Here is a 137392-nt window from a genome sequence, read left to right as displayed (position 1 = left end):
ACACTCAAATAACACTATAAAATGGATTACGGTGAATACTCAAGTCCGAATAGTCCGATGTTTGGGGGTGGTGCACGTTGGCCGGGTACAGACCCTGACGAATATCGGTCGTTCGACTCCAACATGCAGTACGATCCCGAATCCAGTACGAATTCGTACGGTCTGTCTGACATGGAGCACCCCCCAACTCGCCCCGCCACCCCTTCCCGCCGCGCCGCCGCCCCCGCCAGAAAGAAGCGGAACCGGCACTGGGCGTACAAGGTGCCACCTCCGGAAACGAATGAAGAGTACGCCCTCGGGAGGACGAACTACCAACCGGATGAAACTCTCGTCTTGACGAGTTGTTGGGTGGATATTTCGGAGGACCCGATATTCGCGAACAATCAAAAACAGGTTGCGTACTGGGAGCGCATCGCCGAGCGCTACAATGAGGTTAAGCCGCCGAGCGCGTACAAGAGCCATAGGGAGCAGCTCCGCAAGCACTGGGATTAGGTGAAGAAGCAAGTCAACCTGTTCTCGACGGAGTACGAGAAGTGCTCGAGGGAGCAGGGAAGCGGCGAGAGCTTGAGCGATGTGCGCGATAGAGCGCTGTTGTCGTACCAGTCAATGTACGGTGACTTCAAGCATTTCAACATCTGGCCGCTCTTGAAGGACAAGCAAAAGTTCCAGGGCGGGATTCTGCCATCGGCTGCGCCAAAGTGGACGAGGACCACCGAAGCTGGTGCTTACACAAGCAGCGAAAGCGGCGCATATCCGGTGGACCTCAACCGGACGATGTACGGGGAGGAGGAGAGTTTCGGCACATCGGTGTCTTCCCGACGTCCCATTGGCGTCAAGGCTGCGAAGAACAAGGGGAAGGCGAAGACGACATCCTCCTCGCAAGCCGCGGCCGCCCCCCATCGCCGATCCCGACCCCAACCCCGACCTCGGCGGCACTTGCCTATGCGGAGTTGGCAGCGGCCGCCAACTGGAGGACTTTGTTGGACACGCACAACGCCCTCATGCAATGTCAGGACTCGGCCAAAACCGAATACCTCTAGGGGATGATCGATGAGCTGCACCGCAAGTTGGGACTTTTGTAGAGTAGTCAACTTTTTTTCATTTCTAACTCATGTAAAACTTTTTTTAATCAATATAGGATTTGCCATTTTTAATTAATCGTGGTATTTTTTAATTATTTTGCATTGACATATTTGAAAACATTTAAATTAATTAACAAAACAATAGTGAAACCTATAGGGCGGCCTTTAGGGCGACTTATAGAGCGCCCCACTGCAGGTGGAAGGGTAGTTAGATAAAATGCTGACGTAGCGGTACATAGGGCGAGCTTTAGAGCATTCCTGAGGACGCCCCACTGCTAATGCTCTAAGGAATGACAATAGTGATTGCATGTGGTGATGGAAATGATTCCTTTCGGTACTGGAAACAAATTGTTTAAGACAACTAATTAAACTCCTAACTAATTGATTATGAACTTTCAATATTAATTATTTGGAATTCCACTCTGTCTATAGATCTCGCTCTGTCAAATCTAAATTTTCAAACTAAAAAAAGTTAGAAATTGCTACTCAAGAAGTTAGTTGTAACGTTAAAATCCTGTTTTTACTTAGAGCATCTCCAATGGCGGACGTCCGGTCGGACGTCCGCGACGGGCGACCCGGACGTCCGCTATTGTGGCGTCGAAGGTCGGATATGGACGTCCCGTGAGGACGTCGGGTGTCTTCGGACGTGCGGGCGACGGGCAGGCGGACGTCCGCCATTGTGGGGTGGGTCGGACGTCCGGTAATTAAATTTTTTTTTAAACTCTATATATACGGCTCGTTGAACTTCATTTCATTCGCACCACTTGTGTTAACAAGTTTATCTCTTCTTTTACTACAAATTTCATTTCTACTTAATGGAGAACGATAGGAACTCCCCTGCCACGAGCGAGTTGCAGACTCCGGCGCGCAGTTAACGACTAGCTTGGTCCGGACCATGCATAGGTGGCATAGCACGACCGATCCGGTGTACAAGAGAATGTTGGAGGATGTCATCGATGGATGTCGGTGCGATTTGGGGATGCCACCCATTGGAGATGATGGCGCCGAGATTAGCGGCAGGGACGACGTGGCCGGCACGAGCGACGGGGGCGGCACGGGCGACGAGGACAGCGCGGAGTGAGCCGGGGATATTGGACTATGTATTTTTCTTTTTTTGAATGACTATGTATTTTTTTTTTCTAACTATGTTTTTTTTATGTTTTATGACTATGTATTTTTGCCCGTATTTTATTTTCCCGTATTCCGTGTCAAAATTATAATTCCGTTTTTACGTAATTACATTATTGTGATTTTTTTATTGCGGGAAGTCCTAGTGGGAAGGGCGATGGGAAGGGCGGATTGTGTAGGGGATGTCCTAGTGACGTGGCAGGAGGTGTTTTTGGGATGTCCTAGTGGATATCCGAGTGGGATATCCGCCCACTGGAGATGCTCTTAGATGTCATATTACGGAGATTAATTAAAATAGTACTCCCCCATCAAGTATTAATGTTACGTCGACCAAGGTTAACACCAAAATTTAGGATTTGCCTTCGAATTTAAGTTTGAAATTTAAATTTGTTTCCATCATTGTCTCTGCTATCTGCACTAGCACCCATTTAATTTGGAAAATCTAGACAGTGGATTCAGCAACATTCGTTTGATGTTTTATTAGCTAATTGAATAATCTGAGCTATATATAAAAATAAAAAATACAAAGGTAGTACTATTCGATTTCTAAAATAAAATAATATTAAAATATAATTTAGAATTGAATTAGGAGATTAATTTAGTTAGTGAGTTAGAATCTATGATCATCCATTGAATTTTATGAACAACACAATACATATTTTATTTTGAGATATAATTTTAGAAACCTCGTACACCAGAAGAGAATTGATTTATTCTAGGTCGTTACTAATATTTTTATACTCCAATTGATTAGTTTTATGGAGACGAAAAAGCAAAGGAAGCAACCATATTTGATGAGAGAGAAAAAAAGGCTCAAGTTTTGAAGGTTTATATTTTTGAAATGCAATTCTATCAGATAAACATATGATGTGATACTGTTTAAGGTTGGTTGGTTGGTGTTAATGGAAATTGTGGTTCTTAGCTGTATCGTCGGTACTTTTTCCGAATACCAAACACTATTTCGTAGCAGCTTTTGCACCATCGTCTCCGCTCTTAGGTGAATTTTTCAATCTCCCAAACTCTGTTTCTTTGACCGTGAAACGATTGGGTCTCTCAACCTCTCTTTCGCCTTTTCTCTATCATACTTAATACACCAACTAGCGTTTTCATAATCAACACGGAACAAAGATAAAGCCATTTTCTTCCCTTCTCCTTATTCACAAGGTTCCTTTTTTCAAAATTTCAGTTCGCAAGCTGCAGAATTTTGTGTGGGTTTGGGTTCCTGCTCTCTAGATCGACCCCTTGGGTTTCCCCTTTCTCTCTGTTTGGATATTCTTCGCAGCTCTCTCACGGGGAATTTAGCTTCCAAGATCTGTTTTTTCCATTCTCGCGTGTGATTCAGATAGAACAGGAGCTCAGCAGTGTAAGAAGTTGGAGTTTTAGGCGTTGGAATAGTAATCGTCCGTTGATTTAAGTTTGGTTTTGCTGCAAGATTTTGATATTGCGGTCTAAAACTTGCTTATGTGGGTGGGTTTGCTGCTATTAAACTTAGAGTGTTGCCGGATTTGGGTTTTTTGATACAAAGATACTTGAGGGGATCAGCTCCCCCTCTTGAGAATTTTCTTCAACTACGCAGATTTCACGTGTAAAGTGAGAAGTAGGGCAGCCGCTTATGCCATGGGTGGAATATGAATATCTTCAATTGGGATTGACTGCTTGAGTTGTTCTGCTCGAGATGATCGACCAATTTATTAATTTTGTCATTAGGCCACCTAGGTATGTGTCCTTCTTGAAGCTCATTCACTTTTTTCCTCCATTTTCTTTTCTTTTCCTGGACTTCTACTTCCATTTTATTAGCATAATGAAGATCTATTTTGACCATTGGGTTTCTGTAGTGTATAAAAAGAACAATGGGCATGGCAACTGATTCTGTAGACAAGATTACTGATTGCTTGTTCACTTGTATTAAACCTTAAGTACATCCTAGGATCAGTTTATTTTGGGCCTCAGTTTGACTTCTGAACTGGGATGCTTTGGATGCACCACCAACTCATACTTTGTTGTCACTTCATATGTCCATTTACCTATTGTGATTGTTTTACAGTTTTACTTGTCCTTGAACATACTAATTCTGGTATTGGTTGATAATGGAAATTTCGATTTCAAATTCGGAATAACCTTAATCAGGAAATTCTTTGCTGCACATGCATACTTTCCTTTATGTTTAAACGTTTAGGGTTCCACCGTTTGGGCTTTTCCTGGATGAGCCTTTACAAATGGTCATCTGGAATGCAGCTGCAAAATAGCTTAGATTTTAGAGTATATTATGTCACTCGCATGTCTCCAGTTTTTATTTTTCCTATTACCTGTGAACTTGTGCAAACTAAGCTATTATGCCCTCAGACTTGATAGAAGATAAGCTGAATTCTACGGTGCATCTATGCTTGCTAGCATGTTCTGTCCCTAAGTTTCAGGCAGCTACACATTTATCGTGGTGTTCTCCAAAGTACTTTTGGCAGTAATTGCAATTACAATCTTCCTAACCTAAAGCATGATTAGTAGTTTAGCAGCTTACTTTTTGAGAATTTTCAAATTTCCTTAACTTGTATCAGTGTATGAAATATCTATATCCACATATGAGCAAGTTGCTACAGTTATTATGTTAATTTACTACCTCCACTTGCTATGTAAACAGGGCTGATTACAACCCAGATCAATATCTATGGGAAAAGGAATTTACTCTTGCAGGAAGAAAGTACAAGAGAGAAGATGTGGAGGCAAGTATGGGCATCAGTTACCAAAATCTTCTCTCATGCACTGAATTGATGATTTTTTGTTTTGCATTTCTCAATCTGATCGTACATAGTATCTGAAAGTTAGTTAACTTTGCAGCTTAGTAATGAAAGGGGTCATACCTTAAGATGTAGCCATTACTCTCCTTCACAAGTCCCAGATGATTCACCTCTCCCTTGTGTTATATATTGCCACGGAAACAGGTAACTATCTTCTTTTGGGGAATTGATTGTGTCAGGTGGTGTTTCTGCATATTTAGGAATTGGTTTCTTTCCTCACTATCTGCTGAGGACCAATATATATTTAGTTGTGTTTGAGGATAAGATAGTAGTATGAGAAATCTATACAATAGTAGGGTATATCAAATCTTCACTTATCAATGTCTTGCTTCTTTTAAGCCATCATAACGGTCTATAACATAACCACTTTACTTATTAGGAATGAGTTACAATTAAAATATCAATATAACAACTTCCAAACTGCTTTCATCCCTGAAACAGCCAAAAATTCCCCAAGGCTTTGCCACAATTTGCTATTTGACCATGTGGTTGAAGTTATCAATGTAGCCATGAATCCGATAATTAAATGCCATCTTGGCCAATTTCTTACATTGGAAAATCAGCTGCTAATGTCAAATGCCGTGGAAGATGTGTGTGCATGCATGGACACAAACATGTCTCACTTTAAGGGCATAGGGGGTTTTATTAGTTCTATACTTGGTGAAGTGCACCATCTTCCACATCATTGCATGTGTCAGAAAATTTTGGCTAGCCTAGCTAACTGGCAAAATTTCACATTCCAAATTATGTCTAAACATGACAATTTGAAAGACTTCTCTAAAAATTTTAGGCTTCTTCTATGTCACTGCAAGCGCAAATGTCAATTAATTATTCCCTAGTATTTAGTTAACCGACCAAACAAAAATTGGAGATTTTCCAAAATTTATGGGGACTGGAGAATGCAGAACGAGAGATTTCATACATGAAGTGGTGAGAACTTATTAGTTTTTTTCTTGTAATGCAGTGGATGTCGGGCAGATGCAAATGAAGCAGCTGTAGTTCTTCTGCCTTCAAATATCACAGTGTTCACCCTTGATTTCTCAGGTTCTGGCTTGTCTGATGGTGATTATGTTAGTCTTGGTTGGCACGAGGTACCATTCCTTTGTCATCTTTATCCTCTTTACTACGTGTTCCATGATTAAAGTAAAAGTTCCTACCTTAATTTCAGAAAAATGACCTCAAGATTGTGATATCATATTTGAGGAGCAATGAGAAAGTATCTCGCATTGGCCTTTGGGGAAGATCGATGGGTGCAGTAACAAGGTTGGTTAATGATTTTCTCAATGCCTGAGGTCTATTGATCATCCATCACACCCCTATCTTTCTCATGTTTGTACTTGTTTCCAACGGGCATCAAGTTCCCATTTCAAAAGTGGCACGTCTGGTGCACAAAATATGTTATTCTGATGATCTCAAGTTTTTTCTTGATTCATTAGTTTCTTTGTTCTCCAGAATAATGTACTCCCTCCATCCCAGTTAAGATGACCCCTTTCGTTTTTCGCACGTATTTTGTAAAAATCATAATAAATAGTTAAAGTGGAGGGAAAGTAAATTAAGAGAGAATAATATGGAAGAGAAAAACGAAAGGGGTCATCTTAAATGGGATAGACTGATTTGGGTCTTTACTAGAAAATAAAGGAGCATATCTCTGTTTAGCTTGTTTTATTTGCTTTTTAAATCTTGCACTCGACTTCTGATCATTGGCTCAGCTTGATGTTTTTTTGAACTAGATTTTTTTAGGAATTGCTTTTGTCAGATAACTGTCATATTTTTGTTTTCTATCAGATATTCAATTCGTACCCGATTGCTTTTGAGATGCACTTAATAGATACTACTTCTTACCTGTATAACCTTTCATCAAATGTTCTGTAGCCTTCTTTATGGAGCAGAAGACCCTTCCATAGCTGGAATGGTGCTGGACAGTGCCTTCTCTAATTTGTTCAATCTGATGCTGGAACTTGCAGATGTGTACAAAATCCGACTCCCCAAATTCACAGTATGGACTTTTCTGACAACATTAGTTGCCTAACTGCATGTCTCTGTATGTAGTGTGTCAGGAAGTTTGGTCTTTTGCTTTTATCCCTTTTTATTACCTTGACAATTCAGATTCTTCCAGTTCAAAAAACTTCTCTATTGTATGGTATAGTATATTAGTTTGTGTAGTAACAGTCTAACAGACAACTCCTGTAAGTCATTGGCATAGTAAAACCTTACATCATTATCCTATGTTATTTTTACACAACCAGGACAGTCTAACTGACCACCTTTGTTAGAGTCAGGCAGTTTAGCTATGTAAAATTCTGGAATTTTGAAAATGATGTGTAAGATTGATAACATTGATACTACTTGACAAATAATACCAACTTGTCCCCCATGCCAAATACAGGTTAAGATGGGTCTTCAGTACATGCGAAGAGTAATACAGAAGAAGGCCAAATTTGATATCACACGGCTTGATTGCATACAGGTCTTTGTTTATCTTTAGAAGTAGTGAGATTGTCAATTTTGGTCCTACCCTTATTCCACGCTCACCAAGAAATTATCAAGCAGTATTTATTGTGATACACGGGGAGCTCTGATATTTGTATTGTCCAAACTGGCAGGTTGCTCCCAAGACATTTATTCCTGCTTTGTTTGGGCATGCAAAAGATGACAAATTTATTCAACCTCAGCATTCTGATGCTATCTTTAATTTGTATGCGGTGCGGGGACGTTCTCTAGATCTTTATGTTTTTTGGATATTCTTTAACATTCTATATAGTAAGTTTTTGGTTCTTTACAGGGGGATAAAAATATAATCAAATTCGACGGCGACCACAACTCATCGAGGCCTCAATTTTATTATGATTCTGTGTCTATTTTTTTCTACAGCGTCCTCCATCCTCCTCACCCTCCATCTTCATATTCAACTAAGATTGAGAAATACTATGATCTGGAAGATGTTAAAGTTGGTGCTGGTGTGGAAGAGGTAGCTCCTGCTGTATATGTATTCTTGGATTTATTTCTTTCATATGGTACATGCCAATAATGTGCTAAACCATGAAAAATTAATGTTCTCGACCAACTCTTTGAGGCTCGTGAATCTATTATTGAGTTCATTCTAGTATGTACTATGTATAATTGAGATTGAGATTATGAACAAGCTTACTCTGCTGATTGAGACCTGATATTTTATGAACTAGTTTCACTCTGTAACAAGCTTACTTTACTTCAATGGCCACTACACATGTGCTATCCTTGGACGCCGGTCTTTTGTAAGCGCTGATTTAACTGTTTTCTTATTACAGAATATCTTGTATGAGATAATAGCCGGGCTTCAAAATGTTAGTGCTGATGCACCTAGCTCTTCTGCTGTACCTCATAGCCTTTCATCTACAAAATCTGTGGGGGAACTACTCTCTGACATAGCACCTGTCTGTAATGTATACCTCTCTCTCTCTCTCCATTCATATTTTCTCTTTGAAGTTTTAGAATTGTAAACACACAAGACAATGAAAACTGTTCAGATTTCGCAAAGTATTCATTTTTCTTATCCATTCATCAGCCCTGGACCTTTTTATAGATGTTACGCAAATTTCTTGTACGATATAAAAAGTTGTGTTTTCAATATCATGATAATCATTGCAGGATGCTTTGACTTCGGAAGAAGCCGATCTCAAGATTCTCAGCGGCAGTTGCACATCACCTCAAGAGGTACTTGCATCTGAACCTGCTTCAAGTGAAGCATCATTACACTTTTAGCTATTTCTCAGAATCTAATTCTCTTGAATTTCAATTTGTTAGGACAAGCAAACTGGCCAAAACGAAGAGTGTTGCTCCTACACGAGCTCAAATAGAGAAAGTTGGGGAAGATGCTCGTTCCTGGGCAGTGATGATCTACCTTCTATGGAGACAAGCATCAGCAACTCCGATCAGGTGTCTTTGCATACCTTTTTACAACACTGAAAATGCTGGCACTTTTGAGCTGCGTTTTTGCAGTATCTCCTGTTAGTCTCTCATTTGAGTTTTTAGTTCTTGTGAGATCGTTGAAACTAGTCTGAGTTCAGTTCAATTTTACTGGGTAGCTCCGTTTCTCCATTTTTGCGGACAATGATAAACTTTACTTCAATTTACAGACAACTATAAAGGTCCTTGCCACGCCTCTTCGAAATTCAGAACAAAATACATTGGAGTCTCCAAAGGATGACACAAAGAAGAAGAAAAAGAACAAAGCTAGCTCAAGCACAAAGAAGTCGAAACGGGAGAAATTTGAAAAGCTGGAGGCATTGAGCCAGCGCATTCGTCTTTGCATCTTGAAGAGAGTTAATCATCGGAGAAACTGCTCGATGTGACTACCCCTCATTGTAGTAGAGTAGGATGTTGCTCTCTTAGTCTTCCTATCTTCTGCTTTTTAAACTCGAGGAAAAGCCCCAAGTTTGATATGTTGTTAGGAGGCTACCCACTTTGACTATAATTCATACTGCTTTTACTATAATTTTAACCACTCAGTTTCTGTTATATCATATTTGTTCTGCATATTGAGTTCCGCTTCATTATTTCCAAACTGAAAATGGATAATAAAATAATTACAATTATTTAACAGAAAAATGAAGATTAAATGAACACTCTCAACCACTTATAATCAAAGTTTCAAGTGTGTAGTCAAATTGACACTTCTAAACCTAATTTCCTGCTTACAATCTAAATACTAGCGTGGTTCATAATGCAGTTTGTGAATATTACACTATTAGCCACTAGAGATACATGGTGACAAACTGACAACTAAGAAGCCGAGTAATATGCAATTCGTTCAAACGAATCACATATTACCGGAGAGCTTTTCCAATTGGTTTTCATTGCCAATGGGCAGTTCTGATGAATGATTGAACTGCCCACTTGATAAGAAAAGGGGATGCGGCTGTTGGTAAGGAGAGTTCAAGCTCGACTCCAGTATTGAATGGGAGATAGCCATTTCTTGCTTGGTAAACTCCACATCACTGCTCCCGCGTTTCCTCTTCACAGGTCTCCCGTTAGGGCCATCCTCGACTGGTGAAGTTCCATGACAGCCAGAATCAGGGGTCTGAGGCTCGTGATGAGAGGACAAGGATTCATCCAGAGAAAAACTCTTTGCAGAAGCATGTTCGTTGGCAGGCTCCACAAAAGGCGATTCACATGTTGGAGGCGGGGTTGTGGGATCAGTTTTGTTATCGGATTCTGGGAAAACATCATCTGTCTGAGGAGCAGGAGCCCCTGAGCCAGGCGCTTCTGAAAGAACTCCACTGATGCGCTGCTGTTCTTCAATAATTTTTTTTAAGTACTTTCCTTGGGCTTCGATCCGTAACTGTAGCTGTCTTTGCACCTGTACGAACCATTAGAAGTCGCATCAAAGAACAAATTTTCACAGACAACATAGCTAGCATTCCAAAAGACTTCGTAAATGTTCCCTGCCTTCCCATGATCTCATATGCTAAAATAAAATAGCTTGAATTCAAGAAGAACTGCTGTGTCTACATTTCTAACAGATCGGTGTTGTTACTAGTAATCTGAATCCAGATTTATCCAAAGAGAAACTTCTGTTCATGAATTAGGACAAGTTTCAAGGGGTTTAGAAATGTGAGTTATCAAGATATCTCCATATAAACAAATTTGCAAAAAAGTTACAAAAATATCATAGAATATACCTCTAATTGCTCATGCAGTCGCTTTTGGACCTCCATTTGCAGTTTGAGCGCTTCAGTTATTTGCATTCCACTGCAAGCAAAAAATTTTTTTGTAAGTAATTACTTTCTAATCATAATAGTAGTACTAAAGTAGCATGGGGATGATGGCAATACAGTGTCCAGTTAATCAACATATGAGAAAAAAATAATCAATGAATTACAAGTCCTCTAATAGTACTCCATAATATAGTCTTGAAAATAAGACATTGTCAATGACAAAGATAAGAAAGTGGATTATACTCACGAAGAACCATCCAAACCGGGAAGCATGTCGCCAGATTCTTTCTTATCAGCTTTTTTCCCTAATTACAAATCACGTAAAAACTTATCAATACTACACACCAAAAATTCTCAAAATATGAAGTTTTTAAGAACAAAAATGACAGGACTAAGAGCTAGAGTATAGCATACGGAACCACATTAACCTACCATCAGAAGAAGAATCTGGAAGATACTTAGCCAGCCGGTACTTCTGTATCAGACAATAAATGTTAGTCAGACTGTGAATGAGTCATATTTATCAGACACTAGAACAATGAAGTTTAAAGAATTCCATGGCATGGATACCTGCAAGTGGCTTTTTACATGATAAATTGTTAGCCCTTGAACTCCCATAACTCTGAGAACACCTTTAGGAGTAGCTCCTGAAGACAATGATATTTAATAAAACATGAGAAGATTTCCTACATGAATGGAGACTGATATAGGCTTTTTACATTAAATTCCTAGAATTCATTATTGATACAACACTGCAGAAAAATTTTCAGTTTTTTCTAGAGAATTACGCAAGGTAAACAAATTGAATGTTTCTTGTATCAGGGCAAAAGTAAACAAGAAAGAGATGCTTCATGCATAACACTCAATGCTACACTTTTCCCCAATTTTTAACATCTTCATGGACAACAAACCTTGTGTGTACTCAATTGGACTGGCAAACTAAACATTGTGTTTTATCCACCATACGCTCAAATCGGAACTTTACGTAAGTAAACCATGGAAAATAACTGTGAATAAGCAATGCTACCTTTTAAATGAATGAGCAAAAACTAAAAGAACAATTTTCTGTGTTCTAATATCTCCAACCTTCACTACATCTTTTAAGTTGTCGAGAGTACTTATTACTTTTCTTTCCTTCCTGTTTGCTGTTGGAATTAATGTGAAACTAATGTTACCAAGTAACAAGAACTCACGATCTGGCCCGTCAAGCTGCGCTACAGCATCAACAAACCGTTCATGAAGCTCATGTGTCCAACGGAGCCGCTGCTTAGAGGCCAAATTTTGATTACTGCTCCCACTGTTAGATCCACTGATAGGATCCATTGTGCAATCAACACAGTCTATGGCTGACTTCAAACAATTGGATTGCTGAGAACTCAACTAGGAACACCCTTGCGCTGATACATATCTCATTAACCTATGGGAGGAAACAGACGATGAAGTCAATATGATATAACTGAACAAGTGCATCTATATTAAGATAGAAATTGGCGATATGATGAAGACAAACACTAAAGAATAGCATCAATACTTATAATACAAATTTCTTGTTTATCATCAGTTGAAAAGTAGTGCAAAACCACCCACTACTCCTTTTTCCGAGTAACAAACAAGCAGTAAATGAATAAAAAATAAGCGAAGCCAATCTACATCAGCCACAGAGAAAAAAGAGATGATTTATATTTCAAGTACCTAGTTTCTATGACCTTTAATGAAGCAGTTGATATAGGTTGGTGACCTGAAACATACCATCCACACAAAGTGATGGACCAGAAACCAGGAGAAAGAGACAAAATTACACAAAAAGAGAAAGCACTGCGTTAAATTGCACAATCTAATTCCATTAAATCCGAAGATTCTCTCCGAAAGCATGAAATATAGCACATTTAAATAGCAGATGCAATGGAAGGAAGGGCTCCCAAATTTATTGGAAAGCCGTCGTTGAAGAAAAAAAGCAACAGATTTCAACTGCTTTGTTAAGTAAACTTGCTAGTTCGTTCCTCACAGCAAAACGAAATAACGAACCACAAATGATCGAATTATGGCAAAAATATACACAATAAGAAATCAACACATTTAAAAAATCAAATGCTGGAGACAAATTGAAAAGGAGTTGACCACGATAACGTGTAATCAATCCGAGGAAAGCAGGTGCGGAATTCAAACAGAAAAAAACACAAAAGAGCAGAGGTGAAATTAGTACCCAGATCTGCGAAATTCAAAGCAGCGATCCACCAATTATTTTAGGAACACCGATTCGATGCAACCATGCTATAATCCGGGGTCCTAATTGGAAGCTCAGGAACCCAAACTCCTCGGGAAAAAGTGAAATTGAGCGGACAATGATAGGTTATTCAATAAGGTGAAATGGGGGGTCGTAATTGGAAGCTCAGGAACCCAAACTCCTCGGGAAAAAGTGAAATTGAGCGGACAATGATAGGTTATTCAATAAGGTGAAATGGGAAGCTGTGAAATTAATGGAGACTGGAATTGCAGAGCAGTGAGCTGAAATATGAGCGTTGAAGAAAGGGCTCAGAATTCCCGAAATGGAATTACAATTTTTTTTATTAATATATGTTCTATATCTATTTTATGTAAGATATTTTTAAGGCAAAAAATTTAGTTAATACAGACTCACTTATAATGGAAGGAAGAATGTCTACAAAAGATTATAGAAAAACACGGTTTATGAGAATATTGCTGTACAATCGAAAATACAAATCAATGTATACCAATAATATTATACTTTCACGAATATTAATAATAAGATTTTCAGCAAAACTATATAAAGAGAATCAAACAATTAAAATTGACTAATTTTTCTCAATTCTTTTATCAATATTGATGAGATTTGGGCATTTTGTAAAGAAGGAAAAACAGAGACCTAGAAGAGATCCAAGAAAACACAATTAATTTTGGTATCTTCGACTGTCGTTAATACTAGCTTCTAAAGCAATGTCACTAAAAAAACACTGAAAAGTAAAATTAATAATCATGCGTCTAAAAACAAATAGTAAAACACAAAAAAATAAACACGTAATTGGGGAAATTAAATTAAAATACAATTGAAAACACCAATATATGACACCCTTTTTAGTTTTTACTGTGCTAAAAAAATTGACAGTGAGTAAATATGGTCAAATAAAACTAGAAGTAGAAGACATTTGTGGGGGCCCGGCCCGAGGACCACAAACCATCCAATCAAAATCATAAAAAGGCTCTTCCAACGTGGGTCGTCTATTTTTAGACACATATTCAATCAACCAATCAATGATCACCTGCCAAATTATATACTCCTAATATTTTCTTTTCATTTTTAAAATTAAAATCCCGCCACTTGTAGATTTTCACTTAGGCTATCCACTACGCTATCTCTATACCGTCCCTTAACTACTATTTAACCACTATTTGAGGGCCACACTGTCCTTTTTTCCTATCCCTTAACTAAGGGACGGAACCTGCAACGCTCCGTCCATTAACCGTCCCTTATTCCGTCCCTTAATTACTATTCATTCAATTTCATTTTTTATTTTTTTTCCCAACCCAATTCAATTAAAACAAACACACTTTATTAAAAAACACATTTTATTAAAAAAAACACAACATAAAAAACACACAACATAATTTAAAATAAATTTAAAATAAACAAATTTAAAGAAAAATAAAAAAACTACTCCGCCGGCTAATCATCCTCCGGAGGCGGTCGAGGTTGAGGGGGAGTCGGTCATGTACGCCACCATAAGTGTGTCTGAGCCTCCCCGCGAGCCCGATCGCCGAACGTGTTGAGATCCCACCCGTCGGAGCCGGAACCGTCGTAGTTGTCGTCGCCGTCGCCGGGCATCTTGAGTTGTTATATGAAAATTTGAGAGAAAATTTGAGAGAAAATTTAGATGATAGTAAGAATAGATGTGTAGTTGTGTGTGAAATGAGGATGAGTTTAGGAGTATTTATAGAGTAAAAAAATTAATTAAAAATCAAAAAAATTAAAAAAAAAACAAAAAACGGTATTATTACCGTTAGGAAAAAAATTTCTTTTATTTTTATTTTATTTTTTTTAAAATTCGAACTTTTTTAAAAAAATATTTATTGCGTCAGCACGTGACGACGCCCACTCGCGGGCCGGCGAGTGGGCGTCACGCACGACGCCGGGTCGCCGCCACGTTGCCTAGGCGCGTGGCGAGACAACCCCTCTCTTGGCTCGATGGGACGCGACGCGGGACGAGACTCGGGACGGGACGGCGAGCTGCAACGCGTCGCGCCGGGGTCCCGTCTCTCCGGGATGGGACGCGAGACGCCGGCGAGACCCGTAGTGGATGGTCTCATACTCGTATATGAAATGTTTTCATAATTTTTTCACTATATCCCTTTAAATATAAAATATTTATTTTCGCATAAAATTTTATATAGTTTTATTTTGTAAGTTAATGCATAGAGAATAAAGTAAGAGAGACTACGAGAGGAAAAAATAATTATGGAATTTCAATTTTAGAAACGCTTCCATAAACGAAAACATTTTATTTTTATTTGGATGGAGGGAGTATATAAATAGTTGTCCAAAAAAACTTTTAGGGGTAAGAAAAAAAAATTTAGAATAGTACTCTACTTTAACTATTTATTAATATTATTTTCCAACACAGGTCCAAAAATGAAACGTCTCACTTAGGTAGGGACGGAGAGAGTACTATATAGTCTCTTTCGGGCTTTTCCCTCTTCTATTGCCAAGAAAAAGATATTCCTAATTTAGGATAAATTGTCATAAAATAAAATTTGATCATCGATTAACTTTACTAATTATCATAGTTTAAATTTTTTAAAAAAAATTCCTATCATTTAGATTTGGGGCAAAATTATGTATGATTTGAAAGTTAAAAACTTAGGTCTAATCTCACATTCTAGTACTAAAGCAATTGCTTTTATGGTTGATATCTAAATTTACTATGAATTCCGGCTGCTACGTCATATATAACTTAATTACTTTCAATACAAAAAAAAATACTAGATTGAGAGGAAATATCAAAGTATGATATAGTACTTACTTATTTTAATGTTTTAAAATTAATCATAACTTAACTAAATTTTATGCTTTTTTTCAATATGCCCAATATGAGTACATGCAACAATGCATTTTAGATTTTATGTACTTTCTACAAAATATATTTGATCATATTATTTACATATCTATTTATAGAGGATTGAGATACAAGCTTACTTCATTGCAAACAAACCACCTCATTTCTACAAACTAAAATTTGAAACATTAGATTTCAATATTTGATATCAACAGATGACAAATAACGTCAACATAAGAAGTCATCAAAACGTCAACCGGTTGATATTGCGTTAACATTTTTTGTTGACTTTATTTGTCATTTGGTGACATCAAATATTGAATTCTAATGTTTCAAATTTTAGTTCGTACTTAATTTGTGCTCCATAAAGACGTAGTTTGCAACTGATTAGACAAACTACTGATTAAATCATAGGATTTTGATCAAAACAAGAATCCCTTTAAATCAAGAAATACAGGCCGAATATCAACCATAGGATTAGGCGAGATCATCTTAAGATTAGAATATCTAATGGCTGGATTAATTTCTTAAATATTATTACTTTAATCACTAATAATCCTATAAGGTTACTTATGTAATATCATCTAATCGGCTGTTATGGAAAATCCTATAATGTTGTCTCTCACTTACAAATCATTTGCGTAAGTGATGAATTAATATTCCATAACTTCAACTCCTTCATATCTTCCATATTCTTCAAACGATCTTCCATTCATCTCCAGACGATCTTCATATCGTCCATATTCTTCAGACGATAATTCCAAGCAGATTTATTATTCCTGAGCGATTAGTTTCTAGATTTCGTCGTTGTTGTGTTCCAGATCAATCTGTTCCATTTTCAATTCTATACCATCGTCGTTGGCAGATCCCAACTCCAAAAATGGAATCCGACACACATTCTACTTCCCATACTCCGATGACGTTCTTGAGAATACAAGTTATGGTTATGTTTTTTATTTTCATTTGTTTGTTATGCTCCGATTCATATTTTGTATCTGTGACTGTCACTGTCTTATGTTTTATGAATCTTTTCACCTATATTTTTTAATCGATTTTTCTGCTATGCTTCGATTTGTGTTTAGTATGACCCATTTTCATGGGAGATAGTTGTACGCTTGTATGCCGCGATTTGAAGTTATTATGACCAATTATCATTCTAAATCCAGTAGATGGAAACTTGTCTTACTTCGTCGTTAGCTTTTAGTAGTATTCTAATTATGAATTATTACAGATTTAAATACACCAGAATGCCCTGTAGAGCTTAAACCATTTGTTGGTAGTAGCTTTCCAACATTGGACAACGCCATTGAGTTTTATGAGAACTATGGTCATCGTGTTGGTTTTGACACAAGGAAGAACGGTTCCAAGAAGGTTGATGATCTCACCATATGGTTTTACATGGTGTGTAACAGAGAAGGTGAACATAAATTTAGCGATCAACAACCCAAACGACGACGTAAATCAAAAAAATGTGGATGTAATGCTCGGGTTGCATTCAAATTCGATTCTGGCCGTGGTTATGTCATTCAACATTTGAATGAAGAATACAACCACCCCATGGTTTTGTTACAACACCAGAAGTTCATGAGATTAAATTGTCAACTTGATCCAGTTGACCAAAAATTTATTACTGATTGTGCTGGTGCTAATATCAGACCATCTCTCACTTTCAAGTTGCTGACTGAATTGATGGGCGGATATGAGTCTGTTGGTTGTACTGTGTTGGACATTCGTAACTACACACGGGACATCAGAAGATACGCTGAAGGATATGACGCCCAAATGATAATAGATGAGATGAAGATGAAGAAGAAGAAGGAAAGTTGTGACGCCGACGTACGAGTATGAAGTTGATTCTCGTAGTAGACTGATTCATTTATTCTGGTGCGATCCTATTGCTAAGAAGAATTTCATGCAATTTGGTGACATTGCCTCGTTTGACATTGCATACTCAACTAATAGGTAAATGTTGTCCACTTAAAATTGCTGTCTTTTTCTGTTATGCTTCAATTTGAGTTTAGTATGACCTATTAGCATACTAGATCTATGTCCACTTGTTCATGATTTAAACCTTTGTTATGTTTCTGTGAAGATACTCTATGATTTTTGCTCCGTTAACTAGGAAGGACAACCATGGGTGCACAGTGTCCTTGGAGCTGGTTTGCTTTGTAGTGAGAGCGCAGACTCATTCTCCAGACTATTCAAGCAGTTTGTCAAGTGCATGGGCATAACTCCCAAGTTGATAATTACTGATCAAGACTTGAGCATGGACAACCATGGGAGAGCAGTGTCCCCCCGAAAGGAAGCCCCAAAGTCAAATAAACATCTTCGGGGTAAATAGGGAGCCGTTGTGTTTCCAGCTGAATAGTGCAGTCTACTTCCCGGAAACCTTTGATCAGGTCATAGGCCATTTTCCCTGGGACCTCAGCGATTCCAAAATTCTTCAACTCTCCAAATCCCATGTTTATCACTTCATTCATCTGCTCTTCGTTGAGAGATGGTAAAACCTCTATTATTTTCCGAGGGCTGGTTTTAAGCTTCAACGTTTCGTGCCTTATATTTTCATCATCTGTCTCTCCTCTTCGAGCACCCCCATGTACCTTCTCTTTCCCTTTATTCTCTTTCTTCTTCCAAGGTGCCTTTTTGGTACTTCTTCTGGTTGTATTACGTCATTCTTGTCAACAGCTGGATCGCTTGTATTCATCACAGATTCTCGCATGCGCTTTGAACCTGTAAACATAAAAACAAATCAAATAATATTATTTATAGTTCATATTATTAGTTGTTATACAATAGAGGAATACCTTTTGACATATCAGGTGAATCGGTTACAGCACCAGTTGCTTGGACATGGGAGGTATCAACCTTATCACTTCCAGATGTTTCCAAATTCAGATGTTTGAGGCTCTCCTTAGCCCTGGCTTTTTTTCTGATAATGAGTTCATTTTCCTTGTTTAAGGACAGTGTAGTCTTACCTACAGCCACACATTTTTAGGCAAAATTAAGTAGTTTTCCAATGATATAATACTTGCACATAGTATTCATTATAACTGTCACTTCCGTCATGATGACATAAAACTAAAAAATATAGTAAACCACACACATAAGAAAGAGGTTAATATTGAGACATAAGTGTCATAGAACAACAATTGTGTAATAGAGAAATAATCACAATCATAGCAAGCTATTACTAGTGGATTAATGTAAGTACCTTTTTTCCAGAATTAGGAACATGTTCAGCTGTTTCTTTCTCTTTTTCCACTTCTGGACTGATTTTCTTATGTGGTGTTGTATCAGAAACATCAAAAAATTAGTATAACATATATCCTACACAAGTATGACATTATTCTTAGATGATAAACTTACTGGAGCCTCATCAATTTCTTGAATCATAGTGGAATAAGCACTATAGTTTCTCAAAAGTTCGCAACTAAGTAATACATTTTACAGATATTACATGATTCAAATGTTGTATACACATTGTAAACAAACATGACATTTATATAACCACATCACAGCCACCAAAGATAACTCTTTTTTGTTTTCACAACTAATGGGTAGTACATATACATAGTCATTAAAATAAACCAATGAACCACAACTCAACTCAAGAGTGAGTATACACAGTAGAGGGAGGAATATATGACATGTTCCAACTTAATCCAAGTGTCATAACAAAGCAATTGTGTACTAGAGATATTATCACAATCTTAGCAAGTTATTACTAGTTGAATAATGTAAGCAACTTTTCCAGAAATTGGAAAATCTCCAGCCGTTTCTTTTCTTTTTTCCCCTTCTGGAATGATTTTGTTATGTGGTGTTGTATCTGAAACATCAATAAATTAGGGTACAACATTACAACAAACAAAGCATAAAAATATGCATTTTTTCCATAGCTTGTTTCCCATATGTCTCATATAATAACAATATTTGTCATACCAATTCATTAGTTCTTAAAAAGTAGAGCTACATAAGGTAAAAAAAATACTCCCTCCGTCCCGGACTACTTGCACATTTCCTTTTCGGCACGGAGATTAAGGAATGAGTGTATAGCAAAGTCAACAATTGCGGCTGTAGGTGATAATTTTTACTAAAAATGGAAAGAGTGCAAATAACTTGGGACGCCCAGAAAGGAAATAAGTGCAAGTAGTACGGGACGGAGGGAGTATAACTTTAACCTTGTTTTCGGTCATGGCTACCAGACCTCACTTTAGTCGAGGGTTTTGTGGAAGTTTGACCTTTTACTTATGGAACAAAAAACCACAATTAAATACTAAAGTTCCAAAATCGAAACAAAACTACATGCATCCAAAATCCAGAAAATGAAATCGACATACCTTTCGGTGCTTTTGGGATCTGCGGTATCTTCTTCACGTTCGTTCTCTGATACACTACGTGCCGAACAACCAATTGAAGTGAAAATTTGGCCTGATTTTGTCAAATTTAAGTCAATCGGTGAACAAAATATTACTAACCTTTTGCGTCATGCGTAGCCGATCCAGATGCTCGAGTGTCGACCATTGTTGAAGTAGGCTTTTGGTTCAATGTCTTCGTCGATTTCAGAATCGTAAAGTAGGATTAGGGTTTTTGTGGAGGAGACGATTTTGTGACGGAGACGATTTTTGTGCAGCATGGTTTTTGTTGGTTTGGTGGTAGAAGAAGAAGATTTGAGGGAAAAGTATTTTCGTTGAATGAGAGTGAAATTGAATGGCGCGGGAACCCAAGCACCAACTTAGCGTGTGGAGTAATTACTCCCAAATCCCAATTAATCCGCGCTTCAAAAACGGAACGACAGTTACTAATATTTTTTATTCCTAATTTACCCCTAACATGACACAAATCGGTCTTATTATGACCCATAAAAAACGAGGAGTCATTCCAGATCATAGCCATTAATCTCCAGATCTGACGGTTCATATATGGTCTGTATTTCTATACTTAGGGACTTATTTTGGTAGATGAAGACCCTTAGATCATATATGTATATATATAACATTAAAATTATTTTAAAATTAATATCTCAGAATTGTTATTAAAATAATTAAATATTTTTTACTACGACCATTCTATTTAAGATGACCACATTTTTCCTATTTTTTTGTTATAACCAAGATGTCCGCTCTTCTTTCTTCTCATTAAAAGGTTATTTATTCGAAAATGAAATAAAAAAGATAAATTTAATTCTGACAATAATGAGAAAAAGGAAATGTATGTGGGGCGAATAACACTAAACGTGGCCGTGGCAAGGAAAATGCTGACCGGAAAAGGCCAAAGCGCAATCGAGAAGATGACAAAAACAAGGACGCTGACCGGCCCGCGGAATCTTCAAGACTATATTCCGGGCTGGGGGGCCTGTCTGTCTTTCATTATAACCTATCACTTTTCTCTTTATTTATTCATTTCGTTTCTACAAAATTATTTTTATCGTCAATTCCACTAAATTTGTGACATTGTTGATATCAAACTCACGATAGACTGCCGTCCAATTATCTTTTTCCATCTGTGTTATTTTATCTTCTCAGATTTTAGGTCATGCATCAAAATTACACGCTACATTAAACTTAATTCCGCAATGCGGAGTAGTATTATTTAATTTGACGACATGTATCACCATTATAGGGGAAAAAAATCAGAAATGGGTGATCGTAAAATGAGACATGCCAGAAGATTAATTTTAGTATTTTCATACTTCATTATGATTTATGAATATGTATAGTTTATATATTAACAAATAATCAAATCTTGGATTGGGTATAGCAAGAATTTATTAAAATACTTAGTGTTTTTGCAATTTGCGTCTCATTTAAATTAGTAGTACTCTACTACTTTTCTTTGCTATTTATCCCAACTATTATGATCACTTTGAATTTTTAAAATACTCCTTCTCTCTTCTTATTAAAATATCCTATTACATCATTTTCTCTAATTATTATACTCCCTCCGTCCCGGACTACTTGCACTTATTTCCTTTCTAGGCGTCCCAAGTTATTTGCACTCTTTCCATTTTTAGTAAAAATTATCACCTACAGCCGCAATTGTTGACTTTGCTATACACTCATTCCTTAATCTCCGTGCCGAAAAGGAAATATGTGAGTAGTCCGGAACGGAGGGAGGGAGTACTACTCAATAACTCCATCTAAAATAATTAATCATCTATCAAAGTGATCATTTGTAGCTTAGTACTACCAATTTATTAAGTGCCGACCTACTTTGTTATTACCATTTCTGTGGTGCAGGCCTACGTTTCCTATGTCCTCCTTGTCTTTCATAATCCACTGGCTCAGTTGCATCTCCCAAAAAGAAGGATAAAAGGCATGCTTTGTGTTCTCATTTTCAAAAGATTTTCTTTACTTCGTTAAAATATCATTCAATTAATTTATAATGCAGTTATTCTATTTACCTCAATTAATTGCTCTTTGAATTGTTATAAATTTAATGAATTTTCATAAACATTGTGTAAAATTATTTTAGTAAAGAAAGTTTATGTGCGATCCATTTTTCAAAAGAACGTGGATTTTGTGGGATTGGCATATTAGAAAATAAGATATACTTCTTCCAGTATTTTTAAAAATTTTGATCCATTCATAAAAAGTGATTGCTTTTTATATTTGAAATGTAAACAATTATTTCTATCTCCTGTTTATTCATCTTCAACTAATAATATTTCAATATTCATCGGATAAATACTTGAGAAAAATCAACTGAAAAGGGCAACTAAGATAAGTAAAAAAAAAACAGATCAGTAATAAAAAAGGAGGCTTAAATTAAGAGGAAAGTGGTCTGTTGTTGATGAGAAATACATCTTCAGTTTTGATTTACATCTTGAGATGAGTTAGAGCAGACCTACTAAGCTTCAGCCATTTCCCAATAAACAAGTAATTCAAAGTCAAATGGCAACAACACCTAATTAGAACAGTTTTATACACCACATCCTGCAATTCCATGTGAACCAACTCTTACCATCTGTAAATCAGGTGCATACCCATCCGATTCGCCGCCCCATATGAACGAGTTATTTGTCGAATCCACGTTCAGCAGTGCCCTCTTTCCCTGGGGAGGCGACCCTTCCGGAGGCAGCCCAACAGGACTCTCGTGGGAAGTCAGGCAGCTTTCGGTGGAGCAATCACCGCGTTGCTGCTGATGGAGATTGGGGGTGGTCAATTCCACAGTGCCAGGGACTCCCAGCTCGTCTGCGCACTGCGAAGGATATGATGATACGTGTGGATTTTGGGAGACATTAGGCGACGCCTTTGCTCCTTTCCCTTGATACCCATCTCCATCGTCGTTTGTCACTGTTGTTCCAAGAATCTGATCAGCCAGCATCTTGCAGGCTCTTTCGAGCATGGCCAAGTATCTTCTCTCGGCTTCTTGACGGATCTGCAAATGCTTTTCAGCCTGCAATGCGTTTTTACACGATAGAGTTAAAGCCAGACATGACCAGAGTATCATATACCGCTGAAATTTTCACTATTTAATAACGAGCTTACTTCAACTTGCAAATGCAGTTTGCTCTGAACTTCCATTTGCGCTCTTAACGCTTCCTTCACTGCGTAACCCCTGTCATATTATCCAATCATTGATATAGCTTCTAGACTTTGGGCAGCATTGAATAGAAATTCTACAATTCAAATCCTTACTCATTAATGTCGGATGCCTGTAAGTCTTGAGGAGAGATGCTGGCACGAGGGCTGTCCAAAAGGTACGCACCTGCATGTCTCACCATTTGGAAAACGAACAGTTAGATTATTTTAGCGAATACGGGAAGTTCTTGCTTAAAACCTAGCCAAATTAAGAAAATAGTCAACAGGGCAAGTCATTTTGATACAACAAATGTTTCTATTACTATCCCTCATGTCCCTCGTTGAGTAAAGTTCAGAACTTGGATGGGTGTGTTGAGTCAATATAGGATTGCTTTCATTCTCTTCAACGTAATAGGCTCTAATCTTTTACCGAAGGCATCAAATTCAAGGCTAGCAGGATGTTAACTAGATACAGCGAGGAGATAAAATCAAATTCAGTTTATAGCTCAATGATAGTGAAGATAGCTTAAGGTAAACGAACCTACCATCTTTCGAAGCCTCACCAAGTTCCTTCCCAGACTGCTTTCCTAATCTGTATTTCTGCAAGGAAGTATGAACTATGATGTCAAATAAGTTGGAATAGTATGAAAGGAAACAAGCTTGATGGACATACAAACAAATGAATTGGCTAATCGGGGGAAAAGGTACGAAAGAGAACCTGGAGATGACTCTTCAAGTGAAACAAAGTCAAGCCCTTAACACCCATTGTACGCATTATAGCCTTAGGAGTGGCCTCTGCAACAAAAAAAGAGAGCCAAGCTGAGTCATTTAAAAGGCAAAGCTCCAACAGGAAAAAACTTAGTTAAAATCTGCAAAGCCTATATACAAAACACAGCATCACAAAAATATTTCTTTAAGTTGCCTTAAAACTGGTCCCACCGCCATTCATGAAACGGATGTAAGAAATACAAATCAAACACTTGCAAGATTTGGCAAAATGCCTTTGAAAGAACGGCTTACACGAAAGGGATGGAAGTCTGGATAATCTCTCATGATCTTGGTCTAAATCGGTATCATTAGACTACACTTTTTCTCTCCCCCTAGTAAGGGAGCTCTCATTTCAAACACAGATTCTAATGTATTGTTTTTCTGTATCCTATTTTTGAGTTCTATATGCAAAATTTTATTGTGAACCTGATTGCTCCTTGTGGAAGAACATAGTAAGGCGCTCTATCAGTTCTATGCTGTGTCAATCCTCCCCTACACACACAACACACCTAACTATATATCACGGATTTAAAGGTAGAAAAAGTGATACACGAGCAACAATCAGTTTTCCCGATGAAGATTGTTCTTTTCATTGTGTGGGGGATATGCTAGATTTCGTACTCGGGAACAAGCTGAACTACAGCTAGATTACTACTCCTTATCAGTATCTCTGCCCATACATCGTAGCAATTATCTAGGAGTCGTTGATAGAGAGCAGTATAACAGACTTAACAGACATAAATGAGCTACTCCAACCAACCAAACGAGATCTTGTAAACAAATTTATACCATTCCAGAGCAAATACCTTCCAATTCAAACATGTTAAACGGTTATGCATAAAATCAATTAACCAAATTTTGCAATGCCACATTCTCCCTAATCCGAAACTCAAACTCATATTAGCCCTAATTATACAACTACCAACAAACTCAATCCATACAGTCAAGCATTCACCAGTAAAAAAGGCACACATCACAAATCATCCCTAAATTTCCGGTATCCGTACAAACGGCCAACCAATCAACAATAACCGATAATAAAATCAAATTAAATAAAGTCAATAATTGAAAAAGTAGCTAAAAGGCGGAAAAAGGGGGACAAGGAATGCTGACTGCCGGCGCCTCCAAGCTGAGTGACGGCGTCGACGAAGCGCTCGTGGAGGTCGGCGGTCCAGCGGAGGCGGGGCTTGGGGTCGGAGGTGAGGACGAGGCAGGGGTCGCCGGCGGCGCGTTGACCGTAGGCGGCGTTGATGTTTTCCTGGGCGAGCAAGGAGGAGGAGTCGCAGGGCTGAATCAACCTGGGAAACATCGGGGCGAAGGGGAAGGGGAAGAAGAGATCTTGCAAATTGCAGATTGATTAATGTAGGAGTAATAAACAATGTGGGCGATGAGTAGACAGGGGTTTTGGAGTATTGGAATAGTTTATGCAACTTTATTTTGTTGTACAGCAGAAAGTGATGGAAGTGGGAAAAGATTTGACTGCTCTGCTGCGGCCACCCACGAGTTAACCCTCAAGGTGAAATTGGACTCCTCTCTCTCCTCTTCTTCAAGAGAGAGAAACAATAATTGTAAACAATGGACAGATTGGCATCACCACTGTATCCATTTATCTCTGTTGGATTTTACTTTTTGTGTTGCTTGTAATAAGACATGAATGAGGTCTGTGATTATCCAAACAATCATTTCTCATGAATTAATTTGCTAAATTATGTTATTTAGATTTCCATCTCATCTATAATGATTAGTGACTATAATTATCCAACCTTCTATTTTCTTCAGTTTATAATCCACTTCATGTTTGTTGTTAGTGCAAACCATGTACCCATTTAAAGTAAGATTTTTATTAATCACGCATAATTTAATACTCCAATAATTAGAAATTTACATGGGAAGTCAATAGTAGTCAATTCAGTTGGTTTTGGTTTTTATCAATATTTTAAAAACCGGACTGGCAAGCGAACCGGCGACGTTACTGGTTCACGGTTCAACCGGTCGAACCACCGGTCTAACCGTTTTACTGTTGCAAATATATATAAAAATATATTAAATTTAGTAAATTATTTACAATTAATAATATATCACAAAACATTAAACCTTATAGATATAGATAATTAGTGATGTATAAATATAAATAATATTAAAATTTACTAAATATATTCAGATATATATATATATATATATATATATATATATATATATACAGGGTTGTGATCAATGTCGAACCAATTTTAAAGACCGAACTAGAGACCAAATCTGGGCCATTAGATCTAGTTTTTTTGATGAGATGTGCTGCTGTGTAAATTTTTCGGTCTTCATTACAAGCCCATTTTACTTCATTGTATAGATTTATTACTTCATTCCGTACGTAATACCTTGAAACTACAACATGTTTTTACTTTCTTCCAGTAGGTTTTGAAATGATTCAACATATATTTCAATTGAATTCATTGACCTGAGTTTTTACTTTATTTACATTAAAAAATGCAATTTATTCAAGTGCGTTTATTACTTCATTCAGAAACGTTATTACTTCATTGGATAAGGTTTTTACTTCATTCCAGTAGGACTTCACATACTTCATTCCAATAATTTATTGCATCATTCCATGTGTTTATTACATCATATCAGCGTTGTGGCGGTGGTGATAGATATTGTAGAGAGAAAGAACGACACGCGACGGTGAAACCGCATTTACGTATTGGAATGAAGTAATAATCCTACTGGAATGAAGTAAAAACCTACTGGAATGAAGTAAAAACCTACTGGAATGAATTTAAATCTTTGTAACATGTTTGTATGACTTATTTACCTTCGGATGAATTAAAATAGACTCGTGATGAAGGTGAAAATAAATTATAAATTTGTGCCTCTCATCCATAAAAAACTAGATAAAAAAACCCTAATTTGGTATGGTTCGGTAGTTCGGTCTTTAAGAGTGGATTTGTGGATAATGGGACTCTATATATATATATATTTAATATCAATTAGTCTAGATGAAAAATTTAATATTTCATGTATTAAAATAGATAATGTTTATATTAATTTAAGAAAATTTATTTCGTAAAATAATATATAATTAAATACGAATTAAATACTTATTAATTAGTTTAGATAAGATTATTCATTAATGTCAATAGCTATGGTATATAGATTAAGTATGTAATATAAAAAATTTATTTATAGTAAATAATGAATCTTATATGGTACTAATAATAATATAGGTGGTAGGTAGAGCATCATTAAAATATAAAGGATGATAATTAGATATATTATAATTAATAATTATATTAAAGAATAATAAAATTAAAATAAATTATTAGTTTTTGTAGATAAAATTAATGGTTAATGTATAAAAATATTTAATGTTCAAATTGTTCAATGAGCTCATGTGGTGGAGTGGTAAAAGTCTTCTTAACTAGAAGAGAGGTCATGAGTTCAACCTATACCAACAACAAATTTTAAAAAATTTTGAAAAAAAATAGAAAACCGGTTTCCAGTTCACGGTCCAGCCGGTTCCACCGGTTCACGGCGGTTCAATGCAGTGGTGGTTTAAAGGGGTGAACCGGACCGGACTACCTACCGGTTCGCGGTCCGAGAGGTCATGAGTTCAACATCTACCAACAACAAATTTTAAAAAATTTTGAAAAAAGATAGAAAACCGGTTTCCGTTTCAAGGTCTAACCGGTCCGACCGGCCGGTTCCACCGGTTCACGGCGGTTCAATGCAGTGGTGGTTTAAAGGGGTGAACCGGACCGGACTACCTACCGGTTCGCGGTCCGACCAGTCGAACCGGTCGGTCCGGTTTTTAAAACATTGGTTTTTATTAATCACGCATCAATCGTAGTCAATTCAGTTGGTTTTGGTTTTTATTAATCACGCATCATTTAAGGCCTCCCCCTTAACGGGTCACTGCGTACCCTAATTTAACCCCCTCACATAATGTCGGGCCGGAGTGTGGGGAGCCGCCAAGGCAATGGAATCGCTTTTTTTTTGCTGCAAGATGGAAAGTGATGGAGTACTATTAATGAGTAATTAACACGTTAAATTACTAGTAGTATAATTTTATTTCTCCGGAGGAAAGAGTAGTGGATGATTTTAAGAATAAAATACTCCTACGAGAGAAATCATGATTGCATTTCTTATAAGTAATATTTTGCTTTTTACATTAACTATGAAAAGGAGAAATGTTAACCTCAACTCAATTACAAGACTAAAATATTTAATCATTGAGGTGTTGAGGATAGGTGTGTTGCGGCAGGGGCTTGTGTTGTGGCTGCTCGACGATGAAAGGTTGCAATCGGAGGAGAGCCAAGTCCACAACATGTCTAAGACGAATCTAGTAAAACAGCGATTGGAAAGCCAAGTAGCATTAGTTGGGTACAAGTCAAATGAATTGGGTAGGATCGTACCACAAACTATTCCATACTAGTGCCTGAAAAGCTTTTACATTCTATACTAATCTTGGATCCCATAATCTGTCGTGAGTCGTGAGGAATCTCCCAAGTGCTCATGCCACATGTTGAGTTGAAACATGATATTGGATCACAATAGTCAATGCTAGGGGTGGGTCGATACTAGATATCCTATCGAAAACGTTGTATTGTATATCGTATCGAAAATATGAATTTCATATCGTTATCATATCGAAAGTTTCGGTATATCGAACTTTCGAAGTTCGATATGGATAATATCAATATCGTTATAATATCAATATTTCGATATATCGTACTGAAATTTGATATATCGATATATCGAATTTCGGTACGATATATCGAAATATCGATATCGTATCGAATGCATGTATATCGAAAATTATAATTTCAAATATGTTTCGATATATACGATGTATTCGAATATTCAATATAAAACGATATATCGAAAATATCGATATATATCGTATATTCGATATAAAACGATATATCAAAAATATCGATATATATTGTATATTCGATATAAAAAGATATATCGCGATATAAGGAAATTCATATCGTTATCGTATCGAAAACTTACGTTACGGTATCGTTTCGTATCGAAAATTACGATATATCGAAAATCCGATAATTTTTCGATATTTTTCAATACGATACGAGCGATATATCATTTTTTCGATATTTTTCCCCAGCCCTAGTCAATGCCCCTTTTAGACATGTATTCTGTCACTATGAACATGTTAAGAGGTCTAGCGCATGCTCCTATGAACTGATATTGTAGTGTAATATTCAATTGTTTGGTCCTAAATCCGGAATAGTATGTATTATCTAACTCCCATCAAACGCAACCTCTTCCAACGATGCAAATCGCATCTAGACTTGAAGAGTTCAACGCGATTGCTTTGTGTGCATCAACAACATCATCGCCACCATTATGGACGGCAGGGTTGCTAGTAACATAATCGCATGTCGGAAGCATGTGGTCATAGTCTACCACCACCGCGCATGCGACAGAACAGAGCAATTCCTTGTGGTTATCGTTGATGAAACAACCATGATGGGTAGCTGAAGGAGATGAAACCATGATTTGATATTTGATTATAGTAATAACTCAGAATTTAGTTAAATAATCATATCTAATCTGATTTAATTGATGACCAAAGTAATAGTAGTAGTACTAATTTATGAGTACCACACAATAGTACATTCCAACTGAACCACATTATCATGTTCTGGAAAATTAATTTATTCAAAGACAAGACCTAAAAATAAAAAATAAAACTAAATCAAATGTGTGTGTAGAATTACAATGAATACAACAAGAAACCAACTAAAGCCTATAACCATGCAAATGTTTAGCCCATCTTCTAGCCATGAAAGGATCATGGAAATCCCAGCTCTCACCACTGCTCATCCTCCCACCTATCTCCACACCATCCCCACTCTCATCTCCTCTATCCGCTACAACGGCCTCGCCTCGTCTCACGCACTCCCCATCACCCCCGCCTTCCGTGTAGCTGTACTCCACGCGCACGGGCCCACAATCCGCCAAATACACCGGTATGTTCCTCTCCTCGCCCCCTCTCAGCTCCTCGATCCTAATCATCCTCGCCCCCTGATCGATCCTCATCTGCACGTCCTTCACTGCCCCTCCCAGCATCCTCACCAAAAACTCCTCGAACTGGTGCATGATGAACCCGCTCGATTCCCCAAACCCGAACCCCACATGGAACCGGTGGACCGCGACTCCAACTTCCGTGTCAAACCGATGGCAGGCGCTCGAAGGGGTGTCGGTCAGATGCAGGATGCTAGATAGCACGTTCTTGTGGACACGGTCCTCGAGTATCTTCGCCCCTTTCTTGAGCCCCTCCATCGGGTCCGCCTGCCCCATGTAGAACATCCGGTCGATGACTTGCAACGCGGTCCTCTTCCCGTACGAGGTCATGCGCCTCAGGGGGAAGACGCGCGCAGCAGCAGAGGAGTACGTCACGATAGCTAAACGGTCCATGGGCCGGAGCGAGAAAACGACCAAGGCCATCGCCTGCTTCATCAGCCTCAGGTGCGGGCCGTTGGGGCTCGCGACCAGGACTAAATCCGTCGCGGGCTGGTGAGAAAGCCTCACACGGAGACAAGAATCCATGCTGCTAGTGGTAGGTGAGGCAGAGCAAAACAGGGGAATCGGAATCCCTCCATTTGAGGGCGAAGAAACATTAGACGGAGCGAGGGAGAGATGGAGGCGTGGATAGTTGGCGGGCGTGTGGTCGGGGTCGATGGGGTCGTCGTCGTCGTAGCGAGCAGAGCGGAGGAAGGATCGCCTGTGGACGCGGGAGTTGGCGATGGAGTCGTCGAGGATCTGGAGGATGGGGTCGGGCTTGGGGGAGTGGAGGGAGCATCGGGCGTTCAGGTTGCGGGGGAGCTGAGTCCAGTTGGCGCGGCAGATGGGGCAGGTGACGCTGCCGTGGCGCACGTTCGAGGAAATGCACGCGAAATGGAAGGCGTGTGAGCACTGGGCCGTGAAGATCGCCTGGCCCGGGCCAGTCCCGGAGCTGTAGTTTAGAGGGTCAAGACATATGGCGCACAATGTCTGCAATCGATACAAAAGGAGTAAGGACTCATGAACAATTGCAACGCTAATCAATACTGCTAAATTTTGTATGTTGCATCATAGATTAGATTCCTTTTTTTTTAATTTTGTTTTGCAACTGTGATGGACACATCAAATTAATGCTCACAAATCTTCAAGAGTTATTGCAACCCGACAGTATGTTGGTTGATGCAATTGTTGTCAAAATAAAAGAGAGAATCATATGTGTAATTGACTGCCACTGTTTTCCTACTCCTACCACTCGATTTATGTCAAAGAGCTTTTAATGAGACCGGCCAGGTTCTGCTTTTTTTCTTCTTTCTTTAATAAAATGCATATAGCTCAAGGTTACTCCTATATAAAAAATTGTTTATGGGTATCTAACATTACAAATTTTGGCTGAAAATTTAATATTTCAACAAACTTAAATTTAAAACTTGGTTACAAAATCATGAATTTATGCAGTGTTGTGAATTTATTACGACGTGGAATTTGAGTGAAAATAGGGAGAAACTTTTATACTCCACTTAAGTACGCACAAAAAGATGTGGTTTACACCTAAGGAAAGTAAGACCGTCTTTCATATCAACCAGTTCGTTCGTCTACATAATTTGATGTTCAACGTTGAATTCAATTTAGAGAGAAAAGAAAATCAAACTCATGAAAAATTTGCTACAATATATAAATTCATGATATCAGCATCCAATTATAAAATTCCTGAAAAATACCAAATTTCAGCCAAATTTTTTCTTTTATGATCATTACCTCATTAGAAAAACACTTAAATAGGTCCAAATTAATGTCCAGTAGATTCGAAAATAATGCGAAAGAGATCTCATTATATGAAGTTAAATGCACCAAACAAAGCTTGGGATTTTAGTGATGAAATTAATAATGTAATGGAGAGTTTGGAGAAAAGAAAAAAGAAAGAGAGAAAAAAAGCACCTTATTAGAAGAGGGACCAGTATCGGTATGGGCAGCAGCAGCGGCCGTCGTCGTCATCTTCTTACAAGAAATGCTCGTCGTCGGATTTTCCGGCGAGCAAGCATAATTCGGAGAAATCTGCGGCAAAAATACAAACAAATCCACTGATAAAGCAGATTCATAAGAGAAGAAGGCGATGGAGATGAGAGAGAGATGACTCACAGTTGTGGCAGAGGCAGAGGTAGCGGGATGCTGTCTGTGGCAGAAAGATCCACATGTCTGAACAAATATTTTCTTGGCGGCTCTCCTGAATTTCCGGGAAGCGCCACCACCTTCTCCGCCCATTTCCACCACCTCCAGAAAATATTGTAGCCACCACTCTTGGTAAGAACAGTCAATTCCCACAACCCAAACCAGCAGCAGCTTTTCAGTCAGAGAAATTCCATTTTCTCAGAGAGAGAGAGAGAGAGAAATGATTGAGGTTGTTAATTTGAGGGTGCTATGCTATATTCTACTCACTTTTTTGGACTGCTACTGCTAATAAATACACTCACACTAACAAAATCCCAATGCTTTTACCATTTTTCACTTTATTTTAAATTTCACAGTGGAGGAGTAGGACTTCTGCAAAGAATTGTTTTTTACCTATTTAATCTATTGCCAAGAAAGGGATCTTTCGTAATTATTTTGTTTTTGTTGGATTTCAGGAATAAATTGTCGGATTTACGGTTATTAGTATTGACTATTTCACGCATCATTTTTTGTGGGGTCTCCACCTATTTTCATATTCTTATTATTATAAGCATAATTTAATTATCAGTCGAAGAATATTACCACTTGGGGTAAAGGGTATATGATTCGTCTCTTTTTCGATGGAATTTAATTGGTGTTGTGATTCCAGTCTATAATTCAAATTATGTCCCAAGTTCGATGAGAAATAAATATTTACTTCAATTTATTGGTTCGGGTAGTATCTGAAAAAATGGAGTTCTTGATGAAATTTTGATTTGCAAATAATGAATTAATGAAGTGTGTGTTGATCTAGTTGGTAAATTGGTTATGTCAAAATTCAATGAGTTTAAATTCATCGTGACATAATATTTATATTTTTATATGTTTGATGCCTATAAAATTATAAAGATAATGAGGTTCCTACAATATATTTTGCTGACTCTATCATTGACCGTACAATTTCATCTATATACCTATATTTACTATGAATGTGAGTTTGATGAGATCATGAAAGTTGGCATTTACATCACCCTACTTTTTTAATGTAACCGTCTACGTAATTTTATATACTACTATACTATTTATTTTGGGTAGTAGGATAAATACTCTACCACCTCTTTTGAATTAAGTCGATGATTAAATTTAAACCCCGACTCTTTTTTTGTTATATATTTCGTCGCTCCGCCTTTGGATTTTGTATTGATTCATTTTAGCAAATCATTTATTATTAATATGTAGTAGTGTTGTTTAGTTCTAAACATTTATTGTTTATTATTGCAATTCATGAGCATACGTACCTTGATTCATGATTGCTTTTTATGTGAATTTATAGTGAAGTTATTTATAATTATTATTATTGGATGGCCTGGAATAATTTTGGCAAGATGAAATTGACCAAAAAATCAAATGAAAAGAGGGAGCCAAATCAAGACAAATGAAAGTATTAACCTTAAAATCCCATAAACCTAGTTAAAAATATAAAAGCCTACATATAAAAAATGCAAACCGACCTCATTAGCATACTAAAAGATCAACGTAACTTAGTCAATAAGATGTTTCACATTAAATTAATTAATTTAGAGGTCCAATCACTATAATTACAAAGATAAAATAAGGGCAATTTTTAACCCCAATTTGGAATTCATGGTCTCCTCCACATTACCTTGTACGACCATTTTAAATTACATAAAATATTTTCATATCATTTCACATTATTGAGCTAAAGAATAGCGATGGGGAATGAATCTTGACCTTGTTTTTATTGATGGGCGCCCAAGAGTTGAAGGCCACCACAATATATCGGCAAATCATCTTAAATTTTGGCATATTCTATGTATCCAATATGACAAAAATTAATTATCTGCAATAGAAAACGACTCACAACATTAAAGTAGTTTATGTATTTTCATTTTCTGTGATAATAAAACTAGGCTGTGTTGAAATTGTGTTATCCCTATAATTATTGTACTACTATCTATAGTAGTATAATTTATTGTACTATTGCGACGAACCAAATTTCGGAAATTGATTCGGACTGACTCATGATCCTAGATTTTAATTCTTCTCTAGAGATAACTAGTAAATTTTACTTAATTTCAGTCCAATTTAAATTTTTCCTAAGTTCCAAAAATAAATTTTCGAAATTCAAACACATAATGACATAAAAAGAGAAAAAGAAGATACATGGTCCGTTAAGATTTAAATTTGAATTTCTAATGTATTGGCATCATGATGGTTTGTTGGTCATGCCCAGCCAATTTCACACTTTTAAAGTCAAAATCAGGTTAATGGACACGAAAGCACAAAAAGAGTGTGTGTGTGTGTGTGTGTGAGAGAGAGAGAGAGAGAGAGAGAGAGAGAGAGAGAGATGAGGACACCACAATAATTATAGAAAGTGGTAAGGGTGTCCACTATAAGGCGAACACCCCAATAGCTACGCTCCAGTTTTTGTCCATAGCTTCAATTTTTTTATCCATAGCTCCAAAATTTTGTTTTCGCCACTATAGTGGACACTTTCAATAGCCCTCAAATTTTATAATCAATTTTCATTTTAAAATGTTTTTAGTTTTAATCAGGTATAATTAAAATAATCGCAGTGTAAATAATAAGAAAACGAGGTAATTGGGGCCGAATATTCGTTGTATTGCAAACGGGTAAAATTATACAACGAATAATTAAAATAAAATACAACTAAAAGCTCCGCCACCGTCTACTCGGTGTCGGAGTCGGCTTCCTAAAAAATAAGTGGTGGAGAGTGATATTTATAGAGGAAATTAAAAAAAAATAATTAAAAATTCCGGCTGATAGCCGCCGCGCCGGATGACCGGCCAATATGGTCGGCGCGCCTATAGGCGCGGCTAACGGACGCCCGCCGCGTCCTCGCCCCCTCGTCACCTATCCGTAGTCCGCCGTCCTACAGTCCCATTTCCGCGTCCGCCCCGGGGGCGGACAACTCCTACACTATAATCCGCCCTGGGACCGCCCCCGCCGGGGCTATAGGCGAGGCGGTCCCATAGTGGATGCTCTAATAGTGGTGTTTATTATTATGATTGAAAATTGTTACTATTAATTATATTTTGGGTCTGATTTTAACTACTAAAAGGCAGCTACAATAGTATTTCATTTTTGTGAAGTCCAAATAATTTACAAGTTAGTCTGCAAATTAATGGGCCAGCATGTTTGAAATCGAGATATTACTATGTCAAAGATTTTTAGAAATTGCTACTGTACTTAGTCACTTGTTCTGGGTTAACATTAACGTTTGCACATTTTTATCTTAAAGAAATTTTGGTCTTAGTTGTTTAAATATTAGTCCCTTCAACCCTATTTACAGACTTAATTTGACATGGGGGGTGTTTTAAAAAAATATTTAAAAAATAGACATAAAAAGTTACTAGTAAAATGTGAGTGTAATAATATAATGTAGTGTGTTATATAGTATCTAAATACCAAAAAAAAGTAAGTTAAACTTTAAAATATGGACATTCAAAATGATAAATTATGAAATTATTTTATGGATGGAGGGATTATATTTTATACATGCTAGGATATCAATCAATCCATCAATAAATATGGAACAACACTCTAAATTCAATTAAAGATTAAAAGCACCTAACATTGATTCAACAAACAAACAAGTTCAGTTATAACTATATTTGAAACATACAAAGCTCTAATTGAACTTGATTAGTTCAACAATTTATAGTTAAGTTCGAATTGCCAAATAAAGCAATCAAACTCAATTCATATGCAATCGTTGATGATGAAACAAGCCAATAACTTACAAAGTCATGTCACACTTCAACAAAACATAACTAAATTATATGTCAGATTCAAAGCTGAACAAGCTGACAATATAAACGGAATCAGATGCCATCCATGAATTAATTTAGAGATATACTAATTCAGAAAACAAATTGAAATATTTTTTTAATGAAGTATTATAAATAGTAGTACCTGAAAAGTCTTAGTTACATTTGTACAATTTGTGTACATTACTTTCATAGGAATAGGAGAGAAAAAATTCCTATTTGGCATGTCACACTTATAAACTTTTGACAAATGAAAATGTATATAACCCCAAATTCCAACTAGATATATAAAATTTGGAAACAATTTAAATATAAATGTACACCATTTGTAATTATATGAAAAGTTTATGCATATTCTATATAATATATATAATAGACACTATATATAAACACTAAATAATACTAGTAACATAATAATTGGGATGACGATCACTTTTTTTAACAGTAGTTTTAGTTTATAAAATTTTAAATTTAATTACTTTATCATGCAACAATCATTTGTCTTATTTTGTTTATGAAGTTTTTCATGCTATATTAAAAATAATATAATAAAATTAATTTCTAGATCATCTTAATAAAATTAGTTTTTTAGATTATCTTATTATTATTAAATATTTTTTAATTTAACAAAATGTATAATGTTCATACAGTTAATGTCTAGCTATATAATTACGTATTTAATTTAATTTATATACTACATAATCATTTGTATTACTATTAATTTAATTTATAAAGAGTAGTATTTAATGCCAACAAATTTGAAGTTATAGTTGCACTTTTTATTTGTCTACATTTTTTGTATTTATAAAGAAGAAAATAAGTAATCTCCTCAAACTCTTAAAATGAGTGATGTGATTAATTTTGTATATTAATTTACGAGTAAGATGACTTAGTGAAAACATAATTTGAAAATATTAAATACATGAAATAATGGGCCTATATGTAGAGTGTATTTATTATACATAGAATAGAATGTACACAAACTTTCCATATAATAAATGGTGTATATTTATATTTAGAGTGTTTCCATAATCTATATATCTAGTTGGAATTGGGGCTATACATATTTCCATTTGTCAAAAGTTTATTAGTGTGACATACCAAATAGGATTGCCACTTTGGTGTTCCTTGACTAGTGAATTTTTTCTATATAAGCGTTAGTTACATTGTTTGAATTAAGAATATCAATATATATATATAGCCATATTGAGATTTTAGTTAATCAACGGTGATGTCTCTATTTCAACTAATATTCTTACTCGAAAGTAGAAGTGCTTGCTCCAAAACAAAACTCAATCATGTAATAACGAATCTCATCTATAACTAACTAATAAAAATAATTTAATTATAATTAGCATATTAAAGGTCATATTCACGAACTATTTGGCAGAGGTAGGTTAACCTAAATATTCAACTAATTGAACAGTATCAAATTATCTCGCCAATAAGCATGACCCATGACTCCATGATTATAGTACTACATTAAAGAAGTTGCATATATCCACCCAAAAACAATACTAAAAATTTATAATTAAATGATTGTTGATGTTTGACACTCATCAATTATTTATACACATGCTAGAGTAATCTATCATATAGCCTTCAAGTAAGTACTAGAATTTATGAAGCTCCTTTGCCTAGATCTTAATTCTTTAATTAGTGACTTCAAAATTCGTGAGGATTTGATTTATTCATTTGTTAACTGAATATGATCTTTTTTGTTCACATATGCAAGTAATTTTAAATGGTAGTTTAATTATTAGTATCACGTATAATTTGATTTTTTTATTTCAAATGAAAACAATGCATAAAGCATAAATATATATATACTAGGAGTACTACTATAACTTAATGTTTAATAAGTAGAGTTAATTTTGTTATTACTTTCTCTATATTTTCCCTTTTTCTTTTGTAAGTGAGTGTGGGGTCCTCCCATTTTGTCATGTCCATCAAAAGAGCAAAATTGACCAAAGATTTTCCCTTGTTTTCCGATACACTGCCAAATTTATTTTTCTTTGAAAAAGCAAGAAAAATAGTGTAATAATCGAGGCATATAAAAGCTTGGGAAGTTTGACCCAGTCAAACCAATCTAATTAATTTGATGTCTCGGTAATTACTAGTGTTTGTATGAATTGTCACAATAATTTGTTTATACTTATATTATAATAATAACCGAAGCAAATATATCCATAAACAAAATTTGAAAAATGTTAAACTATGAAGCATGTAATGCCTTGAAATTGAATATTGTTCAATGAGGCTGCTAAAAGCGTATCAATAGATAACAACATCAAAGAACTAAATTACTAAGTAAAAAAAAAAACTAAATATAAGTAAAAATCTGTAAATTTTATATTATGTGAGTTTAAATTTAATTTCAACTTTTGTCGTTTTTATAGTTAGTAAAATAAGTACTATTTCTTTTTTCTTTTTTGTGGTTTTAAAGTTTAAACTCATCTTTTATTGGTTATCTTTTTCCGAGATCTCGATTTCATCGCTTATGTCATCTAATGATTGATAGCCAGGCTTCTTTTATTCTTTACATGAACATAGTTTTCGAACTGAACTTTGAAATCTTGAAAATTAACATTTTAAAATTATTATCGTATTGCTTTAATAACACAACATATTTATGTTTTTATAAAAGTTTACATCTTCTTCTCCTCCTTTCTATTTGATCTCTACAGACTATACTATATTTATTCTGAATATGTATCGCATATCAAAATTTCTCAAACTTCTCATTTTCATTTTGTCATTTTCATCTAATCATTAATTGTCTTATTTCCTTTTGAATATATTTGGTATATGGACTCATATTCCCTTAACTCATTCATCTCACAATTATTATAAAACTAATATATAAAAATATGACACTTCACTAACTTTTTTTTTCTCCCAATTTTTTTACCAGCCAAACAATTTCATAAAATCTACACTGATAAAAAAATAATACAACTAATGTGGACAGGAAGTATCATTTATGATTTTTCAGAAAAATGAGTAAGGAAAAAAAAGTCCATTGTCTTAATTAATATGCCACCGACATTCGAAATTACTAGAGAGCTTGTACCATTAAAACAATATTATCTGTATTTTTGGGCCATGGTATAATTAGTGAAGTGGAAAAATGAGTGGCAGAAATAAGTTAAGGAGATTTGTTGAAGCCCAGGCCCAATGGCCTATTAAGACTGGAGTGGCCCACAACTCTATCAATGCCCACCACCAGTTTTAGGTGTTAAATTGGTCGACAACAATTGTCAATTGTCATTTCACATATATTTTTAAATAAATTCTAGTAAAACACCACTTTTTAGTTCAGATTCAAATTGTCAATAAAAATTTGATCAATTTTGTAATTTTGAAAATAATCGGTTATATATACTTTTAATATTTTTCTAAATTTATTTATGTTCTTGAATTTTGAGGAAATTATATAGATGTGGCAACCCAAAAAATATTTGGTAAACAAATAGTCATGTCACTTAAATAATGTCCCAACCTCAAGTCCTCCCTCCGGTCACTGAGTGTTTCCCCACTCTTGAATTCATTTTCACCAAATAGTTAAACAAATTCTTTACATTTTATTATTTTTATTTAAAAATTTATAAATGGAAATAACATCATTCAGCATAAGTGTGAGACCTTGGGAGGTGAGCTTCTGGCAGGCAGTGGATTAGGATCTCCACCTTAGCGGGTCAATATGTACCCTAATTTAACACTCCTCACAATACTACCGGACTGGGATGTGGGGCCTTAGGATTGGGGTTTCAACATTTTTTTTATATGAATAGCCAACCACATCTTTAATTATTATACTATGTAAGTAAGTCAATAAATTAAGACATGTAGGACGTCAGAATCTTTTGTCATAGAACAATTTAGAGAAATATCAAAGTATTGACATGAATTACTAGAATTTAGGTGGATCCTACGACTGTTTTCGAAAAACTGAATTCATTTCCTGATTGAATTACTAAGATTAAAACTTTTTATGAATTATGAAGATGCATGTTAGAATTATGTAGCAAGAGCAAGGCCCTTAATCAAAATTCGAACCTTTATTTCCTCTAACTACTTTAACAAAAATATACATTAGTAATTTATTTCATTCTCAAAAACTCAAAACTCTTGTTTAGACTTTTTTATAAAAAAGAAAAATTCAAGATACTCAATTAGATGACTTCAATATGAACAAAATGTGAAGATTGCTTATTTATTTAGGGAAAGCGATAAGTCGTAGACTTTATGGCAAATTTGGATACGAACATGCAATTTGCACTAGTGATGTTTCGGTTCGATTTTTAAGATAATTCGTTAGATTCGATTTTCATTTTCACAAAATTTTGATTTTTTACTTTTGCCAAAAATTAAACTGAAAACTGAATACTCATCTCCAGTCTTAATAAATACTCCATATAATATTGTGTGGTTTTAATTCTTATTTGATTATGTGACGTTAATTAATTAGATAGCCATGTATACATGGAGTACTATTCATCGAATTTCTAAAAAATATATCCTTTTTTTTAAAGATTGATGTTTAAAATCAAAGTAGATACATCCAAACAATAAACAATTGTAAGAAAAAAAGATTTTGGATTTGATCTTCACCATCTCTATTGCTTGGACTGAAAGAAAAGGTACGAATCAAGAATCCGAATATCTTCTAAATTCGCATATATTCCTAGTCTTGTTGCAGATATAGTTAATTATTTTCATGTTTTGAAATATCTAAATAAAGAAAAATATAATTTCATAGAAATATTTTGATGCCAATCATAACACTTCAAATCCAATATAAGAGGAAATATCGAAAAACAGGGTGAGTAAATTAAACAAGAAATTATAAAAAGATACTCCCTCCGTACCATCTCATGTGATGGATTTCTTTTCGGCACGGAAATTAAGAAAATGATATGTATTGAGTTAAAGTGGAGAGAATAAGCATGAGAGAGGAAAAAGTAAGAGAGAATAAAGTAAGAAAAATATAATAAAATAAGAGAGAGAATAAAGTAAGAGAGAGTTGAAGTTTTGTTTTTAGCTAAAAAAACGAGACAACCCAAAATGGAAAGTTGATCGGACAGAGGAGTACGAAAATATAGTTTGTGGTGTGCAATGAATGCATCGCATCACATCTCAAAGTCGTTATACATTCACCTCATTCCTCAACGCACACTCTTCAGCTTCAGCACTAACGAATAAAACAGTTGCAGCAAAGGATTGAAAATGGCGACGGTGGCTTCGTCACCGATGAGGTTCACTAAATCGGAGCTCTTCGGCGGCGCATTGCGCGTCAGTGGAGGCGGTGGCGGTGGCGGCAGAGGCAGATTGCGCGCTGCTCGTGTCGTTTCTCCCAAAGCTGTTTCTGATACCAGCTCCTCTCAAATTTGCCTTGAACCTGATGCCAGCTCTGTACTCTCTCTCTCTCTCTCTCTCTCTCTTAACCCTCACTCCATTTACAATCACAATCAACATGTTTCTCTGCTATATCATATTACATTTTATATAGATTTCGAGATACACTGATTTAATTTAGTGGTTTAGGTTTAGGGCATGAGAACTAACTCAAATTCAAATGGATTATGGTTTAAATAACTTTTGAGAGATCAATGCAGCTCACTGATGATTACAGATGTTGAAATGAGATTGTAGTTTGTGTGTTTAGTTATCATAAATAATAGACAGAATAGGATATGAAGAATGTGCTAGGTTCACTTGAGTTTCTGATGTTGGATCATCGTGTTGTTTATGGTTGCGCAGAGTGTGCTAGGCATCATTCTTGGAGGGGGAGCAGGGACGCGGCTTTATCCTCTTACCAAAAAGAGAGCGAAACCGGCTGTCCCACTGGGTGCGAATTATCGGTTGATTGACATCCCTGTTAGTAATTGTTTGAACAGCAACGTATCAAAGATATATGTGCTTACTCAGTTTAACTCTGCATCTCTTAATCGCCACTTATCACGGGCCTATGCAAGTACTATGGGAGGCTATAAGAACGAAGGATTTGTCGAAGTTCTTGCTGCCCAGCAAAGCCCTGAAAATCCTAACTGGTTTCAGGTATGCAAATAAAGATCATAACCCTGTCTCTGTATTTTTCTTGCACATCTGCGTTGATCAAAGAGGTGGCTATTGAACTGAACTGTTGTGGCTTCAATTTGGTAGGGGACAGCTGATGCTGTGAGGCAGTATCTATGGCTATTTGAAGAGCATGATGTTCTTGAATATCTGATTCTTGCTGGAGATCATTTGTATAGGATGGACTATGAGAAATTCGTCCAAGCGCACAGAGAAACCGATGCTGATATAACAGTGGCGGCTCTGCCAATGGATGAAAAGCGTGCTACTGCCTTCGGTCTAATGAAGATTGACGAGGAGGGAAGGATAATCGAATTCTCAGAGAAGCCGAAGGGAGAAGCCCTAAAAGCAATGAGGGTAAATCTGCCAACAACCATCTGTTGCTTACTTCTTCGATTATTAGTGTACTGACAGACACCCTTCATTTAAATCATGACCATTCAAGGTGGACACCACGATTTTAGGTCTAGACGACGAGAGAGCAAAGGAAATGCCTTATATTGCAAGTATGGGTATCTATGTTTTCAGTAAGAATGCGATGCTAAATCTACTGCGGGACACGTTCCCCGGAGCCAATGATTTTGGAAGTGAAGTTATTCCAGGTGCTACTTCAGTTGGTTTGAGGGTAAGGGATTTTTCACAACTGTTGGAAGACATGATGCAGTAAAGGGTTTCTCCATTCTGAAAAAGACTAGTGTTCTTGTTGCAGGTTCAGGCCTATCTATACAACGGTTACTGGGAAGACATTGGTACCATCGAGGCGTTCTACAATGCCAATTTAGGGATCACCAAGAAACCAGTCCCGGAATTCAGGTAATCTGCCTTAACAAGCCATTTGTCTGCAACTGTGTAAATAACCTCAGTCCATCCATTGCAGCTTCTATGATCGCTCCGCTCCTATCTATACACAGCCTCGTTACTTACCTCCTTCGAAAATACTCAACGCTGATGTTACCGACAGTGTCATTGGCGAGGGTTGTGTTATAAAGGTAAGGTTTCTTTTTCTCCTACAAATGAATGTTGATTCTGAAAGATGATAGGTAGTGATAGAAGGAAGTGGTTCATTGTTTGTGGTGCCAGAACTGTAAGATCCATCATTCTGTAATCGGACTGAGGTCATGCATATCAGAGGGTGCAGTCATAGAAGACACCTTGCTCATGGGAGCTGACTATTACGAGGTAATATTAATCTTTCGAGCGTATGAAACGTACATCTGGATGCACGGAGTGGCCTCACTCTTTCGTTGTTTTTGCACCAGACTGATACAGACAGGAGAAACCTATCAGCAAAAGGCGGCATTCCAATAGGCATCGGGAAGAATTCACACATCAAGCGGGCAATAATCGACAAAAATGCTCGTATCGGAGAAGATGTAAAGGTGGGGTTAATGGTTTGTTAGTTAAAGATTGTTGATGGTGTGATAATGGTCGTTTGTGTTGGTTGCAGATCATAAACAGTGAGAATGTGCAAGAGGCCGCGAGAGAGACGGACGGCTACTTCATCAAGAGCGGCATCGTTACAGTCATCAAGGATGCGTTGATTCCCAGTGGAACTGTTATTTAAACACTCAATCCATGAAGATATGAATATATGATCCAGTAAAATAGAGTTGGATTAATTGTGATATCAACACAATAATATATATACATTTCTTTTTTTTATGATTTATCCTTGTAAAGCTCATTCATTCAACAAGAGGTTTTCCTTTCATGCCATTTCACACTTCCAATAAACTGACAAACGCAACCAACAACCAAACACAACAAGATTGATATCCAAAACGACTGCGTTCATAAATATAACACCGTTGCTGTTCAACATTGTCCCACAATCTAGGGATTTATCTCAACTAAAACTTAAAAAGAGAATGAAGAAGAAGAAGAAGAACACAAAGTAATAACTAACCCTAGAGTTGGGAGAATGTCAATCAACCAAAATGGCAACATCAACAAATTCAAGCAAAAAAATGAATATAAATTGGGATTTGGAAGAGGATGAGGGAGAGGGAGGGGAAGGCTGTGTGCTCAATCATTTACAATCAAGACTTTAGCAATGAATGGTGGAGAATCATATATATATATATATATCTAACGCTACTCACAAGATATATTACTAGCTGCTCCTGCTTTCATTATCGAAAAGTTCAAAGTGACGGACGGGCCTGCAACCTGGATGGAAGAAGCACGTGCCTCATGGAGAGAGATTGCACTCCCGCAAATACGCTTGATTGTAGTCCACGAATTGCGCCCAATAGTTTCGGAACTTTGATATGCCTATCTCGAGCCACGGCTTCAGGTTGCCGTTATAATGTATAACTGCAGCTTGCTCGATATCCTTCTGCACTACATTCGGATTATAACCAAGTCCCAGAACATGCCAGGATTTCTCGATAGCAAAAGTGCGATTCCAGAAGGTTATCAAACCGGGTGGCAACGTCCCCAGCTTCCAAAGCCGCCTGTCATGATTCTGAGCAAAAAAAGATAGTGTCGCTTAGAATAAATTTTAACTAAACGATACAAAGCCCCATGAGGAAATACAGGAAAAATGCTAAGACATAGCAAAGATCGTAGCGCTAAAATGGTGTTCACTGTCATGAGAATACGCGTTCAAACTTCAATCAACCGAGACCACATTATTCAAATATAGTTCCATGCATTATCACACACTCATAAAATTCCTAATACTATAAGGTTATATACTGCAATTACGTAACTCCACTTTAAGAGTGAAGATGCTATCAAGCAAAGGTGTCACTAGCCGAACTACCATATGTCTTACCAGGTTCTGCCATCTGTGATATACTTCTGTAATGTTTTGTTTCCTCCATTCATTCAGATCGAAGATATTCATTCCAAATGCCCAACCACAAGCGCGGGGATTAAATGTTTTTGAAATGAGTGGGTTTGAGAAATTGAGGTAACGATCAAACCGGTGGAAGCTCTCTCCACATGTCTCAACCACACCAATGACTTTGCCCCTTAGATTAAGGGACCATAGGCCAGTGAGATCCTTCTGCACCACAATATCATCATCTAAGAATAAAACTTTGTCCAGCTTTGGGAAGATTTCAGGAAGATAAAACCGAAGATGATTCATCATCGAGAGGTACTTTGGATTTCTAAATTTAATGTTGGAATCAGATTCAGCATGTCGATTCTTGAAGTAATAATCAATCATAGTGGGAGAGCCCAGCTGCTTAAGGACTGGACTGTAACTCGAATTCAACCATGTGAACTCCTCGATATTCTGAACCTGAATGGTTGCCCTTCCGGGAGGATTTGCCAGAAACCACATTTTCATTGCAGCAAAATTGAGCCTGTCCGTCACAATATGGAAGACATGTTTCGAAGGATCCTGTTCAAGACAGAAAAGTTACCATCAGATTTTGAGCTTTGCACGAACAGTTAAACCGTTTTCAACTACATTAAAGACGAACAAGATTGCTATTTCCTTCTTATGACTCACATTGCAAGAAATAAAGCTTGTGTTTTAATAGTTCTTTTACCTTTGCGTGGTTTATCGTTGAGTTTACAACCACTGCTGCTGCCAATACATTATCTGAAAACAAGGCATAGTGGTATAGCTGGGGATCTTCAAGTTTTTCTTCGTTTGGAAATTGCTGTTGGGATGAGTTCAACATAAAATACTCTGTTGAAAGACGAAGAGGAAGACAATGAAGCCCTTTAGGCACCGTCTTGGCAGTTAAATGCGTCAAAAACAAGTTTTGTTTTTTGTGGACTCGAAGCTGCTCCTCAGCCAAATGTAGCATGGCGCGAAGTTTCTTTATTGAGGAAGAACAGTCATCTTCTAATTGTTTTCCTTTTAAAAGTGTTAGCTCCATTGTTTTCGACCTCTCTAAAGCACTAAACCCAACCAAAACAAAAACAGGGGAGAAATTAGAGGCCGCAAAAACTTTAAGGAAGAAATTTAACATACATATACAACAATATAACTTACTTCTTTGGCAACTCAGAATCCTTGGAGGCATCTCCAAGTACTTTCAGAACCTCTTTCATACGCAAGCGCAGGTCCCTCACAAAGCGGGGATTGGTTCGAGTCACAGAGAGGGTAAGATAAAGCCTTGCTCTAATAAGTTGGTCCTTGAGCTGACGTATACGAGCATCTGGCAATATTTTCTGTTCATTCTGTTTCTCTGTTCCAGATTCTCCTGAATTATCTTTGACAACAGCCTGTGAAGAATTTAGTTTAAGAGACAATAGAATAGATAAACTCCACAAGTCAATTGGTTGCTATCAGACGACAAAATCAGAAAATGTGCAAATTCGTATTCTTCCACATCTCTAATCTCTAATAGTATAAACTACCAGTTGTTTCTAATGGTCACGGGAGAACTAGAAAACATATGAGGTTGAATCGGCAGAAAACCACCGCAAAATGATTCGAAGAACTCCTAGACTGTGGGACTGATCACTTGACAAACGAACTACCAAATCATAATTATTTAAAATCCCTTGCGATAATGACAGAATGTTTAATAAAGACTATACTAAACGTGTATGCCATAGTTCCCTCTTCAATCAAAGAAACAGCAGCAGTAGATAACAATCTTACTATTCTTTCCGATGGTTTATTCGATTTGGCCTTGGAACGCCGGGAAACAGTTCGTTTCTTTGCTTTACTTTGTTCAACCTCATTTACTTTCCCAATCAGTTCAGCCCCACTCGAGTTTACTTCCTTCTTATCCAGTGCAACCTCGTGCACCTGATCAGTCACCTGCCTTATGCCATTCCCACCACTGCTCGTATCGGATAAACTTGAAAGTCCATCCTCTGCTGATTATATGATTAATTCCATAAGTATAATAAAAACCACAACCCATAATCAATTCCGCAGGCAAATGCAAATGAAAATACGAGCAAAATAACAACCTCCAGCGAGTTGTCTAGTGAGACGAGCATGTTCTCCAAATGAAGCACTTGTGCCTTCTGAACTAGAATCGCCTAACTTTTCCGAATAAACTACACCCAGAGGCTCTTTCAACGCAGCAGACGATTCCTAACAGTAACATTATGTACAACAATCAGGACAATAAAGATCTAAAACTTAAACCACCATACAAATAATGCACATAAACAAGGAATGGAAAGAGATTCAAGAATCCATTACCTGAGGTAGCACATTTAATGGTCTGACTTCACCAGCAAATGTCTACAAAAGCAACAAATCCAATAATCAAAACCCTAACATTACAACTAAAGCCACAACAAGTAATTGAGAACACACTTACAAAGGTTGAAGCATCTTCCACAAATTCATTCCTAGCTGCAAAAGAGCAAAATGGAAAACACAAATCAATCAATAAATGCAATAAAGAAAAATAGAGCCAGTATAAATTATCATCCAACTGAACAACAAAAAGGGATTAAACAATAATTACAAGAAATAGAGAGAGGATTACAAGATGAGGAAGCGAGATAAGTTCCAAGAGTGTTGGTGTATAAAACGATTGGAGCGAGAACGGTCACCGACAGCAAAAAAATAACAGATTTCCGCAGCTTTATCTTCATGATTAATCAAGGCTTCGACTTCCAATAACGAATCTCACGGTGCAACACATTAATACAAAAACCCAGTGAAAGAAATCAAGATTTTTTCAAAAAAACACACAAATCGGACTAGATTTGTAGTGCAATTTTAGGCTGAAAATGAAAAAAATGAGGAAAACCGACTCACAGATTACTTTTTAATGCGGGATTAAAGAGAAAGCCCATAAAATTGTGCGTGAAATTGGGCTTTAAATGCAGTATATCTGTCGGAAGAATCTTCGTCTCAGTTCACAGTAGCGGAAGTAAAGTAACAGACCACAAAAAACACTAACGATAATAAATAAAAAAAGAATGAATCAAGTGACTCAATAAGTTAAAGATCAATAGATGATTTAAGTAGTGTTATTTTACTACTAGCGTCAACACCCATGCTATATATGGGATAAATAATTTTCAAATAATGAAGAAAAATTTGAAAGTAAATAAATTGAAAAAGAAGATGATAAGAATATAATGAGATTTATAATTAAGAATATGTGTTAATTACATTAAGTATTCATAATATTATAAACAATTAATAACAATAATAACAATAACAAAAAGAAACATACGCTCCTCCCAACTCACTCTAAATGAAATCTTTTATATTTGGCAAACGATGCCTACAACTTTAATTTATGAAAGTGGAGTATATAAAAATAGAGATGGACACACAAAAAAAACCTTAAGTGGAGTAAAACAAAATAAATAAATGAACCATGTATTACCAATGCTATGCACAGGACATAAGAAATCTGACCTTCACCTGACCCGAAACCCGACCCTAACTCGACCGAAATCTTGGAGTTTTTACTGGGTCGACCTCTATAAGGTCCTAAACCCTAAACGTACGTGTTCGTATCGAGTTAACTTCGTACAGATTCGTTTCAGATAAAAAAATTGTCAGCCTTGCTTTCTTTTACCCATTTTCTTTCATTAATTAAAATATTCAAAGTTCATACTCTTTGGGGACGGAAGGAGCCCTAATTATTGATAATTTAATATGCATATCGTATATTTTTAATAAACATTACTAACATTTAAATTAAATTAAATTATACACCAATCCGTCCATAGAATGAGGGTCCCACGTTTATACATTAGTTTTATAATAATATGTGAGTGTAAAGATTTAGTGGAAATTAGTGGGGTCTATTCACCAAAAATAAAAAACAAAAAAAAACAAAAAAAACAAAGTGAACAACTTTCCGCGGACTGACCAAAATGGCGAAATTGGATAACATTTCACTGACGAAGGAAGTATGTATTTGAAAAAACATTAAAAGGCCAAATGCATATTATTGGATATAGATAGAAGGATGAAGCTTATCAGCATGAAGATGACACTAATAGTAGGGGATACTGAGTATATGTCATACAATAATTGATATAATTACTTATAGTTACGCAACTTAGGATGCATGTCCAAAGGTCAAATGCATATTATTGGAGATATGCAAAATGTTTTTTTAACCAATTAAAATACATCCCCGACATAAATTATATACAATGAAAAATTTATAATGTTCCTTATTATGTGTCAAACCTTATGTGTTGCACGACTCAAGTGATTTCTTCACACTAACTTGAGATTATCAACAAATCAAATTAATAGAATAATACTAACATTAAACAGAGATTATAAATCAATATGTATTTTAAAAAATAGATTAAAGTACTTGAAATCAATGTAGTAAAAATCAACTACACTTTAATCATAGAAAACGTTTTAGTAAACATCATAATAATAGAATCAAACATCAACATCATCATTTTATAATAAAATTTTGTGGCTCTTTAAAATATAACATACAGTTGCCCATGACTAAAAACATGTCTTTTTAGAAATAGGCAAACATGAGCAAGCAAAAATGAAATACAGTAAAATTTTCACAATTAATATATTCGCTTTAGTCAAATTTAAATTCAATAAATAATATTTATACACACATATCCCAATATTCCGATAAGCCTAAAATTAAAAATATGAGTAGGTATCTTGAATAACAATATACTAGAGTACTATGTTATAGAATAAATCAAAGTCAACTCAATTCTTACTATGTATACTATCTTTAGTAATTTAAATATAAATATAATTTATATTTATTATAAATAATTTTAATATACTAAACCGTAATAAAAAATATTTAGTAAATTAATATATCAATTTAATTACTCAATTTATGATAATTAATTTTCAAATATGTACACATGGTCCAACACCAAATTAAAACTCTATTTGATTTGAAATAATATGAACTATAAAATTCAATACTATTAATGAAACTATAAGAAAAAAAAATTTCAAAACACAGGAAAGATTCACAAAAACAAAAATGTACTTATCTTGTCATACTCTAAATCAATAATATTTATCTTCCTAATATATGAAACATTTCAAATTCTAAAAATATATTCAATATACCAAAGAGTAATACAAAGTATTCAAGAAATTAATATACAAATTTAATTTGATTTTAAAAATATATACAAAGTACAATAAATTTAAAGTCTAAATTAGAACCTAGCTTTATAGTGTAATAATAATAATGTTAGAGTTTAACATAAATTCTACTCCACGACACTACATTATTAAAATCCAAATTATATGCTACATTAAAGGCCCAAATTAGACCCCAATTAGTATACAATACCTACTATTCCATGAAACCCTAAATCATTGCTCCCTCTACCCCTTCAACGGTATTTTACTCATTCCGCCCGCCGTCTGCCTCCTTCATGCACCGCCGTGATTCGCCGCCATTAGTCGCCGCCTCCTCCTGCCTCTCTCCCCCTCTATATCTCCGCCATGCGCCGCCGCCCGCCCCGCCTGCCTCCTTCCGCTTGCCTCGAAGGCACACTTCATCGGCACGCCTTGCCTCACCGTCCACTGCGGTGATTCCCCGCCCACTTGCTTCCTCCAAACCCGCCGCACTGCTGTTGCATCCTTTTTCTAGTATCAGAGTAATAACCACGAAAAGAGCTCCAATCGATCACCACTTCTATGATTTGATGCAACTTAAACCAAAATCAAAGACACAAATCGATAGAACAAATGAATAGGAACTGCATTGATGATGAGTATTACACAAATGGAACTTCAAATGTAAATGGAAACAAAAGATACAATGATAAGATGAACACGATACATTCAACGGAGAATCGCCGGATTCTCACGATGACCACAGCTCGCAAGCTAACACAATTCTCACGAAAACGTCTGTTGAGGAAAAGGGTCTCTGTATTTATACCTCTAAGCCTTCCTTCTCTCTCATTTGCATTTAGGCCCCTCAATTTCCCTTCTCTCTCATTTCTATTTGATTTGCTGACGTGTCTTATTCCTCTCCATCTCAGCTTGTATGATGATAAATCGTGATCGTATCAATCCATCCCCCTTAAGATTCCTTGTCCTCAAGGAATCCGGACAAGATTCTCATGCTTAATTTTCCCCAACTTCAAAAAAAAAATATCTTCCTTAACTTCATTTTAACCCTTGGCTTAGAGAACCAACGAGCAACCACTCCATATGAAAGGTGATGGCTTAGTACGACTAACAAACAACCTCATCAAGCCTTTCAAATTGTAATTTGAAGATAATTTCATGGGATCAAACAAGAAATGGACTCTTACAATCTGACCCTCACTACCAAGACACTTCGAAAGATAACCGAATGCCCTCGGTCTCTCAAAACACAAGAACTTACTCAATATGATAGCCTCAATGCATGATTCACCATTATCTGGCTCTTGTTCACAGTTATAGTAATCCCTGTCAATATACCTCATAAGCTTCATTTTCACCATAGGCGTAGGAAATCGAACTGACAATCGCTTCAAATGAACGATAGTTATTTGAGCCGGCATATGATGAAGCTAAAAACCACTCCAGCCCACCAATATCTTCAATAGCTGCAAGCATATTATCAATGTTTCTGAAAATTCCTTCAACAATACCAAAAGGTTTAGATGCATGCTGCACAAAATGCATCAGCTCCTTGGTACAAGGATATAATTCATTTTCCGAACCCATCAATTTCTTCACAAGCTCTCCACTGCCAAGTAAATTTGAGCATACTCCCTCAAATTTAGCTCTTGTAAGTGTTGTCTCAATATGTTTAAATCCATCAGCACTTGCAATAATGAAAGGCATACTAACGTTGGATTGAGTCAAAGCAATATGTTTCAATTTGAGCAAACTCTCAATAATGAAAGGCATATAATGAAAGGCATACTAACGTTGGATTGAGTCAAAGCAAAATGTTTCAATTTGAGCAAACTCTCAAGAACTTTTTTGTTATTTAATTGATCTCTTCTGCCCTCATTCTTGAAACCTGCAGCAGACCAATCAGCAACTCCCTTATCCAAGTCATCACCAACAAGATAAATATCCCCAGAAGTAAAAAATACCTCAAGCACGCCATCATTAATCCCAAGAATCAAAATCTGCAATGCTGGAGAAGAAGACACATTCGACTCCTACATGCGCTCGCTAAGGCCACATAATGTTTGAATCACAACATCATCGACAAACTTAAAATTTCCATCACAATCGTCTGCATGGAGCCCCGTCGTTATCCTCTGCAGCCTCCCCTTATCACGATCAAACAACTTCCCCAATTTCCCACCAATCACTTCACCATATTGAACTTGCATATGAGTAGCTCTAGTCATAGCACCTCCTTTAAAGACTCTACAACTATCAACTGGAACCACCATGAACTTCATCTTCACTAAAGGTTTAGGATATCGAACTGGCAGCCTCGTCAAATTTGTCACCACATTCAAAGTGACAGCAAGCTTCTTCAGTGAGGCATTTCGTCGAGCAATTGACAGGCATTTAGTTTCCTTGATTTCCTTAGCTTGTGAAAAAGTCTTGTTATGTAGTAAATCAACGACATACTGCTCCAATTCAATTCCATACACTTTGCCATGATCAAGAATCTCACCAGCCCCTGTATCAACAGCAAAATGGAAGAAAAAACTATCTGCAGCTACTACTCCGGTAACCTTGCCATTCAAAAACACAAATGCATCATCCACAAGCTGTATCCCTTCTCCAAACTCCTGTGTAGAGGCAGTTATTAGATCGCCTAGTCCTACCTTCTTCGTTTTCATCTTCACCTTAGGCATAGAAAACCACTTTGACACGAACCAACCATATTTATTAGGATTCTGGACCATCATCTTATTAGTCATTTGCATGTTATTACTCATTGGCACCTTAATAGAATCCAAGAACATGAATGCATCAAATGTTCTATCCATTTGCACATACTTTCCATCAATCCCTTTACACATGCAGAGAAACTCTCCCATTGAAACCTCTTTGGAAACCTCCTTTTCCTCTTCATCAACTAATCCCTCAGCCTTAAAATCAAATGATGCCCTTGCAGCAACATCAAATTTCATAGAAGAATTCCTAGAATTGATAAACTCCTCTTCATAAATTGCAATAACATCCTTCAATCTCATAGTCGACTCTTCCTCCACAATATTACTAGGTTGCTCAATTAGACTATCGTCTCCCATTGTAGAAAGCTCTGACACTCCAATCGAATATCCCACAAAAGAATTCATTGAGTCATGCGAGAAGATTAAAAAGTAGGATTCAGAATCAATACCTTTCACTTTGTGCTCCTCTGTTTTTTGCATTGGAGACAAATTACAATCCGTTGGGTCGAGGTCAGTGCTGTAACTCCGGTACTCCGCTTCTGCCCTCACATGTGATTCACGACTGCCGCAACTCGCATTTGTTGTCTCCATAGATCGGCCTTGGATCGAGAAGCTTAGATCTAGAATTGTTTTCTTCAATTCGTCGAATTTAACATCCATGCAACGCCAATGAGCCTCCGATCGAGCCTCCAATTGTTGCCATCGGATCTCGACTTGCTGATCCTCTTCTTCAACAGGTGATGATTCCTTATCCGTGACTGCAACTTCTCCACCGGGCTTTGAGGAGATGATATTTTGAAGTAGTTGCATATTCTTCTCCCATCGAGCATCGGTTTGTTGTGATTCCAGCTTCCTTCGATTCTCTGTGATTCCAGCATCGAACTGCCGTGATTCAAGCCGTCTTTCCCCTCCGAGGATCGACGGCTCTGATACCACTTGTTGCTTCCTTTTTCTAGTATCAGAGTAATAACCACAAAAAGAGCTCCAATCGATCACCACCTCCATGATTTGATGCAACTTAAACCAAAATCAAACACACAAATCGATAGAACAAATGAATAGGAACTGCATTGATGATGAGTATTACACAAATGGAACTTCAAATGTAAATGTAAACAAAAGATACAATGATAAGATGAACACGATACATTCAACGGAGAATCGCCGGATTCTCATGATGACCACAGCTCGCAAGCTCACACAATTCTCATGAAAATGTCTGTTGAGGAAAAGGGTCTCTGTATTTATACCACTAAGCCTTCCTTCCCTCTCATTTGCGTTTAGGCCCCTCAATTTCCCTTCTCTCTCATTTCTATTTGATTTGCTGACGTGTCTTATTCCTCTCCATCTCAGCTTGTATGATGATAAATCGTGATGGTATCAACTGCATAGCTCGCCTAGCCGCCGTTCCCCGCCTTCCTTAGCCTTCGTCACCCGTCGCGCCTCACCGCTACCCAGCCGCCCTCACACGCCGAGCCATCGTCCTTCCTCAGCATTCCACCTCTAAGTCTCGTCGGCTCTCTTTCCGGCGCCGGCGAATTGTAGTGTGTTGCAGTTTTATTTTTTAGATTGATTTGGTTCTATTGGTGTATAAGGTTATTTACAGAGATTTCGATCTTGTTTGGGAAGCTATTTTCTGTCATTGTATTGGACAATCATTTGGTCCAATAGAATTTTATTTTAGAAGATGCAGAATAAAAAAAAGGAAAGTAAAGAATTATACAATCAACTTTCCATTTTCCCTCCAAAAAGAGTAAAAATGTCTTTTTAACCAACTGCCACTTTTAAGTAGTATAAATTTCTTAATATGATAAAATGATTTAATAAAAACTACAAAATGTGATTTATGGAAAAATGGAGTAATTTATATCCTTATGTGTATCTACATAGGATGATCATTATTGTAGATTAAGCTCTCTTTGAAATGCACCTATCTCGTGGATTACTCTAACACTGAAGTCCCCTTTCAATCTGCATCAAGATTAACATCTATTAGTTCCATCCTCACACAAAAATATGTCATTTTTATCAAATATGATTAATCTAGATGTTGATTATCCTTTATTCAAGCTAAACTGCTCAGCTCCCAAATATCATAGCAAAGCTAATAACAAACAGTCAAACTCGTTACAGCGACTCAAATGAATGTAAATTAGCAAGAGGATAGTCAAAACATTTCCAAGAGCTACTAGGTATAGATTATAGTATTCAGTTGAACCAACAATAATATCAATGTATCATCACCACAATCTTACAAATGAAATTAGCCACTCATATTCATAAAAAAAAATCAATTGGAATATTCAAAGACATCGTTAAGGAATAAAAAAACTAGAATATGTCAGTTGATGGGATTGGAGAGTTAGTCTTCAATCTTCTAATGAATCCTTTACTCATACTCTTCTCTTCTTCTAGGATTTGGTCGCTTTTAAAGCTTTAGGATTTATACATTTATTCTGTGGTTACGGGAGTTGGATGCATATATAATATGGCTACAGACTGACCGTATTCACCCATCCACTCCAGTTCATAGTCATGATGTGAATCAAATAAACATTATTTTATATATATTGTACTAGGATAAAAATATTCAAATATTAAGGGAGAATAATTTGACAAAAGAACGTGATGTTGAAAAGAAATTTTTTAGTTTATTTTATATATATTGTACTAGGATAAAAATATTCAAATATTTTATAATAAATTATCGAATTATACAATAAAAATATCTAGAAACTCATAGTAAAAATATATAGATATTTGTAAAGAAATATTAATAAAATATCCAATAAAGTAGTAGAGGCTTCTAGAACATCTTAGTCTATATAATATATACACACTTGTAGAGATTATGGTATGTGAATGAAAGTTATTTAATTTACGCCCAAATGATAAATCATCAAACTTTATTTCCACTCTTAATATTCTCCAAATTAAATTAGTCTTCAACTCTTATTCTACTTAAGAAAAATGTTATACGAAATCAATTTGACGTTGGAATTCCGCCTATAAAATGTTATATGAAATTTATTTGATTCTCATTACACAAACCCGAAAAAAATGATAAGATTTTACTTGTACAATTAAGTCGAAACATATTATATAAAAGTAGACACATCAAAGAGAAAAAGATGACGGTGCATCTTAAATTCTGCATTCATTTATTGTGGGATTGCCACAAATGATTGTTAGAATTATATGGCACTTGTCAGTTACTATAAAATGTTTGTTTTATTTGCCGAATTTACGTAATCCACACCTAGATGAATATCTCGGGCTGATGAAAACCTTGATGAAGGGCTAGGGCTTGATGAGCTACCGGATCCTAGGTGGTAATTCATGTTGAAGACAAGAGAAATTCAAACCGACCCATATGGAACAAATCTGATTGTTATTTTTGAATTCCAAGTATATTTCTTTATTTATAGTATTATAGTACTATGTTTCTAAGTATATTTTAATAAAATACATGGAGAATTTTAGTTGAAATAGTTGAAATACAAGTTTCTATTTTTATTTTATAATATGATCCTTTGGGGTGATTTTTTATGCAGGCACGTAACATATTCATAGCACAATTTGGAATAAGGTTTAAATTTCTTTCAATGATATATGTTTAAATTTCTTTCAATGATATATGTTCATAAACATATAGCACATATTGATATCATATTCAGGTCCATGATCAATTGAGATTTTTTTTGCTAATTGAGAAATGAGATGCAACATCAGCCACTCATTCTTATTATATAAGTGGTCCAGATTTTGCCACACAAAAAATATTTTTTAATTAATTTATTATGAAAGGGTATAATGGTCATTTCGTGGTTTAATTAGGGTTCTCAACACACCTCTGCGCCTCCTCCAAACTCGTCCAAGCAGATTGAGCAGCTGCTCTTCTCTCACTATTCACAACCACCATCTTCTCGCTCCTTTTCCTCACATACTCCTTCTTCCTCTTTGGTTTTCTCTCACCACCCGCCGCTGCCGATGTGTCGCTGATCGTCGGAGCCAAATACCACACAATCGACGTGCACAGAATCGTGAACGACCTGTCGTAGATCGCCAGAAACAGCAGAATCAGCACCACCATCACCGGGAAAATCAATTGAGGACGTTTCAGATCCTCTATCTTGAAATTCCCCTTGCTTCTCCGCGATCTCTTCTTCTTCATCATTTTCTCGCTCTCCGCCTCCGGTTCCGGTGACGGCGGCGGCGCAGCGTTGATCGGTGAAATTCTTCGCCAATTTAGGCGGAGATCTATCCTTGACCTTGATTACGATCTGTTTAGCGTTGTCGGAGTCGTTATCGTAGACGAATCGGACAAAGGAGATGTCCTCGGAGCCTTTCTGCTTGTAGATCTTCTGATTCTTATCATCGAGATCTGCTAGGAGCGCGTAGAATTTGTCGAGGCCTCGATCGGCGTAGGGATTTTAGGAGGCATTGTCTCTTGACATGAGTTTGCAGAAGCTGATATTGACATGTGAATTATAAGTGTTATTTGTTAGCTGTTGACATTTTAATACAAGCTGTTGACATTTGATATTCTCGGTATTGATATATGAATTATAAGTGTTATTTTTTAGTTGTTGACATTTTGATACGAGTTATTGACATTTGATGTTCTCGCTAGTGATATGTGAATTGTAAGTGTTATTTTTTAGTTGTTGACATTTTAATACGAGCTGTTGACATTTGATATTCTCGGTATTGATATATGAATTATAAGTGTTATTTTTTAGTTGTTGACATTTTGATACGAGTTGTTGACATTTGATGTTCTCGCTAGTGATATGTGAATTGTAAGTGTTATTTTTTAGTTGTTGACATTTTAATACGAGTTGTTGACATTTAATATTTTCGGTATTGATATGTGAATTGTAAGTGTTAATTTTTAGTTGTTGACATTTTAATACGAGTTGTTGACATTTGATATTTTCGGTACTGATATGTGAATTGTAAGTGTTAATTTTTAGTTGTTGACATTTTAATACGAGCAGTTGACATTTGATATTTTGACTATTGAAATGAAATGACACTTATACCCCCGTGTTGACATAATGTGATAGCTATTGACATTTAGTTAATCTTGTAGATTAGTGGCTGATATTGCATCTCATTTCTCAATTTAGCTAAATAATCTCAACCTAATAGGACCCTATATATACACTTGTGAATATGAAACAAAGGTGGACAGAAAGGGTGTTGTCACAACTTCATTTCATAATCATATTGATACAATCAAATTGGATACAATGTTTTAATATTATACTCCCTCCGTCCCGCTTTAACAGTTCCAGTTACTTTTGAACACTCATTTTGTAAAAATGATGAAAGCTAAAGTAAGAGTGAGAATAATATAGAGAAAGTCTTGTCTACATTATTCTCTCTTACTTTACTATTTTCCAACTTTAATTATTTATTACTCCCTCCGTCCCACGTTACTTGAGGAGTTTCTTTTCGGCACGAGATTTAAGAAAGTTGTGTTTAATGAGTTAAATAAAGTAAAATTAAGTAAAAGAGAGAGGAGAGAAGGTAAAGTAAAAGAAAGAATACAGTATGTGTGATTAGATGTTTTGTTTTTAGCCAAAAAGAGAAATGACTCAAGTAACTTGGCACAACCCAAAAAGAAATACGACTCAAGTAACTTGGGATGGAGGGGGTATCATTTTTACAACAAGAGTGTTCAAAAGTAACTGAGACTGCTAACTTGTGCTTGACGCCGCGTGTGAAGTATCCCCTCATTATTCACAGCCCAATTTAATTATGAAATAGTTTTACTAGTCACTTGTTTAGATAAAATTGGGTATGAAAATGAAATGAACAGATTAAAGAAACAAGAAAATACTCGCCAAAATAAAAACAAGTAAAGGCTCCTCGTCCATGAGGACACGTTTTGACTCAACACGACAAGAAATTATTTCACCTTTAAAAAAAACGGGTGAAAAAATTAGTGGAATTTGAATCCAGTTTTTTATATATTAATTAGAATTGAGTGTAAAAAAATGTATAACAAGCAAAAATCAAGATGACACTATTTTTTTGGTCTTCATTTGCATAAACACAGGTCGAATAAACACAGAACTAGATAAAACATGTTTGCTTTTTACTCACACTCTCCCATCTGTATTGTCAGATATACACTCACAAATATAATGGTGCCCAGAGCAACATAACTGCAAACATAATTACGTATTAATCGCAATGCCAAGTTGTGGAATATACACACACAACGCTCGGGAAGAACATAAAAGAATGTCTGCGATGTTGAGACGAATCTCAGCTGCAGCAACCTCCAACTTGAGAAGAAGAACCGTCCCTTCCGCCAGATGGCCCGGGAATTCCACCATAACCTACTTTTATTCCATATGACTGAGAAAAAGGAGGAAGATGGCATTAGTTAGGCAATCAAATTTGAGTTTTCAATATGATAAAAATCTAACTGTAATGGGACAAGTTTTTTCATTATGCTCTTGCAGGTTATATTTAAATTTTGGCAAGGTGAAAGGGAATGTCACTCGAGATAATAACTCAGACAACCACACAGCAGGAGGTCTTGCTAACTTAAAGCAAGAGTATTCTTCTGTTTTGCAAAACATGAGGCAACTAGCAAAAGGAGAATTGAAGATTCAAACCTCATTTGAAACATCAAATACTCCATCTTGGATCTTCTTATATATTGTTGAGGCTGTTCTGATAAAAGCCTGCAGATAATGCTCTAGTCAAAATATGCAAGGGATATGTAAGGATATAGTAGTTTTAATCGTGTCTCATAGAGATAAGGAAATTCTTGGTCACCTCCTCTACATTCTGAGCAGTTTTTGCAGATGCTTCCATGAAAATCAACCCATGTTCTTTCGCAAATTGTTCTCCTTCTTCTGTGCTAACTGCCCTTCGATGGGCAAGATCACATTTGTTGCCTACCAGCATAATTGTCATGTTTGGATTTGCATGCTGCCTTGCATCTTCTAGCCAGCTTACCAAGTGATTAAAGGTTTCTCTCCTGATACACAGGAAAGACGATGAACAAATAATACATCAGTTTCGGTACAAAAGAGGAGTTTCACAAACTTGTATCAAGGAAACCTATGAAAAATTACAATATATTGTTGATCATTCCCAAGAAAGTACATAAGACGCATGGCAAAAAATTGTATGGGTACTTATCTGAGTTAAATGCTAAGAGTTAAAAATCATTGTAGAGAGTGATTCAGTAGCAGGGTGGCTTTTCCAAAGAGCAAGAGAAAAAAAAATCGTGTGGACGTCTGGACGAATAAAAGCAGTACCTAGTTATATCATAGACCAAAAGTGCACCAGCAGCCCCTCTGTAATATGACCTTGTGATGGATCGGAAGGATTCTTGACCAGCCTGTAGCATCAACCAAAACACAGCTATATTACTAATAACTCCAGTATAATAGCATGAGACTCTTAAAAAATTAAAAATACACATGATATACATATTCTTACTCAGAAGTCAGAACTATCACAAGAATGTACCAATGATAAGCACAACATAACCTAAAATTTTAGATTTCACACAACAAAACAGTTATAAAGCTGAAGAACACAAAACTTTAACATTAAGTTACTAATAAGTGCAAAGTCAATCTGCAATTCTCAGCTCAGGTCTTTCACTTCTTTAAGAATATATATCAGTTATACTGTGTGCACAATATATATCAGAAAAATCCTTGCTGCTATGGTTATCGACATATAAGAAACATAATGGAAGGAAATTAGCTACCAATTCAGACAAAAAAGAGGGAAATCTAACCTAGGCTAGTCCCCAGTATCTTATTAGCCTATAGATAGTTAACACAAAGATATAGTTTGCTACAGGCTTTAATAGTATGATTGGTAGCAGGAAACTAAAGAACACAATAATAATGCCCTGAAACCCTTTTGTGCGAGCATCCTTAGAAATCGAACTAATTGCCCAATACATTTAGTAACACGGCAGCGTAGACAATATAACAAACTAATGAGTGTAAAACCCTTAATATTAACACAAACTAACCGTGTCCCATATCTGAAGCTTAATGGGTTTGGTGTCTATTGTAATCATCCGAGCCCCAAATTCGACTCCAATAGTCAAGTCATGCACTGGCTGGAAACGCTTGTCGGTGAACTGTAGAAGAAGGCATGACTTCCCCACCCCTGCAAAAGATAGTTTTACATCAATAAGAAAGCAACATCAGAATAATTCTAGTCAGATTTGATAATATACAAACACAATCAAGATCATTTTTTTTGCCCCTAACATAATTATCTAGAGCAACTGGTATTTAATTATTTATCCATCTAATTCCCCAAATTTCTCGTCTATACAGAACCGAATCGCATTGCAGACGGTAATAATTCCGAATACATGACATTCATCAGATCAAATCCACCGATGATCCACTCATTCAGTCTTTCACAACAAGCAACACAGAAATCGCAATCAGTAAACGCAACCAAGCACGAACTGACAGTTCAACACGCCCAATTCTTAATTGAAACGCTAAATCCCGCCCCAACAAAAACCCTATTAAACGAATCATACATGAAAGAGGACAAAATTAACATCATATGATGAGGAAAAGAAGTGGAATTAGCGAGAAATTACCGGTATCGCCGATGATGATATACTTGAAGAGATACGCGTAAGACATATCTAGGGCTGATCAATGAATACGGAAATCGGAATGGGGAATTCGGAATCGGAGAAAGATGGCGAAATGAAGCTCCGAAGACGCAAAGATGAACGAAGAGTGCTGCGGTCGCCAATTTGATCTGATTAATTAATTATGATATTTTTCTCAGGCATGCTTAACCGGTTCTCCGGTTCTCGGGTGCCCGGAACCAGAACCGGAACCGACCGGGTAATTGAGGAACCAGAACTGGTTTCATTCGGGTACCGGTTCTAATGCTTTCATAAATTCCGGTTCCGGTTCTACCCAGAACCGAATAATATATATTAAATTTAATTTTTTTTTACTAAAATTGAAGTATAGTAATTAACTGTAATTCATTTATTATTATCAAGGTTGTTTTGATTCTTTAGTTCTACTTAATGTATTCCTTTGCTACTTTGATATTGCTTAAAATAAATGCTACTCTTGGTTTGACAATATAATTTTCCAATTTATGTATTTGGATAATGAAGACTTCCATTATTTACCATTATACTTCGCGTACCTTAAACAAAAATAATTTTAACAGATCAAGAAAGCTCTTAGAGGAGTAAAGGTAGAGGTTACTCATTTAGGAAACATGTGAAAGAAATACCGTAATTGTGGTTTGACATCACAGACAACTCGTGAGCTAACATGAGAATCAAATTTCTTAATACTAAGTGGATATGGTGTAATTTTTGTTATATATAAGTTAAATCTAGTGTGGTGTCAGATTAAAATTATGGTAAATAATAAATGACTTGTCGTTAATTAGTATACTTACAAATCGGTTCCGATTCAGAACCGGTACTGGCCGATTCTTACCCGGTCGGTTCCAAACCGGAACCGGCCGGTTCCAGGATTCATGAGATTTTGCTACCGGGTACCCGGTCAACCAGGCCGGGTAGAACCAGAACCGGCCGAATAAGCAGGCCTAATTTTTCTTAATCAATAAGTTTCATATACTTTTAATTTTTGTAAGTAATAATTATCAAATAAATTATGAAAGTACTACTCGCATTTATTCAAATTCGAAATGTTCCATATTTATTTAAAAATCAATTATAAATTATGAAGTTTATATTTTTGCAATTATCTTTTCTATCTCATATTTAGTGAAATATGCAATATGCAATAATGCGTTAGTAGATAGAACATATCCATATGCCTCCTTAAAGACCCAATGTCGTATTTCCTCTTTTGGTTCAAAAGGGTGATAAGAAAACTTGGATCTCTATATTTTATATCAAATCTTGGTCGATCTGGGACATACTGAATAAAATGATTTTCCAAAAGTTTGAGCCAAATTGGAGAGGCCGAAAAGAGAAGACCATTTTCGCAACTTGCGTTATGGAATGCAAGTGGCTTTCCAAACCTCCCCCCAACACATATGTCGATCGATCAAGTGCACGACTTCAGGTTCTGGAGTGAAGATTGATACCAGGTTTGTGTTGTTGCTGTTGATGTTTCTTTGGTTCTTTGGGAGTTTAGCATTTAGTCTGTCTGTTGGTGTTTGATTGAGATGTCGTTGTACTTTCTGTTTTTGGTTTTTGCAACTTGACATTTGGCTCATTATCTTGAACCTTTGCCCGCTGCTTGCCAGCTCGAGCCTTTTTCGATTTGTAAAAAAAATGCATAATGTGTTAGTCAATTTTATGCAGAAATGTTATACAGCAGTTATGTAAGGAATGTTAATTCTCTTCCTTAAGATGTAGAACATGTTAATGTGGTGGGTGATGTGTTTAAAATCGACTGTTAGATAATCGTGTATTTCGCTACAAATGTAACAAATGAGATAATTATGAGAATTGCAAACTTTGTTTTTATGATTCATTTTTTGGAAAAATATGGGAAGAGTCAAAATTTTACTTATCTTTCATGATTTATCAGAGAATGTATCCTTGTAATAATCAAAATAAAACATTTTACTGCTATTTAAAATTAGGGCTGGGGAAAAATACCGAAATATCGAAATACCGGCCTTATCGTACCGAAAAAATATCGAAAATACCGAATTTTTGGTATACCGTGACTTTCGGTACGGTATGATACCTTACCGAAAAATTTCGGTAAGGTAACGGTATGGATTTTCAAATACCGCGGTATACCGCTGCATACCGAAATTCGGTATATACCGTAAATTAAGGTATATACCGTAAACTAAGGTATACCACAAAAATATAAACACAATTATATATAAAATATATTTTATATATTTTAAAATTATAAAATCTATTGTGAAATATAAATATAATTATGAATAAATTATATTTAATTTATTTTTAAAATTATAAAATATAAATAATATTCTAAAAACTCTAATTTTCTATTTTAATTGATGTTGAAAGTCAGGTATACCGAACTTCGGTATGGTATACCGAAAATGAGGTACGGTATCGGTATGGAAATTCGTCATACCGAAAATAAGGTATATCGAAGTTCGGTATACCGAAAACTTTGGTAAGGTAAAGGTATGATTTTTTCGCATACCGTATTTACGGTAAGGTATACGATATGGTGGTTTCGGTAAGGTATACCGTACCTACCCACCCCTATTTAAAATCCACAACCGTGGTATACAAAGCTCATTTTATCTTGGTGTTGTGATAAATAGGATTGTTTGTAAAATTATATAAATAGGATTACTGACATTTTAGTGATTTAAAATGCACGATTATAAATAGGATTATTGACATTTCAGTGATTTAAAAATATATAAATAGGGTTACTTTAATTAAATTGAATGATTATTTTCAAATACGATTATGGAATTGTTTTATTGACATATGTAGCTTATTTTTCTGCGACCTATGAAGAATAATTTGATTAGAATTTCAACTGATTATAATATAAAGTCTCGACACGTCCATAATGAGCTCAAACGCAACTATAAATCCAATAATTATTGCAACACCGTTTAGAATAATTATTTTATAAACTACCTAACAAATAGTAATATTATGAAGTTACATGACTAATTCCCATTTCATAACCTTCAATACACACATAATATTACGAGCAACTGATTATTTTTGCCGGCTACATTTCTCTATACATGAAATTACAAAAGATTTTGGTCCTATCAGGGCACCCATCCAAATTGCTCTGATAATAATTGTGAATATAAAAAGTTAACATCTATGAATTTGAAGAAATGTCCAAATTAAATCCCAATTAGTTGTGAAACTTGGGCAGTTGTGTGGCTCCATCTTTTGGAAGTATACATGTTAGCCATTTCACTTTTATGTATCTTGTGTTGTCTTACCCTTTCTTTGTCAATACTAAATATTTTCACAAGAGGAAATACAAAATTAATAATGGATATTATTATGGCTATAAATATTAGCCATATGGAGACTTTGAGTTGAGTTAAACCATAAGTACATTTCATTTTTGTACTGAATGTTGCTGCATTCTTGGGAAGAAGGTAATGTGACATGTGTTTATCCGGCCGACCGGAACGACGAAGATGGATCTGCCTGGCTCCCTGAATGCCAACTGAGACGAGTTGTCAACGTTTGTTGTTGACGACTTCTTACTTGGCATGAAGGGAGTCATGCAGACGTAATTAATATTAGTCGATACATATAATTTTTGCTTTCATTGATACTTTTTTATATGATTTATTACATCTAGACAATGGTAGAGGTATATACAATTCACCTTGAATAATTTTAATACATAATAATATATACTATATGCCTCTCTATCTTTGTATCACTCTCTAGCTAACTAAGGAAACAGTAAGAATGTCACGACCTCACTTTGTTAAGGATAGCAAAGGTGGGTAAACCGCGACTAATGAGGTGGATTAAAGAGACAAGGAAAGAAAGGGGTAGAAACTTGAGAACTTTGCCCAAAGGCCAAATCGGATAATATCATAAAACAGAAGCCAAGTACTTGATTACATGGTCTTGGAAACAAGAATAATATCTCATCAAAATAAATCAGAGTTCGGTGGTAAGATTTTAGGATTCTCACTTAACAAATCACAGCGGAATGAGTCCTTGCTAAACGACTTCGTGTATGAAGACAAGAAGCGTTGGAAGATCCACTTGGTTATTTAATACACATCGACTCCGATCACCACTCCTCCGTTTTGACGGTCAACCTGCACATTTAGAAATATATGCAGGGCTGAGTAGAGGAGTACTTAATGGACACGTGCCGAAAATCAAAACATACAATATAGTTGTCAAGCCATCAATAGTAACACACGTGGGTTTTTCTTAAAAGGCCCGAGCTTACTAGATTCTTTTGTCAGCTAAAAGTTCGATTGATCAATCTAAGTTCTTTCATAATTCGTCATATCTGAACATTCGTGCACCGGGGAGGTGGCCACCTCCCACGGTCACCATCTACTTCATCGTGCCGGGAAGGTGGCCACCTTCCGCGGACACAGAACCGGCCAACCCTCTTGGATGGTTCACGGCTCTCGTCGTGAACAAAAGTCTGTGTTGGGACGCCGCCCACGCTCAAACCCGAATTCGATTAACGTTTTGGGGTTACCAAAACAAATAGGCATATAGCCCGTAGATAGACATCATCAAAACAAATAGTTATGGAATGACAACAACTTGAAAAAGAATCATAGCTCCATTTGAGAAAAATATGGCATTTCATAATTTCGCAAGTAATTGATTTATATCCCCACTAATGTGATGTATATTTAAAAGAAAGCCCACCTGATGTGCTTATCTTCAATTAACAACTCTCGTGTTGGCCTCACTTTGCCTTCAAGCAAAATTGCATTTGAAATTAAATAGCGTAGCACGCTAATTAGTACTTTGAATTAAATTCTTTTGAGAAAAAGAATGCATACATCCTATTGGATAGCACCTATCCAAACCCCCTAGCTCAAGTGGTTGAGGAGGGTGGCAAGGATACCGCGCCATCCTGGAAGTCTCGAGTTCGACTCCTGGATGGCGCAACTTGGGATTAATTTCCCATGTGGGCCTAAACAAGGCTTGTTGCCTTGGGGCTTTGCAAGCTTACGGGCCTGGACCCGTCTGAGGGTTGACAACTTATGGGCCTGGACCCGTCTGAGGGTGGACAACTTACGGGCCTGGACCCGTCTGGGGGAGGCTAGTTCGTGCGGCCACTAGGGGCTGGGGGAGGCTAGTTCGCTTGCCAATGTATCTCGAACTCGGAAAAAAAATTCTATTGGATAGCACCTATATCTTAGTCTCGTCTCATAGGATCTCTAATCCTCTCTCGGGCTTTACTAAGTTGTAGGATTCAATTGTTCACTTAACTAAATCCGGAGAAATTCTATTTTCTCTAAAATAATTACTTGGCAAGTCTCTAATAAAATAAGGATTTTTGGAAGTCCATTCCATTTCTCTCTCTTCGAATTTTTCGTAAGGTCGCCCGAGGCATCGCGGGGCGACGCCGGTCGGCCCTTCACGTTTCCAACTTAATATTTTCCATCTTCGGTATTTAGTAAACTATTCGGGAATTCACATACCCAAGCTGTCAACTCACTTCCATATTTAATCCGAGTCCAAGTATAATTTAGTTAATAGGGCCAAACTTATTCCACCAATTAAATCCAATCAAAGCATAAAAAATCTCGGCCCAATCCTTGAATCCAATTCCTCAAATAAATGGAACAGCCCATTTCTTCATCTATCGGCCTCCCTTCTATTTTAATTGCTTATATGGCCCATACCAACCAATTAATTATTTAGGCCCAACAATTTAATAAGTTCAGCCCACCAAATTAATTCCCTTGGCCCAAAACTCAATTATACTCCTCTCCTATACGTGACTCCCTCTTCCCCAACACTTCACCATTGAGAATGGAAATTCCCTAATATAGAAAATAGAGTAGCATAGGAAAGTGTTGTCTATTTTGTACATGTAAGCATATATGTATCGAATATCCTTGTATTTTCTATTTCCCATCGTAATAAAGAAATCCCCCGCACTTTATTTTCCAACACCAAGTACTTATATATATTCGGTAGTCGGGATTACAACGAGAATTCGATGAACACAAGCTTACACGGCCTCTAATAGAAATTAATTATGCTAATAAATCCGATTTATCTTGAAAGAAAGGGACGAAAATCTCAGGGCGTCACACAAAACGTGATTGCTTCCAACCTTCTTTCTGAGTTTTTTTATTATGTACACAGGGACGGAGATACCGGCGGCCAAGCCACCGCTCCAGCGGGGGCTTGGCCGGACCGGACCCATATCCCCCACTATGCAGTCGTGCCCCGCCGGATTTCCGCCCCGGCTTCGGTTGGCCTGAATTCTTATGTATAACGTGCCTGCGAGTCTGCGATGGCGAAACTGGAAGAGGAAGAGGCCAAGAGCAGATGAAACTGCAGATCCCCAATTTGAAGAAGACGAAACTACAGACCCTGCAGATCCTCAATTTGAAGAAGATGGCACATTGATGAAATTGGGCTTCTAAGTGGGTCATTAATTATTTGTATTGGACTAAAAAAACTTGGGCCTTTAATATATAATAATAATAATACAAAAACAATAGTTTACCGAGGCCGCCTGGCTTGATTCGCCTCGGCCCTTCCTCTCTCTAGCCGCTTTCGCCGCCTTCATCCCTTGCGGCCGACGGCGCCCACGGCTGGATCCCCCGTCATCGCCGGCCGTACCCTCAAACTCATGCGAGGAAGCCTCTTGTGCGTCGCTGCCCTCACCGGTGTCACCAGACGAGTATTGGCCACTCGATGTGTGCTTCGTGCGCTTCGAGGTTGAGCCCGAGCTGGAGCGGACACCGTCGGCCCACCGTTCCTCGTCCTTGACGACCTGCCAAACATCAACAAATTTGAATTATTTGCCGGTGTCCTGGTTGTAGACGCGCAAAGCCGCCCTTAGAATGTCGGCTCTCGTGGCGCCGCTTTGGTAGTGAACCGCTTCGGTCAAGTAGATGCCGCAGAATTTTTTGACCTGTCTGTCGACTCAATCAAAGTGAGAGAGGAGCATTTTATATGTGCGCTTGCGTGACCCTTTCGGCTTGATCTGGTGGTAGGTCTCGACGACCTTTTCCCATAAGCATTTCCGGGGTTGTTGATTCCCGACGATGGGATCGTACGAGACGGAAATCCAGGCGTTGTACACCGCCATCGTTTCGTTGTTGTTGTACGGATGCCGGCCTAGATCCTCATCCTCATCCTCATCCTCGCCCGCATGGGCTTCCGCCCTGGAGCTTCCACCGCCTCGGCCGCCTCCCCCACCTCAGCCTACTCCCGGTGTGGGTTCAACGGGAAAATCCTCCCGAATCTAGGATAATCCCAGCGAATACCTCAGGGCGGAGGGACGGGCATATGCATCCACGTCAAAATTGGGTGGTTGGTACCCCCGGGCGTCGCCGAACCCTGGGTGCCCGGCGTCGACGAACCGGAACCACCCAGTGTGTTGTACATGGTCTCCCAATCGCCGAACGCGTTGATATCCCACCCGCCGGAGCCTCCACCGCCGGAGTTGCCGTCGCCGGACATTTTGTGATGAGATGTTAGATGAAAATTGGAGAGGAAATTGAGATGATTTAGGAATAATAGATGTGTAGTTGTCTGTGAAATGAGGATGAATTAGGAGTATTTATAGAGTAAAAAAATTAATTAAAAAATTAAAAAAGAAAGAAAAAAACGGATATAAACCGTAATACAATTTTTTTTAATTCGATTTTTTTTTTAAAAAAAGATTTATTGCGTCAGCGAGTGACGACGCCCACTCGAGGGCCGGCGAGTGGGCGTCACGCATGGCGCAGGGGCGCGCCACGTCGCCATGGCGCGTGGCGAGACAGCCCGTCTCTTGTCTCGCAGGGACGGGTCGCGGGACGTGATCGTGACGGGCGCGGGACGGGCCGGTGTGCCGCAACGCGTCGCGCGAGCGTTCCGTCTCTCCGCGACGGAACGCGGGACGATGGCGCGCCGCGTAGTGGATGGCCTAGTGTAACTTCTACTTATATTGATCATTTTCATGTATGTAGTAATAAAAGAGACGGAACGCGGGACGGTGGCGTGCCGCGTAGTGGATGGCCTAATGTAACTTCTACTTATATTGATCATTTTCATGTATGTAATAATAAAATTGAGCTTCGTTTACTTATTGTATTGTGGTCACTTTAGGAAATTAAATTGAACTTCGTTTAATCATGATCCAAATAAAGCTAATCATGCACATAAAAAAGCGAAAAGGGGGTTGGTAATACATATTTGTATAAATAATCATAAAATAGTAGTAAAAGCTTTTTCACCAAGTTAAAATATTCCCGAATCCCAGGATAAATATAGAAGTTGGAAAGCTAGGATAATATAAATTCATATATGCTATAAATGTAACTTTGAAAATGAAGAGTTATATGTCATGCTTTTAATCTTTTACAAGGGTTAAAAGTGAGTTTGGTGGAGTATTAATTTGTGGCAATTTCTGCTGGTAAATCTTTGTATTTTTTGTGCTGTTGATTATTTTCGTTGTCTTAAATTTGCTGTTTTAAGGCCCATCTTCTAATTGAAGGAGGGAGAACAAGGTGAGGATATACACTTGAATTTTGATTTATTACGTCTGAGTAATTGTGTCTCTTTTCATAAAACTTTGCTTTGCAATGGTTAACTTCCTAAACTATGATATACAGTTTGTTTTATACTATTACCTTGTTGTCGGTTCCCATCCTTTTAAACCCTACATGTGTAAAAATGTTAATTCCTAGTTTATTTAACCTAGTTTAAAATTAAACGATAAATGGAGAATTAGTTTTGATATCTTATTATACATAAATAAGATAGTACTCCCTTCGTCCTGGCTAAGACGACACATTTCTTAGCCGGCACGGGATTTTAAGAGTTATTGGTTAAAGTGTTTGATTGAAGAGAGAAAAGGTGAGGGTAAGTATTAAAATAGAGAGAGAGAAAGAAAGATAAATATTTTAATAGAAGTGAGAAAAAGTGGTTGTGAGTATTAATTGGAGAGAGAAAGTTTCCAAAAAATGAAATGTGTCATCTTAGTTGAGACAAACTAAAAAGAAAAACGTGTCATCTTAAGTGGGATGGAGGGAGTAACAAAATACTCCGACCGTCTCCCAAATATTGTCTCACTTTGACCTGACACAAATTTTAAGAAATGTAATGAAAAGTGAGTTGAAAAAGTTAGTGGAGTGTGAATCATTTTTCCATACTCCGACCGTCTCCCAAATATTGTCCATACTCCGACCGTCTCCCAAAGTTAGTGGAATGTAACAAAATACTCCGACCGTCTCCCAAATATTGTCCATACTTGAGTCATTTTTCCATTTTGTGAAAGTCCCTCATAGTTGAGTCATTTTCCTATATAGTAACTTTTTTCTCTTTCTTACTTTACTCTCTCTTATTTTATTCTCTCTACTTTATTCACTCTCTACTTTTTTCTATCTCTTACTTTTTTTATCTATTTATTTAACACATTCAACATTTATTTCTTAAACTCCGTGCCAATTTTTTTTTTCTCAATTATGAAGAAACGAAGGGAGTATTAATTTTATAATAAAATATTAATAGAAATAAGTTAGTGGAATATGAAGTCCACTGCTAAAAATAGTAGAAAATGAAACGAATAAATTTTATGAAATAGACAAAAAAGAAAACAAAATGGGACAAACTTTAGGAAGGGATGGGAGCATGCACAACGGAGAGCAGGCGCTCGTCCATCCGTCCGTGCCAGCGGCACGGCACTGCTGTTCGCCGCTGCGCCCTTGCCGCTGGCACTGCGCTGCTCGATGCATCGAGCACGTCCGTACCAGCGAGCAGGCGACGTGGCAGCGTGTGATTAGCCAACGGCATATCCGTTGAAAAATCATTTTTTTATTTTTTTTAAATCGAAAATAATACCAAAAAAATCCCAATCCCAAAAAAATGGCCGTTTTTTTGCCTGTTTTTCTGTATTTTTTTAAATATTTTTCCCCAAAATCATCTATAAATACACACATTCATCATCCATTTTTCACATCAAATCATCTCTTATTCATATTTTTCATACAACTTATCTACACCTTCATCTCTCACTCAAAACCTCAAATGGATTTCACTCATCTCATTGCAGAAGCGGAGCGCGAAGAACAAGAATACTACGAACAACATCGTGCCGCTTATGAAGCATATATCGCAGCGAATACCCCCGCCCCTCCTCCTCAACCAACTAGATCAACTCGTCGCTACATCCATCGTGACCGGGAGGGAGCCCACGAAAGGCTCGTTGCCGACTATTTTGCCGACCCGCCGCGGTTTCCGGAAGATTACTTTAGGCGCCGTTTTCTCATGTCAAAGCGCTTGTTTATGCGTATTGTCAACACATTGTCCGCCCGTGTTGAATTCTTCCAAACAGGTCCAGATGCAGCCGGTCGGCAAAGTCTCTCGGCGTTGCAGAAGTGTATGTGTGCCATCCGACAACTCGCTACTGGGCAAACGACCGACCTCTTCGACGAGTATTTACATGTCGGTGAGTCAACTGGAATCCTTTGTCTTAAAAATTTTTGCGAGGGCGTTCGTACAACTTTCGGTGATGAATTCCTTCGGGCACCCACCACCGATGATTGCCAACGGTTGCTTCGTCTTCATGAATCAGTCCATGACTTTCCCGGAATGCTTGGCAGCATTGACTGCATGCATTGGAGGTGGAAGAATTGCTCGACTGCTTGGAGGGGGCAACACTTAAGCGGCCACAAAGGCGGCGGCCCAACACTTATCCTTGAAGCGGTCGCCGACTACTGCCTATGGATTTGGCATGCATATTTCGGTGTTGCCGGATCCAACAACAATTTGAACGTGCTCTATTCTTCACCCCTCTTCAATGATGTGTTGAATAGTGTAGCACCGGCGATCGACTTCACCGTCAACGGAAATGTATACCACATGGGTTACTATCTCGCTGATGGTATCTACCCAAGGTGGTCTATTTTCGTGAAGACGCTCAGCAACCCGCAAGACCCGAGACGGGTTCTTTTTGCGCAGCGTCAAGAGTCCGCGCGGAAAGACGTCGAAAGAGCCTTTGGGGTCCTTTAAGCCCGATTCAACATTGTGAAGGCTCCGGCTCGGCTGTGGTACGTGAAAAATATCGCCGACATCATGTACACGTGTATTATCTTACACAATATGATTATAGCCGACGAATGACCGAGGGCGGCTAGCTTCTACGACGAGGATGAAGCCGGAAGCTCAAGCGCGAGGTCTCCCCCACGCCGAGGTATGCATACGACGGTGGGTGAGAGGATCGAAACAAGGCACACAATGCGCGATACCCGAACCCACGTTGAGCTACAAGAAGCCCTAATCAAACACATGTGGGCGAAATTAGGCCACGAGTAGTGGGCTTTTTAATTTTATGAATTTAATTATGTAATTTTAAATATTTAGGAGTTTAATTATGAAATTTTTAATTTTTAAGATTTTAATTATGTAATTTTTATTTTTTAGGATTTTAATTATGCAATTTTTAATTTTTAATGTATTTTGTAATATTATTGCGGATATGTGTAATGTATTTTAATTTTGTAAAAATGTTTTTACTTAAATTGAATAATGGAATGGTGGGACCCTTGTGCTCGTCCTTGCAGAAGAGTACGGCTGTGGGTGTTGTGCTCTAGTCTAAGAGCCGGCAAAAAAGTGGGACCGAACCTACAACCATGATAGTTGGCAAGAGCAGGTTGTTGTGGATGCTCTAAGGAAGTAACGAAGGTATTTCTGGTCAAAATCAAAATCACGAATGTCTTTCTGGTCAAACTAAGAAATGACCCGTACGTGACCCCTCGCCCCCTACCACTGCAAAAGTTCACCACGTAACACCCACGCGTCAATCGAACAGCCTTCCACGTCATCGCAAATCCACATACATATCACCCTCTCACCCAATTTTTTTTTTAAAAAACCATGGCCTCCTCCGCCACCACCGACGCCGGCGGCGAAGATCAGCACCTCACAATCCCAAACATCAAGGTCCAGCAGCTCCCGCACCTCCTCCACACCCTCCCCTCCCTCCGCAGCCACCCCAACCCCCTCGACGCCAATCCCTTCTTCCGCCCCTCCTCCGAGTTCTACATCACCCCAAACGACGTCGTCCTCCGCCACATCCTCCACGGCGCCTCGGACGCGCCCGGGCCCCGCCTGGCCTACCACCGGGCCGGGCCGAGGAAGGCGGTCTACTTCGAGCCCGGTCACGTGCGCGCGGCCATCGTCACGTGCGGGGGCCTCTGCCCCGGCATGAACACCGTGATCAGGGAGCTCGTCGTCGGCCTCTGGGACCTCTACGGCGCGCGCCACATCTTCGGGGTCGAGGCCGGATACCGGGGGTTTTATTCCGGTGAGCCGGTCGCCTTGAACCCGAAGATGGTCCATGACTGGCACCGGAAAGGCGGTACGGTTCTAGAGACTTCTAGAGGCGGCTTCGACCTTGCTCGTATCGTCGACGCTATTCAGGATCGTGGCTTCAACCAGGTTCTGATTATCAAATTTGGTCGATTTCTGGTTAATTCTATAAGTTGAAAAAAATGATCAATTAGTAGTACTCATCACAATTTTTTAAGTTTTTGATTAACAAGATTGGTCTATTTCTAGTCAATTCCATGTGTGCATCTAAATTTATTGACATTACGGTCAAAAACTATAAGAGCATCCACCGCGGAGAGCATACTGCTGTTCGTCCGTCCGTGCCCGCGGCACGGCACAGTTGTCCGCCGCTGTGCTCTTGCCGCTGGCACGGCGCTGCTCTTAGCTAAGAGCACGTCCCTGCCAGCGAGCAGGGCGACGTGGCGCGTTTCTATGAGTGGTTGGCATTTTTTTTTCTCTTTTTTTAAAAAAATCAAAAATAATAACAAAAATTTTTAAAAAAAATGGATTTCCAAAAATATATGGATTTTATTACCATTTTTTTGAATTTTTTTTTAAAAAAATTAATCCCAAAATCATCTATAAATACACACATTCATCATCCATTTGGGCAAAATTCGGCCACGAGTAGTGGGTTTTTTTAATTTTATGAATTTAATTATTTAATTTTAAATTTTTAGGATTTAAATTATATAATTTTTAATTTTTAAGACTTTAATGAAGAAAATTTTAATTTTTAGGATTTTAATTATGTAATTTTTATTTTTTTTAATTTGTAATATTATTCCAATTATTTTTAATGCATTTTAATATTGTGTAAATATTTTTATTTAAGTTGAATAATAGAATGGTAGGACTCTTGAGCATATCCTTGCGGAAGAGCACGGATGTGAGTGTTGTGATTTTACCTAAGAGCAGGGAGTAAAAGTGGGTCCGGCCCACATCCGTGGTCGTTGTCAAGAGTACGAATGCGGATTCTCTAATCCTTGGTGTGCATCTAAATTTATTGACATGACGTTTATAGGTAATTTAGACTAATTTGACAAATCGAACATTTTGTACAAATAATAAGTTCTGTCGGCCACATTATGCGTAATTAGAGATTTTTGGGACAATTCAGAAAAAATGTCAAAGTTATAGTACTAATATAATCGAGTTTTTGTGATTTGCGGGATTAATTAACAATAAATTGATAAAAAAAATGATTTTTTAGGTAATTTGCCATTTGCGGTAACGAGATATATAGTGATCTGTGTATAGAATCATTTTTTCTTATATGTATATGAAATGGAGAACAATTTGTTATTTATGCGATCGAAGAGATATAAAAGTTGTATGAGTTCCGTCAGGTGTACATCATTGGCGGCGACGGCACGATGCGCGGCATGGTGGAGATATTCAACGAGATAAAGTGCCGGAAACTGAACATCGCGGTGGCCGGAATCCCGAAGACGGTGGACAACGACGTCGGCATAATAGACCGATCCTTCGGGTTCCAAACTGCGGTGGAGATGGCTCAGCAAGCGATCAGCGCAGCCCACACAGAGGCCGAGAGCGCGGTGAATGGCGTAGGGCTGGTGAAGCTGATGGGGCGGAGCACCGGCCACATCGCCCTCCACGCGACCCTCAGCAGCCGCGACGTCGACTGCTGCCTCATCCCGGAGAATGACTTCTACCTGGAGGGCAGAGGCGGGCTGCTCGAGTTCCTCGGCGCCCGCCTCAAGGAGAATGGGCACGCGGTTGTCGTCGTGGCCGAGGGGGCCGGGCAGGACGTGATACCGAGGAGCGACGAGGCGCATGTGGAGGAGAAGGACGAGTCGGGGAATCCGGTGTTCTTGGATGTGGGAAGGTGGCTGAAGTCTGAGCTGAAGAAGTGGTGGGCCCGGGATCACGGGACGGAGCTGTTCACCGTGAAGTATATCGATCCGACTTATATGGTCCGGGCCGTGCCGGCCAATGCGACGGATAATTTGTATTGCACGTTGGTGGCTCACTCGGCCATCCACGGGGCGATGGCCGGGTACACGGGGTTCGTGTCGGGGCCAATTAACGGGAACTACGGGTACATTCCGGTGGAGGACGTCGCGAGGGCGAAGAATCGGGTGGACACGAGGGACCACAAGTGGGCGTGGGTTCGATCGCTCACGAATCAGCCTGATTTTGAGAAGAGGTGAAATTGAAAGTAGTAGACTATAGTAGTAGTGCTATGAGATGCTACTATATTGTTACATTGTTAGATTAATAAGAAGGGTAGTAATTTAGTATTTGATTGTTGTTACTTGCTATTGTTGATAAGACAAAACAGGGTTGGTGAGGTGGTATGAGAATCCGACATGAAAAAGGTGGAAAAGAAACGTAGAAATGTGGCTTTGTCAAAAATGGAGATTTGAAGGTGAAAGTGAAATGCACTTAAAAAGAGAGGGGGATTATAGATAGATGGTGGCATGTGATTAGGGAATAGAATATAAAAATGCTATACGCGTTTATTTGTGAAATTTCATTAAATTAAAATGTAAGCTTATGTTAGATGTGTTTTTGTGAATCATATCCTATTGTTTTGATAAAGCCAAGTTACGGTTATATAGCAAGCTAACTTTTGTTTGTATAATAGGAGTACTTAGTAATGTTTTGTAGTATGAATAGATGGGTAAAAGCTTTTTATTGTCCAATAAAATATACTAGTACTATAAAAATTAATAGTATTTCAAAATTTTGAAACTTAAAATAAAAAATGTGGCCAAATTGACGATCACGCGGATCGACGTCTGTTTGAGATGGAGTTGAGTTGATTAGCCGGGGATATCCTCATTCTTCATCACCATTATTCGATTCACACTCTTTCTCTATAATTTGTGTGTCTTTAGGCAATTCTCTCTCTTGTCATCGAGTGATTCCTTCAATTTGTTGTGTAAGCTCATCTTAGGATCTCATAGGGAAGATTACTTTCTAGGATTTCTTGCGAGTGTTGACACTAACCTAAATTCTGGTTTGAAAAGCAAGAGGATATCTAATCTCATATGTGAGTGTGTGAGTTCTAGAGTGTTTCTTGTGAGGTTTCCTTCGCGGTGTTGTAGTATGGGTGGGGTGATTTAATTTTTAGTGTTGCCTTTTTTTAGTGCCTTTCAGTCTTCCCTTGAGATCTTCGATAAAAAATTCGTGTGTGGTCTGTTTTTGTGCAACATTGAGCCATTAATTCTTTTTTTTTTGGTAATTACGAAGGGTATCCACCGGCGGGCCCAGTGACTATTCGCTGCGTTAATTTGTAGGCACCTCAAAGGGTGGGACAGCTGGCCTAAGGATTTAAAACTGCTCCATACCCAAAAGCAGGCATCGATCCCCTGACCATTTGGTTAAGGATGGACGAGTCTCATGCCACTCTACAACACTCCTTGGGTTTGAGCCATTAATTCTTTGATTATTTGAGTTCCACCTCTGTAATTTCTTCGTTTACAATTTATCTGTGTTCTTACTTTACTAATCTTAGATACTAGATCTCATCCTTTCTTCAACAAAATAGTACTCCCTCCGTCCATATGATTAAATGTTCCAAGTTTTTTTTTTCATTATAATTAAGTGTCTCGTTTACTTTTACCATTTTTGGTAATGAACATGTCATTCAATTAACTCATTTCACTCATTATTTACTATTATAAATTAACATTATAAGTAGGTTCCATATTTTATTAATTTTTCTAACTCAGTTTTTATTAAGTACTCCTACTAGTATATAGTTTTAAAAAATCGAGTCAAGTTATATCACTTAATCGTGAACGAATGGAGTAATATATTATATTAATATTTCCTTTTTTGGGAAAATGAAGTATAATACTAATTTCCCCAATATGTACTAATTAATAACCGGACATTATCTATTCACTTACCTTTCCTTTACATTTGTCGATCGAGAAAAGGGTTATATTCGTTTCTAAACTTTTAAAAGTTGTTTAAATTTATTAGATTCATCATCCTTTCTTTATCGTTTAAATTTTGTTAAACGCAATTCTAAGATTAATTTTGTTGCGTCAAACTTTTTGCTATTACAATATCTCAAAAATTTCCATACGAACGAAATTGTCAGTTGTTATTAATTAAGAAAATTTTCTGTTACATGTTATTCTTACCTTTATGGACAAAAGTCTCGATTGTTATTAGTAATTTTTAATCACATTAAAGAAACGTCTCAATGTAGGCTCCACTTCAATAATAATTCATGTATAGCAGCGAACTACGCACTTCACTTTGTTTATCCAATTTTTATTTGTTGCTTTTCAGCTGTTAATTACATTCCTTAACATAAAATAATAAAAATGTAACATGCCTTAATTTGCATAAATAGAATAGGACAAAAAGAAGAGACGTGGAGGTGGAAAAGATTGTTGTAACATGTCACTCCCTAAATCACTGCAATCTACATCAATAATTCTTCTAATAGAATGATAAACAAAGTGATAAATATAATCTTATAAAATGATAAACAAAGCGATAATCTTATTATAATTAAGCCGACCTCTTTTTCGGCTAAAGTAGAAAAACAGTTGGCCGATATGGGGCTACTCTCGCCATTATAAACTCAAAAATCATTTTATTGATAACTCTTCTTGACTTGTAATATTAGGTAAAAAAAACTAATCTTGAATATTTGGACAAGTTTTACTGTTAATCATTACAGTCTGTTTAGGCCACTTATATAATAAAGTAAATAATACTAATAACAGATTTTGTGAAGTGAAGTAATTTTGTGAAAATGGAAAGACTCCATTTTTATAGCATAGTCCTAGTGGTTGTGGTGAGCTTGTCAGCGGCGGCGGAGGTGGCTGAATCGGCGATAGGGGTGAACTGGGGCACGATTTCGCTCCACCGCCTCTCGCCTAAGAATGTGGTGGATCTTATGAAGGACAACAAGATTGAAAAAGTGAAGCTCTTTGATGCCGACCCAGACTCCCTCAAGGCGTTGATGGGCTCTGGGATCCAAGTCATGGTTGGGATCCCTAACGAAATGCTGGCTCTCCTCAGCTCCTCTGCCTCTGCTTGTGATTTGTGGGTCGCTCAAAATGTCTCCAAATATGTTGTCAAAGGCGGTGTTGATATCAAGTACTCTCTCCTTCTCTCCCTATCTCTCTCTCACGCACACACACACACTTTGTGGAAAGGTGCTTATCAGTCTTAATCTTTGATTATTTGTTAGTTTATGTGATTGTGTTGCATTTGATGGTTTCTCCAATTGAGGTTCTGTTTCTTAACTTGTAAAGATATTATTTTGTTTCGCCTTTTTAAAAAAAATTACTTTCCACTTTCAGTGTGAATGTGTTTGGTTAGGTTTTTTGTAATGTTGATTTGCGTACTAGTACTATAAATTATTGGACTGTGTTATCTGATTCTTGTGGGAGCCTAATTGAAAACTGCATCTTTCTTTCTTTGCTGCTGCTTTGGATGGAAGATTCTATTCTATAATCTAATACACAAAATATTTTATGTTGTCTAAGACTAATTTACTCTTAAATAATGGTTTCTTGTTGCTGTAATATGCTTCTTTACAAGTATGTTTGTAGTTTTGTTTCAAGCATGGATTAGTGTATCAAATTGCAAGCTTTTTTCCATATCCTATTTGCAGCTAAATTTGGCTACAAATGATGAAAGTAGAATTATATGGAGATACATTATAAGTTTCATGTACTCTGTTAATTGATTTGGGGTTTAGAACTCAACAAGGTTGATGCTTTACCTCTATAATCTTTGTGGACACTACTGAATCTTGAGGGCGGGTGCAGGTACGTTGCAGTTGGAAACGAGCCTTTCCTGACTAGTTACTCTGGTCAATTCCAATCTTATGTGGTGCCTACTATGGTGAATTTACAACAGTCTCTGGCTAAAGCAAATCTTGCAGGCACAGTGAAGTTGGTCGTCCCGTGCAATGCTGATGCCTATGTATCTAATCTGCCATCACAAGGAGCCTTTCGAGCCGAGCTCACACAAATCATGACGCAGATTGTTTCTTTCCTCAACTCTAACGGTTCGCCTTTCATAGTGAACATATATCCCTTCCTAAGCATGTATGGTAACTCTGATTTTCCTCAAGATTATGCATTCTTCGAGGGTACTATGCATCCTGTGGTGGATGGACCTAATACATACTACAATGCTTTTGATGGTAATTTCGACACACTAGTGTCAGCTCTCAGCAAACTAGGGTATCCTCAGATGCCAATTGTTATAGGGGAGGTGGGTTGGCCGACAGATGGTGCATCCGGGGCAAATCTCACTGCAGCGAGGGTTTTCAACCAGGGACTTGTTAAGAATGTTTTGTCGAATAAGGGAACTCCTCTAAGGCCAGGGGTCCCACCTATGGACGTCTACCTTTTCAGTCTTCTCGACGAGGGGGCCAAGAGTACCCTGCCTGGGAACTTTGAGAGGCATTGGGGCATATTCTCCTTTGATGGACTGGCCAAGTACCGACTGAATCTTGGCAATGGATATTTAAAAAACGCGAAAGAGGTTAAGTATCTTCCGTCCAGATGGTGTGTTGCAAATCCTAACCGGGATCTTTCCACCGTGGCAAACCACTTCAAGCTTGCTTGTAACTATGCGGATTGCACGACACTTAGCTATGGAGGATCCTGCAACGATATTGGTGAGAAGGGAAATATATCATATGCTTTCAACAGCTATTATCAGGTGCAGAAGCAGAACCCCAAGAGCTGTGAGTTTGATGGGCTTGGGATGATCACTATGTTGGATCCTTCGATTGGCGACTGCAGATTTCTTGTTGGGGTCACAGATGAGAAATCTTTAGGCTTTAGGTCCGACGGCGGATGGAGTGTATTCTTGTTAGTTGCTTGTTGGGCGTTTCGCGTGATTTTCATGTGACTCGGAGGTTTTGAAGTGGGGTTTTCAGGGTTCCCTCTTCTGCACTGTCCCGGTTAGCGAAAGAAAAAGATAAGATACTGCACATAAATATCACAATAGATGTATTGATTAGAAGATTGGTTGGGGTTAGTATGGTTATTGTTGAGTTGTGAGAGTATTGACTATTAAGCTTCTGTACTATTATAGTAGCACTATATTTATTGAAAATTTTTATTCTATTTGATACCGTATTCTTAAGTTATAGTACAATGCATCACATTCAGTTTCAAGATACATATGATAGCAACACATTCTTCACTTGTAGTTTTTCTGGGCTGGTTTTGATGTTAGCAGCAGCTTTTGCCGCAGCAGACTCTGGCGCAGGTGATTAGGGGCTTCGAGAAGTTCAAACAAAGATTAATTAGGAATCAAACTACATATTGCATAAGAAACTGTTTTGTGGAGGTGTTTACATACCTTGTGGATGCACGACGCGTTCAGCAGGTTTCGTGCTAGCTGCTGCACACGAACAAAGGACGAGGAATGCAGCTAGCAGCATCCATGTCAGAGCGACCGCCAAGCTCTTGTTCCTCAACATTTCTAGTGTACAATGGATGCATCAAATGCAGATATGAGATGGCCTATTTATTAAGGAAATTTAACTATGGGATAAAAAATTTGAAGCTGGTGTAAACTGATACCCACTGTCTGCTTTTTCTGACTGATGAGTCCACCATTACTGAGATGGAGTCAACCAAGTTGTCTTCTTGCCTAACATATTTTAATAAATTGTTTGGGAAGTTCAGTTTCAGAACCTTCCAAAGAAAGAAGGGGTGCATCATTGAACTTGAATATGCCATTTATATATCAAGATTTCTTAAAACTCAAGAATCATAACTTCAATCAATCATCAACATTTCCTCACCATGAACCATTCAAGTTGCTATACAACTGATTTTTTGATAGAAATTGGAAGGTGGATCTTAACCAGATCTCTTGTTATGAATCTTAAATACATAGCACGGAAAGCTTCCAAAAGCGAACATTTTGATGGCAAGCGAAATCAGCTCTCCTCGAAAAACAAGAAAAAACTAATCGACATGGTGTTTACAGTTATAATTTACTCATCTGCGAATGTTCTTAAATTGAGGTGAAATTAGGAATGTTTCATATACACATTCAAATCACTATTGAATCACACAGGCTATCATATCTTGGTTCTAACATTGGCTTTATGAGTTTAATCATAAAGCCTTAATCTGGTTGTTATCTCTGTCCGACAAATCGGACACCAGCTCAGCTCTTCGCCACAGTCATGGCACACCTACAAACAACAGAATGCGCAGAGTTTAGCAGGAGACAACCTAACAAATTTTCACATCTTTATGTTTGGTGCTTTACCTGATGTCCGCATCCAAGTGCAAGATTTCGTCTTCTGTAGAAACAAACAGGGCACCTCTGTGGAAAAAAGTTAGAGAACTATTGTCAGAAAATATCACCAAAACACAAACTCACCCTAATGCTAAAAACAGTAGTATAAAAGTGTAACAAACAGCACAAAGTGAGAGGATGCACCCTTTCATTTAAAGAGCTTGAAGTGGACACAGGAGATGGATGGGTAGTTGAGAAGGTTTCGCTATAGCTGCTTGAACGAGTTAAGGTTAGATGACTATTCGACCTCAAGCTGCGCGATGGAGGTGGCAACGGGAGAGTTATGCTGTGCCCTCTCTGGTTGCTGCAACAGAAAATGTAGGCCTTTAAGATGTTCAGTCTTTTCTACTGTGCATATGATGAAGTTGAATTCAACACGAATAACATTTAGTACATGATAGTATCTATTCTTCACAGTGCATTACCCCAAGAGTTGGAGTTCCATTGTTGCTCTGTATTGTAGAGGGATTTCCATCAGTGAAGCCAAGGCAAACTCAGTTTCCTTCTCCGGTAGAGGGATATTTCTTGACATGATTTCTGTGAAATTGACAAACTGCATTTGGAAACCAATGTAATCCATAAAATTTCTGATCAAGCATGAGCAAGGATTCAATAAGCTGGATTTGCAAGGTCTAACCTGTATATTGTCAAAGGCTCTGGCTGGGATATTGTCATCAAACTTGTGCATGGTATCCCACGGCCCATCTCCAACTCCAACAACTATAATGGACAATGGGTACCCGCTTCACAACATTTAAAAAAAAAAAAGCAAAGGCAAAGAGTCAACTAAAGCCTCAACATCTTTTGGAAAACTAAGACAAGACTTTCACAATGTACAACCTTGCTCTCACTATTGCATTAACTGTGTTTTGCTCCTGAGGACTTAGCTGTCCAGCTTCTGTGTCTATGTTTCTTGTGACCTTCCATAGAAAGTCGAAATCAGACACATCGAACCAGAAGAAAAAATGAATTTACTATGATGCAAGCATAAATATTACTTGGCCATCAGCTATGATCAGAAGAACATGATATTGGCCACCATTTCGATCAACTATCCCCATAGCAGTCTCGATTATTGGGGCAAACGACGTAGGTCCTGTACAGTCACAGAGCATTTTCTTCATGAGAAAACATGAAGTAAAATTTCAACAAACTCGAGAAAGAAGAGGTGGATGAACCTGATAACCGAACATGTGGAACGATCTCTCTATAACGAGAGAGTGCCTCCTCAAAGCCATCACAGGGCCTGCCGTCCTCGTAGAAGCTGAACACATCCCGATCATGAGTACTCACTGCGAATATAAACAACAACTGTTACGAGACACGCCCTCGTTAACAATGAAGTATGCTAGCACAGTATCATACCATCGCCAAAGCCAAAACACGGAATGAGATTATCCTCATCGAACTGCGAGAGCGTCCTTCCAATGATGGAGATGGCGTGCTGGTACGGATTCAACCCGTCGCTCAAGTGATGAAGGCACCTTCCGTGGAAGGAATCTCTCCCCGTCCATTCATTGCTTTTGGTGAAGTCAATGCCTACGATCAGGTTCGAGGATTCTAGACCGGATTCAGCAAGCGCTTGCGTAACCTTCAAACAATCAAATCATCAAACACAATAAACTGCAGGCGAGATCCAATCATCCAAATCCAACTCAAATTTCAGAAAAAATCGTATCCAAATTTGACGAAATGAAACGCACCTGATCGATAGATCGGTAATTGTCAGCGATTCTTCCATATCTCCTAGAGAAAGGAGTGGTTTCAGATTCAGCATCTGTATCAGTATTATGAGGAGAAGAGACATGGCTGGTTGAATTCCGTCGGACTACACTTGCATTCGACATCTTCGCCCCCATTTATATCACAAATACTGCAAAAATCAACAACTGAATGATCAAATTCACCTTTTCAGTTCATTTGTTTTTCCGATTTATATGAACAGAAATGTTTCGCATGATTTTACCTTGAGGATCAGAATGATGAAACTGAAATCGTCGTCGTTGACGCCAAAATCTGAAGAGGCATTTCATAGTGATGCCAATTAAAGTATTTTGTTTGAGCTGACTTTTTGCAGCTTAACATCACAATCAACACTGCATTCACATTTCTATTTTCAAATGGAAGCTTCAACGCGCCAACGAAGTTAATCTACACAGATAATTAAGGTTATATTATTATTAATTAGTTAACGTAATCTTATTACTTTAAATCTATAATACTAATATTTTTATTTATTCATAAATTATTGAGCTTAAATGACATTTGAGCCAATACAATTAAATTTACACAAATGTGTAATTGATACAGATTGTTATACGCAATTTTTTTTATAAGATTGTCTACGATCTAAAATCTTTTTATTCTGATTGATGAGTTGGCTTATGAATTAAGATTTCATAAATTTATTTTTGGTATCGTCGATGTTGACATTGGAATTTATCTTCAGAAAAATGTTTTGTTTCTATCCCATTCATAACTAATGGGACTATCGAAAGCCTCGCGAATATCACTACTAATTTTCTAATGCTTCTAATGTTTGTCATTAATGGATCAATCTAAAATCAACTAGTAGTTTTTACTATTATTAAAATCTTCTGCACTAACCGAATTAAAATTCTCAATCAAATTCAACACGAATTTTAAGAAATACGAATAAAAGTGGCTGAAAAAAATAATGGAATATGATTCATAGTTACCCTTTATATAATAAAAGTGAACATAGGATCTTAATTGTAAACGAAATGAAATAGGAAATAGCAAGTCAAGACTTCTAATTGTGAACGGAGGAAGTAATACTTTTCATAAATATCTCACAATTTTAACAATCATGTATTAGTACCCAATAAATTGATATCATTTCCAAATTTACGACAGAGCTATACTTTAATTCTCATAAAATCATGTTAACTACAAAAATGGAGTAGGAAAATTGTTCTCAATAAAATTGAAAGCCAATTGCCTCAATGTAGACTTTCAATTGAAAGCAGACTTTTCAATGCCGAAGAACATAGTTATATGTCCTATATTTGAAAGGGAAGTCATTTTTGTTTTTGGTAAATGCAAAACGAAATTCAAAGATAACCTTTGGGGAAGGAGGTAATTTTACTTAATAACTACAAATTAAGTAATGACATTTATGAGGAAATGCAAAAGATTTCAATAATCAAAGGCAATTTGGTGGTTCAGTAAAAACTTGAATGAGCTATTTCAGTAAATTGTCACAAATTACTCTTTAACTCAACTGTGTATGCAAGTTGCAACATTGCTAGTATTTCATAAAAAGTATCCTCGGTAAAAACTGAGCTTGTACCAAAAAAGGATTGGAACTTGATTGGATGAGTTGGTGACTAATTTCCACAAAGAGAAAAATAAGAGTCGAGCAACAACAAAAAAACTGGATTTGTCAAGTCTTACTAACAAAAAAAATTACACACTGCCAAATTAGATGATGCCAATTTTGTTAGCAACATCCAACGCGTCATAGTCTGGGGTCAACCTCACGTACGCCTTCTTGGTACCGTCCGGCCTGAAAAGAGTAAGCTTGTAAGATTCAACTGCAGTGAAAATGGTATAAAGTGTGGAATGATGAAATGCAAAATGTAATTCAATCATGTCATATTTTATCACCATCTTTCAAATCATTAACACTGACAGAAACATGATTCACACACTATTTGCAGCCACAATTACTTCAAAGCAACAAATATTCAAGATATAAGTCCACCCAAAGTTGCAAATCAGATCAGGCTGCATGCATCATAGTGAACAGAGCTTGTTGCAAATAAGATGTAACCATTTACAGCTAACAACCAAAATAAAGGAGAAATGGTATACCTGATGAGGGTGTTAACCTTCTTGGTTTGGATATCATACATCTTCTTGACAGCAGCCTTGATCTTCTTCTTGTCAGCACGAAGATCAACAATAAACACCAATGTGTTGTTGTCTTCAATCTTCTTCATCGCCGATTCGGTAGTGAGCGGGTACTTCAAAATCTGATACTCATCCAGCTTGTTGCGAGGGGCCGCAGAAATCCTGGGGTACTTGGGATTTCTGTCCTTTGTCAGTGTCTTGGGTCGGTAGAATGTGACTTTGGTGCGGATCTTCTTGGCCTTCTTCTTGAAGGTGCCCGACGACTTTACCGCCTTAGCAGCCTTCAAGGCCTGGGCCTTAGCATCAGGCTTCTTCGACGTATCAGCTGGAAAAAAAAGAGGAACTTTTCACATAATTCTTTCCTAGCATTATGAAAATACATCACTTTAATCACAAAATATAGTAAATGAAACTGCTCAAGTTGTAGAATTGGGAAGAATATAGGGACAGGACAATTAAAACTACGTTTCAACTTTCAACTAAGTGAGTGGCCATAATCAATAGCTTTCAATTTTTTCTCATAAAAAGTATTCGCAACATCTCAACAATATCTTGCAGATAGTGCAAAAGCCAAAGACAACTGTTGTTTAAAAACTTATGAAAACATCTCAAACAACTAATATTGCAGGAGGATAAACCTATCGACTTCTTCACATCTTAGAAAGCAACAGCAACAATTTTGATTTCTCAACTTAAAATACTCCATATACTATTTTGAAACCTATTTCAGTGAGCTTCGGAACAAAATCAAATCAGAAATCTACAGCCAGGAGAAAGAAAGAAACTAATTATGGTTTACATTCAAATCAACATCATATTGTATATGCTTGCAAATATGTACTCAAATCAGCAGAAAATCATAGCTGTATGCCAAACTAGACAAATAAAAGCGAGAAAAAAAAATATTTCTAATCGCGCAGATATGCAAACCTTTAGCAGGAGCCATTCCGAAATGAAGACCTTTGCTACCTCGCAAAAACTATCCTGAAAATTCAATCAACCTAACAATGTAAGATTATCAAATATCAACCGCGATTATCAAAAATCAAGCGCTAGGAAAGAAGGAGCGCGAGAGGGAGAGAGATAACCAGGGAGAGAGATAGGCCGTATTAGGTTTGGGAGTACGATTTATGGAACTAGGGTTTGGCCGCTCCAATATCACTAACTCGGCCCAGATTTTGGGCCATGTTATGTTTTAAATTTTATTTCCCCTTTAAATTAAAATGTTCACCTTAGACACAAGCCCAATACTTATTTGTTTCTTTTAACTTTTCCAATAAAACATAGCAGATCCATTTGTGCGTGAGTTACGAGTGAATAAGCATTATTATGTCGTATACCAATATATTGCAAGAGTGTGGTTGCGAATAAAATTTAATTGTAATTTTTAGTTATGAATGAAAGATTAAAAAAAAATGTAAATTAATTGAGTACTACCTCCATTTTTTGAAAAATAAAAACTATTTTTTTTTACTCCATCTTTTTTAAAAATAAAAACTTTCTACATTTTGAAAAGTAGACCCAATAATTTGCTTGCTTAATTAATTCTTCAATCTTATTTTACTAATAGTGCATTAAATCTTATGCCGTTTCAAAATTTTACATAAGTGTAATATTTGCTAATGCGGCATCTGCACCCAAGTTTTCATGTAGTAAGACTTTAGATAACATATTACTAAAATCTTATCAAAAATTATATGTTGATTCTTATCTTAAAGCCCATCTACTTTAATTATGTTATATTAACACGTCTACCAAGCAATCACTTAGTGATCTATTGATCTCGAAAGAAATCAACAAAATTTATAAAATACACCTTTTTTAACTTCAAAACGAGTAATATATGGCGGTGAAATCAATAGACATTCATTAAGCACACACCACACATAACTTCAATAGTTTTTTCGACACACTTTTGCAGCTTAACATTCACATGAAAATTAGTGAGTGTAACCGACACCCCTTCGTCCCACCAATTCGTCCTTCACAAAATCAGCACGGGATCAACGAAAATAAATGTATTTGTTAGCAATAGTTTGATTACCATAGAAATAGAATCACGGGAGCACATTGTCTTCATTACTTCACAAAACCGGAGGGATGTACATCTACCAAGCCCCATATCATGTACCACAGTTGCTGCCAAGTTCAAAGTCGGAGAGGAGAAACAGCAATAGTAAGTAAAACCCCAATTTTCTGGCCTACATTTACACACCACCGTATATTCACATTGAAACGAGATATAACAATTCAATAGCCTGAAACAACTTACCAGAGCCCTCCTCTCCTCCTCTATTGACAGTCTATGTTGTGGAGTTTTTAAGGTTAGCCAATGCTTCCTTGAGGTTTGCCAGTTCAGCCAAAGCAATTCTTAGGGGATCCCTCAACTTGCTCATCTTAGGCTGGAAAAGAACATGATCAGTCAAAGTCTGTTCAGCTTGGATTCTCTGATTCTCTATCAATATCATGACTCATCTCTAAAATATCAATCCTTGTGTCATTTGGATTATGATCTTTATTTTTGAAAAAACAAACAACATTTAAACTAGTGAAATTTCAGTTGCAAATTTATTTGATAACATAAGGTATTTCATGAAGCTACGCGGGTAATACCAATAAAGACTAACATGTTATGAGATATTGTCGTGGTTCTCATCGTATACCAATATCATACAGACTTTTGGGATCACTCAAACATACTGGGAGCTATGCCTAGATATAGATACCACTATAAACCGGAGATGCAAAACAAACCTCACAATCTATATAGGCCATGCATTTAGCATTTACACTATGATTTCTTACTGCAACCATAAAACTTTTGATAATTTCAACCAGATCTGTTCTCAATTAAAAACAGCTAAGCTTATAAATGAGTACAACGCTCTTCTATCTTGTCAAAAGTGAATCAATCCACTCAACCTCAAAACCTAGTTCACATTTGTCAGATTTAGAATATTGAACCACAATACTAATACAACAAACACTTATTTCTATAATCATATGCTGACTTTAAGAAATATACAAGAGACTGATCGTAGAGTTTCTGGAACTTAAAAAATTATATGCTCACCTATAGAAATATACAAGAGATCATTTGTAGCGTTTTTTGACATAAATAATGATAAGTCATGAAATCAATTATCCCATTTTCTTTCTAACAAAAAAAAACAGTTATAGTACCTTCAGAGCTGGGACAACGGCAAAAACTTCATCTACAGATTCAGGACAAATATTGGTAATCAAGCAAATCTGTATTATAGAAGTATATTAAATTATTTCCATGACAATAAGATTGGAAGACTAAGTCTTGGTTTACGTACCTCACAGTCAGAAACACCATGCTTCTTCAGAGGCCTTATTAGAGTTAACGAAAAACAATTCTTGAAAGGATGGAAAAAAGAAAGTATCTATGGTTTCTGAAATGTATGACAGAGAATTTTTTTAAAGTTACTATAGATGAGGATACTCAAATATTTTCTTCACGGTCTCAGGCTTTGCATAGTTCCCACCTCTCTTGGCATATGTCAGTCCCGTATCAAATGAACTATTATAAGAGAGAACACTCATCGTCAAATTTCAAGGAAGCATAAAACATCCACAACTCAACATAATTAAACAAAAGTAAGAAGAAAAGTCTAGATGATATAAGTTTCAACCTCCGCAACTTACATTGGTAGTTTTATATCAGGATCTTGAGACAATATAACCATCTGATCTTGGATGCTTTGCAATATTTCCGCAGCTTCACAGTCCATCAAACATGTAGAATTGGGAGGGAGCTCTATACGTAGATAATCATTCAGTTCAAAGAAAGAAAAGAAAAGGAACAACAATCTGGAATCATGATGAGATGATCATCGTCAAGGGATCTAACGATGGGGTTCATGCTTAAATCAGTGCTACAGTTTAGTGAATAATAGCATAGTCAAGTCTTGCCTCGAATTTTTATATTGCAAGGCAGCCTCGTGAACAAATGCACAAAGAATAATTTATAAATATTCAAGAAATTTCAAAAAGGTTTGTAATATACATACTACTAACCTTGATCAAGTCTTCGCTCCGCCGTGGTTGACCCTTTCCCTGTGGGTTTTTTAGAGCCATTTGCAGTTTTGTCACCTTTTCCACCTTCATCCATGTCATGATAAAATGTAGGTATTAACAAAATATAAACAATCAAAACTCTAATTCTAAAAGCAACATCATTCTCAGTTGCAGGGGAAATGTAATTAAAAGGATTCAGAGCCAGACCTTTTGCAGCCGGAGTATCGGCTTTCCCATTAGATATTGGTGTATCAGTTTCCATAATATCTAGCATTTGGAATAACAAAAACAGATTAATATAACAAGTGGACTGCAATATAAGATATGGCATTTGTCATGCCAACTGAGGGTGAGTAAGATTAATAGCAAAAAGAGTAATTACAAATTTAACCTTCGGAATCAAACTGAACTTTTTTCCCCTTTTTCTGTTTTCCTGAGCTATCACCATTCCCAACTGATTGTGTTGCACAAAAGAACTTGTAAGGACAATAAGAAAGAATAAAAACACGAAGATACAAGCATATATAATATGTATACTAAACAGGTAAGCAACAAATAATTGAAAATTTGTCAATTTGACAAATGAGAAGATAAGCAGTGGAGCTAATAAACTAGTTTCATCACACAATTAGTTATGTTACTTATGTATAAGTGCAAAAGTACAAACAAGTTTGTCTTCTACTATAAGAGGAAAAATATCGAACAAATTGCCGCCATAAAATCACAAGCCCAACCGAATAAAGACGAATGACGAAGTAATCAGGAATTGGCAGTTATTTCAGGTTATATACATATTCTTCGATATATCCTTACCAATTTCTTTTTCTTTAAAATCATAATGTTAGCATATTCAAAAGATTAGAAGATAAACCCAGGCCAACAGATGCAGCTATAACTGAAATGCATAGTGCCATTAAACAAAACTTCGCTATGCAGTAGTAAATATAAACAAACCTTCCAAAAAATGTTTACCAATGAGGCTAGAGAAGTCGGAAAAAAGGCACATCCTATCTGCTATAAATAAGTCTTCCTACAAACTACAAAGTAATGACTACTTTGACGTGTATCGAACTATTCCAGAAAAAAAGATTGACAACATATAACAACATTTAGACAGGGGCAAAATCAGGAGCAAAGAGAAAGACAGTAAACCACTTCATCACACATACTTGCATCAAAATATTGTTTACTGAGTAAAATACTAACATCAGTAGTAATGCCACTAATTAACACCATTTTTCCAGCAAATTAACGGAACAGTTTTAAAAAAAACAAAAACAATACGAAAAGCCTACGGCAGGAAATTGAAATTCACACTCATACATGAAAGAAACAGAGAAACCAGCAACAACGTAAAAGAGAGCGGTGACACACACACACACACAGAGACGTAAGCGATACCAGGTGATTTTAGAGAAGACCTGCCCCCTTTTCCACCTTTCTCCGACATTCTGTTATCCTCCAATTGCACAAGCCCTAGAAATACGTAGGCGTTCCAATTATCTTCAGTGTTTGTTTCAAGACATTCAAAATAAAGAGGACAACTCTACCAAATGCCGCTCAAAGAGCACCAGAGGGAAAGCAAAGGATTTGCGATTCTTAGTGGAAATCAGAGAGAAATAAAGCGAGAGAAACATAATGCATTTTTTGCATGCATAAATTCTCACCGTAAGGAAGGGCAGCGGCGGCGGGAGCTGAAGTTGAAGCCGGTGATAGTCCACCGGAGAAGACTCGAGTCGGGGTTCAATTTCTAAATTTCCTGGAATGTTAATGTTTTAATTAATCTGAATATGCAATTTGTTGAGATTGCAGGGGCCAAGCTCTAATTTTCCTATATGAGTACTCTTTTCCTTCACGAATTTCAAGCTTAAAAGCGGCCCCTCTAGATCTTTTTTTATAGCATCCACAATGGCGGCGAGCGGACCGGCTAGCCGATCTCCGGCGCTCGCAGGTTCACTCGCCGAACCATTGTAACCGGCGAGTGTCATTTCGGCGAAAAAATCGGCGAGCGCTGGGCGATGCGCTCGCCGGTCCACTCGCCGCCATTGCAGGCTCCGGACCGGCGAGCGAAATTTTCTTTTTCTTTTTTTATTTTCGAAACACTATACCGGTGATTACAGCGGCAGTAGCGGTGGTTCCCACGACCTCCCCGAGGGTGCTCAGGAGCTCCCGTCCCCTCCATCGTTCGCTCGCCCGGTTGGTCAAAGGCGGTCGCAACGGGAGGCGAGGGGGCGCCGGGGGGTCCCAGGAGGTCCAGTCGGCATCCCCCTTGACCAGTCGACAGAGGATCTCAAATTCTTCGCGCGTCAACAAACGCGTGCTCAGATGATCAAGATCTTAGCCGATTGGAAGGCGGCAGGGGACCCCGAGGAGAAGAACTTTCTTCACGCATTGCTCGTGAGCATGCGTGACGATTTGAAGACCGGGGGGGGCACGGGGGTACCGGCAGCGACGGGGGCGACGGAGACGAGGAGTGAGACGGAGGTCGGGGTTTTTTTTAAAATAATGTAATTTTTTTTAAAATTAATGTATTTTTTTAATATACTTTTTTTTAAAATTAATTTATTTTTTAAATGTACTTTTAAAATTAATGCATTTTTTTTAATGTACTTTTTTTTAGTTTAAATAATATTATTGAATTTTCGCGTATTTGTATCGTAAATTTAATTCTGTATTTTGTGTGATTGTCAATTATTTGTTTTATATAATTAGGAGTGTTGTGACTAGGCTATTGCTGGGCTATTTGATTGTCCTGATAATGTGGCAGGAGGATTTTTAGTGCTGATGATGTGGCATGAGGATTTTTAGTGCTGATGATGTGGCATGAGGAGTTTGTGACTGGGCTATGACTGAGCTATTGCTGGGCGAAAGCCATTGTGAATGCTGATTTATGATGATTTGTTTTGATTCATAGACATCTCAATTTGATAATTGGGCAAAAAGTGAGGCTAGACAAAATTCATATTAATCGATCACACCTATTGACTTTTCTCATTTTATTAAGACTATCATGATTCTTAATTTACCTTATTATTACAATAAACTAGAGTCATTGATTTATTACATTTGTTCATAAAAAAATTTTAATAGTCGAGTTTTCATAGTATAAAATTGATATAAAGTTAGACATAACTAAGATGAAAAAGTTGCTGAATAGGTAAACTACTCTCAATAAAATGGTAAATAGCTAAAAACTAATAACTCGCAAGTGACATCTTAATACGTAGTAATCAAATATAGATAATCATTTCCTGTCAAACAATAAGTCTTCCTTTGGGCCGACTTAGTGTCCACAATGACTTAAGGATAATCTCATATTATTACCACAAAGTACACAAGAAACACGGCCAAATAACAATCTTCCTTTGGGCCGATTAACTATTCGCATGTATTTCAAGTATACAAATAACCTCTACACTCCAAATAAAATTAATCTACACATCAGAGCCCACTTTGGCGAGTTAATGCTTTAATTAATTCATTTGGAATAATAGACAACAAAAGCTTTAAGTCATTATTTAATTAATTACTTAATAATTAAAACAATTAAATAATTTAATTGTTTCACTTTTAATTTCGGGCTATATTACAAGCAATTAATAAATTTAAATAAAGTAAAAATTGCACCTAAATAAGCCCAAAAGAAACCGTAAGTTGCGGCTTTTGAAAAATAACCAACAATTTAAGTTAGTTATTAAATAGTTGAGCCATAAAAATTATTAGCAGTTACCGGCTGTTTTAAAAAAAAATCTTTTGTGGCCCAATTTAAATTTTGGAAAATAAATAAAAAAACAAACAGATGCACCGTTTCGCCGCCACAACTGACGCGACGATTATCGGTGACTTGGCGCCTACGCCGTTTGCCGGAATTTAGCCACAACCAACGGAAAAACTGAAATACAGGGTGCTCAAGAACACCAAAATTTTTCCAAAAATCTGACACATGATTTTACCAAAATTTCGAAATTGATGAATGAATCGCATCAAAACAGATTTAAAGATTGACGAAAACTTTTAATGTAAAGAATCCAATCAAAACTGCAAATAAAATTGAAAGATTTTGGGCAAAATTTTGACGTATTTCACTTAAGCTTTTCTTCAAACAAAATTGTTGAACCAACTATAAATTAGTCCGGAGAGAAGAATTCCACCGAATAAAAATTCAACCAAAAAACGCAATTAATCGCACACATGTAATCAAGTCATGTAATTGAATTCTTAATTTATAAACCGATCACATCATGGTTTGCGTGCAGTAACAAATAAGAACAAAAATTGATTGAATCCAAAAGAATTCTTCATCAAAGTCGAACAAGCAGGACAGAATAAGAACTCAGAATCCGAAAATTAATAGTAATCGAATAATCAATTCGATCCAACATGCATTGGCTCTGATACCAATTGTTGGAATCAAATTAATGATTCACATAATTCATCACACAAATCATACATGTTGAATAAGATTGATAAACTTAAAGCGGAAGCATACATGGATTTGGATTCATGATGTTGTTGATGATTCTAAAGTATGGAAATTAATCTTCCAAGTGACAACGCTGTTCTCACAGATTCTCTGTAATCTGTAAGTCTTGAAAATACGTCAAATTAACAGGAATGGGAATCTGTTAACCTATTTATAGGTTGCACTTGGGGACCATAACCATGTATTTAGAGAATAAGTCCATAACTTTATTATAACTTTAATTTCACCCATAACAAAATTAAAGTTATCCAAAGTAGTATCTGCACAACGGTCCTCATACTTTTATAGATAATCGATTGACCCTATAAATTATACTCCCTCCGTCCCAAGCTATTAGACTCGCATTCCTTTTTGGGATGTCCCAATCTATTTGACCCATTTCCTCTTTTGGCAAAAAAACATCTCTCTTACATCATTATCCACCTACTTTATTCTCTCTTCCCTCCTCTACTTTTTCTCTCTCTCATACTTTACTCTCTCCACTTTAACTATTTAAATACCACCTCCTAAATTCCTGTGCCCAAAAGAAGTGAGTCTAATACTCTGGGACGGAGGGAGTATAACCTTAGTAGATCACGTAATCGGGTCAATCAATAAATAGTCATAAATATTATACAATCTTTAGACTATTATGTTGGACCATATTAAAATGTTCCAACATCATTTAGCAGATCTTATACAGAGCGTCTGAATTCCAAACCGCAATACTCTTAGGTATCATCACCTTGAGAGTGAAATACAAAGCTATAGGGAATGTGGTTGTGATGTCTCTGTGAACCAAAGTTAATCTCATAAGGTATAGTCAAGAGTTATACAACAGTTGGTATTAAACCATACATATTTAAAAAAATTCGAAATTAATAAATAAATAAAAATAAAATTCGAAAAACGGTAATATTACCGTTTTCGACCGTTTTTATTTTTTTTATTTTTTTACTCTATAAATACTCCTATTTCATCCTCATTTCACACACAAACACACATCAATTCTTCTCAAATCATCTCTCTTTCAACTCCAATTTTCATCTCAAATCAACTTTTTTATTCTTCCCCCAAAGTTAATCGATTTAATGGATCTATACGAGCAAATGTGTTGAATAATGGAAGAAACACTTGAAAAAGATTGACGCCGGGAGGCGGAGGAAGCCGCGCCGCCCCAAAGACGCTCCCGAACTTACATCCATCGTAACCGGGAGGAAGCCGCCTCAAGGTTAGTCCGCGACTACTCCTGCGATAACCCGGTTTGGGGAGATACCTACTTTCGTCGACATTTCCGCATGCGGAAACCGCTATTTCTCCACATCGCAAATACATTGGCAGCCCAGGAAGAGTTCTTCCGAGAAAGGTTCGACGCCGTCGGCCGTCCCAGCCACACGACGCTGCAGAAATGTACTGTAGCAATCCATCAACTTGCGACTGGACAAACGGGGGATGATTTCGACGAATACCTCCACATTGGAGAAAGCACTGGGAGAATGTGCTTGATCCAATTCTGCAAAGGCGTCCGGACAGCCTTAACCGACGAATTTCTCCGGAGGTCAAGCACGACAAATTGTCAGTTTCTGCTCCACCTTCACGAAGAAGTGCACGGATTCCCCGAGATGCTTGGCAGCGTCGATTGCATGCACTAGCAATGGAAGAATTGCCCTGTGGCGTGGAGGGGGTCGTACACTAGCGGCCACAAAGGCACCCACCCCACTGTTATACTCGAGGTCGTTGCCGACTACCGGCTATGGATCTGGCATGCGTACTTCGGGGTCCCCGGATCGAACAACGACATAAACGTACTCCACCAATCCAACCTCTTCGCCGAAGTTTTGGATGGTAAAGCGTCGGCCATCAACTTCATCGCTAACAACCGACGGTATAAAATGGGGTACTAACTTGACGGCATCTACCCGAAGTGGCCAACCTTCGTGAAAACGTGCAACAGGCCTGTGAACGCAAAGCAGACTCTTTTTGCGCAGAAGCAGAAGGCTGCTCGCAAGGATGTGGAGAGGGCGTTCTGGGCTCTCCAAGCGCGCTTCAACATAATCAAAGCCCCGGCTCATGCGTGGTTCATGGAGAGTATGGTCGACATCATGTATACGTGCATAATCTTGCACAACATGATTGTCAAAGACGAAGGACCTGAGTCGAGAAATTGGTTCAACCCTGAAGCCCCCGGAAGTAGTCCGCCTCGCAGTGGAGTGCATCCGTCTATACAAGAACGGTTGTCTATTCGGGCAAGGACACGTGACTCTACCGCCCACGCCCAACTCCAAGATGATCTAATGGAGCACATTTGGGCAAAATTTGGCGGAGGAAATTATTAAATTATATATTTTTAATTTTTTTAGGATTTTATAAATTTTATGTTGTAATTTTATTTTATTTAATGAAGTATGTTTTTATTAATTGAATTTGTTGGAAATAAAAATAAAAATGAAATTGAATAAATAGTAATTTAAGAGACGGTTAAGGGACAAATAAGAGATGGAGGGTTCCAGTTTCTGTCCCTTAGTTAAGAGATGAAGTAAAAAAGTACATTGAGGCCCATGAATAGTAAAAAAGTACAGTGGGGCCCGCCTGGCTTGATTCGGCTCGGCCCCTCCTCCCTCTAGCCACCTTCGCCGCATTTCCCCCTTGAGGCCGACGGCGCCCACGGGAGGACCCCCGGTATCGTCTGCCGTGCCCTCAACCTCCTGCGAGGCAAACTCTTATGCGGCGCTGCCCGAACCGCCCTCACTAGACGAGTATTGGCCACCCGTCGTGTGATTCGTGCGCTTTTAGGTCGAGCCCGAGCTGGACCGGACACCGCCGACCCACCTTTCCTCGTCTTTGACGACCTCCCAAACATCGACATGTTTGGATTGTTTGTCGGTGTCGTCGAAGTAGACTCGCAAATCCGACCTTAGAATGTCAGCTCCCGTGGCTCCGCTTTGGTAATGAGTCGTTTCACTCTTGTAGATGGCGCAGAAATTTTTGACATCTCTGTCGACTCGTTCAAAGTGAGAGCGAAACATCTTAAATGTGCGGCGTCGGGACCCCTTCGGCTTAATCTCGTGGTAGGCCTCGGTGACCTTTTCCCAGAAGCACTTCCGGGATTGTTGATTCCCGATGATGGGATCGTACGAGACGCTGATCCAGGCGTTGTACACAGCAGCATTTCCTTGGGGCTGTACGAATGCCGGCCTAGATCCTCCTCCTCCTTGTCCGCCTCCGCTCTGGAGCTTCCACCGCCTCGGCCTCCTTCCGGAGTGGGTTCAACCGAATAATCCTCCCGAATCTGGGATAATCCCTGCGAATACCAGGGTTCGTCGACGCCGGGTGGTTGGTATCCCCCGGCGTCGACGAACCCTGGGTGCACGGCGTCGACGAACCGAAACCACCAACCAGGACATTGTACATGCCCCCTAGTCGCCGAACACGTTGATGCCAAGCCCACCGGAGCCGCCATCGCCAGAGTTTCCGTCGACGGACATTTTGTGATAAGAGGTTAGATGAAAATTGGAGAGGAAATGGAGATGATTTGGGAAGAATAGATGTGTATTTGTGTGTAAATGAGGATGAATTAGGAGTATTTATAGAGTAAAAAAATTAAAAAAAAGGTAATATTAACGGTAATATTACCGTTTTTCGATTTTTTATTTATTATTTTTTTAAAAAATTCAAATTTTAAAAAAATGATTTATTGCGTCAGCGTGGCGATGCCCACTCGCCGGCCGGCGAGTGGCCGTCACGCATGGCGCCGGAGCGCGGGCTCGTAGCGAGACGGATAGATGAAAATTGGAGATGAAATGGAGATGATTTGAGAAGAATAGATGTGTATTTGTGTGTAAAATAAGGATGAATTAGGAGTATTTATAGAGTAAAAAATAAAATAAAAAACGGTAATATTAACGGTAATATTACAGTTTTTTGATTTTTTATTTATTATTATTTTTTTAAAATTTGAATTTAAAAAAATATTTATTGCGTCAGCGTGACGATGCCCACTCGCGGGCCGGCGAGTGGGCTTCATGCATGGCGCCGGAGCGCGCCACGTCGCGCGGGCTCGTGGCGAGACGGCTCGCCATCCTTCTCGGCTGGACGGGACGCTCGGCGGGCTGGGGATGAGACGGGATGCTGCAACGCGTCTCGCCGCCGTCTCGTCCCGGTGTGACGGGTTACGAGCCACCCGCGTGACGCGTTGCGCGTGGCCTTAATACAGTTTACTTTATCTAGTCATTATTAAATGATAAGCTTGTTAAAACATTCTGAAAAATAAATTAAAAAACAAATAAAATAAGACAATTTGAGTATTATATCACTAATATCAGTATATAGAAAAGGAAAAGTTACCTGAACATAATATGAATAACTATAATGAAGATATATTCGTAATTTATGAATAACATCATTAATAAAATAATAAAGTTTAAGCTAGTGTACTAAATTACTGATCTAATTTATTTCTACTAGTACTAATCTCATGAATTTCGAAACAAAATATAGTAGTACTGTAGTAGTATGGTTACTGTCTATTCTTACCTAAAAATGCTCATTTTTAAATATGCACACAATTAGTGATTTTTTTTTATCATTTTATGTCAAAAGGCTAACCTTCTATAGAGCATCATGAGAAAAATAACACAGCTAAGTCTATGCACTCTTATAAAACAAGATAAAAAAAAGAGAAAGTAATAACAAAAAGAAGAGAGAGCGCCATATACCAAGTTATATACCATGATCGTCCTTCATCTAAATAACCATAAGGCCAAACTAGCATTTTAAGAACTCACACCAATAGCACAGTTGAGCATAAAAGCACATAACATTTCACCTCCACCAGAGAGTACCGCCTGAACAAAGAAGATGGTTCAAAATCATCGATTTTTCTCATTTTAAACGTTATTTTTATTTTTCACAAACTTTCTAGTTTTTCCAATTGTTTTGTTTGACTTTAGGTTTGATCTAAAATATTCAGTATATCACCAATTATGATTTCAAAAATCCGGAACCAAAATCAGACTTATAGATACAATATTCTTAAAGATAGTAATCGGGAGAAGTCTAGGAAGATTGAATTTGCATATTGGAAGTAGAGAGTAGAAAGGAAAATGATGTATTCCAATTGTCTGTTTACGAAAGCTTATCTCCCTAGTATTTATAGGAAGATTAGAGTCACTTGAAGTGCCCCAATAAATGTGTATTGGAAACATACTATACTAGGAACTCTACACTAAATAAATGTTCTTAGGAACTCTACTCCATTCAAAGTAGGCGGCCAATTTATGCTTCCTTTTTCCAACAAATATACATATATTTCAATTCGAATCCTAAACAACAGTTCCAGTTCAAACTCCGCTATAAAATCGCCACTTCCAGTTCTGTCACGACCGTCTCACATCCTTACATGAAACCACCTGAAATTAGCGGTATCCACTCCTTGCCTTAGACAATTCTATGATTAGGTATATGATGGAGACTTCACAGCATCCTTCACGTAACCGCCGCCACCACCACCACCACTCTTGCCTAATGAGTGAACCTTCCAATGTACTTCCTCCATTCCACAATAATAGAGGCGTTTCTTTTCGGCACGGAGATTAAGAAAATTGTGTTAGGTGAGTTAAGTAAAGAGAGAATAAAGTGGAAAATGAAAAGGTAGAGAGATGAAGAGAGAATAAAGTAAGAGAGAGTAAAGTAGGTGTGGAGAAATGTGTTGACTTTTACTAAAAAAAATAACTCTATTGCTATGGAATGTACCAAAATGGAAAAATGACTCTATTACTATGGAACGGAGGAGTAGATTTTAGGCTCCAACCAAAAAAAAGAAAAAGAGTAAAGAGAAATAGCAAAAATATCTAACAAATAAAATCTTCATAGCTACAACTAGAAAAAGAAGAAGAAAAATATCTACTACAAAAGTGCAACTCAAGAAAAAATATCTATTTAAAGTAAGGAGTCATATGGTTTCATAGTAGAATATAAATTAAAGAGAGCGGGATAGAGTCGGATACCAAAGCAAGCTTGAAACGAAACAGCGACTTATACAAATATCGCGCTCCCTGCGATTAATAAAAGTGGTAATAAATTATTCAAAAAGTGCAGAAAAGGGATATTTCCATTTGCCCAACGCTACTCTTATCTTCTTCACCTTTTCCTTCGCCTTATCAGTTCCATCATCGCTCCTCCTTCACCACCTCCGGCTCCTAGGAACCGCTTTTTTCCTAGTTTCGACTTCCTAAATTGCTTCTGCTGGTAATTTGCTTTACTCTCTCGTTTTTTAATTGTTGTTGAGCTAGGAAATCTCTTTTCTCGTCAAGGATCTTGCTGATTTGCGACGATTGCTTGATTTATTGTACTTTTTCTTCTTTTATTCTTTAATTTGGTGGTGATCTGGCTTTGATTCGAGAGAACACGAGTTTTTTCTTCTCTTGTTTAACGTGTTCAGCTGAAGAACTGATTGCTTACGGTTTGATGCTTTGCTTTTTAGACTAAGAACGTCTTCAATTGAAAGTTTCCAGCTCTTTATCGAAGAAAACTTATTCGGTGCTAGTTGCGTATTAATACGATCTGTTTGCTATATTTTTGTAATTAGCTAAGCACAAACATGAAAGTAAAGCTTTGATTATGTGATTTTTTGCTTTAAACTTCATTTCTATCTGAGTTAGGTAGATTATTTGGATTCGGTAAGTAATTGATGTGGTGAAATTTACTTGCAGAGTAGAGAGTTGCAGCAGTGAACTCTAATGGGTCGATTATGCGATTTTTGCGGGGAGCAAAGATCCATAATCCATTGTAGGTCTGATGCTGCTTGTTTGTGCTTATCCTGTGATCGGAATGTTCATTCTGCAAATGCTATTTCGAAGCGCCACTTGAGGACGCTTTTATGTGAAAGATGCCATTCTCAGCCTGCGATAACGAGGTGCATCCAAGAGAGCACCTCACTTTGTCAAGACTGCAACTGGTCTGGCCATGCTGCTGTACCGGCTTCAGATGTTGAGCATAAGAGAGAGATGATAAATTTGTATTCTGGCTGCCCTTCGGCAGCTGATTTTTCAAGGATCTGGTCCTTCTTTTCTGTTGATAAGTCAATTAGTAATCCTGAACCAGATCCGATGAGACTTGAAGAAAGAGAAGAAAGTCCCTCCCGATGTGAGTTGTCGCATGCGGATTGCTGTACAGAAGATACTGGTATAGAAATAATAGCTCCCGATGCTGTGCAGTTTGATGGAAAAGGACCACTAGATTCTCTGAACCTGAAGGTAATTTGTGATTTAGATATTCGTCAGTACTTAATTTTCAGTTTGAAATACATCAGGAACAAAGTTGGAGCTTTTGCTCAGCACACCAACGGCATTGTAGGGGAAACGGTTCCTCATTATACTGTTTTGGAAAATGACTGCTTATACTTAAGCTATTAGCTTTGGTTGGGTTATAGATTTCAGCTTAAGATTAGACATCTTTCTCTTTTAATTCTCCTAATGTACAAAAATCATTTGTAATTCTTCATTCTCGAAGGATCTCAACTCTTCAGAAGTTTTAGAACTATTTCCTTCTTCACGTTAAGTCCTTGAAGAGGACAGTGCATGTTTTCCACAATCAGTTTATTATTTTTCCCTAAATTCATCATTCTATTTTTGGTACTAGCTTATTTACTTTCCTTTTCTTCTAATTTACAAAAGAGAAATCATCTAGTCTCAACTTAATGTATAATAGGTCCGATTCCCCTGCATTCATGCTCTTTTGGCTGCTGCTGAGGTTGGTTGAGCCAAGCTTCATGAAGGTATGTTACTAACCTTGCTTTATACTATTAATTCTAACCTCTGCACTTGTTTTAACCTCACTAGAACCATTTCCACCGATTCTTCTCTTGGCTTGAAATATAAATAAATTTCTAAAGGATTTCAAAATGAACTAGGGTGCTGTAGGATTGATCAAAGAAAATAATTTATAGTACTCCCAATTACTGACTCGGAAAGAACTGACTCCTTCAACTTCCCTAAGTTTGTATCCACATATTAGAAGCTTTTAATAATAGTATAACATAACTTATAGGCATCACAAAAAACAAGAAATCGATGATTTGTAATCCTTACTGCAAATTTCTATCGATTTTGCAATACCATTTCATATACCCTTATAAAAGATAAGTATAATACTTTTCCAAAGTGCAGGTCCAAGAAATAACAAGTGCTTAAACTTAGCCACCCTACTTCTTTAACATAAGTAGCAGCAGGCATTATGATTTAATTAGAGTTGGTAATATCTTCTTAATTGATCTCACTGCATTCTTCTCTTCTTAATTCTACTATGCCCTCGCTACCAAAGTATCCGAAATCTGTAAGCACTAACAATAGTGCGCCACATCTCCCTGGATTTTTACCTCATCGCTCCTGTGTGCCCTGTGCTCTGTTCTTTATCTGAAGGACGGATCCTTCTGTGGAACAACCCCCAAATTCTTCCAAATATGTTTTGGAATTCAAGAATATCTTTTGCTCCTGTGTAACCCCCTCAGTCAAAATCATATAGCTTGGGTCAAAGGATACAGTTATAGTACTTGTTACAGTTGGCAGCATATTTACTTGATTATTCTTATGCTTGTCCGTTTCATCATTTGAGTTTGCTGCCTTTAATTTTAAAGTCCGTTCAATTTTACACTCTTGCAGTTTCCAACTTTTAAGCACCTGTTTCTTGATCATGTAGGCTAGTCCGCCAGAGAAAGATCCTGGACCCACTCATGAGACTCCCTCCCAGAACTTTTATATCTCAGACACTGAGTTGAGTTTAGACGACTATGAAGCACTTTTTGACGAATCTCGTGATGAAACACAACAATTTTTTGACAATGGTGGAGCTGATAGCTTTTATGGAATGCGTGATATGTATGACAATGAATGCAATGTTAAGGGTGTGACGGCAAAGGTCTGCCTTCTATTTCTTTTATTTCATGATGAGATGTTTTTACTGGCCTGACTTGTTATCTTATACATTGTTGTTGAAAAATAATTTCAGGCCTCAAGTTCGAAGGTTGGAACATTGAAGCAGGATTGCAGCAATCAATTATCAGTCGAGTCCATGACAAGCTGTAAATCTGATTCAAATGATTGTGTCCCAAGACCAGCACAATCTACCCACTCAATCTCTTTCTCAGGCCAGACAACCAAGTGCAACATCGGAGATCTCCCTGAGAATGGAGGATTTTCATCAGTAATGATGGAGGAACATCAATATGATGTTCAGTTTTCATCAGCTGTCAGGGACGATGCAGTGTTACGATACAAAGAGAAAAGGAAGTCTCGCAAGTAAGTGGAGTTACTCGACAATTGCTTCAGTTATTCTATTATGATGTGATAAGTAAGAACCAATTTGATTGCTGAGTCTAAATTCACTATGGAACTGCTTTGCCCTTTTGACAGGTTTGATAAAAAAATAAGGTACGCTTCACGCAAGGAAAGAGCTGATGTCAGGAAGCGTGTGAAGGGCCGTTTTGTAAAAGCTGGAGATCCGTACGATTATGATCCTTTGGACCTGATCAAAAGCCAATGAATACTTAATTTCAGGATATGTATTTGAAGCCTGAAATATAACTAAAAAAGATGTATTTGAAGGCCTGATATGCAGGAGACTGAAGTGATGGAGATGCCTCAAACCACCTCACAACGAACAGGTTCCTGCCGCCTGTATTCTTAGAGATAGACCGAGTGGCATGGTACTTTCTTTCTCATAAAAGAGGCAAATGGATATTCATTTTCTCAGAAAAAAGGCAGCTCTTTGGTGGTACACAGGCTCCCCACTTCAATGGATTTTGAAGTATGTAGTTTGTTTTGTTGCTCACACACTGTAATCTGAAACCAAAACCCCTACATTGTATGTAAATTAGAGTATCATGGTATGTACTTTGCGGGTTCTTCGCCTCTTGCTTGCTCTCTCGTGTTTTGCCCGTATTCCTTTGTCTTCCCTCTCCTCCATGTGCGCCATCCACGTCACGAGAGGTGGACGTGTAGTCGGAAAGATGGTGTCTCCGATTAGTTTTACCATGTGGTGTACCGTCAACAGGAAATACATCAATTCATTGAATAAGAAATAATGGCGTAGATTTTATATATAAAATGGTGACTATGTTACATTTTATGCATAAAAATCAATCTACTTCCTCTCCCGCCTCATCTAATTCTCGCAGCTCTCAGATCACTCTCTCTGCGGTTCGCAAACTCTGCATTTTCCTCTTTTTCTGCATTCGGAAAAGGTACTCCCACCAATACCGTGTTAATGGATGGCTTCGATATATTTCAATATTATCATGCACCATCTATTAAGTAGGTATATACTCCTTCCGTTTCATAGTTATACAGTCATTTTATCATTTTAATACGTTCCATAGTAATAGAGTCATTTTCCTTTTTAAGTAAAAGTCAACACATTTTTCCACACCTACTTTACTCTCTCTTACTTTTGTTCTCTCTTCATCTCTCTCTACCTTTTTCATTTTTCACTTTATTCTCCATTTACTTAACTCACATAACACAATTTTTCTTAATCTCCGTGCCGAAAAAAAACTCTTCAATTAGGCCATCCACAATAGGAATAGCCCAGCAATAGCCCAGCCATAGCCTAGCCACTGCCACATCATCAGCACTAAAAATCCTCCTGCCACATCATAAATAGCCCAGCCATAGCCTAGCCACATCATAAATAGTCCAGCCACATCAATAGCCACATCACTAATAACAATTATATAAAATGACATAATTAACAATCACACAATATACGGAATTTAATTTACGAGACATATACGGGAAAAGTTTAATAATACTATTAAAATTTAAAAAAGTACAATAATTTAAAAAAAGTACATTAATTTTAAAAAAAATACATTAATAAAAAAGAGTGACAATTCACTCCTCGTCTCCGTCGTCGTCGCCTCCGTCGCCACCATCGCCGTCGCCTCCGCCGCCTACGCCGCTGCCGCCGCCACCGGTCTCCCTCCGTATAGCCTCCAACTCGTCCTGCAGGCTCATGAGCAAGGTTTGAAGCACGCTCTTCTCCACGGGATCCGTCGCCACCCGCCATTCGGCCATCGTCTTGATCAACTGAGCACGCGTTTGGGCGCGAGCGAAGAATTTGAGCTCCTGGGTGGATTGGCCAAGGGGGGATGCCGACTGGACCTCCTGGGAAGCCCCGGCGTTCCCTCTCGCCGCCTGCTGAGCGCACTTGCGCCCAATCGGGCGAGGTCGGCCACCGACCGAACGCGGCGTGGGGAACTCCTGCGTCGTCTCGGGGAGGTCGTGGGAACCTCCGCTGCTGCCGCTGTAATCGCCGGTGTAGTTCAGTCGTTGCTTCTTCGGCCAGCCAGAGTCGACACCTACTCGGAACTTCTCGGACTCGCTCAGTACAAGATAGCAGTTCCAGTAGGTGAAGTCCTTGTATAAACCCTTCAGTGGGAAGGCTTTCTCCGCTATTCTCCTGCAGTCATCCTCCGTTTGGCCACTGCTCATCATGCGGAGTGCGTTGGTGTACAAACCCGAAAATCGGGAGACCGCCGCCCTGATTCGGTTCCAGCCCTTCCGGCAATCCTCCCCGTTGCGGGGCCTCCCCTCCGGGCAAAATCTCTGGTAGGCTGCTGCTATCTTGCCCCACATGTTGACGATCCTTTGCTCGTTCGAAACGAGAGGATCGTCGCAAACACTCACCCACGCCTTGCTGAGCGCGACGTTCTCGTCGTCCGTCCACCTCCTCCGTACCTCCTCCTCACCCGGCTGCGACGACTCGCCGACCTTCTTCTTGCCCTTCTTCTTTGGGGCGCCACGCCCCGGCACTGCCCCCCCTTGAACTAGAGTCTCCGGAGCTCCGAGAGTATCAAACCCCAACTCATCTAAGGAGAAACTATCAAACCCCAAGGGTGTTTGGGTCGATGTGTGCGAAGACCCAGTCGAAAAATCAAAACTGGGGCGATAGACATCCCCCGCCGTCGCCGGGGACCCCCCAGGAGTCCCCTGTGTAGCCGGTACGACCCCCGGAGTCCCCTGTGTAGCCGGTACGACCCCCGGAGTCCACTGTGTCGCCGGTACGACCCCCGGAGTCCACTGTGTCACCGGTGCTCCCCCGGGCATCATCTGCATCCCGGGTACCCACCCCGGTATCGGCGGAAACCCCCCCGGCGGACTCCCCCCCCATTGGGGCCCCGGGCATCATCTGCTGCCACGGGTACATGTTGTAGTACCCGGGCACCTGACCCCATCCACTTCCCACAGGGATCGTCGAAGTTTGTGACCCGCTACTCCCGGAACTAGGCTCGTTGTTGAGATCCATTTCCCGTTGTTGATCTTGAACAGAAATTAAGATAGAGAGAGTACTCGTTAAAACAAGTGGTGCGAATGAAAATGACGAGCAAAGTGCGTATATATAGTGTTTCGGAAAAAAAAAATAATTTTCGCGCTAGGCGGTGCGCTGGGCAATCCGGGCGCTGCAATAGCGCCGAACGGACCGCCCAATCGACCGCCCAGCGCCACATAACCGCCCAGCGCCGGCGCTCGGCTGGGCGGTCGCTGGGCGCCTATTGTGGATGGTCTTACTATGGAACAGATGGAGTAGTATTTTCCACTTATTTAATTATATGTAGCTTAATTTAAAGCTTATCGATTTAGTTATGTGACTGACCACTATTTTTCATAACTTTATTAATTAAATATTTATTTTACATGTGATATCTTCAAGAAAGATTACTATAGTTAATTTTTTATAAATCCTTTTTTTGCTCAATTAGCACGAAACTTATAGGATTAGATTTGAAAATTTCTAGCCCGAAAATTTACAAAATGGAATAGTCCACAACCAAATAGCCCAATAGAAATAATCAGGTCAAAATGTGTTGACCGTTATTTTTAGCATGTCCATATTTTCACCCAAAATGGACCAAATAAAAAATGAAGGACCTAAAGCTATTAAATTTAATATTGTAGATCAAAATTGTAAATAGTACTCCCTCTATCCATCTTAAGATGACGCATTTCCTTTTTTGGAAAGTTTTTTCTCTCCAATTAATACACCTAACAACTTTTTTTCACTCCTATTAAAATATTCATCTTTCTTTCTCTCTCTATTTTAATACTTTCACCCACCTTTCCTCTTTCTAATTAACACTTTAACCAATAACTCTTAAAATCTCATGCCGGGCAATGAATGTGTCATCTTAACCGGGACGGAGGGAGTACATCACATATATAATTCAAAATACTCACTCCACATCTATAATAGTACTACTACCAACCATGCTATTATTAGAGCTGGTATTCACACAAAAACCACATGTTGTACGAATAAAAAAATTCCCTTCGTACAAAATGAGAGCTATTAGTACTCTTCTCATAAACGAGAAACACATGTCTATGCATATGTTCTAAACAAAACCATAAATTGATAGAACCGCTAAAACTCCATCTAAAACCAACCACGCAGACCTTCTAAATTTATAAGTACATCACAGTTTAATTGATTTTGCAGTTGCTTTTGATTCCTAAAATCTGAATTGCGATCGAAGGCATATTATTCAGATGGAGCATGCCAATAACAACGGAAGCAACTTGGCAAACCATGAAGTCCTCAATGATTGCTTAGAAAAAGTAGTGCGAGATTTCAATGAATTCCAGAGAAAGTTAGGGGCAAGTAGGACTGGTGCCATGACGCTTGAAGAGCTTATTGACATATATATAACCAGTGGAGTGAGCTCACCTGGGGATTTGAACGAGTCCGGAAGCACGGTGCCTCCACATCAGGATCAATCTGCTGCTCATGGCCTCAACTTTGACACGGAAGTTTACTTAACAGACATTTTGCCAGATAAAATAACTGTAGGCCTGAACCAAAATGACACTGGAAGTTTTCCAGACGCCTATCCTACTGTGAACACAAACCCCTGTGAGGGAGCAGGATCCAGTGACAGTAGAGTGACGCACATAAGATATGGTGATCTCAAGTGTCACGGGGTGGCTGATCAGATTATTGGCAGTTCTAGCGCTGAAACTGTATTTCACTCAGTCATGAAGTCTTTCAGAACTCCCAGTGCAGGAAGGAAGAACTTGTGGAAGCAGGAACACGCTAAGAAAAATGGCAATGGAACTAATAGCAGGAAATACATCAAGAGGAGATATAAAGAGATTATATGCCCACCAGATGGAAACGACAACGTTAAAGAACAATGATGTGGTACTAAAGGCTAAAGCACATGCATAGAGACAGGTAAGCTCCAACAGACTACTGTGAAGTACTCAAGAAATGCTTCTTTGTCAATATGATCATTAATTTCGTAATCTAAAGTTAAAACCTAGTCATTCATGTTATTTGTAAGTCTTGATACCAAAGGTTGAACAAGTGCAGAATAACACATTAAATCATTAAGTAACAGGACATTAGCAGATACTACTAATTTTCTATTTCAGTCTTCTTTACCAGGCCCACAAGCCTATGCAAAGGCCAAGCTGTTTGAGCTTTGCCATAAATTGAACATACTTAATATGCCTTTGGCACTTCTAAAATTTATAGCCATGGCTAGGTATGTTAAAGCATATTCTTATTTCCTAATCCGAACAGTTTCTGTAAGGTTACGACAAGATCAATCTACCTCCAGAACCACTGGGAAGAACCATCTCAGATCCTCAATGAATCTCATTCATGGACAATAATAAAAAAGTGTCAGTGAGGAGAACTGCACTTGTATATTATGACTTAAGAGTCATTATTGTACAATATATCTAGGATGCAATACATTGGAATGAAAAGAACATAACAAACAGTAGCCAACTTTGAGTTACACATGATAAATAAGTGCTTAGATCTTATGAGTATTTAAAAGAGTTCAATTTAATGATACAGAAGAGGAGGTGTCCCTCTTCCTTTGTCTTGAAAAAACATGCACTTGCAATTTAAGGACTTCGGCAATAAATAGTCTAAAACTGACAGCCTGGAAGGGTTTTTTCATGCATTATGCTCCACTAATAGCCAAATTATTGACTCAACTTAAAACTACCCGTTAAACAGCTTTTAGTTTAGCAGTCAGATTAAAAGAAATGGCCATACAAACAAGTACGTCAATTTGGCTATTTGGCTATACTTAACTAACACCTATTAAACAGCCCAAGATGAGAGCAACCTTTAGTAAGATATAACCAAGCAAAAAACCTAGCATCCAATGCTTGCCTTCAAAAACCTCCAACTTATACAGCATCAAAATTCATTGTATGGTAACACAAGCATACTGCGAAAACCTTCACAAATCACAATACATGACAACTGATAAAAGAAATGCAAATCATGCAATCATACAACAAAAGAGAGATACCTGCTCCAGAACAAAAATAGTGTTCTTACAGGAGAACAATTGTAACTCAAAAAAATAAGCATTTTGCTTAGCCAAATAGATCCTCATCATCATCATCATCATTGTTGACTAAATTACTTTCGGATCCAGAGGTATTTCCTCCCATGATACTAGGAGAAGCTTCCCTACTACCAGATGCAACCGGTTTATGTGCCCAAGAAGAGCCAACTTTGACAGACAATGACTCTCCATAAAGATCGTCATATATACCACCACTCTTGGCAGGAGCCTTGACCTTGTTCAAGACTTGCTGAAGTTTCTCTGTCACACCTGTTTCAGAACTGGGAGCTTGCTTCGCAGGGGTATGTTCCGACCCTTTAGGTATAACTGTGACCTGGACAAGTGATTCATACTTCCCAACAAGACTTCCTTCTTTCACACCCATGGGACCAGGTTCTGTCTCCACATCAGCTCCATCAGAAAATCCAACAACTTCAACCAGCTCCCCCCCAACCTGGTCCTTAAATGCCACTCTTGTTCTCCTGATTCTCTTAGATGCTCTCTCAGTTAGCTGTCTTCCATCCTTTGTAACTGATGAGCTAATTGAGTTTTTCGAATTAGATAATGTGCTGGGTGTTGCCAACCCATTCAAAGAACGATTAATAAATGTATTATATGCTAAAACTGCTTCTTCATCGGAAGGATCTGGAGGTGGTGGCAAATCAATCTCTGAGGGTTGAGGAGGTGGAGGGAAAAGAGCATCATTGTTCTTCCTCAAAACATACGTTCTGGTTGAAGCAGCAAACCGTAAAGACTGCCCTGCTTCTAACTCCACAGGGGAGTCTTTTGCCAATCGCTCATTTGCAACAAATGTGCCATGCGCAGAGCCTAAGTCAATCACGTATATGCTGCAAAAAAGTTAATTGAGGATCATCAGACTTCAGAGTATGTTGGGAATATAGTTAAGCTGCCAACCTAATCAACCCTAATAGAGCAGCTATTGATCATATTCTAACCATATCATGCATGTGTGCAACAGGTAACCCAAATTCATGAATACATACATATTCTTAGAACAACTTGATAGATCTAATGCAATAACTAATAAAGAAGTGCATATTCTAAGGAATCATGTTCTAAACAAGTACTAGAAATCAAGAAGTGCATGTTTCCAACTTCTGAGGAACATTTTACTAGCTACTCTTTACATCAGAGACAAAACCACACCTTCAGATTCCAAAAGATAGATGAAAGGTAACCATATAAGAGCAGAAAGTTGATCATTCCTACCTGCCATTTTTGTGTGGAATAACAGCTGCATGCTGACGAGAAACAGACTGATGATCGAGCACGAAGTCACAACCATGGAACTGCCGGCCAAAGATATGCCTCCTCTTATCCAAATTAACCCGATCAAGAACCTCCCCATCCTTCAAAACCTCAAGGTAATAAACACCAGGGCGAGGCTCAATTGCCCAATCAGGAGGCTGCCAATTCGAGTGTCCCCCTCCAACTGGTGTAGCATGCTGAGCTGGAGCTGGAGCTGGAGCTGAAGTTGGGGGTGCATCCACTGGGAAAGGCCTTTTCACAACATTCTGAGAATTTTGGTGTTGGTTCTGCAAATATGATCCTTGAGCTTGATTAGCTTCTCCAGATGCAGGAAGTATGGGTGTTTTAGTGGCAGCATTCGTAGTAACTGCGAAAGGTTCCGAAGACTGGGCTTTCTTGAAACGATCAAGACCCGCTCTTCCATACATGCTTAGTGCTATATCTTGTCTTACAAATTCTTTTCACAAATCAAGTCAGGCACTAAGGATGGAAAATGACAGCAGTCACAACACCACAATTCAAACACTAACCCCACTGCAAAGACGCAACTCCCAATGACACCAAGTTCTGGCAATGGAAAATCAAATTACAACACATAAAAGTCCCAATGTGCGTTATACACTGGAATAACATTGACAAGTAGAAGCAACATGAGATCAATTCGAACTACGTTTGAAATAGCGAATTATTGAGAAGGTAAAAATATGAAATTCACGAGATAGACATCAGCTGAGCCGTATCGACTACACAGAGGGAATTATGTATCCGTACCTGAGAGTCGTTGTATGTATAGATGCAAAGAGCCCTGGAAATTGGGGAATTTTGGGGTTAATGCTGAAGACCATATATCGAAGATCGAGGTTTGAGCAGTAGATTGACAAAGGAGAATGAATGACTGAATTCAACTAAAACTGTTTTTGGGCCGGGCTTCACGTATTCATATTTGGGCCGCCAATTACAATAATATTTTCTCTTATAGCTAAAACTAATACTCCATCCGGTACGCATTTAATGCATAATTGGTAAAGTAAGATAGATGTAAAGAAAAAGTAATTAAAGTATTATTAGTGGAGAATGGTTCTCACCTCGTTAGAGAGAAAAGAGTTTCTAAAATTAGAAATTCATACTTTTCATGAACGGGATAAAAAAAATAGTTCATACTTTTCAGGGACGGATGGAGTAAATAAATAGGAATTTTCAACAATATTAATTTCCTAACAAAGAAACAACCTCGAACGTGGAATTATTTTTGTTCTCACAAAATAAAATGCACTAAAATAAAACCTCTTTTGTTCTACTATAAATGATTGACTTAATTTTTTTTTATTTCAAGTGATTAAAATAATACATTACTTTATCTTATTATGATGTTTTATACATTATTCTTTTTTTTCTTCTATTTTATTCTCTTCACTTAACTTAATAAATAGTATGCATTATCATTTTTAAAATTTCAGGTTCAAAACATATCAATCATGTGTAGCACGACGAGAGGGTACACTTTTTTGAATTACTAATACAAGCAATAAAAGATGAGTATTTTGAAATGTGCGTGATAGAGTTGGTTAATATTCGAGACTAAAGCTTTTGGATTCAAGTCCGTTGTAACAAATTTCTAAAAAAAGTACATTCCATAATATTGAACTCCGTCTAAAATTACCAGTCAAATTAATTAGAGCGAACTATAAAAATGGTCTCTGAACTATGAGTTTATCTCACCCATAGTCCCTGGACTTTAAAAATATTGCCAGATATCCCTGGACTAAGGGTTTATCTCGAAATTGGTCCTTTTGCCATTTTTTGATATGAAATTATCCTTTTGAGGGTTTGAGCAGTTTGATCTTTTTACACTTTTAACATTTTAAATCTGATATTATTTCAATGATGTATTAAATCTGATATTATTTCAAAATTATCATTCTTCTTCCCTTTTGTCATCCTTCACTTTATTTCTTTATTTCAATATTAGATTTAATTTTATAAAATTAAATTTTAAATTTTAATTTTTAAATATTAATAATTTTTTATCAATTAAAATTATTAATTCATAGAGACTATAAATATTGATTAAAACTATTAATTTTTGTTATTTAATATAATATTCAATACAAAAATAATTAATCATGATGGAAAAATAAGAGCTATTCTACTTAGTCTTCGTTTGGTTGTTATAATTGCTTGTGATTATATATTATGAAGTTGACTAAAAATTTGATACTAGTAAAAATTTTATATAGGAGTATTTTGTTTAAATTTTCTAGTCAATTTGATTGTTTCAAATAAATAAATAAAAATTATATTAGTCTTACATTAGATGCATATTTATTTTATAATAATCGTGTTATATGATCTATTTATGATTAAAACTATTAAATATTGATTAAAACTAAGTTGACATAGGCATACTTTATTGATTAAATATTAGACACTATCAAATATAGATTAAAACTATTAATTTTCGTTATTTAATAATTTTAATAATTAATAAAAATTTATTGATATTTAAAAATATGAATTTATAATTTAATTTTATAAAATTAAATCTAATATTGAAATTAAGTAAAAAGTGAAGGATGACGAAAGGGAAGAAGAAGAATAATTTTGAAATAATATCAGATTTAGTAAATCACTGAAATAATATCAGATTTAGTACATCACTGAAATAATTTTGAGATAAACCCTTAGTTCAGGGATGTCTGACTATATTTTTAAAGTACAAGGGCTATGGGCAAGATAAACCCATAGCCCATGGACATTTTTGCAGTTCACTCAATTAATTATAAAAATCATTTTAGCCAGTAAAGTTAGTTAAGTACTTAATCATTCTAATTAATTTATTGATTAAAGTCAAAATTTTTATCCTAAATATTTTCCCAATAAAAATATTATTTTAAAATATTCTTTTACTAATTCGGCCAAAATATTATTGACTGTAATTTTTATACAAAGCCGTTTAAACTGGATCGATGCATATTGTTTAAGACTAGAAACCGCCAAATTTAAATATAGGACTAAAAAGTTTATTTGAGCTGATATAAAATATAAATTTTGGACTTAGTCTAATAAATATAGGCAGTAAAATTTTGAAACTACAACAAATCACATACAATTGCAGCAAATTAGAGACCCAAAAAAGTGGGCATGTGCCAACTGCAGACCGTCAGCGATCGGTCAAGCGTATATACACCCGGAACTGAAAAGCCGGCTCAGTCGTCCCCGTCTCCTCAGAAGCCACAGTCGGTTCGTCATTGGCAAATGGAAGTGGCAATGCCAATACGAAATCCATCTACGACCCTGAAACATATTCCTTCTCCAGCACGCTGAACATGACCTTGAGGCGTTCCTGCAGATTCGAGACGATGTTTTTGGTGATCCGTTTCTGATGCCTCGTGTATTTCAGCCACGCGATCCCAAAGTACACTTGAACGCTGCACCCCACGGATCTTGAAGGCAGGTCTTCAACCTGGTACCTCAAGTGAAGCTGCAAACGAGTTAAGAGGGCACAGAGTCGGACAAGAACAGGAAAACAGTGTAACGTGCTTACAGTGAAGTAGTCACCGAGTGGGATTCCGTGGAGAGTCATGATCTCCTCTATGAGCCAGCCCGGTTTGTTAGAGAGGCGGGACTTTTGCTGAGTGCTCGTCACTTCTCCTCCATAGCGGGATATTCGTTTGTCAAATTTGTAGTAAAGCTGTCTCTGATACACGTCCGCCTTCTCAGATTCCCACGGGCTGTGAGAGTAGTTCAGGCATCCGGTTCTCAGCATCACCCTTCTGTCGATTTCACTACCTCTAAACAGCTCCATACAGAAACTCGTCTGAAGTGATGAAACGAAACACGAGTCAGTTGCAAGAGAGAGGAAGAAACAAACGGATAAGGTAGCTAGGTAGGTACTCACCGGAAGAGAGAGTATGGAAGAATAAACCAGAGACACGTTAACATCCTCGACTCCCAGGAAAGATCCACTCTCCTCAGTACGGAGGGTTCTGGCTTCAGATTCTTCGTCTACTGCTTGACTTTTCGCCTCAACTTCCTCGTCCACGACTAGGAGGCTTTTGCCTACGGCCTCCTCTTCAATAGAAGTGTTGGCTTCGGATTCTTCATCTGCGATCAGCACCTTCTGTTCAGGTGTCAATGATCTTGCCTTCCATAGGGCCATGATCGTTCTGATACAGACGATAAATTTTCGCAAAATTATGTACTGTAAGATTAAAAATCGATAAGAAGCACGCAAAATTAAAGACTTCCAAAGAACAAGAAATACATCATAATCATTGTTGGACATTCATAGATCGTCTTGAATGTACCAAAGGAGCTCGTATATTCGTGAAGATACCTGTGGGCGACATTGTAGGACACAAAAGAATGAAAATGAAACTTCAGCCGGCCTTCGTCATCCTGTGTCCTTGCTCCATGCCGCGCATAAAATCCTTTGCCAGGCCACAGTGTGATGATTATGATCGGGCTCCCCATCGACGACAGTGTAGGAGGTATGACTTGAATATCTTCTATATCTTCCCAGAGAAAGAAAAACTTTGTCTTGTGACCGAATAGATTTGCATGAAACCCGATTATTCTTGCTGACAGAAATAGACGGCCCTGCCATCAGAGGAACGGAACAAATCAGTAACAAACACTAAAGGAAAATACGAGAAAATCCATATATACCTGGAGAGGCATTTTCCGTTTCAAATGACAAGAAAAGTCGTTGATGAGGAACTCCTCAGGAGGTAATGCAAAAAGCTTCTGGAAAGCCGAATTTGTTTGAGGAGAACGCAATCGTATCTACAAAACAGAGCACGCTGTTTTAATCGGCTCAGAAGGAGGCGAATGCACAAAAGTGCTACCCCATTTCAAAAGTAAATCCATAGCTGCAAAAGAAGTCATTACCTTCTTGCCCACTTCCTTCTCCATCTTTGTTATATAATCTTTTACGACATTGCTACCCTTGGTATTGTTCAAAAAGATTCTCAAACGTACTTTCGACTGGCACGTCTGAGCCAGCTTTCCTTGTAAAGGAATCCAGATGTCGGACAGATCCGAAATATTAGACTTTAGGAAATTTATTTCAGCACGTCCAAGAGATGTGGCGTCATCAAAAGGGCCATCAAAATCGAAAACCTCCACTTCCAGAACAGATGGAGGCTCATTCATTGCATCAAATTCAAAAATTTCTGCAAGCAACTAGCAATATCAATGAGGGACCCCATTCCAATGCATTCATATACAAAACGCCAGTTCACGTCTTCAATCTTGGCAAGTAACATGGTAAAGTCAAAACTAAGGCAATACCATTCCAATGAGGATTAGATTTCTGAAACTTGATCGAGCTGGTTTTCATCTTTCCATTGCAATTGAACACCACATAGGGATCAGAGTACCCACTGGAATCAACAGCTGCCAAAGTGCTCCCTTCGACTAAGGCGACAGTGAGCAGCCAGCCAGCCCCTTGTGCTTTGATTCCATGATCACTGCCTATGACCAATAATAAAACCGAATCAAGCTAGTTCAACAAAGATACAAGATAAACTAATCAACTTTACGAATCAAAACCATGGCAAAGAAATAAGATGATAAATCAAACTACATTTGATGAATTTTCTAGATAAGCACATGATGCGCTGTATTCACATTGCGATATTAATATACCTTTTTGCACTCTGGCCTGCATAAAGCGAGTGATGGACTCCAGAACACGTTTCCCTTGCAGAACCAATACGCCACACACTATCAACTCACCAAAAGAGTCGGGCAAGTCTAAACCAACAAATTCAAGACCCTCAACGGTGCTAGGCATAGCAAGCCATATATGCGTGAGCACATATACACCCATTAAAAAGGTTGAAACAACTGTAAAATTAGCGAAGTACTGAACAGCCAATTTCCAGTCTGACTGACGCTCCACCTGAAGAGATGCCAAAAGCTGGTCTCTCTCCGAACCTACATCTTGCAAATCAAGCGGCTTCACCGTTTGAGATAGCAACTTGTCATACTGTTGAAAGCTATCCTTTATACCTTTTCTTGCTCCACCTTCAATCATACCTTTCATCATTGTGCTCTGCAAAAAGTTCACTCGCCAAGACACTTCTAGTCGAGAAGACTGCTCTCCTGATGGCTGCTCGGGCCCTGGAGTGATGCAATAAAGCACTTCTACCTTAAAAGTTTTCCCGTACGGAGCGTCTGGAGTGCTCACACTTGATAAAACAGCGAAAGCCTTACCATCAGCTTTCAAATATGTGTGCTCCTCTATGGCTTTCAAAGCTTTAATCAATTTACTCGGTGCTTTAGTATAGCAGACCACTCTTTTTAAGCTTTCGCCATTATTTTCATATTTCCAAGGTCCTATTTCAAGATCTGTAGATCCCTCTAAGTCCGAAAAGGATTTCAAAAAGTCGGACTCTGGTGAAAACAGTAACGAGTTCAACTTTCCATGCGGTATTGCATACAACTGGTCTAGAACAACCCCACCAGGTAAACTACTCGGTACTTCCCCAACTGGATCTCGCATCTCTATACTTTTCATCATTTCGTCAAAATCAACCGATGAATTTTGCTCTTCTGGATTGTTCTGCGGAGGAACAACTGAATCCACAACTTCACATACATCAGATGCATAGATAGGTTCAACCGATCTCACAGGAGCTGAATCAACATTCTTATTGAAGATTTGTGCAATCCGACCAGCTAAGGTCGAAGCATTCCACTTCTCCTCCTTTTGTGGGGCAACATCTCCTGATCTCAACGATGAGGGTGCCCAAAGAGGGGAAGACCTTGCGTATGTATCACTCGTGGAATCATTCATAGATGGCACATCAAGTAATGTGTTATTTTGTGAGAAACAAATCGTTAGAAGAATCTCGCCTGCAATAGGACAATGCATTCATCAACGAGGTGAACACACACCCCATCAAGACTTTCACACAATCAAACAACAATCAATGATGATCATAAGCTAAACTATTCATTCCATAAGCTAGACTAATACCAAAAACTAACTAACTAGAACTACTCATTCACATAGAAACAACTACTTAAGTACAAAATTCGAAGACCAACTAAAATCATAGGATACCACATCAAAACCTTTACACCACCAAACAAAAATAAATACTTCTGGAAAATGCAATGATCATAAGCTAAACTATTCATTTCATAAGCTAGACGAATACCAAAACCGACTAACCGGAGCTACTTATTCATACAGAAGCAACTAGCCAAAATTATAAGTCCAGCTAAAATCATAAGATACAAAACCAAAGAAAACAGAGAAAGAAGTAAAGAGAGACTAAATACCACAATCCTTGTTCTTGGCCTTCTTGGTTTTGGGCTGCAGAGTGTACCAAGCAGTGCCAAGGGACTTGTCTTTGGCATCCAAAACCCGAATAATGGGCACTTTGATATACCCAACGAAATCGTCATTGAAGTACTTGTCCTCATCCAAAACATTAATAAGAAGCTCTTCTTTCAAGTCATCAACTTTAAATATGAACTCCTCACACCACGATGGATTCAAGCATTTCTTCACAACTTTACTCCTAAATCTCTGCCTTCCCAATTGCAGTTTCACATAGGGATCGCTGAATCCATTTGGATCCAGAGCCGGTATGTTTTTCGCTTCGATCACTCGCACTATTAGCTTCATCTCTACCCCCAAAATTTTTTATTCTCGATCAAGAATTGCTTTGATCAATGAAGATTATGCGCATTCATTTCTCGAAAACGGAAGACCAGTTACTCCAAATAGCGGGAAATCAAGAAAAATAGTTAATGAAGTGAAGAGAAACTGAAATCTCAGTGGGAATGAAGCAAGGAAACGAAATGGGTCGATAAAGGGGTCAAGAAAAAACGAATCTTGGAGGAAAAAACTCTGATTTCTTGGAAAAGAAATGAGTAATGAAATGGAAGTGGCAGCAAAAAGGGCGTGAAAGAATCAAGAAAAGCAGATAGAAGCCTTTGATTGATGGATCGAGAAAGCGGATAAATCTCTTGCAATTTAAACCCAGAGAACTCAGAGTTCAGAGATCAAATTTGTTGGTTTTTGAGGTCATTCGCTTGTCACTTGTAACATGAGAGAGAGTTGATTGCTCATTGACATTTTTAACCAACAAATAAATTTATATTCAATTTGTCGACTTATTTCTTTTTCTGAAATCAATTCTTTTTGTTTGTTTGACTTATTCACTTTTTTAAACAAACAGATAAATTTATATCCAATTTCGTTTTCGGAATTCAATTCATTTTTGTCTTCTTAATTAGCCATCGTGATTAAGGAAGTTGTCTAACATTCTATAAGTATTCCTTGCGTTCCGCAACAGAAGTCTTATTTAATTATGACACGGATTTTAAGAAATACAAAAAAAATTAAATAAATTAGAATACGAGTCAAACTTATATATATTAATGTTATAATAAAATGTGATTGAAATAAGTTGTGAGATGTGAGACATACATATATGATAAAAGTGAAATATGACTTTTATTGTGAGACAAACTAAATTGATAAAATATAACTCTAATTGTGGAACGGGGAGAATATATCATTTTATTTATTTAGTTACTTATTTATTTATTAACTCTATTAATTTAAATAAGTGGGTATAGTGACTATAGCCTAGTCCTTTTGTACTATTGTAACTAATATAAATAAATACTACCTCTGTCCCATATTAAGTGTCAACATTTGACTCGGCATGAATTTTAAGAAATGTAAATGAAAGTGAGTTGAAAAGTTAGTGGAGTATGGGGTCTCATTTTATATATTAGTTTTATAATGAAATGAATGTGGAATGAGTTAGTGGAATATAAGGTCTATTTACCATTTATAGTAAAAGTGAAAGTGGACGCTTATCAATGGACGAACTAAAATGACAAAAATGAATTCTTATTGTGGTAATTTGTTTTTTTGAGTTTTTCGGGGTCTCCCGCTTTCTACTACCAAAAAAAGAAACATGTTAATTTTATATTCATCTGTGGTTGGTAATAGCCGAATCGATACAATTTATTACATTTTGTCGCATGGTTTTAGCTAAGATCTAAAATCTTTTTCTGGCAAATTTCAATCCTACTTAGACGACATAAAGGATTAACAAGTGGTTTATTAGCAAGTTTTCGATGACATTACAAATAGGTAGAGATATTAGTTTTAAAATTAAGAGCGGCTCTCACATGCGCGATGCGCCCAATCCTTTTCAAGAGCACTACCATTAACTTACAATTAATCATCTTAATTAATGTACTAATTAAAACTTAATCAGCCTTATTATCTTGAAATTATATGACTATTACCAAACTGTAGATATGTAATGACAGCAAGTTGTCACGGGACGTATGCGCTCGGTCATGAGGTGAAGTTGGCAATCACTTGTCTTGGAAGGAAAGGGGGTTCGGGCCGCTCCTGTGCCCCAAGTTCTGAATTTTTATGCATTTGGAAGAGGAAGAAGAAGGAGTAAGAGGAAGAGGGAGAGGGAGAGGGAGAGGGGAGAGATTTTTTTGCACTTTTTTTAATTTTTTAATTTTTTAATTTTTTTTTGCACTTTTTTTAATATTCTAATTTTTTTTAATATTTTTTAGTTTATAATTTATTATTTTTGTATTAAAAATGAATTTCTCGTGTTATAATTGCTCAACGTTTTCAATTTTTACAAGTAATATAGGCTGAAGTTGTGAATAATGCAATTTAATAGTTGTGGCCCGGGATGGGGCCTGCAGAGTTAGAGCAGTTGTGGTCTGAGACTCAAATTTAGGGGAATGATGACGTGGAGAGGACTTGGGGCCTGAATCCGGGCCGGGGTTAAGGATGCTCATCAAGCTGCTAAAAGAGTCGTTTATATTAAACTTTCAATTGTGATTGAAAATTGAAATCTTAAAAAATGATCTCACTTGAATATCATAAATGAATCAAACAATGACGTTGAATATTTTATTTTAATTTTAAATTATAGTATCAAGTTTGTTTTATTTCAAACCAATTTTTAGTACTCCATCCGTCCGCGAATAGGAGTCATATTTTTTCAATTTTGCCCGTCCGCAAGTAGGAGTTCCGGTTCATAATTACTATAAATGGTAAAGAGGTCCCACATTACACTAACTCATTTCACTCACACATCATTTAAAACTAATATATACAAGTGAGACCATTATTCCACTAACTTTCTTTCACCTACTTTTCTTAACATTTCTTAAAACCCGTGCCGAAAATAAATGAGACTCCTATTCGCGGACAAATGGATTATTAATTCATTGTAAAATTTCTTAACTTTTATTCGATTAAATCAAACTCTCAAACCACGAAAAATTAGTGAGGAGTAAAAATATTTAGCAGATACTTTGCTAGGCTCATTTATTAAAAAAAAATACTATCAAATACTCGACTAATTTGTAGAAATTCCATTTTAATATTTGCAGATAATGAACGCTAATTACTCCCTTGATAGTAGTACTTCCCCGTCACCGAAAATGACCAATTTTTTGGACGGTCTTTATGTAGTGTTATTTTATGGATAATTTTGACAGGGGCAGATAAAATATAAATATTTCTATATTTAAATATACATAATCTTTGGGGCAAATAAAAAGAAAAAAATGAAGCATTTTTTTATCAGGCCAAAAGAAGAAATCCTTAAATATAGTAGTGATTGTTAGCTCGTCGTGCACTCAAACGTAAGAGGACCACAGAGAACATTTATGGAGTAACTATGAAATTTATTTTAAGAAAAACCACATATTGTTACGTTCACGCATTTCATATACTAGTATCTCAATATTTTACTACTAATTTATAGATAGTACTATTACAAAGGAAGTAAGCAACAGTAGCCTGCCATGTGATACGTCAATTTTCTTATCGTTCTAGTTTTATGCCAATGGCCTTCAATGCTGAAGATATAGTGTGTGTAGATTTACTTCTGGGAAACTCATGTCACTTTATATATTATTGTATGAATATTTCCACATATAACGAAACTGCTAATTATGAAAATGTTTCATAATAGTAGAAAAAAAAATCGATGGGCTTTGTCCCACACCCACAAAATATACTGATAGCCTGATACACTCCGTAGGTTGGGCTATACTTTTTGGCCCGGTAAACTTATGCCTGGCCCAGCGACCTAGCCCGGTTTTGAAGAAAAGCCCAATGGGCTTGGACTGACCCGCTCCTTGACCAGCTCTTGTAAAGGACATTCATTAGTATTTCTAAGATATTTTGATGGTTATATGCTTAATATCACAAATTTTATTTATTTAATCAATAATTTTCTTGACCTATCATTTCCTTTTGTGTTTGTTCTTTTTCTTTTCTCACGGTTATGGTTTAACAACATCTTGCCAGGCAATTTATTTGCTCCCTTTTTATAAGGTAAAAACCACAGCTGTTTTACGCTCCCTTTTTCTAAGGGTGACAACACAATCTATTACTACAATTTATTTAATTGTTGAAATAACAGTAGTTAGTAGAGATATCAATTGCATTTGAAGTACTGTAAATAGGATTTCTATTTATTAGGTTTCCATTACTTGCTGTATAAGATCAGATTTATCATACCACAAAAGATCAGATTTTTCATACCACAATGCAGAAAAAGTTATTCTCCTAGTAATAAGTTTGAAAAAATTAGCACTCGCTGAAAAATAATAAAAACCACAAATAGTTATACAAACAGGATAGATAACCGCCTTGAAGAATACAAACATGCATCAGGATATGAAATGGCATTATTTTTGTCATGCTTCATTCCTTTGCTGAGAACTCTGTCTTCTTATTTCTGTCTCTTGTATATCTTTCCCAAGAAAGACTTGAGCACTGCTTGCACAGATTTGCTGGGATGAGCTTCAATCGAGCTGTTTAGTTTCACGTAGCTCTTGTTCTCGAACTCAGCAAACGCGCCTTGGATATTTAGCTCGTTGTAGAGGGCTTTGATTTTTGCAACATCAGCTGGATTTTCCTTTCCATAGTGCTCCTGGTGTTACAAGGCCACATGTCATATACAGAAGATTATATATAAACAGAAGATGAAAGAAGAACATTGGCTTCTTATCCTTACCAAAAGAGTGTTTTTCTGTTCTTCGTTACAAAGCTCCAGGGCCTTTACAACCAACCAAGAACATTTGAAATCTTCAATATCTGTACCAATCTGGTGAAACACACATTGATTTAATACAACTGAGATTGACTAAGCTGTTCCTTCTTGTTACAATAATGATTGGAGAAACAGAAGAAAGAGAGTGCAGATGTTATTGTTACCTTCCCGATCTTTTCTGGCTCGCCATAGCAATCTAAATAGTCATCCTGAACTTGAAAGTATATTCCCATATCGATAAGCACATCTTTTACTGTTGGATGTTTCTCCAGGTCCTCACCCGCCATGAGCAATGCACAAGCGACCTGTCAAAAGTTTCAGATAATTGAAAACTAGTTTCTATACAAATGAAAATAAGCGGAATGAGGATTTTCCACTCACTGGGAGGTAAAATGAGTAATAGGCAGTCTTGTACTGAACAATGCGGCGATGACTGCAAGAAAATAAATCAGAAAATATTAAGAAACAAAAAGGACAAGAAAAGATAAGAGTCCTATGTGAAAATGCAGTAGAATGCTAAGATGATGCAGATTTTGAGATTATTGCACATGGTGCTATATTCTGTGCTATGTATTATAATAATCAGCACTTGGCAACTTTTCCAATAAATTGAATTTTATGGTATAATGCTAGTTTGTTGACTATTTGTACTCACAGGGGCAATGAGTATTTTGACAAATCTTTTTCTCCTTCAATAGTGGTAATTAAATCTATCATCTGTCCAGAGGCAGTTTGAAATTCCACCTGAGCACGTAAAATGAAGAATCAGCATCGTACACAAATAAACAAATATGGTCCATCAACACTAATAGTCACATTACCTCATTGAACAAATCCAACAGATCGACATAGTAAGGCTTTGTTCTGAAGTGCTTCTTAAGAATTCTGGGGATATGGTTCCGGAGAATGATTCCATCATTGATTGCAATCATACCAACCTTGGGGACTTTAAACCAGCATGGCTGACCACGTCTTGTGTGAGAATTATCCATAATATCATCAAGAACAAGGAAATATGCCTGGAGCTGCATTTCCACGTACACGAGTTATAGTTTTTGTTCAAATAGTATTTGAGAAGACGACTGTGCAGCTTAGAACAAGATAGAAGCTATGAACTTGGACCTACCCATTCAATACACCAGCCAAGAGCACTAGCTAGGAACACTTCATCATCAGTTAGATTTTTTCCTTCTTTAAGTAATTTGTAGCTATCAATAACTGACAGACCACGATTTAACTTCCCTGCATATCATAATTAATTCTTCAGCACATAATGCATCTTTATTAATAACATTTAGTTGCAGTACTTGAAATATCCTCTTGTCCAGTGAATCCATCATATAATAAATGATGACATACCTCCAGGTACATTGTAGTCCAGCATCTGTTACATATGAAAGAAAGCAGGATCAGGAACAATAGACTTATTCAAGACATATTTATCATATGCCGTATAGTTTACATGACATTGAACATCACATCACAACAATAAACAACATAGTTTGTCTTTATATAAGTTTCCCAAGAAAATAAGAAAGCTAAGTTTCTATTACCCAATAATTAATTATTATTACAAGAATAAATCTCTGTGTTACAGTCTTTCATAGAAGGTGTAATTCGTGATGCTATTTTGTATGGGACAACAATCCAATGGGCAATTGTGTCATATTTTCCAGGACTGATCACAGCCATAAAAATTCAAAACCTTTAGAAACATCCAAGAGTGTTGATTTGAACTTGTCACATTGGAGTATTTAAAAGAAAGAAAGACAGAAAAAAGGCTTGCTTTTTCTTCATGTGCGCTTGTGCATGTTATGGTGGTAACTCATCGTCTCATCACAAAGAAATCATAACCAAACAAATTTTCAGCTCAGGAAAAAATCCACAAGTTGGCCATGAAATCTTTTTGGATTATGGAAATACGTATCGTTGAATAAGGGCAAGAAACCAGAAGCCGGTGTACCAAATAAGCTGGGGAAGAACATAGTGGGAATCCCCTTGACACATAGAATAGTTACAAGATTAGTAGTAGATGCCAATTAAGATATGGATAAGACACAAAAGTGGAATATAAGATAACAGAAAATCGGAATCGCACAAATGTTAGATGCAGTTAGAGTTGCAAAAGATGTGATGAATAAAGCTCCAAGTAGAAATGCTGCTGGACTATCCTGTTTGGTGGAATATTGAAGTAAGTGGGATGGAATCAATGTTATTTTACTCAACCACTACAGTACCTAAGAATTCCATTCCGCTGGCAGAATCAAGGATTCAACTTTGGAATAAGAGAAATTTACTACTTTCACAATTTTATTATCTAAAGAAATGGTTGGTAGTGTACTTGGTAGCTACAACTTTCAATAGGCAAAGCATGTTACAGAAAATATCAGCATCCCATATTGAAGCAAAAAATGGATATAACTAAGCGCCTTTATGTAGAAAGTATCATCTTTTATCACCAAACAACCCCACTCCCCAATCCCCATCCCCCAAACACATAAATAGTACTGCAATATTTCCGTTAACCATATAAAAAATCTATTCGTGACCAAATCCGTCGGCGCAATTTACGTGCGAAACATAAAACCGTTCTCCGCCGAAGTTAAAGCATCAAAGAGTTCATGCGTCCTAAACATCTAATTTTCATCAAAGCCATATTGCATGACTCCACACGATACTGAACTCGTGTATTCTCAGTAGATCAGGAGTCAAAAAGTCAACCAGTAGTCAACTGAACAAATCGAATTATGTTTCTACTCCTATCTTATCTCGATCCATCAACAGAAGCAGATCAAACGTTGAGATTGAGTTCAGAAACATCATTTAATTCGTCAATCCTAACAAAAAACAGAAATGAGCGAAGATCCATTCCATCGATAAGTGACAAATAGGAAAATTCCAATATCCAAAAACCACAAATTACGACGCCGCATTGAGGTGCAATTCGCTATTATATAAAACAGAGACGAAGGAAGGACGAAATCATATAAAAAAGTGAAAAAAAGCTTACACGCTCGACCCATTGGCGAGAGCCATCAGTCCACTCGAAAGCAGGGTCGGTCAAGAGCTCAGATTTCAGCTTGGAGTAGACATCGAGAAACGTGGCCCTCAGATCCGACGCTGATCCGTTGAGATTCGCCATCGCAAAATGGGAAGAGAATTAATTGGGAATTTGAGAGCGAGATTGATGAATCTGTGGGGGAAGAAAGGTGGCTTTTTGTAGTGCTGCAGCTTGGATTTGTTTATATTTTTGGAGGGCTGCTCGCCAATACAAACAGTCAAATTTTAGTTGCTGTAATTCCCGAAAATGGGTCTGTCAATGGGAGAGTTTGACGAAAGCGACGGAGGCTATTTTGGGGAGTTGGATATCCTCGTTATCATCGCGCCAATGGGAAGAAGACACGTGCGAGTGGAGACTTGGTTGGTATATGTATGGAGGGAGAGATTCGCCGCTTTGTTTGATAAATTATTAAATTGATATTCCTATTGCCAACCTTTGTGGGCAATTTAATTACCAATAAATTGTTTTTAAATCAAGTTCACATATACTGAAGTGGATCTCATTCACAAACTAATAATCTTTTTTTTTTCATTTTCAGAACATCTACAATAAAATAGTTGTTCTCGTATTGACAAGTTTCCGTCGGTCTCATTCTCTACTAATAATATACAATCACATTTATTCAATTTAGAGATGTGTTTTTGTAAAAACTATACATTTTTTGGATAACTTAAAAAGACTTTTTAGACATATAAAGTTAATATTTTTTCAATAAAATTAATTATATTTGAAAAGGTAAAATTTTTGCAGACTTGAATCATGATCGGCATTTTTTGAGTGAATTCATTGTATGATTTCTTTTACCAAAATTATACAACATTAATACAACGTGAATATAATATTACCATGCCCAAAGATAAATCAACCTATATCAATTTACTAATCCCTCAAAACAAAAAAAAAGTCATTACCGGGCAGTTAATATGACAACCTCGTGAAACAATGGAGTTGGCTTCAAATTTAATTTAATTTTGTTTTTTATAGATAAATAAATACTCCTATAAATTTTAATGATAACGTTACAATTAATTCAATCATGAAACTTTTGGTATTTACCATTAGGATAACACACTCTCACAGTTTGACTTTATTGTATCTCGCGGTCATGGTTATGTTTTAGGTTTACTCCAATTAATCCCACTAAATTAGTTTACAATAAATATGAAAATACAATTTCTTGTATGGGGTAACTAAATCTGACCAGTCAAAAACGATATAAGTGTTTGAAATTCAAAATTGGCGTTCTTAGAATGAACACATAAGCAAAGTCAACTTATTCTAAATTATAACAAAGCAATATTATATATGTAATTTAACAGAACCGAATCGAAAACTGTTATTTGCATCTTTGATTCGTTTATTATATTATGTTCACGGATTTATTTGAATAAAATCAAGTTAATTAATTCGAGCTTGCTCACCAGTTTTTTTTATAATTATTTTCTGTTTACTTTAACATGTAAGGGCACCCGCAACGCTGTGCCGTTGCGGTTCCTATGCCGTTCCGGCGGAACGGTTCCGCGGCGGCACGCGTTGCAGCCTACGTTCCGTCGCCATTCCGTGCCGCCCCCGTTCCTATGCCGTGCGGCGTTCCGTTCCGGAGGAACGCGGAACGAAACGTTCCGCCACGCGCCTAGGCGACGTGGCGGCCTCCCATTCGACGCGTGAAGCCCACTCGCTGCACCGCGAGTGGGCTTCGTCCCGGTGACGCAATAATTCAATTTTTTTAAAAAAATACGAATTTAATAAAAAAAAATTTTTTTGCAACGGTAATGTGACCGTTTTTTATATCCATTTTATATTTTTTTTATTATTTATTTATTTATTTACTCTATAAATACTCCTATTTCATACACATTTCAATCACAAACACACATCTATTCCTCTCTATTTCCACCCCAATTTTCATCTCAAATCAACTCTCGTTTCCTTCTCCCAAATTTAATCAAACTAATGGATCCTTTTGAACAAATGCGTCAAATAGTCCGCCTCGAAGTGGAGCGCATCCGTCTATACAAGAACGGTTATCTATTCGTGCAAGGACACGCGACTCTAGTGCCCACACCCAACTCCAACAGGATCTAATTGAGCACATTTGGGCAAATTTTGGCGGATGAAATTATTAAAATTGTGTACTTTTATTTTTTTAGGATTTTAATTATGTGCTTTTTATTTTTTTAGGATTTTAATTGTGTGCTTTTTATTTTTTTAAGTTTAAGTTGTAATATTTTTTTAATGTTGTGTGTTTTTTAATAAAGTGTGTTTGTTTTTTAATAAAGTGTGTTTATTTAAATTGAATTGGGTTGGAAATTAAAAAAAATGAAATTGAATGAATAGTAATTTAAGAAACGGTTAAGGAACGAAGGGTTGCAGGTTCCGTTCCTTAGTTAAGGAATGGAGTAAAAAAGTACAGTGGGGCCCTCAAATAGTGGTTTAAGGAACGGTATAGGAACGGTATAGGAACAACGTTGTGGATGGCCTAAGTGGAGTACTAACTACGTACTACATAAATATATTTTACCACTTGAATGGAACAGAAATTAAGCAAAATAAGAGCATCCCACAATTTAATCCATATTACTACTAAATAATGGACTAATATATAAACTTATTTAATTTTTTATCCATCTAGTTCTTCGAATAAACTAACACGAACAAATTATAGTGTAGTGGGTTTTGTTAGGTGCATGAGATTATATTAATATTAGGACAAAGATGGGCTAATTAAAGTATAGGTTCGAAAAGGACAATATATGTAATTAAGGGGATATAAAAGAATAGTGTAGTGATCCGCACACCAAATTCAGACCACCATAGCAGACTATTTTAGAGTAGGGATACGAATTAAATGTGCATGACATTTATCAGGTTGGAGTCGAGCACAAAAATATATATTCACACGTGAAATTCAATACCATATACATACATGCAGCATGAAATCAAGAATGTCAGTTAGATAAAATCAGTTAGATACTTTTTCAAGAATGTCAACCAAACTTCCCATATGAAAATGAAATCAACTAACCAAGCATTAATATGGCGACTCAAACCATCAACTTAATGGTTGGACGAGAAGCATCTTTGTCGTCTTCTTCGTATATGTAGCTTCACCATCACATGTAGAGCGTTGATGACACCAGGGACGGAGCCAGAAAATAATCTCAAGAGGGGCAAAAATATTTATAGGGAAAGTTTAGAAGAATTAAGAAGGGGCATTTAGTGAATCAAGGGTGTAAATTAGCAAAAATCATAGATATGTATATGTATGTAGGAAAATTTGAGGAGGGGCATATGCCCCACCTACCAATGCATTGGATCCGTCCCTGGATGACACCGCAAAGGAATTAAATCTCCAATATCCATCAAACCAGATTCAGAATGTTACGACAACACTAGCGGTCAGAGACCCTAACATGCACCCAATTAAACCTCATATAACATTGTTGATTCATAAATTAAATACTACAGTTGGTTTTTTTATCATAACTTAATTGGAGAAACGAAAATTTTCGTGTTAGAATTGATTCATCATTTTGTTGGTTGGAGTGTGTGGCTTAAATACGTTTGTGAAGTTATTAAGCTATATGCAACCTAATCCCAATGGTACACCAATGATTCTCAAAAGAAAAAAACATCTTAAATATCCAGAACAATATTTGTAATATATAAAAACAAAGATCTGATTATTGTGTTTAGTGATTACGAGCACAAAGATAAAACAAAAACCTATTTATTTTGTTAACCAGAAAAATTTAGTTTATAACTTTTGATTAATGATCTGTTAAGATTGATTTTCAAATTAAATTTTAGTTATCTTTTTTTGCATAAAATAATATTTTTAATATGTAAAAATAATTATTTGTTTACCATTAACAAAATAACGTAATATATAATACTACTAGTAGTTAATTAAATCACGAATTTTGATATTATAAATTTTGAAAATGTATTAATAAATCATAATGATTTTTTTTCCCAATTATCTCACGTGCGTACAAAACAACATGAATGATGCTTGTCCGTAAAACTTTGCGTTAGTCATAAAAACATGGTTAGGTCCATGCAATTTTCCTTTCGCCTACCTCCATTCTTATATTTATAAGTATAATTATTCCTATGCATCTATAAATTAGAGGTGCAAGAAATCGTTTTGATAAATCATTGAATCAAATCAACAAAATGCATCGCGTAATCAAGTTTGGTTTGGTCCTCACTTTCATCCTCACATCTGCTGTTGCTCGTCCGAGCGGCGGAAGTATCGGTGCGGCCGGTGCCAGAGGAGGCGGGACGAGGGGTTTAAGCTTTGGTAAGGGCGGTGCATCGGGCGGCAGCAGTAACACAGTGCGGCCGGTGAGGCCCGGCCGAAGCAGTGGCACATCTATTGATTTGGGATTATGGCACTACTTCACATCCGCCTATTTAGTTTACGCTTTCTTTTAGTTTAGTAATTACGGGATGTACTTCAAAAATAATTAATCTTAAAGTTATTACTATAAGATTGTTATTTTGCATTATATGTACCACATGGTGATACAAGATTGGAATTAGTTACGACGTGTAAGGACACTTCCCTAGTAATTTTTCGTTATAAAATGTAAATTTAGTAAGTTTGTAAATATAAATTTAGGAGCACAATCTTTTGTTATTACGTAAAAGCCTCAAACTTTTAGTTTGCAAAATTATTCAGATTCTCAGTTAAATCAAAATTCCATTGCAAATATTATTTCTTTATTTATTTTTACTGTTCTGGGAAACTAGCCAAACCGAATCGGCCGGCAATCGGCGAATTGAAACCGAAACCGTCGACGATCAGCATATCCAGCGCCGCTTACCAGACCGCCCTTGCGGGTAGCACTGAAGATTGAGGTGAACTGTATATGTGCATTGTTTCGTGTTGTTTATGTAGTAATCCCCGGTTGTTAAGTGATGAAAATCTGGAGAAAATGTTTTTATAATTCCGTAAGGAGTTAGTGTACTCACGATACTCAGTAGCTGATTAGTCAATCGGATCGATCAGTATTAGAATTTGGGCAATTTCGGTTTCTGTTAGAATTTGAGGTGATCGGAGTTGAGTGTGTGCGTGTGCGTGTATATCGGAGAAGAAGGAATTGAGAGAATGGAAATCTTATTGATTCAATCAAAGAGAGAACGAGCTACAAATCTATCTAACTAACAACTAAACTCAACAAACTATTTATCTGAAATCCAATCTCAACGGTCAGGAGCTTCCAACGGTCGAGATTAAAACATCTCAGGATCAGAGATTGATCCGACGGTCCCTGAAGCTTCTCATCATATGAAATGATTCTTCTTCAATTCTTCTTTCTTCCATCTCTCACAGTTTCAATGTGTATTTTTCCAATTTCTTTTTTCAATGGTTTGTTTTCATGTGTGTATGAGGAGAGATCGCATTATTTTCAAATATATGGTGTTTGTTGCAACTCGTAAACTTGGATTAGATGCCTGAACCAGTTTGCCTTTGGTTTGTATTTTTATTTCATTTCTAATTATCAGTGTAGGCTTCAAGAAACTTCTTTCTGCTTGTGCATTGCGATTTGCCTGCTTTCGCTTTCCATGGATCAAAATCAATATCTGAGGGTAATCTACACTTGGTTGGAAACAGAGGAAAAGATGAATGTGATGAGATAATGAGAGTGAAAAAAGTGTCAAGCAAGTATTGTGAATCCTTATGTTTAACACTCTACTGATAATGTATTTTCGTCCTAGATTGTTTCCAAATGCGAATCATGTATAACAGTTGAAGTTTTCAGACTTTGCATTCATTGAATCAGTTATATATACACCGTAACACATTAAGCATCTCAACTTTTATGGTTCAGTTTGAGTCATTTAGATATAACACTTGTGTTTTTGTGGGAAGTTGAAATGAATCTTCTCTGCATAACACAAAGTGCAATGAGTCTTGTCAGTGCACAGGGCATTGATCAACCTTGATACCAGGCGCGGTGGGGCACTTGGACAAGGGGCAGTGATCGTCAATGTGCAACCCCCACCAGCTAGGTCCAACGATGCCATTATACTGCAGAGCGAAGTAACAGAGCGTCCCCATGAACGCCACCCCGACGTCGAGGCCAGCAGATAGAATGTAGTTGTGCCGAGCCCACCAACCCTTGTATCTCCGGTACACCACCAAGTTGAAGAGGATCCCCATTGTCAACCAAGAAACGCAGTTGACAGCTTTGGCTACAGGCATGCCCAGTGTCCCTGACAGAACGATGGGGATGTTGATGCACCTGATCCACCTCTTCTCCGGGTACTTACGTGCAAAGTACCAGCCGGGGATGGGCGCCACCAACCCGAACAGGAAGAAATAGTTCATCTCCTGGTACAGCCCCAGCTTCCCGAACATGCGAAGTGGCCCAACCACGCCCCAGATTATGGAGGCGTTGTAGAACACGTCGTCCCCCGGGCAGGTCCATGGACTGCCCGGAGGCAGATTTTTTGGGTCACAAATGTGTTTAATGGAGGTCAGGAGCCACCAAGCTGTGCCGAAGCTCACCAAGGAAGTGATCACCGTCCCCACTAGTTGAACCAGGAACATTGATTTTGGAGGGATTTTCATGTAATGGCCAAGCTTGAAGTCGGAGAGGAACGTGATGGCCTGCGACATGCTTATGGTGCCGTAGGTCTTGAACACGACGTTGGCTAGAGGTTTCCCCGGATACAGGTAGCCAATGATCATCTCGGAGATTACATTCAGTCCTGCTGGCTGTCATCAAAACGATGGTATGTACGTTTTTCGTGTTACAATGGTGTTGATGTTAGAGTATTTATCAACCTTACATGAAACAAACTTGTGTAGGAACCTGGTTGGTTGTGGCTGCAATAACACCCACAGGAAGGGTGAACACGAAGGCCAACATCATAGCCAACGCTACGCCCCAGTAAGGAAGCTGCAGTTGCCTTCCAAAGCCTTCACAAGCAAGCATGGATATTGCAACCACCATGATCAGGAGGCTGTGGAACCACCATTGGGGGACAGGTTCGTAGTTCTTCCTCATCAACCTAGTATGGATATCTCCGAACTTTTCCTGAAATGAGGCCTTGGTCTGCTGCCAGATTGTTCTGCAACAAGGCCTTAATTAGTTCCAAGGTTGAACAGTTTGAGATTATATGGTTATGTTTACCTTCCATGGAAGAGCGCTACGTGTGATACAGTAGAAGCCAAGGCTGCAAAGTTGAGACCGTAGATCAATACGAAGAAGATGCTGAGGTTAACCTTGCTGTAACTATCATATCCCGCACGGTCGAATTCAAAGCTCTTCCCAGTCAGGATTGTTGATGTGTTGTATGTCGCTCCAGTAGCATCAAAGACGTGTGCAGATATGATGGGGAATCGCTTTGCGTTATACAGATTGTTCCAATAAGCTATTGGCAACATAACATAGACTATCAATATGAAGCCAACCAACAAGTTGATTATAGCAAAGCCGGGGGCTGCTAGAGGGCTGCCTGCAAAAGCTGCAATGGTTGACCAATCAAACGCGATCGAGCCCAGTCCCAAGCCTCGAATCCCTCCTCCTAACTGATGTGCTGTTACAGAATCTTTCCATATCCAGCATAAAAAGGAGAGAGCAGTGATGGATGGGAACAGAAAGTTTGGGACTATGTAATAACAAAAGCTCGAAACAGAGACTACGGTGAAGAATTGCAGCCGGGTGAGGCCTCCTTTTCGCCTGACTTCGACCTCATGCAATGCTCTGAAGAGAGACACTTGAACGAGGTTGGAAGGCCACCACATGTAGGGGGAATCTACCAGAAACTTGCGGAAAATTCCAGCCCAGCCGTACCCAAGCAACTGCACCAACAAAACATCTTAACTTAGTTCAAAGTAAAAAACCAATATATGGCATGGCTTGAAAACTACCTGTGTGCTATGTGTGAGTAGCATAGCAGCCACAAGGTTGATTTTCCGATGGTAAAACGCCTTGATGATGGTGATGATGTTGACTGCATACACCCCCGTTACGCCTGCATTGGCGAATATAGTGATGAGGCAATGCTCCTTTAAGTTGAAGGGCCCTGGATTCATAGTGAAGGACCATTTCGTTCCAGGAATCTTGACTGGCTCTGTTGGCAGAGTTGCAGCCATGAGCTTCCCAACGGGAAGGACTAAAATCTGAGCAGCAACAGACGATACAGAGAGGGCGTTCTGGCGATACACGAAGAACTGGTTCAAGAACGCTAGAGCTGCACATGATATTATCCCCAGCACCCATGTCCGAAACGTCAGACATGGCAACGTAGGATCATCCGTTATCGCTACTGTCAGCCGGACTTCCTCAATTGGAGAATCATTCACCTCCTCTGCAGGTGAACACAATCTTGTAGCATAATGCAGAATATACCATGTTTGATGCATATATTACAAAACCTAAAAAATTTGAATTTCGAAACATATACCGATTGTTTCTATTGCATTGACAGGCTTCTTGGGATCAGACGGCACAGGGTTCGTAGCATCGGTCTCCATCTACATACAAGCTCCCAAACCAACGCAAGAAACCAACCAGCAAAAAAGGTGCAAAATCTACATTCCAGTAAGTTTGCTTACAACCTTCTTGCAGAGTGAGTTGATGATTCATTTATACTTAAAAAGGTTACAGTTATATTAGTTAATCAATCCATAAACAAGATGATGAGTAGAAACTCATTTTTCTTGAGTATGATGTCATCACACCTCCACACTACCAACCAGAAATGGATTCTTGAAAACAGTTGGTGGTGAAATCATTTTTGGCACAACTCCTAGATTTTGCTTTGCTTCAAAAAGTTTTCCAAGATCCTATAATATTTTGGCCATTTTCTTTAACTGCCCCATCACAGTTTGATGCTTATCATCTGAGCATTTATCATTTCTGGAAATTTATAATAACTTGTGGAGTAGGATCACAACCTCTTTACTTTCTTCTTCAATAGCAAGCATTGAGATGCAGAAAGCACAACTTGTTTTCACATTTAAAGAAAATTGTCTCAATGTGGGAAAAGATACTCTCAACTTTAAAAAAGATGACCCTTTGAACATTTGTTTTAATACTTAATTATGTAGGATTATTTGATACGATTGAATTTGTAGTTGGATATTTTTTAAAAGATATAATAACAAAACTGTTATTTCTCTGATCGTCATCTATTAATGAATTTGTAGTGAGCTACTACAAGACAGCGCTGCAAATGTATTTGACACAACTACTTATGATATGTATTTTAATTTTTCATTGTTAACTTAATTCAATAATAACTATTAATAAATTATCAAATTGTAACTAAAATTCTTCTTATCATTTTCCATCTTGGATTGTTCCATTTTGAATATCTCATCCATTTCATGATAAATTTGTAGGGCCATATTTTGTTAAACTACACATGTGATATGACATGTATTTTGATGTAATAATAAATAAGCTAAAACTTGCTTGCGGTTTCTTTGGGTTAAAGAAAATGCTGATCTAAATTGGTGAAATAAAGCCCAATTTGTTTCTCAAATTAATATTTTGGGTTTCCAATTTTCTTTGTAACGTCACATATATCAGTGATTAATGGGCCCAAGTTTCAGCTTTGTGGGGTTTGTGGTCGAATTATGAACAGAGCTATGAATCAGACTTGGACTTTTACACGGCTCTTTAAGAGGATCTTTCTTGATTATTACTTTATTATCAATTAATCTTGAAAGAGACTGAATAAAAGTTATGAGTTGGAAAGATTAGTTTCAGAGATCTCATTTATTTCTCTTCAACTCAACCTGTTTTAGTTTTGACCGTGATAGCGAAATAGCCGACTAAATTGATGATTATGTATGCACAATACTAAAAAATGCAGGGCATTGAAAAATTGTTACTAGGGAGATGATTATAATAAAAATGTATTTAAATCCAGAAATGCAGTTCAAATCTTGGTCATAGGATTAGATGATCTAATGGTCAATAATTAACCAAAAACACGGAATGTCATAATTAAGCAATTTTAAGTCATATTATAATATTTTGGTTTAATGTCATGCTAAGATCATTTTAGGTCATGTTTTGTTAGCATGACCTAAAAATTAACTAACTATGACCTAAGAGCATCTCCAGTGGGCGGACATCCCACTCGGACATCCACTAGGACATCTCAAAAACACCTCATGCCACGTCACTAGGACATCCCACCTCACTGCCACATCACTAGGACATCCCCTGCATATCCGCCCTTCCCATCGCCCTTCCCACTAGGACATCCCGCAATTAAAAAAATCACAATAATTTAATTTTAACATAAACAAAAAGTACGGGAAAGTAAAATACGGAAAAATTACGGGAAATACTTGAAAAGGGCAAACATACAAAGTCATAAAACATAAAAAAAAAACAAATTTAGGAAAAAAAGAAAAATACATAATCATGAAAAAAAAATACATAGTCCAACATCCCCGGCTCACTCCGCACTGTCCTCGTCGCCCGTGCCGTCGCCGCTACCAGTGCCGCCCCCGTCGCCCGTGCCGGGCCTGTCGTCCCCTCCGCTTATCTCGGCGCCATCATCTCCAATGGGTGGCATCCCCAAATCGCGCCGACATCCATCGATGATTTCCTTCAGCATCCTCTTGTACGTCGCATCGGTCGCGCCATGCCACCTATGCATGGTCCGGATATAATTTTGGGTTATTTGTGCGCGGGCGAGGCGGTTGAAATCTTCCGATTGTACATATAAGGGGACATCATCCCACCCATTCCACCCATTCCACCCATCCCACCCATCCCCGACATTCCCGGAACCGTTGACGCACTTCCGCTAACGTTTCCCTCCAGATCTATGGGAAACGCCGGAGTCTGCGACTCGCTCGTGGCCGGGGAGTTCCTATCGTTCTCCATTAAGTAGAAATGAAATTTGTAGTAAAAGAAGAGAGAAACTTGTTAACACAAGTGGTGCAAATGAAATGAAGTTCAACGAGCCGTATATATAGAATTAAAAAAAAAAAAAAATCAAAACCCAGTGATTGAAATATCTCAAATGATAAGACAAAATCGAGTGTTTACTCTTATTTTTATTTTTATGTAAGCAGTTAGCCGGCTTAGACCATCACTGGAGCTAGTGGTTTAATAAGTGTATTCATCAATACAAATTTGTTGATTAAATTGACATTCAACTC

The 137392-nt window shown here is 37.5% G+C and overlaps 17 protein-coding genes and 1 long non-coding RNA gene across 28 annotated transcripts; 5 read left to right on the top strand and 13 right to left on the bottom strand.

Annotated features, from left to right (window-relative positions):
* The first annotated feature begins 2961 nt into the window (after positions 1-2961).
* LOC121776330 lies at positions 2962-9499 on the top strand. Of its 3 annotated transcripts, XM_042173506.1 has the most exons (14): positions 2962-3207; positions 3397-3926; positions 4846-4927; positions 5043-5146; positions 5967-6093; positions 6171-6265; positions 6875-6998; positions 7389-7469; positions 7606-7704; positions 7785-7970; positions 8290-8424; positions 8630-8695; positions 8786-8917; positions 9118-9499. In XM_042173506.1, the coding sequence occupies exons 2-14, from the start codon at positions 3886-3888 to the stop codon at positions 9331-9333; spliced, it is 1488 nt and encodes a 495-aa protein (XP_042029440.1). In that variant the 5' UTR covers positions 2962-3207; positions 3397-3885; the 3' UTR covers positions 9334-9499. The 3 variants fall into 3 exon arrangements, with proteins under 3 accessions (XP_042029440.1, XP_042029439.1, XP_042029441.1); XM_042173505.1 differs by having other exon boundaries at positions 2962-3926; XM_042173507.1 differs by having other exon boundaries at positions 2963-3926; positions 4846-4931.
* Positions 9500-9589: 90 nt separating this feature from the next.
* On the bottom strand, positions 9590-13224 carry LOC121776331 (myb family transcription factor PHL7-like). Of its 2 annotated transcripts, XM_042173509.1 has the most exons (8): positions 12902-13224; positions 12391-12436; positions 11892-12115; positions 11269-11345; positions 11131-11173; positions 10946-11003; positions 10663-10732; positions 9590-10340 (listed from the first exon to the last, which is right to left on the bottom strand). In XM_042173509.1, exons 3-8 carry the CDS (start codon positions 12019-12021, stop codon positions 9801-9803), a joined length of 918 nt encoding a protein of 305 aa, XP_042029443.1. In that variant the 5' UTR covers positions 12022-12115; positions 12391-12436; positions 12902-13224; the 3' UTR covers positions 9590-9800. The 2 variants fall into 2 exon arrangements, with proteins under 2 accessions (XP_042029443.1, XP_042029442.1); XM_042173508.1 differs by lacking the exon at positions 12391-12436.
* Positions 13225-22510: 9286 nt separating this feature from the next.
* On the bottom strand, positions 22511-25627 carry LOC121777576 (protein PHR1-LIKE 3-like). The gene is made up of 6 exons (XM_042174873.1): positions 25169-25627; positions 24006-24082; positions 23833-23887; positions 23405-23474; positions 23255-23324; positions 22511-23162 (listed from the first exon to the last, which is right to left on the bottom strand). Exons 1-6 carry the CDS (start codon positions 25362-25364, stop codon positions 22686-22688), a joined length of 945 nt encoding a protein of 314 aa, XP_042030807.1. The 5' UTR covers positions 25365-25627; the 3' UTR covers positions 22511-22685.
* A 3975-nt stretch (positions 25628-29602) lies between these two features.
* On the bottom strand, positions 29603-32516 carry LOC121777924 (E3 ubiquitin-protein ligase WAV3-like). The gene is made up of 3 exons (XM_042175256.1): positions 32216-32516; positions 32015-32131; positions 29603-31069 (listed from the first exon to the last, which is right to left on the bottom strand). Exons 1-3 carry the CDS (start codon positions 32336-32338, stop codon positions 29816-29818), a joined length of 1494 nt encoding a protein of 497 aa, XP_042031190.1. The 5' UTR covers positions 32339-32516; the 3' UTR covers positions 29603-29815.
* An 8662-nt stretch (positions 32517-41178) lies between these two features.
* Positions 41179-43830, top strand: LOC121776611 (glucose-1-phosphate adenylyltransferase small subunit 1, chloroplastic-like). Its single transcript, XM_042173805.1, has 9 exons — positions 41179-41451; positions 41800-42096; positions 42202-42471; positions 42560-42739; positions 42824-42927; positions 42992-43103; positions 43195-43293; positions 43374-43493; positions 43562-43830. Exons 1-9 carry the CDS (start codon positions 41266-41268, stop codon positions 43676-43678), a joined length of 1485 nt encoding a protein of 494 aa, XP_042029739.1. The 5' UTR covers positions 41179-41265; the 3' UTR covers positions 43679-43830.
* A 53-nt stretch (positions 43831-43883) lies between these two features.
* Positions 43884-47957, bottom strand: LOC121776610 (probable galacturonosyltransferase 4). Of its 2 annotated transcripts, none has more exons than XM_042173803.1 (9): positions 47535-47957; positions 47364-47398; positions 47243-47284; positions 47005-47131; positions 46688-46908; positions 46073-46305; positions 45621-45978; positions 44894-45469; positions 43884-44581 (listed from the first exon to the last, which is right to left on the bottom strand). In XM_042173803.1, the coding sequence occupies exons 1-9, from the start codon at positions 47641-47643 to the stop codon at positions 44306-44308; spliced, it is 1977 nt and encodes a 658-aa protein (XP_042029737.1). In that variant the 5' UTR covers positions 47644-47957; the 3' UTR covers positions 43884-44305. The 2 variants fall into 2 exon arrangements, with proteins under 2 accessions (XP_042029737.1, XP_042029738.1); XM_042173804.1 differs by having other exon boundaries at positions 46688-46905; positions 47535-47955.
* A 10964-nt stretch (positions 47958-58921) lies between these two features.
* Positions 58922-61625, bottom strand: LOC121775755 (ras-related protein RABB1c-like). The gene is made up of 6 exons (XM_042172796.1): positions 61448-61625; positions 60857-60996; positions 60123-60205; positions 59635-59839; positions 59472-59540; positions 58922-59208 (listed from the first exon to the last, which is right to left on the bottom strand). The coding sequence occupies exons 1-6, from the start codon at positions 61491-61493 to the stop codon at positions 59116-59118; spliced, it is 636 nt and encodes a 211-aa protein (XP_042028730.1). The 5' UTR covers positions 61494-61625; the 3' UTR covers positions 58922-59115.
* An 11738-nt stretch (positions 61626-73363) lies between these two features.
* Positions 73364-76384, top strand: LOC121776619 (ATP-dependent 6-phosphofructokinase 2). The gene is made up of 2 exons (XM_042173811.1): positions 73364-73927; positions 75169-76384. The coding sequence occupies exons 1-2, from the start codon at positions 73364-73366 to the stop codon at positions 75991-75993; spliced, it is 1389 nt and encodes a 462-aa protein (XP_042029745.1). The 3' UTR covers positions 75994-76384.
* A 2086-nt stretch (positions 76385-78470) lies between these two features.
* On the top strand, positions 78471-80906 carry LOC121776134 (glucan endo-1,3-beta-glucosidase 6-like). Its single transcript, XM_042173276.1, has 2 exons — positions 78471-78910; positions 79588-80906. Exons 1-2 carry the CDS (start codon positions 78564-78566, stop codon positions 80681-80683), a joined length of 1443 nt encoding a protein of 480 aa, XP_042029210.1. The 5' UTR covers positions 78471-78563; the 3' UTR covers positions 80684-80906.
* LOC121776138 lies at positions 80880-81394 on the bottom strand. Of its 2 annotated transcripts, XR_006045241.1 has the most exons (3): positions 81368-81394; positions 81140-81262; positions 80880-81057 (listed from the first exon to the last, which is right to left on the bottom strand). It is a non-coding gene; the product is annotated as an uncharacterized LOC121776138 (long non-coding RNA). The 2 variants fall into 2 exon arrangements; XR_006045240.1 differs by lacking the exon at positions 81368-81394 and having other exon boundaries at positions 81140-81315.
* A 387-nt stretch (positions 81395-81781) lies between these two features.
* LOC121776135 (E3 ubiquitin-protein ligase RGLG5-like) lies at positions 81782-84181 on the bottom strand. Of its 2 annotated transcripts, none has more exons than XM_042173277.1 (11): positions 84060-84181; positions 83797-83966; positions 83459-83684; positions 83272-83385; positions 83092-83189; positions 82934-83013; positions 82731-82836; positions 82519-82646; positions 82238-82397; positions 82064-82120; positions 81782-81986 (listed from the first exon to the last, which is right to left on the bottom strand). In XM_042173277.1, the coding sequence occupies exons 2-11, from the start codon at positions 83950-83952 to the stop codon at positions 81903-81905; spliced, it is 1209 nt and encodes a 402-aa protein (XP_042029211.1). In that variant the 5' UTR covers positions 83953-83966; positions 84060-84181; the 3' UTR covers positions 81782-81902. The 2 variants fall into 2 exon arrangements, with proteins under 2 accessions (XP_042029211.1, XP_042029212.1); XM_042173278.1 differs by having other exon boundaries at positions 83797-83982; positions 84060-84124.
* Positions 84182-85400: 1219 nt separating this feature from the next.
* On the bottom strand, positions 85401-87156 carry LOC121776137 (60S ribosomal protein L23a-like). 2 transcript variants are annotated; one of them, XM_042173281.1, is made up of 4 exons: positions 87058-87156; positions 86900-86953; positions 85931-86294; positions 85401-85622 (listed from the first exon to the last, which is right to left on the bottom strand). In XM_042173281.1, the coding sequence occupies exons 2-4, from the start codon at positions 86913-86915 to the stop codon at positions 85538-85540; spliced, it is 465 nt and encodes a 154-aa protein (XP_042029215.1). In that variant the 5' UTR covers positions 86916-86953; positions 87058-87156; the 3' UTR covers positions 85401-85537. The 2 variants fall into 2 exon arrangements, with proteins under 2 accessions (XP_042029215.1, XP_042029214.1); XM_042173280.1 differs by having other exon boundaries at positions 86900-87083.
* A 563-nt stretch (positions 87157-87719) lies between these two features.
* Positions 87720-91840, bottom strand: LOC121776136 (DNA-directed RNA polymerases IV and V subunit 4-like). The gene is made up of 11 exons (XM_042173279.1): positions 91681-91840; positions 91415-91489; positions 90405-90467; positions 90221-90280; positions 90014-90097; positions 89642-89753; positions 89439-89516; positions 89293-89326; positions 89153-89221; positions 88242-88371; positions 87720-88108 (listed from the first exon to the last, which is right to left on the bottom strand). Exons 2-10 carry the CDS (start codon positions 91461-91463, stop codon positions 88273-88275), a joined length of 648 nt encoding a protein of 215 aa, XP_042029213.1. The 5' UTR covers positions 91464-91489; positions 91681-91840; the 3' UTR covers positions 87720-88108; positions 88242-88272.
* An 8642-nt stretch (positions 91841-100482) lies between these two features.
* On the top strand, positions 100483-104380 carry LOC121777538 (zinc finger protein CONSTANS-LIKE 10-like). 3 transcript variants are annotated; one of them, XM_042174826.1, is made up of 5 exons: positions 100483-100721; positions 101191-101728; positions 103170-103388; positions 103479-103768; positions 103883-104380. In XM_042174826.1, the coding sequence occupies exons 2-5, from the start codon at positions 101213-101215 to the stop codon at positions 104010-104012; spliced, it is 1155 nt and encodes a 384-aa protein (XP_042030760.1). In that variant the 5' UTR covers positions 100483-100721; positions 101191-101212; the 3' UTR covers positions 104013-104380. The 3 variants fall into 3 exon arrangements, with proteins under 3 accessions (XP_042030760.1, XP_042030759.1, XP_042030761.1); XM_042174825.1 differs by having other exon boundaries at positions 101186-101728; XM_042174827.1 differs by lacking the exon at positions 100483-100721 and adding an exon at positions 102183-102249 and having other exon boundaries at positions 101589-101728.
* Positions 104381-109781: 5401 nt separating this feature from the next.
* On the bottom strand, positions 109782-112001 carry LOC121776387 (protein phosphatase 1 regulatory inhibitor subunit PPP1R8 homolog). 2 transcript variants are annotated; one of them, XM_042173561.1, is made up of 3 exons: positions 111880-112001; positions 111070-111675; positions 109782-110687 (listed from the first exon to the last, which is right to left on the bottom strand). In XM_042173561.1, the coding sequence occupies exons 2-3, from the start codon at positions 111534-111536 to the stop codon at positions 109868-109870; spliced, it is 1287 nt and encodes a 428-aa protein (XP_042029495.1). In that variant the 5' UTR covers positions 111537-111675; positions 111880-112001; the 3' UTR covers positions 109782-109867. The 2 variants fall into 2 exon arrangements, with proteins under 2 accessions (XP_042029495.1, XP_042029494.1); XM_042173560.1 differs by having other exon boundaries at positions 111070-111729; positions 111880-111974.
* A 2105-nt stretch (positions 112002-114106) lies between these two features.
* On the bottom strand, positions 114107-119182 carry LOC121777635 (C2 and GRAM domain-containing protein At1g03370-like). Its single transcript, XM_042174951.1, has 9 exons — positions 118402-119182; positions 116758-117969; positions 116401-116583; positions 115999-116282; positions 115777-115893; positions 115445-115707; positions 115007-115274; positions 114653-114925; positions 114107-114589 (listed from the first exon to the last, which is right to left on the bottom strand). The coding sequence occupies exons 1-9, from the start codon at positions 118748-118750 to the stop codon at positions 114395-114397; spliced, it is 3144 nt and encodes a 1047-aa protein (XP_042030885.1). The 5' UTR covers positions 118751-119182; the 3' UTR covers positions 114107-114394.
* A 3440-nt stretch (positions 119183-122622) lies between these two features.
* On the bottom strand, positions 122623-126409 carry LOC121776017 (farnesyl pyrophosphate synthase-like). The gene is made up of 9 exons (XM_042173135.1): positions 126196-126409; positions 124545-124569; positions 124312-124427; positions 124007-124210; positions 123841-123929; positions 123567-123618; positions 123350-123490; positions 123150-123239; positions 122623-123065 (listed from the first exon to the last, which is right to left on the bottom strand). Exons 1-9 carry the CDS (start codon positions 126325-126327, stop codon positions 122865-122867), a joined length of 1050 nt encoding a protein of 349 aa, XP_042029069.1. The 5' UTR covers positions 126328-126409; the 3' UTR covers positions 122623-122864.
* Positions 126410-131998: 5589 nt separating this feature from the next.
* On the bottom strand, positions 131999-135052 carry LOC121777044 (oligopeptide transporter 5-like). Its single transcript, XM_042174172.1, has 5 exons — positions 134671-135052; positions 134135-134574; positions 133395-134065; positions 133074-133332; positions 131999-132976 (listed from the first exon to the last, which is right to left on the bottom strand). The coding sequence occupies exons 1-5, from the start codon at positions 134738-134740 to the stop codon at positions 132173-132175; spliced, it is 2244 nt and encodes a 747-aa protein (XP_042030106.1). The 5' UTR covers positions 134741-135052; the 3' UTR covers positions 131999-132172.
* Between the last annotated feature and the right edge of the window lie 2340 nt (positions 135053-137392).

This window comes from Salvia splendens, chromosome 18, assembly GCF_004379255.2.
Source record: "Salvia splendens isolate huo1 chromosome 18, SspV2, whole genome shotgun sequence".
In the NCBI taxonomy this organism is placed as follows: domain Eukaryota; kingdom Viridiplantae; phylum Streptophyta; class Magnoliopsida; order Lamiales; family Lamiaceae; genus Salvia; species Salvia splendens.
This window is presented reverse-complemented; position numbering and strand designations above follow the sequence as displayed.

Bases quoted from the DNA above. Each gene is read 5' to 3' on its own strand.
- LOC121776330 (XM_042173506.1), top strand. From the start codon at position 3,886: ATGATCGACCAATTTATTAATTTTGTCATTAGGCCACCTAG. The intron at 7,705-7,784 runs GTGCGGGGACGT...GGTTCTTTACAG, and splicing joins CTATCTTTAATTTGTATGCG to GGGGATAAAAATATAATCAA. The intron at 8,696-8,785 runs GTACTTGCATCT...TCAATTTGTTAG, and splicing joins GTTGCACATCACCTCAAGAG to GACAAGCAAACTGGCCAAAA.
- LOC121776331 (XM_042173509.1), bottom strand. From the start codon at position 12,021: ATGGATCCTATCAGTGGATCTAACAGTGGGAGCAGTAATCAAAATTTG. The intron at 11,174-11,268 runs GTATCCATGCCA...TGTCTGATACAG, and splicing joins ATGTAAAAAGCCACTTGCAG to AAGTACCGGCTGGCTAAGTA. The intron at 10,733-10,945 runs GTGAGTATAATC...TTTTGCTTGCAG, and splicing joins CCCGGTTTGGATGGTTCTTC to TGGAATGCAAATAACTGAAG.
- LOC121777576 (XM_042174873.1), bottom strand. From the start codon at position 25,364: ATGTTTCCCAGGTTGATTCAGCCCTGCGACTCCTCCTCCTTGCTCGCC. The intron at 23,475-23,832 runs GTAGGTTCGTTT...TGAGACATGCAG, and splicing joins TGGTGAGGCTTCGAAAGATG to GTGCGTACCTTTTGGACAGC. The intron at 23,325-23,404 runs GTAAGGATTTGA...ATAATATGACAG, and splicing joins CAGGCATCCGACATTAATGA to GGGTTACGCAGTGAAGGAAG.
- LOC121777924 (XM_042175256.1), bottom strand. From the start codon at position 32,338: ATGGGCGGAGAAGGTGGTGGCGCTTCCCGGAAATTCAGGAGAGCCGCC. The intron at 32,132-32,215 runs GTGAGTCATCTC...TTTTTGCCGCAG, and splicing joins CCTCTGCCTCTGCCACAACT to ATTTCTCCGAATTATGCTTG. The intron at 31,070-32,014 runs GTGCTTTTTTTC...TATCGATTGCAG, and splicing joins CTGGTCCCTCTTCTAATAAG to ACATTGTGCGCCATATGTCT.
- LOC121776611 (XM_042173805.1), top strand. From the start codon at position 41,266: ATGGCGACGGTGGCTTCGTCACCGATGAGGTTCACTAAATCGGAGCTC. The intron at 42,740-42,823 runs GTAAGGGATTTT...TTCTTGTTGCAG, and splicing joins CTACTTCAGTTGGTTTGAGG to GTTCAGGCCTATCTATACAA. The intron at 43,104-43,194 runs GTAAGGTTTCTT...TTGTGGTGCCAG, and splicing joins GCGAGGGTTGTGTTATAAAG to AACTGTAAGATCCATCATTC.
- LOC121776610 (XM_042173803.1), bottom strand. From the start codon at position 47,643: ATGAAGATAAAGCTGCGGAAATCTGTTATTTTTTTGCTGTCGGTGACC. The intron at 47,399-47,534 runs GTAATCCTCTCT...GCTCTTTTGCAG, and splicing joins TTATCTCGCTTCCTCATCTT to CTAGGAATGAATTTGTGGAA. The intron at 44,582-44,893 runs GTAAGACATATG...TTTTTTGCTCAG, and splicing joins ATCACAGATGGCAGAACCTG to AATCATGACAGGCGGCTTTG.
- LOC121775755 (XM_042172796.1), bottom strand. From the start codon at position 61,493: ATGTCTTACGCGTATCTCTTCAAGTATATCATCATCGGCGATACCG. The intron at 59,840-60,122 runs GTACTGCTTTTA...CCTGTGTATCAG, and splicing joins TTGGTCTATGATATAACTAG to GAGAGAAACCTTTAATCACT. The intron at 59,209-59,471 runs GTTTGAATCTTC...CCTTTTTCTCAG, and splicing joins TATTTGATGTTTCAAATGAG to TCATATGGAATAAAAGTAGG.
- LOC121776619 (XM_042173811.1), top strand. From the start codon at position 73,364: ATGGCCTCCTCCGCCACCACCGACGCCGGCGGCGAAGATCAGCACCTC. The intron at 73,928-75,168 runs GTTCTGATTATC...GAGTTCCGTCAG, and splicing joins AGGATCGTGGCTTCAACCAG to GTGTACATCATTGGCGGCGA.
- LOC121776134 (XM_042173276.1), top strand. From the start codon at position 78,564: ATGGAAAGACTCCATTTTTATAGCATAGTCCTAGTGGTTGTGGTGAGC. The intron at 78,911-79,587 runs GTACTCTCTCCT...GGGCGGGTGCAG, and splicing joins AAAGGCGGTGTTGATATCAA to GTACGTTGCAGTTGGAAACG.
- LOC121776135 (XM_042173277.1), bottom strand. From the start codon at position 83,952: ATGGGGGCGAAGATGTCGAATGCAAGTGTAGTCCGACGGAATTCAACC. The intron at 82,837-82,933 runs GTTGTACATTGT...AATGTTGTGAAG, and splicing joins AATGCAATAGTGAGAGCAAG to CGGGTACCCATTGTCCATTA. The intron at 82,647-82,730 runs GTTAGACCTTGC...TTCCAAATGCAG, and splicing joins GAGCCTTTGACAATATACAG to TTTGTCAATTTCACAGAAAT.
- LOC121776137 (XM_042173281.1), bottom strand. The intron at 85,623-85,930 runs GTATACCATTTC...TACTCTTTTCAG, and splicing joins AAGGTTAACACCCTCATCAG to GCCGGACGGTACCAAGAAGG.
- LOC121776136 (XM_042173279.1), bottom strand. From the start codon at position 91,463: ATGTCGGAGAAAGGTGGAAAAGGGGGCAGGTCTTCTCTAAAATCACCT. The intron at 90,281-90,404 runs GTTAAATTTGTA...TCCAAATGCTAG, and splicing joins AGTTCAGTTTGATTCCGAAG to ATATTATGGAAACTGATACA. The intron at 89,327-89,438 runs GTATCCTCATCT...AACTCTAATAAG, and splicing joins ACCGTGAAGAAAATATTTGA to GCCTCTGAAGAAGCATGGTG.
- LOC121777538 (XM_042174826.1), top strand. From the start codon at position 101,213: ATGGGTCGATTATGCGATTTTTGCGGGGAGCAAAGATCCATAATCCAT. The intron at 101,729-103,169 runs GTAATTTGTGAT...TTGATCATGTAG, and splicing joins TAGATTCTCTGAACCTGAAG to GCTAGTCCGCCAGAGAAAGA. The intron at 103,769-103,882 runs GTAAGTGGAGTT...CCCTTTTGACAG, and splicing joins GAGAAAAGGAAGTCTCGCAA to GTTTGATAAAAAAATAAGGT.
- LOC121776387 (XM_042173561.1), bottom strand. From the start codon at position 111,536: ATGTATGGAAGAGCGGGTCTTGATCGTTTCAAGAAAGCCCAGTCTTCG. The intron at 110,688-111,069 runs GTAGGAATGATC...ACTTTTTTGCAG, and splicing joins ATTCCACACAAAAATGGCAG to CATATACGTGATTGACTTAG.
- LOC121777635 (XM_042174951.1), bottom strand. From the start codon at position 118,750: ATGAAGCTAATAGTGCGAGTGATCGAAGCGAAAAACATACCGGCTCTG. The intron at 117,970-118,401 runs GTATTTAGTCTC...GTCCTATTGCAG, and splicing joins GGCCAAGAACAAGGATTGTG to GCGAGATTCTTCTAACGATT. The intron at 115,894-115,998 runs GTAATGACTTCT...TCTGTTTTGTAG, and splicing joins AGAAGGAAGTGGGCAAGAAG to ATACGATTGCGTTCTCCTCA.
- LOC121776017 (XM_042173135.1), bottom strand. From the start codon at position 126,327: ATGGCGAATCTCAACGGATCAGCGTCGGATCTGAGGGCCACGTTTCTC. The intron at 124,428-124,544 runs GTATGTCATCAT...TATGATATGCAG, and splicing joins GGACTACAATGTACCTGGAG to GGAAGTTAAATCGTGGTCTG. The intron at 124,211-124,311 runs GTAGGTCCAAGT...GTGGAAATGCAG, and splicing joins TTGGCTGGTGTATTGAATGG to CTCCAGGCATATTTCCTTGT.
- LOC121777044 (XM_042174172.1), bottom strand. From the start codon at position 134,740: ATGGAGACCGATGCTACGAACCCTGTGCCGTCTGATCCCAAGAAGCCT. The intron at 134,575-134,670 runs GTATATGTTTCG...GTTCACCTGCAG, and splicing joins CAATGCAATAGAAACAATCG to AGGAGGTGAATGATTCTCCA. The intron at 134,066-134,134 runs GTAGTTTTCAAG...TTGTTGGTGCAG, and splicing joins TACTCACACATAGCACACAG to TTGCTTGGGTACGGCTGGGC.